Source organism: Lepisosteus oculatus, chromosome 27 (genome assembly GCF_040954835.1).
Source record: "Lepisosteus oculatus isolate fLepOcu1 chromosome 27, fLepOcu1.hap2, whole genome shotgun sequence".
Lineage (NCBI taxonomy): Eukaryota > Metazoa > Chordata > Actinopteri > Semionotiformes > Lepisosteidae > Lepisosteus > Lepisosteus oculatus.
In genome coordinates, this window is record NC_090722.1 from 11,513,947 (window position 1) to 11,645,281 (window position 131,335).

At 50.3% G+C, this 131,335-nt stretch overlaps 9 protein-coding genes and 1 long non-coding RNA gene across 31 annotated transcripts in view; 6 read left to right on the forward strand and 4 right to left on the reverse strand.

Moving 5' to 3' along the window:
- The first annotated feature begins 243 nt into the window (after positions 1-243).
- LOC138225222 (B-cell receptor CD22-like) lies at positions 244-7,614 on the forward strand. 2 transcript variants are annotated; one of them, XM_069184628.1, is made up of 9 exons: positions 244-332; positions 685-830; positions 2,137-2,505; positions 4,431-4,697; positions 5,196-5,459; positions 5,846-5,936; positions 6,718-6,769; positions 7,138-7,268; positions 7,450-7,614. In XM_069184628.1, the coding sequence occupies exons 2-9, from the start codon at positions 776-778 to the stop codon at positions 7,514-7,516; spliced, it is 1,296 nt and encodes a 431-aa protein (XP_069040729.1). In that variant the 5' UTR covers positions 244-332; positions 685-775; the 3' UTR covers positions 7,517-7,614. The 2 variants fall into 2 exon arrangements, with proteins under 2 accessions (XP_069040729.1, XP_069040730.1); XM_069184629.1 differs by lacking the exon at positions 2,137-2,505.
- Positions 7,615-8,867: 1,253 nt separating this feature from the next.
- On the forward strand, positions 8,868-24,658 carry LOC138225221 (B-cell receptor CD22-like). 9 transcript variants are annotated; one of them, XM_069184618.1, is made up of 12 exons: positions 8,868-9,423; positions 12,726-12,935; positions 13,047-13,185; positions 15,680-15,833; positions 16,354-16,722; positions 19,212-19,478; positions 20,408-20,671; positions 21,097-21,187; positions 22,147-22,189; positions 22,900-23,030; positions 23,278-23,337; positions 24,255-24,658. In XM_069184618.1, the coding sequence occupies exons 4-12, from the start codon at positions 15,779-15,781 to the stop codon at positions 24,328-24,330; spliced, it is 1,356 nt and encodes a 451-aa protein (XP_069040719.1). In that variant the 5' UTR covers positions 8,868-9,423; positions 12,726-12,935; positions 13,047-13,185; positions 15,680-15,778; the 3' UTR covers positions 24,331-24,658. The 9 variants fall into 9 exon arrangements, with proteins under 9 accessions (XP_069040719.1, XP_069040723.1, XP_069040720.1 ...); XM_069184622.1 differs by having other exon boundaries at positions 15,688-15,833; XM_069184619.1 differs by having other exon boundaries at positions 12,726-12,806.
- Positions 24,659-34,438: 9,780 nt separating this feature from the next.
- Positions 34,439-53,413, forward strand: LOC102688746 (IgGFc-binding protein-like). Its single transcript, XM_069184603.1, has 21 exons — positions 34,439-34,639; positions 36,309-36,359; positions 37,294-38,511; positions 39,048-39,388; positions 39,869-40,442; positions 40,586-41,187; positions 41,448-42,018; positions 42,656-43,251; positions 43,534-44,104; positions 44,683-44,879; positions 44,990-45,128; positions 45,624-45,952; positions 46,344-46,917; positions 47,211-47,812; positions 48,235-48,808; positions 49,181-49,776; positions 50,054-50,627; positions 50,775-50,974; positions 51,355-51,735; positions 51,991-52,280; positions 53,232-53,413. The coding sequence occupies exons 1-21, from the start codon at positions 34,444-34,446 to the stop codon at positions 53,236-53,238; spliced, it is 9,183 nt and encodes a 3,060-aa protein (XP_069040704.1). The 5' UTR covers positions 34,439-34,443; the 3' UTR covers positions 53,239-53,413.
- Positions 53,414-54,251: 838 nt separating this feature from the next.
- LOC102688336 (serine/threonine-protein kinase pim-3-like) lies at positions 54,252-64,623 on the forward strand. Of its 7 annotated transcripts, none has more exons than XM_069184637.1 (20): positions 54,252-54,455; positions 55,560-55,904; positions 56,529-56,623; positions 56,774-56,824; positions 57,065-57,443; positions 58,179-58,355; positions 58,576-58,686; positions 58,915-58,945; positions 59,705-60,132; positions 60,212-60,380; positions 60,574-60,759; positions 60,939-61,128; positions 61,249-61,359; positions 61,588-61,618; positions 62,379-62,805; positions 62,885-63,053; positions 63,242-63,427; positions 63,605-63,794; positions 64,167-64,316; positions 64,400-64,623. In XM_069184637.1, exons 1-7 carry the CDS (start codon positions 54,413-54,415, stop codon positions 58,665-58,667), a joined length of 1,182 nt encoding a protein of 393 aa, XP_069040738.1. In that variant the 5' UTR covers positions 54,252-54,412; the 3' UTR covers positions 58,668-58,686; positions 58,915-58,945; positions 59,705-60,132; positions 60,212-60,380; positions 60,574-60,759; positions 60,939-61,128; positions 61,249-61,359; positions 61,588-61,618; positions 62,379-62,805; positions 62,885-63,053; positions 63,242-63,427; positions 63,605-63,794; positions 64,167-64,316; positions 64,400-64,623. The 7 variants fall into 7 exon arrangements, with proteins under 7 accessions (XP_069040738.1, XP_069040736.1, XP_069040732.1 ...); XM_069184631.1 differs by having other exon boundaries at positions 54,356-54,455; positions 63,522-63,794; XM_069184630.1 differs by having other exon boundaries at positions 54,356-54,455; positions 63,554-63,794.
- A 1,089-nt stretch (positions 64,624-65,712) lies between these two features.
- On the reverse strand, positions 65,713-75,794 carry haus5 (HAUS augmin-like complex, subunit 5). 3 transcript variants are annotated; one of them, XM_069184610.1, is made up of 21 exons: positions 75,707-75,767; positions 75,294-75,567; positions 74,778-75,016; positions 74,547-74,609; positions 74,257-74,289; positions 73,670-73,694; positions 73,285-73,417; positions 72,608-72,767; positions 71,930-72,017; positions 71,524-71,615; positions 70,828-70,882; positions 70,519-70,646; positions 70,082-70,163; positions 69,435-69,583; positions 69,139-69,301; positions 68,358-68,438; positions 67,870-68,015; positions 67,555-67,651; positions 67,155-67,293; positions 66,395-66,527; positions 65,713-66,304 (listed from the first exon to the last, which is right to left on the reverse strand). In XM_069184610.1, the coding sequence occupies exons 3-21, from the start codon at positions 74,873-74,875 to the stop codon at positions 66,199-66,201; spliced, it is 1,971 nt and encodes a 656-aa protein (XP_069040711.1). In that variant the 5' UTR covers positions 74,876-75,016; positions 75,294-75,567; positions 75,707-75,767; the 3' UTR covers positions 65,713-66,198. The 3 variants fall into 3 exon arrangements, with proteins under 3 accessions (XP_069040711.1, XP_069040709.1, XP_069040710.1); XM_069184608.1 differs by lacking the exon at positions 75,294-75,567 and having other exon boundaries at positions 75,707-75,794; XM_069184609.1 differs by lacking the exon at positions 75,707-75,767 and having other exon boundaries at positions 75,294-75,700.
- Positions 75,795-76,818: 1,024 nt separating this feature from the next.
- ncam3 (neural cell adhesion molecule 3) lies at positions 76,819-91,029 on the reverse strand. Of its 2 annotated transcripts, XM_015336473.2 has the most exons (16): positions 90,925-91,029; positions 87,905-87,982; positions 87,261-87,470; positions 86,063-86,206; positions 85,434-85,577; positions 84,884-85,001; positions 84,418-84,572; positions 83,715-83,845; positions 83,088-83,232; positions 82,788-82,955; positions 82,508-82,627; positions 81,652-81,776; positions 81,098-81,272; positions 80,553-80,766; positions 80,179-80,292; positions 76,819-79,252 (listed from the first exon to the last, which is right to left on the reverse strand). In XM_015336473.2, exons 1-16 carry the CDS (start codon positions 90,986-90,988, stop codon positions 79,198-79,200), a joined length of 2,160 nt encoding a protein of 719 aa, XP_015191959.2. In that variant the 5' UTR covers positions 90,989-91,029; the 3' UTR covers positions 76,819-79,197. The 2 variants fall into 2 exon arrangements, with proteins under 2 accessions (XP_015191959.2, XP_069040707.1); XM_069184606.1 differs by lacking the exon at positions 80,179-80,292.
- A 10,402-nt stretch (positions 91,030-101,431) lies between these two features.
- On the forward strand, positions 101,432-105,045 carry LOC102687726 (cornifelin homolog A-like). 2 transcript variants are annotated; one of them, XM_015336484.2, is made up of 4 exons: positions 101,432-101,538; positions 103,073-103,216; positions 104,110-104,246; positions 104,820-105,045. In XM_015336484.2, exons 1-4 carry the CDS (start codon positions 101,523-101,525, stop codon positions 104,913-104,915), a joined length of 393 nt encoding a protein of 130 aa, XP_015191970.1. In that variant the 5' UTR covers positions 101,432-101,522; the 3' UTR covers positions 104,916-105,045. The 2 variants fall into 2 exon arrangements, with proteins under 2 accessions (XP_015191970.1, XP_006641628.1); XM_006641565.3 differs by having other exon boundaries at positions 101,440-101,538; positions 103,076-103,216.
- A 138-nt stretch (positions 105,046-105,183) lies between these two features.
- sult2st3 (sulfotransferase family 2, cytosolic sulfotransferase 3) lies at positions 105,184-111,586 on the reverse strand. Of its 3 annotated transcripts, none has more exons than XM_069184638.1 (6): positions 111,357-111,586; positions 108,245-108,453; positions 107,842-107,968; positions 107,473-107,567; positions 106,714-106,894; positions 105,184-105,867 (listed from the first exon to the last, which is right to left on the reverse strand). In XM_069184638.1, the coding sequence occupies exons 1-6, from the start codon at positions 111,493-111,495 to the stop codon at positions 105,752-105,754; spliced, it is 867 nt and encodes a 288-aa protein (XP_069040739.1). In that variant the 5' UTR covers positions 111,496-111,586; the 3' UTR covers positions 105,184-105,751. The 3 variants fall into 3 exon arrangements, with proteins under 3 accessions (XP_069040739.1, XP_006641627.3, XP_069040740.1); XM_006641564.3 differs by lacking the exon at positions 111,357-111,586 and adding an exon at positions 109,381-109,805; XM_069184639.1 differs by lacking the exon at positions 111,357-111,586 and adding an exon at positions 108,590-109,344.
- A 5,396-nt stretch (positions 111,587-116,982) lies between these two features.
- On the reverse strand, positions 116,983-119,687 carry LOC107075411 (uncharacterized). Its single transcript, XR_001476942.2, has 2 exons — positions 119,601-119,687; positions 116,983-117,405 (listed from the first exon to the last, which is right to left on the reverse strand). It is a non-coding gene; the product is annotated as an uncharacterized lncRNA (long non-coding RNA).
- A 58-nt stretch (positions 119,688-119,745) lies between these two features.
- LOC107075407 (cysteine-rich and transmembrane domain-containing protein 1-like) overlaps positions 119,746-131,335 on the forward strand; it is a 12,233-nt gene continuing 643 nt past the window's right edge. Inside the window, exons 1-2 of the mRNA XM_015336483.2 lie at positions 119,746-120,212; positions 128,639-131,335. The exon at positions 128,639-131,335 is cut by the window's right edge and continues 643 nt beyond it. Of these exons, the coding sequence (XP_015191969.1) occupies positions 119,892-120,212; positions 128,639-128,785 (468 nt within the window). The 5' untranslated portion in view covers positions 119,746-119,891 and the 3' untranslated portion in view covers positions 128,786-131,335. The remainder of the gene's footprint in view (positions 120,213-128,638) is intronic.

The window sequence follows — 131,335 nt, forward strand, 5'->3', positions numbered from 1 at the left end:
CTGGTGTTCGTGAATTGGCTTTTTGTAACGTTTCCTGGAACTGTCCATGACACCAGCTGCTCATCTGCACAGGATTGGTCCACAAAGCGGCAGACTCCACAGCCTCCTGCCTGTGATACGGCTGAGGTGCTGGTTGATTAGCTGGTTGAGGGAGCCCCTGATCTCTCGATCTGCGCTCAGCGCTGTCTTGCGAAAGGGGGAGGTCCTCTGGTGGTGCAGATCCTGAGAAAAAGAGAAGTGTGAAGGAGCCCGCAGGCGGCCTGTGTCTCAGCTCGTCTCCGGTGCGTCCAGCAGAGCAGTGTGTGCAGGAGCTCTCTTCCTCAGCGTCACCGGTGAGTTCCACACCTTCGCACTCACGGGTTTCCTCTCTCTGCCTGTTCCTGATCATTCAATTATTTGGGAGAATATTTGATGTTTCATGTTAAATTAAGTACTTTTTCACTGATGCTTCATGGCAATATTTAATGACGTTTTGAAAATGTGTTTTTGTTTTGCGGACTGAGTGGTTTTTCATGCAATTTTAATGCCTTGCTTCCTTATAGGATTACATGTCTGATCACTGAATCATGAATCATTACTATGATAAATGATAAAGGCTGATTATTACTATAAAGTTTTTATTTTAAGCTATTAACTGATTAGACTTACAGTATATGGAAATGTTCTAACACCGACGCCCTGCAGGACTGAGAGACTCTTCTCCCGGGTCTCTGCCTGATCCCCTGTGTGACTGAGCTCGGACTCCCAGCAGCAGGAGAGAAGAGAAGCTGCAGCCATGGGTGTTGAAGACTCCCTCCGCTTATGGGGGGCGACTCTGCTAATCCTGCCTGGTGAGACTGAGCGCCTGCACAGTGTGGACCAGCCGCTGAGGCAGCGCCCTCTAGTGTTAAAACTGCTGTAGCACAAGGACAGAATGAAAATTGTTCAAATGCAAAGCATCCAGAATTCCTTTGGTGCCCCATTTTTTAAATTAAATGTAAGAACATCTATAACTTTGCTGAAAGATAAAACAGTTTAAACAGATGCAGTTGTTTTTTGAACAAACACAACAGTTTTGTTGAATAATACCAATGTATTTATAGTGAGTCGGCTGTGATGTGATTTTGGAACGAAACCTCTTTCCTACATTAGTATAAGTTAATAACTGTGTTTCAGACAGTCTGTTACCTGAGAGCCTTTTCTTTAGTCATAACCCATTGATTTATCTTGTGATAGTTCAGTCACTGATTTGATGGTTCCACAATCCCGTGCAACTACTGTAGCTGTTACAGCAATACTTAATTGAATGGGAATTGCAACAAATGCCACAGAATCTATTTCCTTTCAATTTTAATACCACATCAGATGCACTCATCATTAAAAGAAGAATGAAGGAATCTTAATTTTGTACTTAATTTCTTTTAACCTAGAATAAATATTCTTTGTACCAGAAAATAGAAATCTTCACTACTGCCCTCTGTAACTCCAGCACTCTGAGACCCACTGTATGTGTCAGACGTTAGCTCGATTCACCTGCCCGTGAATCTGCAACTTTCACCAGCTCATCCTAACAGTCTGGACTGTGCTGTTTCTGCCAGGTTCAGTGGCACTTGTTAATTTCCCTCTTCCATTTTCTCTGAATGTACAGTTCTTTGACACAGGTGATTCATTTATTTGTTTTAGAGCAGAAGTGTTAAATATCCCACCCCCATTAATAAGAGAAATAGCTGCTTCAATCAGTTTCAGAAATTAACTGAAGGTCATGATTTTAATACTCTTTTATTGTGCTCTGACTTCATGGAATTCGGTAGTGCTTGTTTGTGTTCCGTCAAGCTCTGGTGTAGCAGTCCTATCTATAATAGGCTACTTTAACTAGAGTGTCTTAATAATATCCTGACTGACTACCACATGATCAGTCATTTCTCGGCCCCTCCTGGCTGGTCTGCAGCCTCTTTATACAGCAGCTCAGCTCCAGAGTCTGACTCTTCCCCACAGAGGGCTGTGTCTGTGTTCAGAAACTAGACACTTATTTAGTCACATTGAGCTCCTGTTGAGCCCATTTCCTGTGTCATGACTGCCTGCTCACACTGTCACTCTGCTGGGCTCTGCTGGGCTGTTAACAGGTCAGTGCTGATGGGTGAACTGGTGTCTCTGCAGGTGTCCTCTGTGGCCAGTGGGCTGTGTGGTATCCAGAGAGATCTGTCTGTGCTGTGAGAGGCTCCTCTGTGGTCTTCAACTGTTCCTATGATTATCCTCAGTCTAAAGTGGACACTGTGCTGTGGTGTAAGGATTCATGTTTCACTGGAAAAGCAATGAAAGATAAATTTGTTTACAGCAGCGAAAGTGGTTCTGTCTTACCTGAGTACCTGAACAGAACAGAGTATCTGGGGGATAAACAGAAGACCTGCACTTTGAAGATAAAGGATATAAGAACCTCTGACCAGGGGGAATATAGATTCAGATTTGAAACCAATGATCCTGGAGGTAAATGGAGTGGTGTTCCTGGAGTGACTCTCTCAGTGCCGGGTAAGAGTCTGAGTATTTCTCTTTAGTACAAGACTGTAATCAGAGCTGCTGATCTGCAGTACAGTGAGCAATGTGAGATTATAGAACAGTCTGTGACTTTATTGCTGACCTGTTCAACACTCACTGCAGGACTCACAGACTGACTATGTTCAGTGTAAACAGGGCTGAAGGTCATTCACACCTTTTCATGGTTTAGATAGGAGGCTCGTATTACCATATTATGGTCTATATTATATTATATCCATATTACTAACCCTTCCTGTTGTATTTTAGTAAGAGGGCAGTTTTGCTTTCTCGTACTGAGAGGTGTTCTCAAAGATTCTCGAACATCCTCAGAGGCTCAGAGGAACTGATCCAGCAGCTAAGTCAATAGCTAAAATCAACAATCATAACCCTGAGCCCTGAGGTTTTATTGAAACAGGAAATACAGGATCCCTAAAAACACAATAGCCAGCTCTATGGAGTTCTGATCTCCAATCAGGTCTTTCTCATGATCTCGCCTGGCACAAGCTTCAAATTCCGTCTCTTCTCTCTTGTGGTCTGTTTTTCCCTTGATCTGATCTTATATGGTGTCTGTCTGGACTGTTGATTATTTACCCAGAACAACTACAGTAAGTAAACATTCCTTGGTTTGAATCTCTAGAAAAGGAAATATTGACACTAGATTGGTATTTCCCATTGTGTCTGGATTCTAAGAGAGATATTGGAGAGGGGCCTGGTCCAGTGACCCTTGCCCTTTCTCCTCAAAACTCACCCCTTCCTGCCCTTCCCTCTGTAAAAGCAGGAGTGACTCCCTCTCTGTCTCCTGCCTTTGTGTGTGTCCAGGGGAGAGCGCTTGTCCCTCTCTGTCCACCGTAAGACCAAAGGGCAGTAGAGCTGTCTTGTAGAGCCCGAACGGTCCAGCTCAATGTTCCCCACCTCGCCTACACAAGACTGGTCTCATGCACTACGCTTTTCCCTGTGTCCCTGTCTTATTACCCACAGAGAGTTCAGCAATGTATCCCCATGAACATGGGAAACTGGAAGTACATGTCTTATTCCATATAACATACAATGTATAGTTTATTGAACAAGATATGTTCCAAATCTCTCAATAAGTCTGGGTGGCACAATGATACAGTGGTCAACACTGCTGCTTCACTCTGCTGGGCTCAATTCCATACTGTCTGTGTGGAGTTTGTATGTTCTTCTCATGTTCATGTGGGTTTCCTTCTACCATCCTAAATCTAACACATCAGCATGTTTTTGTATGTTGGCTTCTGGAACAATGTGCCCTGGTGTGTTTGTCTCTGTGTGCCCTGCGAGTCACTGGTGTCCTGTCCAGGGTGTAGCTTGCCTTGTGTTCATTGCTTGTCAGGTTTTGGCTCTCCCATGACCCTGTATTGGAAGAAGCAGTTCGAAAATAGACAGATAGACAGATGGATAAAACAATTATAAACTTATTTAATAAGAGTTTTTTGCAAATAAGGTTTCACACTCTGTAATCCCTGAAGAGAAACTCTTTGTGCTGGACAGGAAATTATCTCACTAGTACAAGAACAGCTCAGTGTGTCCCCCTGTCTGTGGGAAGGAGCTACAACACCAAGAGCTATAGATGGGCTGGGATCACACAGGGCTGTGGAATTTACTAATTCTTTTGGAATTTAGGTCATTACTTCATGGAAAGTACATGATCTGTTAAGAGTTATCACTGAAGACTGATGCATAGTTCTTATTTAAGGATTCTCTTGCAACTGTAACTGATTTCTTTAATCTGCAATTCAAATTTATTGTGAATTTATTGAAACAATATATACTTATGTTTATTTAAGGAAAATGGAAGGCCATACATACTGATTTATTCATAAGATTTACCCATTTAAGAGATATGTATTCTGATAAATATTTAAATAATGCAAACTAAGATCATTTTCAATGTCCTGCAGAATTCAAGGTGCAGAGGAGCCCATCAGGAGAGACTACAGCAGTGAGAGAAGGAGACAGTGTGACCCTGACCTGTGACACAGTGAACTGCTCTCCAGCACAGACACAGCTCACCTGGTTTAAGAATGACCAGCCCCTCTCACACACACAGACAGCAGCAAACACACTTCACTTCAATGCTGTTTCCTCTGGACACTCTGGACGTTACTCCTGTGCTCCTAGAGACACTGCAGGCAGCAGATCTCCACCGTTCCCTCTGGATGTTCAGTGTGAGTGTATTCAATATAATATTTAGGCTTATGTAAGATGTCAATTATTTTAGATATTCTCCACCCAACTACAGTACATTTCTAACTGAGCACCCCAGATGGAGTTCTAAGGCATTTGATGGATTTTATAGATAAAAGATCAAAGTTGGTATTTCTCTGTTTTTATCTGAGCTCAGATTCTTTAGCTGCTGAAGAGTTCTTCTGAGAGAAGTGTTCTTCTGCTTATAAGACATCAATTCAAGTAATGCATGTAAGCAATTTGTTGTTGATATGGAGTGTTATTTTTCCTTACATATATGGACAATTTATTATTTTCTCAATGTGCACAACGTGTGACTGTATTGTAAATTTTCTGAGGACCAAAATTCTAACAGATCCCATCCTAATATAACAGGCATTTTATAAAACTCTTTGTTTCTATGATCATTGTTACTCCTGGGAATACAGCCCTTCAGAGGGCAAAAATGTAATGGTGGACTGTTTCTGATCTTTCACCAGATGCCCCCAAGGGCACCTCAGTGTCCATCAGCCCCTCTGGTGCAATATCAGAGGGCAGTTCTGTCACCCTGACCTGCATCAGCTCTGCAAACCCTCTAGTGAAGAACTACACCTGGTTTAAGATCAATGGAACTGGTCCATTACATAAAGGACCCAACTACACTATCATTAACATCAGCTCTGCAGACAGTGGACGGTACTACTGTGAAGCACAGAATGAGATTGGAGCCCTGAACTCTACTGCTGTGAATCTCACTGTAACAGGTACAATTTCTCTAATGGAAAAACAATTACAAATCCTAATAGTGTGCTATAACCATCAGACACACTGAGAAAACACTCTTTAATGTCTCCATTGTTTGTTGTTTTCACCTGCTGCCCTGTGTCAATCAGAAAGACAGGAAGTGCACAGGGGAAGACATTTTATGTGATAGAAAATCAGAATTATAAATGGTATAACACCCATTTAGATCCCCACATTTAAGAAAATAACTTATTTATGAAAGCATCTTCACTATAAAAAAGTATTTTTTTACAGTCTGCGCCAGACATTAAGAGACACATTTTTAACTTCTCTGATACATTGTGTTGAGCAGAGGTGATATATTTCTAACACACTCCTGTCATTTTCTATCTAATTTGCTCTCCAGCCAGAGGCAGCTCAGTGCTGCTTGCAGCTGTACTGGGGTCTGTGCTGCTGCTCATCGCTGTCTCTGCAGGGACTCTCTTTGCTCTCAGAAGGTGAGGAAGTTCAATGACTTCAACATGCTGTACAAGCCTGTAACTCCCCAGCGATGTCCGTCTCTCTGTGTGCTGTGGAAACTGACCCTGAGCTCCGGCTCTTACCTTGACTTCCGTGGAGCTGCGTTACTGTCTGTATCTCTGAAAGGGAGCTTCTGTCACTGCTGGTGCTGTTCCTGCCTACAGCCTGAGATCAGCTGGATCAGTCTGTGTTTGGACAAAAACCAAAACTAAATGTCAGCACACAGTTCAGAGCTTCTCAGCCTTAGGTCCTTTCAACTTAATCTGTTCCAGGACTTTGTTACAACCAGCTCTCTAGATTCAGGATCAGGAGCTGCAGTCCAACCATCAAGGAGCTGGTTGTATCAAAACTCTGACATTGAATACACTGGCTGTATTTGTATCTCCATTTCCTAAGTGAGTTGATGAGTGAAATGAGAGAAAAAAAGTGAAATTTAATGAGGTCTGTAGTTTAATAGCTTCATTAAAAGGCTGGAGAACAAGATGTGACAGAACATCCATGTGAGAGAGGTGTCCTGTATTTCTTATTGTGAAACCAGTCTGTTGCTCCAGACTGGAAAAGAACAGACGGGTTTGATTTGATCTGATCTGGGGTCTAAACCGCTGTTTCTCCTGTGACACACCTGTGACACTCACACTAACTGCACACGGACTTGACTGTAGGACCTGTGTGATTGTAAAGCATGAACAGAGACAGTGTCACAGAGCCAAGAGACAAACCAGCCGCTGACATAACTGTCCTGTTCTTTCCTACCTGAAGGAGGACAGCTGCTCCACCTGGACAGGAGAACAAGAGGGAGGCCCAGACTGAGGTGAGTGTCACTGTCCCGAGACACTGCAGTCACTTTAACAACACAGACCCAGACTGAGGTGAGTGTCACTGTCCCGGGACACTGCAGTCACTTTAACAACACAGACCCAGACTGAGGGGGGTGTCACTGTCCTAGGACACTGCAGTCACTTTAACAACACAGACCCAGACTGATTCTGTGAATGTGACAGTATCGATAAAGTTAAAGATTTCTAAGACGATCAATGTATCATCACACAGATTTCTAAAACATGTTTGAATAAAACACATTTCAGGTTTCTGTGATTTCTCTGCCACATGGAAAAGCGCACAGGGAGACAGAGATACAGTGCAGACTGTCTGACATTGTGTTGTTCCTCCTGTGTAAAGGCAGCAGTAGATCACCTGTATGGCAATGTGACACAACCACACACCCCAGAGAGACAGCAGAGCCAGATCGCTCCAGCACAAGAGACTGAAGTCAACTACTCAACAGTGAACTTCAAACCCAAGACACCCAAGTAAGTCTTAAAACCTATCCTGTCATCAGTGTGCTGAGGTTGTCAAGAAAATATTTCTGTGTTAATGGTGATTGTTTTAGGAGGAACTTTAAGATTCAGTGAAAACAAAGAGAACCTAAGAAAACAGCTCTGAACTCTAATTCCCAAGTCTCTCCACACTAAAATGTTTTATTTTTTACAGAAATGATCTCACCTTTGAAGAGAAAGAAGACCCCTCAGTTTTCTACAGCACTATAGTGAAGACGTAGACACTGAAAGAATGACTCACAGTATCTCATTAGAATTTCATGAACATACAAAGTGCTGTGTGCACAGCGTAAATAAATTTTAAAAATTGCAAAAATCACATTTTGTCAGGGCTACAAAAGGAATCTACAATCTAGCTAGGGTGAGAAATCTGGGGTGAAATTGTTGAGGGGGTCTAGAATTCAGCACAGTTCTCACTGTGAGTAGTGCTCTGAGCTCGCTGAGCTGTGCTGGAGCTGAGCTGTGCTGGAGCTGAGGGCTGAGGGCTGATCTGGCCCAGGCAGAGCTCTGGGGGGTAGCTGAGCACAGCTGCTGTCAGTTAAGACTGGGGTGAGTATTTCAGGGTCTTGCTAGGACACTTTTGAGCCTTTGGCTTGGAGAGCACGGAATGTTGGTACAGGCTCAGCTGGGATTCTGTGTTTTTTTTACTCCATTGTTGCTGGTTAGTGACTTAACCACCCTTTAATCTATTTGAAAATTCAGGTTAGGCAAGACCCCAGAATAGGAATAGCACACTATTTACTGTTTCGCCACAACACAGCCCCTTGGTTAAAGGGTTAAAGGGTTTATGTGGTAGTGACTTGGGCTCTGGACATCTCCCCGGAACAGCACTCAAACACCCCTGAAAAGCTAGAAGACAAGGCAAACGATCTTGGCTGCGGTGACCAACAACATGATGTGTCACTATCGGTGAACAGAAATTTAAGTTACAATCAAAATAAGTCTTTTCTTCAAAAGGAAGCTGTGGGCTTTCTAAACTTAGACTAGCACATCAATATAAGATCCTGTCAGCTAAACTCATAAAAATCACTGGGTTTCTTTGATCTCTGTGGATGCAGTGGTCTCCTCATCTGAACCTTTCTGATGACTAGGAACTTGTTCAGTCATTGACAGTACATTACAGCCTGGCTTGAGCTTTCTGGAAACATTAAAATTAAAAGCAGTGTGATCCACTTACAATGTTGGCATGAATATGCCCTACAGACTTTTTTAACTGGTTCTAGGTGGCAGACAGGTAAGGTCTGTGTGTAAAGAGCTACAGAGTCCAGCACTGGGGAAACTGGTGTAAATGGGAACGACAGGAGAGGATCTCCCCCAGTCAGGCAGACTGGACCTGGGCTTTGTCTCCCCCGTGTGGCCGCGCGTTGCACTACATCCCTCAGCGAAAGAGTTTCCTCTCAGACTGCAGAGCTGGTGTCAGTGGCGAAGGTCTAACAGAGCAGGTCTGAGTACCAGCATCACACACAGCCATCAGGCCCTTTTCTGAGCTCGATTCAGAGCTCTGAGCCACAGGAGCTGCTGGCAGGATCCTCAACTGTTTATTCTGTGCCTACTTCTCTGTAAGGGATTAATTTTTCACAATCATTTCCACTTTTCTACACATCCGAATCCTATACTAATCCTAAATGTCATAACCAGTTCCAACAGTTCCTCATGGGCAACCTGTTTCATTTCAGACCTCAGGAGTCTGTTGACAAGGCAGAATCTCACAGTCTAGTCTAGGTGAAGCTCTAGCCTGTGCAGAGAAAACAGCCCTGCTCTTCCTGGGTTCTCCTGCAGGGGCGGAGCTGTCACATATAGGGGTGAGGTCTCACTCCCATGGGTGGGGCTTTACCATATACAGAAGGGGGTCACAAACGGGGGTGGAACTCTGAGCTTCTGTACAGCTCCCTGTTGACTCTGTTTTTACTGTTTCGCCACAACACAGCCCCAGAAAGAAGAAGTTAAAATCAAGCTCTTTTAGATAAAAAATGTGAAAACCATTTTCCCAGCTGCTGCCCAGTGCCCCTGTGTCTATCAGTCCGTGAGCGGAGCAGTGTGTCGGGAGCTCTTCGATACACTGAACAACACTGCTGACGTTTTAAACCAGATCAGCTCATTCAGCAGAGTCTGAACAGTCTTCGCTCAGGTAAGTTTATTTCCAGAGCTGTGATGAGTGAAAAGCAAGATATGTTTTGCAAAATAGCTTTGCTTCCTTATAGAACCACATCAAAGGGTTTTCTCTGAGCAGTGGCTGATGTGTTCGATTTTAATGTTCCTCATGATGTACTCCTCGCTATGGAAGCCCGTTTCCGCCAGGGAGTTAAAAAAAACGCGCTATGGTATCTCGCAATTGCGACTTAGTATCTCAGAATTCCGACTTTATATCTCGCAATTGCGACTTTTTAATCTCACATTTGCAAATTCGAAATGGCCCACATTTCATTGTCTGTCCTTTCGCTGTTGTAACGGATTCGGGTTCTAGGGCTTGTGCCCTCTCCGCTCCCACCCTAGTTCGTGCCTCACTGCATTGGCTCGAACCCAGGTCTTCCACGGCGGCCAACATAGTACCCGGATGGAATAGTGGACGGTGGGCTTTTTAAAAAAGTTTTTATTTAAATACCAGAAAAACAAAAACGGAGACAGAATATGAAATAAGATACAGAAATAGACACTTCACATCAAGAGGAATTCACAATTATAAAAGCTGAAACCTATACTTTTAACATAATTCCATTGTATGTCCTTTTTTACTTAAAAAAGGTCTTCTTTAGTTCAGCTGGCAAGACTCAGGTTCGAGCCCATGCAGTGAGGCACGAACTAGGGTGGGAGCGGCGAGGGCACAAGCCCTAGAACCCGAATCCGTTACAATAACAAAAGGACAGACAATGAAATGTGGTCACAACTGAAGAAGGCTCCACGGCCGAAACGTTGTGTTCTCTTTCTTCTTTTTTTCAGCATGGAATAAACCTATTACTTGTTCCTTTGCAGCCTACGCATGCTGACGCAGCTACCCACATGAAATGTGGGCTATTTCGAAGTCGCAATTCTGAGATACCATAGCGCATTTTTTTTTACTCCCTGACAGAAACGAGTTTCCATTCCTCACACTGCAGGGATTTCCTACAGTGCCTTGCGAAAGTATTCGGCCCCCTTGAACTTTTCAACCTTTTGCCACATTTCAGGCTTCAAACATAAAGATATAAATTTTTTATTTTATGTGAAGAATCACCAACAAGTGGGACACAATTGTGAAGTGGAACGAAATCTATTGGATTTTTGAAACTTTTTTAACTAATAAAAAAATGAAAAGTGGGGCGTGCAAAATTATTCGGCCCCTTTACTTTCAGTGCAGCAAACTCACTCCAGAAGTTCAGCGAGGATCTCTGAATGATCCAATGTTGTCCTAAATGACTGATGGTGATAAATAGAATCCACCTGTGTGTAATCAAGTCTCTGTATAAATGCACCTGCTCTGTGATAGTCTCAAGGTTCTGTTGAAAGCGCAGAGAGCATCATGAAGACCAAGGAACACACCAGGCAGGTCCGTAATACTGTTGTGGAGAAGTTTAAAGCCGGATTTGGATACAAAAAGATTTCCCAAGCTTCAAACATCCCAAGGAGCACTGTGCAAGCGATCATCTTGAAATGGAAGGAGTATCAGACCACTGCAAATCTACCAAGACCTGGCCGTCCCTCTAAACTTTCAGCTCAGACAAGGAGAAGACTGATCAGAGATGCAGCCAAGAGGCCCATGATCACTCTGGATGAACTGCAGAGAACTACAGCTGAGGTGGGAGAGTCTGTCCATAGGACAACAATCAGTCTTACACTGCACAAATCTGGCCTTTATGGAAGAGTGGCAAGAAGAAAGCCATTTCTCAAAGATATCCATAAAAAGTCTCGTCTAAAGTTTGCCACAAGCCACCTGGGAGACACCCCAAACATGTGGAAGAAGGTGCTCTGGTCAGATGAAACCAAAATCGAACTTTTTGCCCACAATGCAAAACGATATGTTTGGCGTAAAAGCAACACAGCTCATCACCCTCAACACACCATCCCCACTGTCAAACATGGTGGTGGCAGCATCATGGTTTGGGCCTGCTTTTCTTCAGCAGGGACAGGGAAGATGGTTAAAATTGAGGGGAAGATGGATGCAGCCAAATACAGGACCATTCTGGATGAAAACCTGTTGGAGTCTGCAAAAGACCTGAAACTGGGACGGAGATTTATCTTCCAACAAGACAATGATCCCAAACATACAGCAAAATCTACAAAGGAATGGTTCACAAATAAACGTATCCAGGTGTTTGAATGGCCAAGTCAAAGTCCAGACCTGAATCCAATCGAGAATCTGTGGAAAGAGCTGAAAACTGCTGTTCACAAACGCTCTCCATCCAACCTCACTGAGCTCGAGCTGTTTTGCAAGGAAGAATGGGCAAGAATTTCAGTCTCTCGATGTGCAAAACTGATAGAGACATACCCCAAGCGACTTGCAGCTGTAATCGCAGCAAAAGGTGGCTCTACAAAGTATTAACGCAAGGGGGCCGAATAATTTTGCACGCCCCACTTTTCATTTTTTTATTAGTTAAAAAAGTTTCAAAAATCCAATAGATTTCGTTCCACTTCACAATTGTGTCCCACTTGTTGGTGATTCTTCACATAAAATAAAAAATTTATATCTTTATGTTTGAAGCCTGAAATGTGGCAAAAGGTTGAAAAGTTCAAGGGGGCCAAATACTTTCGCAAGGCACTGTATGTTCTTTTACTGGCTCTGTTAGATATTTTGAAACTTTTTTACGATTAAAGTGGAGCTCATATACTTTTTAAAAGGGATTCCCCTGATTATTAACTCACTGATATTTGAAAAGCCTATTAAGAAACTACCTTCTTTATTACTTGAATTATTACTCTAATTACTGTAACTCAGTGCTTTGACCCTAGTGAAGGTGAAGACTAACACTTTGTGAAAGCTTCCTCTGAAAGAGTGTTCTCTCAGTCCAGCTACCCAGGGGCACAGACTGGTTTCCTCTGCCAGCCTGTGTGTGTTTCCCCTGCAGACACACTGATCTTCTGCTCCTGCACCCTGTGCACAACCTACTGTGTCTTTTACTCCCAGGACCTCAGGGGATGAAAACACTCCAGACAACGTCAGAATAGATCAAATGCTAATTCTAACAGCAAAGAACAAAATTATATCTGTTAAATTTTGTCTCAACCAGTTTCTACCGATATATCACCTCCTGTCTGTTTTCTGTACTGTTAACATCATGAAACACTTCATCATCTTTAATACTGAGACTGCTGGACCTTCAGTCTGACACGTTATGTTTTCCATTTGAGCCCAAATTGTTTTTCATTAAATTATTGTAGAAGTGTTCAATATTTTGAACCCTGTTCAAAATATTTAATCAGGCAGGACTTTCTCTGCTCATCTCTATGTCTCCACAGGGGGAGAATTCTGATCCACACAGTCAGATTTACACAGCTCTGGGCTTGGGAGCTGTGTCTTCTGATTACGACACTCTGAGGGTGAGACAGTCCCCAGTATATGAGAATATCAGGACAGAGAAGGGAAGAGGGAACTGACACAGCTGGGCATGAGAAGGAGACAGTTCACCCTCGTCTCCCTGAGAAACACAGTGTCTCAGCACCAGAAATGTGTGTTTGTGCTCAGAGCTCCTTTGGTTCCAGCTGTTGCCCAGTGCAGACATGTGAGCTGAGCATGGCTCCAGATTGTGCTGATCTTTGCTCCTCCTTTCTCCTATGCAGGGTGAGTTTGTGTGACACTGGATGAAGAGCAGTTTTTGAATTTTATTTTCCAAATTTCTAAAACGCAGAAGCAGGAAAGGAGTTATCCCAATGAATCCCTGTTACACTGTTACCTTCATCATTGAAGACTTCACACCAGGTGGGTATTCAAACTGCTCTTTTCTGATGGTTGATGCTGATGCTGTATAATTTAACCTCTACAGACACATTGTAGGGTTTGTGTGCTGAATACAGAAATTGTTTTCGTTGTTTTCTGCTGATGATTGAAACGGCTATAAATTGTTTAAATAGTTCCTGGAAAATGGAGAAGCCACATTGCAGAACTGAAGCACAAAAATAGTTTCTCAGGCAAATTATCATCACTAATTATCACAGCCAGTCAGTGAGCTTGGCAGTGTGTGTAGAGAGCAGTGTGTGTGTAGAGAGCAGTGTGTGTATAGAGATTAGTGTGCGTAAAGCGTTGTGTCTCTTCAGCCGACCTGAATGACCCACTGGACATCAGAGACATCTGTGAGTTACACACCAATGTGGAGTAATTTAGAAATGTTTTTATAATTAAGCTAAAAACTCCAGTATATTGTATATTGTATATTGTATATGATCTGGCTTTTCTTCCATTACATCTCTCCTAGTAGCTATTATTGGCGATTGTGCTCTTTGATTTGTAAGCGTGTCACTGTTGTGTAGTGTGTGTTGTATGATGCTGAGGCTTTGTCATAGAGAGGGTGATTACAGACTTAATACTGTTTGATATGATTCAATATTGGTTGATTGGTTGATGTGGATCAGTGATTGCTGTTTATTGGTTTGTCAGAACGATAAGTTAATTAATTCTCATGGCCAATTAATGACCAGTCACGGGTCTCTTGTAAATCTGCTTGCAGATGTTTTAGCATTAACTAGCATTAATTAACAGGTACCTGTAGTTTCAGGCAGCTATGCAGCCTCTTGGGGGAACATCTTCTGATATAAAGAATATTCTCTAGGCCATTGCAGGATGTCCTATCTGTCGAAAAACACTCAGCATCCCGCTGAATTTCTGCTTAAAAAAACAGAGATAAGATGATTGTACCCTGTTTAAAGAGCTGGTTCAGCCAGATGATCTCCACATTTACAATGGAGAGGGTTAGATTCTACAGCACAGACACTGGGGAGCCGTTCCAGGGGATCTGGGCTCCCTCTCTTGAATGTTTTGAAAGAGACTGAGCTCTGTCCAGATCTCCGACTGTTCCCTCATCTAGTCATTCAGTGATCACTTCTGTCATAGATTTCAACTCTATTCATATCTCAGTAAGAACAGTGTATAAGGACACAAGCACGTTTGAGCTATTTGTTCTTTCTATGGCTGTTGGTTTTTCTTTGTGTTTTTAGGTGTTTTGCATGTATTTTGTGGTGTTTTTATTTTTCTTAGTTATTGTTTTCTTGTTAAAATGTTCACATTTTCCTCAGATAAGATACTTAATAACAGAAAACAGAGATGATTGCTGAAGTAATGAATGACAGAAAGCTCCAGCTATAATTTCAGTGTCAATCTTGCAAGGAAACCGCTTTCTTCTGAATTCCAACATGTTTCACAGTTTTGTCCCTGTTGCACAACGGTGTGCTCAGTTATCTCTCACCAGTCTGCGATCTGAAATACTGCTCCAGTGTCTAAAGCCATCAGTTCTGTGCAAACCAACAGCTTCAGGTTCTTATCTGCTGTGAGACCACAGTCCTGCTTCATCTTTCTCAGCAGATGGTACGTTTAGAGCTTGTGAACTTCCCATGTGTTGTCATCAGCTAAACATGAAAACCTCAGATTCTGCTGTCAACCCCTGAACTGTTCCCGTATTTGCTCTGAAGAGGAACTTATTCTCTTCATGGTAACAAATGCCAATGCTCAAACCTAGTGGGAAGTATTATACAGTAACTAACACGATCTGATCTGTGAAGATGAATGATTTATTTTTGAAGAAACCAAGAATGTTTACAAGCAGCACCGTGCAAGTGAAGCAGAGGTTGCAAAAGAAAACTGCTCAGACGTGCTTTGTAATCTGGAAGTGGAAACATATCTTTACACAAAGGGTGGTGGGAGTATGGAGTAATCTACTCAGACATGTTATTAAACTCAAACTGCCTTATTTCAGAAAACATCTCTGATTCAGGTATAAATTCATGTCTGTGCAGTTTCCTCCTGTGTCCTCTTGTTTCAGTGCATGTACAGTATATACTGTTTGCCTTATCTAACTGCTTTTACAACTACTTTTACAACATGTCTATCTTATTTCCTTATTGATAGTCTTAATACATCATAAACACAGTGAATTCTGAATAAGGCATAAATATCCAACAGTATCACTATTTTCAACACTGACGTCCTGCAGGACTGAGAGACTCTTCTCCCGGGTCCCTGCCTGATCCCCTGTGTGACTTTATTGATATTTTTATTGATTTTTTACATTTTCTCTCAAATGATTTTTTTCTTTTGCATGAACTGTTTTCATTATTTGCAAATACCTATTCACCTGTTTATCTGTATCTGAATATTAGTGATTTGCTACAGCAATTATTAATTTTTAAATCCCTAGCTATAATACTATACAATTTTTATTGTTTTCATTCTAACCTTTCTGACACAAATCTCCAACCTGAAGCCCTGCAGGACTGAGAGACTCTTCTCCCGGGTCTCTGCCTGATCCCCTGTGTGACTGAGCTCGGACTCCCAGCAGCAGGAGAGAAGAGAAGCTGCAGCCATGGGTGTTGAAGACTCCCTCCGCTCATGGGGGGCGACTCTGCTAATCCTGCCTGGTGAGACTGAGCGCCTGCACAGTGTGGACCAGCCCCTCGCTGGAGACACAGCCACTGAGGCAGCTGGGCAGCAACAGCGCCCTCTAGAGTCTGCTCTCACACTGCAAGAGAACAGAAGCTTAGAAATAAAATCAAAGGGAACACAATCACTTCACTGACTGTAAAATACAACTTTAATATCATCTCAGTGCATAAAGCCTATAGTGTCATTGTATAAAGCACTTAACAAGATGATGTGACTTTCTATCCAGTAACATATCAGTCATTATCCTGATGTTGCAATAAATGATTAAAGGGAACCAAAACTCTCAGCAGAACTGCTGTTTTCTTTGATAATATTATTACATGATATATGTTAGTGTGCCTGTTTTCAGTTGTCATCTGTTATTTAACAGAATGTTTAATTGAATGCAAGGACTAATGTCATATTGGGCAACCATCTCAGTATTAATAATAATAATAATAATCTTGCTGGGCTGTTAACAGGTCAGTGCTGATGGATGAACTGGTGTCTCTGCAGGTGTCCTCTTTGGCCAGTGGGCTGTGAGGTATCCAGAGAGCTCTGTCTGTGCTGTGAGAGGCTCCTCTGTGGTCTTCAACTGTTCCTATGATTATCCTCAGTCTAAAGTGGACACTGTGCTGTGGTGTAAGGATTCATGTTTCACTGGAAAAGCAATGAAAGATAAATTTGTTTACAGCAATAAAAGTGGTTCTATCTTACCTGAATACCTGAACAGAACAGAGTATCTGGGGGATAAACAGAAGACCTGCACTGTGAAGATAAAGGATATAAGAACCTCTGACCAGGGGACATATAGATTCAGATTTGAAACTGATTATCCTGGGGGTAAATGGACTAGTAAGTCTGGAGTGAGTCTCTCAGTGTCGGGTAAGAGTCTCTTTAGTACAAGACTGTAATCAGAGCTGCTAATCTGCAGTACAGTGAGCAGTGTGAGATTATAGAACAGTCTGTGACTTTATTGCTGACCTGTTCAACACTCACTGCAGGACTCACAGACTGTGTGTTCAGTGTAAACAGGGTTGAAGGTCATTCACACCTTTTCATAGTTTAGATAAGAGGCTCGTATTACCATATTATGGTCTATATTATATTATATCCATATTACTAACCCTTCCTGTTGTATTTTAGTAAGAGGGCAGTTTTGCTTTCTCGTACTGAGAGGTGTTCTCAAAGATTCTCGAACATCCTCAGAGGCTCAGAGGAACTGATCCAGCAGCTAAGTCAATAGCTAAAATCAACAATCATAACCCTGAACCCTGAGGTATTATTGAAACAGGAAATACAGGATCCCTAAAAACACGATAGCCAGCTCTATGGAGTTCTGATCTCCAATCAGGTCTTTCTCATGATCTCGCCTGGCACAAGCTTCAAATTCCGTCTCTTCTCTCTTGTGGTCTGTTTTTCCCTTGATCTGATCTTATATGGTGTCTGTCTGGACTGTTGATCATTTACCCAGAACAACTACAGTAAGTAAACATTCCTTGGTTTGAATCTCTAGAAAAGGAAATATTGACACTAGATTGGTATTTCCCATTGTGTCTGGATTCTAAGAGAGATATTGGAGAGGGGCCTGGTCCAGTGACCCTTGCCCTTTCTCCTCAAAACTCACCCCTTCCTGCCCTTCCCTCTGTAAAAGCAGGAGTGACTCCCTCTCTGTCTCCTGCCTTTGTGTATGTCCAGGGGAGAGCGCTTGTCCCTCTCTGTCCACCGTAAGACCAAAGGGCAGTAGAGCTGTCTTGTAGAGCCCGAACGGTCCAGCTCAATGTTCCCCACCTCGCCTACACAAGACTAGTCTCATGCACTACGCTTTTCCCTGTGTCCCTGTCTTATTACCCACAGAGAGTTCAGCAATGTAATAATAATTGCTTACACTTATATAGCGCTTTTCTGGACACTCCACTCAAAGCGCTTTACAGGTAATGGGGACTCCCCTCCACCACCACCAATGTGTAGCATCCACCTGGATGATGCGACGGCAGCCATAGTGCGCCAGAACGCTCACCACACATCAGCTATCAGTGGGGAGGAGAGCAGAGTGATGTAGCCAATTCATAGAGGGGGATTATTAGGAGGCCATGATTGGTAAGGGCCAATTGGAAATTTGGCCAGGACACCGGGGTTACACCCCTACTCTTTTCGAGAAGCGCCCTGGGATTTTTAATGACCACAGAGAGTCAGGACCTCGGTTTTACGTCTCATCCGAAGGACGGCGCCTGTTTACAGTATAGTGTCCCCATCACTATACTGGGGCATTAGGACCCACATGGACCACAGGGTGAGCGCCCCCTGCTGGCCCCACTAACACCTCTTCCAGCAGCAACCTTAGTTTTTCCCAGGAGGTCTCCCATCCAGGTACTGACCAGGCTCACACCTGCTTAGCTTCAGTGGGTTGCCAGTTGTGAGTTGCAGGGTGATATGGCTATGTATCCCCATGAACATAGGAAACTGGAAGTACATGTCTTATTCCATATAACATACAATGTATAGTTTATTGAACAAGATATGTTCCAAATCTCTCAATAATTCTGGGTGGCACAATGATACAGTGGTCAACACTGCTGCTTCACTCTGCTGGGCTCAATTCCATACTGTCTGTGTGGAGTTTGTATGTTCTCCTCATGTTCATGTGGGTTTCCTTCTACCATCCTAAATCTAACACATCAGCATGTTTTTGTATGTTGGCTTCTGGAACAATGTGCCCTGGTGTGTTTGTCTCTGTGTGCCCTACGAGAGACTGGTGTCCTGTCCAGGGTGTAGCTTGCCTTGTGTCCATTGCTTGTCAGTATAGGTTTTGGCTCCCCCATGACCCTGTATTGGAAGAAGCAGTTCGAAAATGGACAGATAGACAGATGGATAAAACAATTATAAACTCATTTAATAAGAGTTTTTTGCAGATAAGGTTTCACACTCTGTAATCCCTGAAGAGAAACTCTTTGTGCTGGACAGGAAATTATCTCACTAGTACAAGAACAGCTCAGTGTGTCCCCCTGTCTGTGGGAAGGAGCTACAACACCAAGAGCTATAGATGGGCTGGGATCACACAGGGCTGTGGAATTTAGGAATTCTTTTGGAATTTAGGTCATTACTTCATGGAAAGTACATGATCTGTTAAGAGTTATCAATGAAGACTGATGCATAGTTCTTATTTAAGGATTCTTTTGCAACTGTAACTGATTTCTTTAATCTGCAATTTAAATTTATTGTGAATTTATTGAAACAATATCTACTTATGTTTATTTAAGGGAAATGGAAGGCCATACATACCGATTTATTCATAAGATTTACCCATTTAAGAGATATGTATTCTGATACATATTTTAATAATGCAAACTAAGATCATTTTCATTGTCCTGCAGAATTCAAGGTGTGGAGGAGCCCATCAGGGGAGACTGCAGCAGTGAGAGAAGGAGACAGTGTGACCCTGACCTGTGACACAGTGAGCTGCTCTCCAGCACAGACACAGCTCACCTGGTTTAAGAATGACCAGCCCCTCTCACACACACAGACAGCAGCAAACACACTTCACTTCAATCCTGTTTCCTCTGGACACTCTGGACGTTACTCCTGTGCTCCTAGAGACACTACAGGCAGCAGATCTCCACCGTTCCCTCTGGATGTTCAGTGTGAGTACTGTGTGTCCCTCTGCTCTCTGCAGGAATAGGTCACAGCAGGGATACAGGACTCAGCTTCTTTAACAGTGAACAGAGAATTTTGGGGAGGGAATACCAGTGAGTTCACTTTAACTGCCTGAGACTGGTTATTTTAAATGGTAAAGCTAATGGTTATTTCAACATACACTGTTTTATAGAACAGTCCTTGGACAAACCCTTTGCTCAGCTAGGATGGTACCAAGAGTCTTTACTCATAAAAACTCGCAATGACCTATGAAGTCATAATTCCTTACACTTATATAGCGCTTTTCTGGACACTCCACTCAAAGGACTTCACATGTAATGGGGATCCCCTCCACCATCACAAATGTGCAGCCCCACCTGGATGATGCAATGGCAGCCATAGTGCACCAGTACGCTCACCAAAATATCATAATCCAGGAGGCTTTATAATTTTTATAAACCTTTTTAAGATCTCACAAGAAAAAAGCACTCACATCCCAAACATTATGCGTGTCCTTTTTCTACCAAAAAATCAAATTAAATTCATGTTAGAATGGGCTCAAACATGTCACTGCTAATCAAATAAATACAACACCTGCTGTGTCTATTTACTAGGTGGCTGTTTGGTGGCCTCTAGTGGTGGGTAAGTTGCAACTGCAGTCCCTTCCCATGACGTTCTATGTTCACGGGTTATGTTGGGAGTCATGTCCTTCAGTGACAACTAGCCCTACAAGGCAAAAACTGTACAATGGTGAACTGCCTATGCTATCTTTCTCAGACACTCCTAAGAATACCTCAAATTATATGAAGTTTGCTAGGTTTTTGCATTTATCTGATTGATTAATTATTTTAACGCTCTGGCCATTTGTCCATGTGTTTAATTAAAGACAGATGACATCGTGATTCAAAACAAAATGTAAAATCTGATTCCCTTCCAGACGCCCCCAAGGGCACCTCAGTGTCCATCAGCCCCTCTGGTGCAATAGCAGAAGGCAGTTCTGTCACCCTGACCTGCAGCAGCTCTGCAAACCCTGCAGTGAAGAACTACAGCTGGTTTAAGATCAGTGGAACTGGTCCATTATATAAAGGAGCCAACTACACCATCATTAACATCAGCTCTGCAGACAGTGGACAGTACTACTGTGAAGCACAGAATGAGATTGGAGCTCTGAACTCTACTGCTGTGAATCTCACTGTAACAGGTACAACTTCTACGTTCTAAAATACAAAAAAAAAACAACAACTGAGAAACAGCTCCCAGAACTTGCTGTACAATCTGAAGGATAAGTGTGTCTCTGCATTTCACTTCTTTTCCATTTAAAGCCTGTTGCCCTTCACAACAAGTGTGAGTGCCGAGCTGTTTTAAGCAGATTGCCAGGGAGGAAGTGTGTGGGGGACAATAATTAACGTGGCACACAGCTGGATGGAAATATTCAGCTGTTGAATCAGTAAAGTATGTTAGTTTCATTTTGAGCTGATACATTTTTTGGTTCCTGCCTTACAGAAGCCCTTGAGGATAAACACCATGCCCTACTCATTCTTTACACATACCTGTATATTTGATACTGATATTTCTCTAATTTCAAATGGGATTTAAAGTAGCATTTTGTTCTCCCCCTTATTCCAGGCCCAGGCAGCTCACTCCTGCTTGCAGCTGTACTGGGAGCTGTGCTGCTGCTCATCATTGTGCTGGCCATGGCTCTCTTCGCTGTCCGGAGGTGAGTGGCACTCTGTGGACTGAGCTGTGCATCCTGGATGTGTCAGCTGTGCTGGGGGGAGACCTGGGGGCTGGTCTTGTTGTGTCTCGGTCTGCTGTGAGCTGGGTAATGGTTAGGTTGAAAAAGAGGACAGACATCTTCAGCATGGAGACAGTTTAACAATATTTAGAAAAACCCTCTCACAGAGAGATCACACCCTACAGTTCAAAGATCAGTATCACGCACCTATGTGAGATAAGGCGGAAAGACATTAGACATTGTGACATCTACCCAGACAGTGATGAACATGTAAGAGTTGAGGGAATAATAATAGATGTTGAAAGATACCAGCAGACCTCTGGTGTTTCAGCTCTCACTGTACCTGTAGCCAGTGGAGGTAACTGTATCTGTCGATTCTGGTGGCGTGTGAAGTCTTCTTGTTTCACATGTCAAAGCTGAGCTCATCTCTCCAGATGAGGGTCAGTGAACTGGCCTGGACTCCAGTCTGACCAGTCCAGAGGTCCAGCGGCAGGACTTTGACACAGGCATGGGGCAAGCTGAACAGATAGGGGATATTGCACATGCTCTACAAATAAATAAGGAATAAAATCATACTGTATACAGTACTCGATCTGAACCTCACAGTGCCTTCTGTCTTTATCAAAACTAAACACACATTGAAATCTTCCTCTACCTCACATGTCAAGAAGCTCACTCCCCATAATTATCTATGCTTTATTTCATGCTGTTGATGTATGATTTTGCACATCTGATGTTGTTTTGCACATTACCTGTTCTCTGTCTTTCTTTTCGTATTGTTGTTGTTTTTTTGTATTTCTTATTGTCTGAGAGCTAGCTAAATAGCATTTCATTATACCATATACCTGTATATGAGTACAATGACAATAAACTTAAACTTGAACTTGAAATCAATATCAGAGGGTGCCATTAAAATATTGATTTTTCCTTCTTGTCCATAGGAGGAAGTCTGGCCCAACTGAAGAGGAGAACAGTGACACACAGGTAAAGAATTAGATATTAACTACTAACCCACTTAACACACAAGACAGCATCATTTTATATACAGTAGACCATAACAACTAAGAGAAGCTCACTGTTGGAATGAAAAGAATACTAACATTGTATTAAACGTTATTGTCATTCCGTGCTGAAAGGTAAGGAAAAGAAACACAACGTTTCGGCTGTGGAGCCTTCTTCAGGTGTGAGAGAGAGTAGCAGAGCAGCAGAGAAAGAGCAGAAGGGAAATGAGCATAAAGCAGGTGAGAATGAGACTCAGGGAGAGCAGGAGGAGAGTGTGGAAAGAAACTCAGACCAGACAGGGTTTAGAAGGAAATGAGTCTGTCATGGAGAGATGGGGGAAGGTGTGATCCTCATCTCAGGACAATTTTGGTTTTGGATGTCTTTCGGCAACAGGAGTTCCTAAACCCCTCTGTGAGAATGCAGATGGAGAGATCTGTGTGAACATGGCTGTTCGAGGTGAAATGGGGAGCTATTGGTTTTGGAAAGATCTTTGATCCTTGCAGCCCTGACATGTTCCCAGAATTGGTTTTCCTTCCCTTTCAGCAGGGAATGAACCTTTACCTGTTGCTTTGCAGCCTGTGCCTGCTGACGCAGCTCCTCATTCCCGTCTTCAGTCATTTTTAATATCACTTATTAAACATGTCTCGTTCGCAGACATTCTTATGACATTGTGTTGTTCCTCCTGTGTAAAGGCAGCTGTAGATCACCTGTATGACAATGTGACACAGTCACACACCCCAGAGAGACAGCAGGGCCAGATCACTCCAGCACAAGAGACTGAGGTCAACTACTCAACAGTGAACTTCAAACCCAAGACACCCAGGCAAGTCTGAACACATTTCTTATCGAGAGCACACCTGGTGACAAGACACAGGTGTACGCCCTCTAAATTCAACCAACCTCTTTTTTATAAAACAGTATGAATTAAACTCAATATACATCAGTTATCTCACTTGTGTTTAAGATCAAACAATCCTTGAGAATTATCTCGCTGTGCTGAAGAGAAGCCCCCAGACAAGCAGAATGTGCTTCTGTTCTGATTCTTTTCCTCCAATGTCTCACCCGAACAGGAGCCGCCCCCTTGGAGAGGTGACAGACGATGCCTCGGTGGTCTACAGCTCAGTGAACAGGTCAGCAGCCCCAAAGAGCCCAGCTCACCCTCAGCCCCTTCATATTACTGAACACACATGGCAAACCCCTGTTCATATCTCACCCTCAGCCCCTTCATATTACTGAACACACATCGCCAACCCCTGCTCATATCTCACCCTCACTGCCTCGCAGGCTGCTGTGTGTGGGGCTGCCTGTCTCTGTACCAGACCTACAGTATCCAGGTGGAGGTTGATCCAGACTGGATTAGGTAGAGCACACATATTGACTTGAGACTCTGCTCAATCCGAGAGGCTCCAGCAGCATCACATCATTTTATCCCCCAGTGAACCTGTGTGACTCACAGCTCTGGGTCTTGAAAAGCACCTGAAGAAGAAAGAAGACAGAACTTTTCAAGCAGGGGGCTCCATTCCAGTCCTGCAGAGCTGCAGAGTCCACCCCTTCTCTAAATAACCCAATTAATTCCATGATTAAATAGTTGATTGATTAACTGATTAAACAGTCATTACCTTAAATGTAACACGTTTTGAAAGTCTCCAGCTACTGACAGTTTGAAGGTGAAGAGACCTAGAAAACCCGATGGACTCCGGGACTGGAGTTGTGTGTCTCTGTTTTAAATCTGTGCGCCCATTCCTGATCCTGGAGGAAGACACCCACTCTCCTGGTTTTTATTCCAGCCAAACTCTCAGTTACATACTCAGTCCCTGGATTTTCTTAATAACAGGGTTAATTTGAACTCTTTGACTGTTTTTCTTAAACGTATAGAAAGCCTTTTAACCTATCCCTCTCGTTAGTAAAATGTAATTAACTTTTGAAATGAAAATATATCAATTCTAAATATATTTAAATCTAAATAAATCTGTATTGAGCGCTTCTTCGGTAATTACATCATCGCGTGTGCGTCACTTTCAGGTGCTTTTCCCTTCTTGTGTTCCAGAAATGTTCGCTGTGGCGACGAGACGGAGGACCCCTCCTCTCTGTACAGCACAGTGGTGAAAACCCAGACACACTGAAAAAGACTGGTTACAATTCCAAGCGCTGGTGTGGAGCTGAAATATTTAACTGTCAGGGAGAAACGGGAGGCCGGTCATTTTTTAGCTTGCTGTGTCCCACCGACATTTTAATAAAAATCACTAATACCTTTTAGAGAAGAATATTGGTTAAGATTTGAAATCTTATAGCTCCCAAATATAGCAAATAAATGTGAGATTCTTCATACGCGGAGAAATAACTGGAGACGTCTTAGCAATGCTGCAATGCGTGAGATCTTTTCCGTGGCTTCTGTTTGGAAAGGTTTGCTTAAATACTGCTACGTCATAATAAAGAGACTCTAGATCTATGCAGGTGTGTGGCAGAACGTTTTCTTCAAAAAAAAATGAATGAAACGGATCACTTTGAATTGCAGTGTGTCCAACACTGGGGAAACTGGTGTAAATGGGAACGACAGGAGAGGATCTCCCCCAGTCAGGCAGACTGGACCTGGCCTTTGTCTCCCCCGTGTGGCCACGCGTTGCACTACATCCCTCGGCGAAAGAGTTTCCTCTCAGACTGCAGAGCTGGTGTCAGTGGGGAAGGTCTGACAGAGCAGGTCTGAGTACCAGCATCACACACAGCCATCAGGCCCTTTTCTCCTAACTTACAGCCAGAGGAGCTATGGGTGGGATCTTGAAACCGTTTTCTGTTTTCTGTCCAGAAACAATTCTTGGATAGAAATGGTGGTCTGCTTGATGCATTTAAAAGTTATAGAATGTATTATTTACTTATATTTAATGTTGAACCTGATACAATTCAGGTTCCAGATTCTATACAGATCATCACTCCAAACTGACAAAGAGCAATGAATCATTTGTCTGTCTTGCAGCACTGATACGGCCTCAAGATGAAGTGTTGAGGAAGAGCAGGATTTGCTTAAATTGCTTACATTAAAATGAAATAGACTTCATGGACTCCCAGGTGACGCAGACTGCAGTAGGGCTCCCTCTGGGCAAGCTGAATGCTCTAGATCTCACACTGTGAGATCATGACATGTGGAACAAGGTTAGGGTTAGTTGGCTTGGGCTCTCTGTACCTGCCTGAGTAACTGTACCTGCCTGAGCTGCTGAGCTGCTGTACCTGACTGAGCTACTGTACCTGCCTGAGCTGCTGAGCTGCTGTACCTGACTGAGTAACTGTACCTGCCTGAGCTGCTGAGCTGCTGTACCTGACTGAGCTACTGTACCTGCCTGAGCTGCTGAGCTGCTGTACCTGCCTGAGCTGCTGTACCTGCCTGAGCTGCTGGGCGTTTGGCCCGAGATCCAGAAACCGAATCAGACCAGAGGAAAGAGCTCCTCTGAGAAGATTACTGACCAGCTCCAGTCTGAGGGCGTCGCACTGCGCAGGTGAGCTGCCCCAAGGTGCACCTCAGGTCAGGGGCTCCCAGCCCTTCTCCTGGGAGTCCACACCTGGTTTCTGTTCCAGCTGAACGTTCGTTTACATAATTGGACCCTTAAGAATAGGTTTCAGTTTCAGAACCTTTTAATTGTATTCTGTTTTTGAACATGCAGGAGGATTAACTACTGTGTTTCTTAAGTCACCTAAAATCTCCTGGCGAATTGTTAATTCAGTTATGGGTCTGTCTAAGTCAAGGGCTGAGCTGCAGTGAAAGCCAGGTGTGGATCCCCAGGACCGGGACTGGGAGCCCATGGAGAACTGTGGGAAAATGGACCCACGATCAGGGCTTTAGGTATTTAAGGTTTGGGGCATTTTATTCAAAAACAGCCCAATTGTGTGAGTCCTGCACAGCCAGGTTAGCAATATTCCTCCCCCAATATTTCTCCATGGGGTAATAATGCTGTTGGTATCGAATATGAAATCAAGATCATTAGTATAATAAAATATTCTCTAAAAAGACAGAATATATCCTACGTTATGTACTTTATTTTAAGGCACTGCATTGTTTCATTGTCATATCACTGTATTTTTGTCGAAGTAATTGCATACATTTTGTCTTTATTTGCAAGTACTTAATTTTATTCATTGCTTCACAAAATAAAGCTCATTTAAGATTCATGCATTTCAGTTAATTGTTCAATTGAACAATTGCTAGTGATTGAGGAGAGCTGTGGTAACTGTGGGGATATGAAAGATTATTTTCAAGGTCAAGGACAAGCACTGCAATTGCGGACGAGCTAGTTTTTTTTTATTTGTATCCCTTGTGTGCACCAGGATCCTTCAGTCAAATATGTTTTAAAATTACTACACTTAAAAAATATCTAAACAATGGAGTTTCTGTGTGTTATGGCATAGAGCCCAACACGGGTTTAAAACCTGAAGCTTCGCGGTTGTGCTTTGTCTCCCCCTGGTGGCCATGAAACACACACAGCCGTTCTGAGAGCGCAGCTCCAGTCCTGTTCAACCGCAATCCAGAAGGATTTATACCTCCTTCTAGCACAAGAACAAGGAAGAGGTGTTAAATTGGTCCAATTAATCTAAGACGTAATGTTTCTGATAAAGTCGTTCTTCAGCTGCTAGAACGAAATGGAGCCACAGAGATGCTCGTCGCTGCACGTTTCTGTTCACTAATTCCGGGCGTGGCCCCATGGTGACGTCACAACCAGGCGTCAATTCAAGGCGCTTCAAAATTCCCCAAATCCGAAATTCTAAATCGCTGTCCCTGTCAGCGTCATCCGTCCGTTTTCTAACCTCTTAATCCGAATCGGAATCGGAATCTCAGAGGAAATATAACCATGTACTTATTGGGACAATCTAACTGAGCTGCAAACGGTAAACAAGATGTGATCAAGGCCAATTTTATTGGGTCTCACTCGCGGTTTAATTTCAGTCTTTCTAAGATAGCACACTTATTTTCTCTCAAATTGATTTTTTTTGTCATTTACTTTATCCTGTAACCCCTTCCTTGTGTTGTATGTGCTGAGTAAACATCATAAATACTTTAAACAGTGGAGAGAGAAGGTCTGGAGAGCTAAAACCACAACCGCCTTCGCAAATATTGAAATTATAACTTTTTTTTAAACACATTCATCATGAAAATCTTTAGGTTACAAGTCCTTGTTGCTTGGTTTTAGAATTCTGGTAACTGCAGTAAACTCTACTTCTCCAGAGAAGTACTTCTTTTAAAATCATCTAAATTTCCGTAGCTTTACCTGACCGAATCTTTTTTACTTTCCGTGAAATTGAGCTACCTTTACAAAGCACTCTTGATCAAAGGAGGTACATGCTGCGCAGAAACTGTATTTTATCTACTTATCACGTTCATTTGTAAGGCTTGTAATGAAAGTTAAGGACGGAAGGCACGCAGTTTCATTAGCCTTGACGCCATCTTCTCTCATTGTGGTGGGGAGCTGCGTCAGCATGCGTAGGCTGCAAAGGAACAAGTAATAGGTTTATTCCATGCTGAAAAAAAGAAGAAAGAGAACACAACGTATCGGCCGTGGAGCCTTTTTCAGGTGTCAAGGTGTCAGGTGTTGACACCTGAAGAAGGCTCCACGGCCGAAACGTTGTGTTCTCTTCTTTTTTTCAGCATGGAATAAACCTATTACTTGTTCCTTTGCATCTTCTCTCATTTACAAGTTAGTTGTGCTTCACGTGACCCCTTCTCTCCCTCGGCTCGTCTCCTGCTCCGGCCCCTCGTCCCTCCTCACTCCACTGGGGCACTGTGGCCCGGGGACCGGCCCTCAGCCGGCGGCTCCAACACCCCGGACAGTCAGTCAGTACGCTTCATCCCTGAGCGCTGTTATTCCTGGTCGAGCACACACGAGAAACTGAAGAAAATACAAATAAATGTGAAAGTCTTGATGCAAGCACCTTATCAAGCTATGCCTTTTTCTTTTTCTTCAACAGTTAAATGTTCCTGAGGACTGTTCATTTGTATGTGGCGTTGTTCGGAAAAGGAAAATAACCAACAGAAATCACAATGAAGGCAGATGTGCACCAGGTCAAATCTCCGTCGTCTGCGCAGACAGCGGCAGAGCACCTGTTGCACCAGATGCAAAGCATTGCAGGAGGTATTTAAGGGGGGAGGTTAGCGTAACGAGAAACAGTTCACTTTCAGGATCGGATACATCCCAAACATCGTTTGGAAACGTCTTTCCATGATCTATAATTTATTGTTTTAGCTGTTTTCTTTAGCTTTAGAAATAATTATAGCTGGCATGCGTGTACAGTAATGTATTTTCTACACCCATCCTGCTGCCCATCACCTGTCAGAGGAGCAGTTACCATCAATCCATTAATGACAGACATGCAAACAGACACTGAGCTTTATATACAGTGGGAGATGTGTGTGTGTATTCTGCACTTTTACAGACAGGCACACAAAATCCTGTACCAATCCTTACCCAAATATTTGCACCTTTTAAGGTTTATATCTGAGTTAGTGTATCTTCGAGCAAGACAAAAACACTCACAGCGCAGAGTAAACAGTCTTCATAATTCCAAAGAATTGCCTTCAACACCAGCTGGCTGCCAGCTGTTTGTGCAGGGTGGCGCCGAGTGGTAGGGAATGTGACCCCACCCGGACGTGCTGTACAGTGCTCCTGCGCTCTCTGGGTCCGCTGTCATCTAAGAGGACCCCATGTCTTCAGGCAGGGATGACGAGCTCTTTCCTGGGTTTGGGGTGTAGAGTAAATTCTTACATCTTTACAAGTGGGGACCTGATCCCAAGTACGTCGAGGATTTTGAAAAGTCGGCTCAGCGGGCTTCCTCTGAACCAACAGCGAAACACAGACCAGAGGGCACAAGTGGCGATCCAGTGGAAGAGCACCAAAGGCGCTTCCTTAAGCAAAGAGCTTGTGTGGAACAAGTTGCTCAGACATGTGGTTGGGCCAGTTCTCTGGCTTCATTCAAGAGATAGCTGGCTGACATCCTGTGATCAAAACTAACTACTAAACTGGACAGATGGGTGGAATGGTCTCCTCCAGTTTGTAACTGTTGTTATATTTTTAAACTAATAGAAGCACACACTCACTTGTCCCATGGGACACTGCAGGTCAGGGACAAGACTGAAAGCCCCAGTCCCAGGAGGAAGGAGTTTATCTACCCTTTATTGACTTGCCTGCTCATTACTGGCATGAGCTTTGGTCCAAGTTGGACATCAAGGACACTTTGATATTTGCCCTGTTGGTGACCCTCCATGATTGATGCAATGCCGCACAATAAAAGCTCCAGGGGTTGTTTCAGCCCCTGTTTGCTCCTGGACTCTCCCTGCTTTTTTCTTACCCACAGCAGAGCGGGGTTGGGGTACAAGTCCCTGTCCAGGTTTTCCATTGTTTTCCAGTTCCATCCTTCAGACATTCTCTCACATCCGAGAGGAATCGTTCCTAAAAAGGGAGGCCAGGACAGTCGTCCACCCTGCCTGAGACAGTCTGATAAAGAAGATGATGACACATATAAAACACTACAGCTGTGCACCTGCTGAGAAAGCCCAGAGTAACACTCCACTTCAGTGGAAAAGATAACGAAAAGAGGCAGAGAAGGCTAACTTTAACGTTTCCTTTATTAATTTACACACTGCAGATACTGGACCTGCCTGCAGACACAAACACATAGGTGGTGATGAGATCATACTGCCTACGATCTCCACCTCTGACCTCTCCGTCTGCTGAGGCCTTCATTTTGCTAGTGGTTGACTCACACTTCCCCCACCTCACCCTGCTTGCCTGGAGCAAAACAGTGTGTTTTTTATTCTCTGGTACACTTCCAGTATAATTACAAAAAAACACTGTGCTTGCCCAGTACAGGTGTCCTTCAACAAAACCATTTTTGTTGTAGAGGCAGGAGTAGGATCAGTGTGCGAGCTGCAAGGGAACAAGTACAGATTATCTCCCTTCTGACAACGATTTCAGCTGTGGAGCTTTCGTCGGGACACAGAGCCTGGCCCATCTGAAAATGGCCTTTTGGATCTTGTCACATTATAAACTGGCCCAGTGGTCTCTAGATCCCTGGTCATGTGAGCCCAGAATCTGGGCCAGTGGTCTGTAGCTCCCTGGTCATGTGACCCCAGAATCTGGCCCAGTGGTCTGCAGCTCCCTGGTCATGTGACCCCCAGAATCTGGCCCAGTGGTCTGCTGCTCACGGAGTCCCACCTGGAAATGGTCCAGAGCCTACTGTAGCATGGCGCACAGCCCCGAAGAAAATGTATAGAATGTCTTCAAAAATTAACAGTCCCAATTAAAACAGCAAGTTCAAAGACTTTACAAGAGTGTATTGAGAAGGCAAATAAAAAGAGCCAGCAAGATGCTGCCATTCTCCAAAACTGATCACACTGGCCTGTAACCCACAAAGTCAGTCGCCGAACTTTGCATTAGTTTCACATTAGATCATTTGGCACAAAAACAGAGGAATTTGAATTATTGTGCTAAATAAATATGTTCCTTCTGTGCAACGTTCAATCAATACGAAAGCTTGTTCTCAGATAAATACACCCCCTGTCATTTATTTATGTGATGTGACCTTTTTCTGCAACTTGTTAAAGGACTCAGTTTGTTCACATCTCTATTGTGCAAATATTTAAATGTTTAACTTCTCTCAAAGTACAGCTGATTTCCCTATTCACATTTTCTTTATTTATTTGTTCACTCTTCCCATACACTGACATTTTTTTTCCTCTAGACCTCCTGATCATACCTCTGAAGTCCGGTAACAGAATTTGCTTGACAAAGAGTTTAATTATTCTGCTCTTTGGGTGGAGTTGTCAATAAGATTTCATTGCTTTAAATTGGCAGTCAACTCACAAATTAATTTACCTGGGAACTCAATCTCACTTTCTGAGCTGTAATCTTCAGATGACTCATCTTCCACAGGACTCCTGTCATATGGTATATAAAATAATAATAATAGTAATAATAATAATAATAATATGGCCCTCAACACTCATCTAGGTGATCTTAAATCTCAATGCCATAAATATTGTTAAATAGTTACATTATTAAATGTTACATAAGTACTTGAAAATACATATTTTGTTAAATAATGAATTGCTTACTTAGCTTTAAGGTGTTTTCTACGCACCTTTAATGAAGTGAGTATTTTGGACTAAACATGCATAAAAAGGTTAATTATTTAATTGAATTCAACAGAATGTGACCGAAATACTGAAAGGATAGTTGAACAAAGTTGTTTTGATTGACTTCAACCTTGACTGACTGTTACTTTAATTGGCAACATTCAATTCCCAACTTTGCAGTAGAAAAGAAAACTTGCCAAAGTTTCAGTCAAGCAGCTTGATTGCTCAATTAAAGTTAGGGCTTGAATTAAGTAATTAAGCTGGGCTAGAATGAAAACCTGTGGGTGTGTGCCTGTCCACAGCTTGCAGTCCCTCGGAGAGTGACGTCCACAGTCCAGGCAAAACAGACACTGGGCAGGAACTCACCCTGGCTACTGCAGCGTTCAGAGGACAAGAGACCCCCTCCCCCTGACAGGAAACTGGGTCCTGGTGGGGTTACCCCCAGCCATGCTGAAGAGAAGGCTCAATGGACAAACAACCACATGTAACAGAGAGTCGCTGACATCATTTCCGCTTCGTGGGTCCTTGCGGAAGAGTGGATGCGTAACTTCCGTCCGCAGCCGGTGACTTAATTATTAATCATCAAAATAATTTCAGTCCATTTTTTGAGGATTTCTTCCTTTTCATAGCGCGGCAACATGCAGCACCTTCAACATTTTATTTTGTTTCTGGTGGAATAGATACAATAACTTTAAAGGTTAAACAAGGATTTCCGTTGATAATCTAAATGCACAAAACGTTGGCACGGAAGGGGCGAGTTTATTTTGGCAAAGTACAGCGACAAGCAGGCAGGCTGGGCACAGGTCGACAGCGATCAAATGGGAATTTAATTATTTTGAAGTTCAAAATGAGTGGAAAATGTAGTTCACTGGGCTGTAGTTTGTTCTAAATATCTGGCCACGTTAACAAAAGAAAGTATATTATGGAAGTACTGCACTGACCAAATAACTCCACGATAAATAGTGTGACACTTCTCTGACCACTATGAAAACAGACTAGAGAGGGACAAGTCACCTGAGGGATGGTCAATATTTGGATTTGTGGGAAAGGCGACGTTAATTTCACGGCTCAACGCCACACAAAAGCCTGGAAAGCGAAAGGAGCTGTGAGATGTCGCCAAAGAGCCACCTGACATATCAAAGAACTCGGTTTTAAGAGTCTAATTCTTCTAACTCTTAAGTCGCGGCGCCCGCTCATACTTGACGAGCCGGTGGTCTGCCGTGATTTTGTTCTGGGAAGCGACGACTGCAGAGGTTAAAAAGCCGTTCCTTATCCCAGGGGCCGTGAGATGCGGGAATCCCCTTTCAGAAAAGCCGACTGGGGATCAAACCAGATCGACCCTGTTGAGGGAATCAGAGGTGAAAGAGGGAATTTTCAATGGAATGTGCCCCCAGAAGTGCTGTTTCCCACATATGACCAAAGTGTGAGGGTTTCACTGGGGCGTCGTGATATTTGTACCACAGGATACAATTAGAAATAGATAAAAATCAATTTTATACAGAAATCGTTGCCTTCTTAAATTCTAGCTGCAGTAGAAATCCATGACGTTTGGCTCTGCGTCATACACGCCGCGAGCTGGAGTCTGCACGGTCATCCGCTGCGCTGCCATACGCGTCACGAGCCAGCGGGTCCACTTGGCCTGACCGCTGTGGAACTGACACGCCAGCCCCCGGGCTGTGAGCAGGGCGGAGGTCACAGATCCCGCAGCGGCATCTCCTTCAGGAAACAGGAGCTCCTCGTGCCGTTTGCATTCCACGGTCCATTGATCACGGAGGAGCAATGACACGGCTTCCCCGGAGCGGTGTGACGGGCCTCCCACGGGTCGGCGATCACACGGCAGAGCTTTCTCTCCCGCTGCGTCAGTAACGGGTCTCCGGTCGCCCTATCAGACGTTGCTCTGTGGCGCCGGGAAAGGCAAAGAGCACACACTCTTCCCTCCAGAGAGCCGAGCCGAGCCGAGCCCGAACCCGGACGCACAGGGGCACAGCGTGGTGTTTCTCCCCGCTGGACACACGCGTGCAGTTTAGAGAAATAAAACCAGTCAAGGGCATCACTGGGGGGGGGGGTGCAGGGGTCAGCATTGCTGCCTCACAGCGCTGGGGCCCTGGGTTCAATTCTGGACCGGGGTGCTCTCTGTGGGGAGTTTGCATGTTCTCCCCATGTTCTCGTGGATTAATTGTCTACTGGGAAAATTGGCCCTGGTGCGCGTGTGTGTGTGTGTGTGTGTGTGTGTGTGTGTGTGTGTGTGTGTGTGTGTGTGTGTGTGTGTGTGTCCCGTGATGGGCTGCTGTCCTGTCCAGGGCCTGTGTGTCTGTGTGTGTCCCGTGATGGGCTGCTGTCCTCTCCAGTGTGTGTGTGTGTGTGTATGTGTATGTGTGTGTGTGTGTGTGTGTGTGTGTGTGTGTGTTCTGTGATGGGCTGCTGTCCTGTCCAGGGTGTGTGTGTCTGTGTGTGTCCCGTGATGGGCTGCTGTCCTCTCCAGTGTGTGTGTGTGTGTGTGTGTGTGTGTGTGTGTGTGTGTGTGTGTGTGTGTGTGTGTCCTGTGATGGACTGATGTCCTGCCCAGGGTGTGTGTGTCTGTGTGTGTCCTGTGGTGGACTGGTGTCCTCTCCAGTGTGTGTGTGTGTCCTGTCATGGACTGCTGTCCTGTCCAGGGTGTGTGTGTCTGTGTGTGTCCCGTGATGGGCTGCTGTCCTGTCCAGGGTGTGTGTGTCTGTGTGTGTCCTGTGGTGGATTGGTGTCCTCTCCAGTGTGTGTGTGTGTGTGTCCTGTGATGGACTGATGTCCTGCCCAGGGTGTATCCTGCCTTGTGCCTGTTGCTTGCTGGGATAGGCTCCAGCTCCCCTTGACCCTGTACTGGACGAAGCGGAATGGAAATGGAATGAATGATAAAAGCAGCCAGCATGTCTCAGTGTTGCTGGCACCCGGAGCACCCAGAGGAAACCTGCGCACATAGCAGGGACATGCAAACTCCACGCAGAACTGCTGTACCACAGTTTCATCATCTGACTGGCGCGTCTCTCCAGTAGTCATTTATTGATTAAAAAGATACTAGTGATAGATATGGAATATATAACAGATATAATAAAAATCTAATTATGTGAAATACTCACAGGTTCTCCAGATGCGATGGTCTCGGGGTCAGCTGTGCTGGTTCTCGCGTAGCAGATGCTGCCACCTGCCGGGAAACAGCAGACACGCAGCTCCAGCCACCTGCCGGCCGAGCCCACGGGCGCGCGCGCGCGCGGGGGCGGCCGGGGGGTATATAAGGGCGTCGCTCCCCGCGGCTCTTCAGCCTCTCCAGGTGGTGCGAGAGCCAGGTGAGTGTACCACAGCTTGTGCCACTGGGAACCCGCTGCTGGTCGGTTTCGTGTTGAATTGTTTTAGCGCATCGCTGAAATGCAAACGATTTAAGGTTGCGATCCAGGAGCAACATCTGTAGAAGCAAAAAATATACATGGTAGAATTCAAATTTTTTGAAGAAATATTGTGCTATGAAAGTAATTATCTTCGGCGTGCAGAGTTTTATTTTTAATATACAGTATGTGCGTTTGTGTCCAGCATGTGCGCAAGAGATGCATTCAAGTTCTTCATTCTGTAACATCTGCAATCTTCTACCGATACAACTGTTTATGAAGGAGGGGTGCGCGGTGGTTAACTGCACTGTCTCTCAGTGCCGCGGTCCAGGGCTCGGTTCTGCGGATGCTGTCTGTGTTCTCCCCTACTGGTGGGTTAATTTGCTGCTGGGAACACTGGCCCCAGTGTGAGTGCGTTTGCACCTTGATGGACTGGTGTCCTGTCCAGGGCGTTACCCGCCTTGCACCCGTTGCGTGCTGGGATAGACTCCAGCTCCCCAGCGACTCCGAATTGGGAGAAGCGGTCAGAAAATCAGTATTGCACCTCGAACAGCTGATGCAGATGTCTGTTCCTCCAAACGAATGATCCTTTCTAACAGTTAGCAAAAATGGATTCTACCTTTCCCGCTTCCAGGTGTATTTGTCTAGATTAGAGCCGTTCGCCGCTGTCCTATTACACGGGTCTGGGTTCGAGCGCGGTCACGGGAAACGATTGCTCCACCAAAACGATGCATTCTGACATCGCGGAGAAAATTCCGCAAGACGAAATCCGTTCGGCTTTCAAACGGACCCAAGAAACCGCACCTCACTTCCAGAATGATCCGCTGACAGAATATATTGGGCTTTCCTGAAGATAAAAGGTGTAAAACTAGCGTTTCTGAACGTGTATCATTTTGGAATGGTTGCTCTTAATTTGGCGGATGAAATTCAGTTTGGATATTTAGATGAGTCATTCATGTAGTAAAAAGCTGAAGTTCTGGAAGCCTAGGTCTAAACGTGAATCTCTCTTTGAATAGAGAAACGCATAATAGACGGACAGACTCGAGTATTTTTTTAAATATAATTACCTAAATATCGAATTCGTTCGCGTGGATTTTCTCCGAGCGCTCGGGATTCTTCCTGTCTTCTGCAGACCTGCTGGCTGTGTTAATTGCTGTACGTGTGTAGGAGTGTGTCCTGTCTAAGCTTGACAATACTCTAGTCCCGATCTGCACTGTGTTCCCGAAGAGCTGTAATGGGTCAGAGGAAACCCTGCTCTTACTTGGAAGCGCGAGTAAAAATCCAGGAGCCATCTGACCGGCGATCATCTCTTCCGAGCGCTCAGCGCTGCACCCGTCACGGACCCCAGCGCTGTAACTGGGAGCGGTGATGAGACTGTGACAAAGCCGAATTGCCGTCTCTGTCCACACAGGGGCGCTGTCCTGGCACCTGCTGACTTCGCAGTCTGGCGGTGAGCTCCACTGGTGGGACTTGTCTCGCTGTCCTGGCAGCAGAACTACAGACAGTTTCCCCCTCTTTCTGTTCACACTGAGTGAAATAGTCCTGCCACTGCAAGTTTCTACAGCCTCACATGTGGGGTTCCCTGCCACAGCGCCCCGATACTGACCAGCCTTCCTGTACTCTGTTTCTGCAGCCATGGAGACCAGAATACTTTTGCTGTGGGTAGCAGCCATGCTGGTGAACGGTAAGCAGATGCTCTCGGTCAGCCTTTCATGCAGCTGTTTGTTCAATATTCCAACCCAGTTCGCAATTCAGCACTGCTCAAAAGTTGCCCCAGGGGTATCGGACACTGCCTGTTGGTTGATTTCTATGTATACGTTAGATAAAGGCAGGTCTCGCTTTTCTTTATTTGAACAAGAAACGGCAAAAATGCATACAGAGAACAATACTGTATATTTACTTTCTCTGAAGGCTCGTGACAAAGTTTCTCTTAGATTAATTCCCAGCAAGGCGATAAGCATTCAAGGTACTGTATGGTGTCTTTGAATGCAGAACTGGTCAAGGGAGCACAGGTAAATGGGGTGAATGCTTAAATTGGGGTAGTGTCCCTGGGGTACACCTCTAATGACTGTTAAATTAGGGGCCTGCACTTCCGAACTCAAAACGGCCATCTAGATTCTGGTATAGGTAGAAAATGCATCATGTTTGCAGCTGAAATAAAATGGGAACGTTAAGAAACACTGCAGAGGCATCTCAGGATTGAGTATTTAGATCAGGTCCCCTCAAAGGCACTGACAGCCCATGCGCTGGACCCCTCAGATTCAACCAGAGGACAAGTGGATAGCCATGCTGTTAGTTATATTTTTTAGGCTTTTTTGAATACCTGAGTCAAATGGATATATTTTGCTGGGGGACTTACACTTTTAAAAAAAAAATCACACTCACGGGTCCTGAATGGCTTTTCAAATTGCCCAGATCTAGTGTTTTTAAGAAGTTATCAGTTAGCAGTGTCAGGGACATTATCTGAGAAATTACCTACTGGTTTTGTGGAAAAAGGAAGTAAGCAGCTGCAGTGGTCTGCTTCTTTAAAGACATTCTAAAGTACCTGTGACCTGTGCAAGTGAGTCAAGGAGCAATTTGGGCTCAGCACCCCTTTCCTCGATCTGTTTGTTTCCCAGATGCCAGTGGCTTGTGTCCAACAGGAACGGAGTTCCTCACCGCCTTCATGACCAACTTCAGAGCAAACTCCTACGACCCCCAGTTCGAGCTGCTCATCGCCTCGTACCGATCCAAAGCCACGGTCAAGGTGGAGGTGCAGGCCCTCGGCTTCTCAAAGACGGTGACGGTGAACAAGGGGGCCACGGAGCACGTCGTCTTGCCGAACGCCGCCGAGCTGCAGGGCACCGGGTACTGCACGAAGACGGTCCGCGTCACCTCCGACTACGAGGTCTCGGTGGTGGCCTACAACACCAAAACGTCCACTGGGGACAGCGCCGTGGTGTACCCCACTCTGCAGCTGGGCAGAGAGTATGTCATCTTCACGCCCAACACTGGTCTGTCCGACATGGACAAAATGGCCGTCGTCATCAACGGCAAAGACGCCAACCAGGTCGAGATCATCCCCAGAGAGCAGATCACCATCAACGGTGTTGGCTACAAGCCGGGCAGTAAGATCACCGTCTCGCTGGCGCCCTACCAGCTCTACCAGCTGAAGAGCAGGTGCACCCTCACTGGGACCCGGGTCAAGGCGCAGCAGCCTGTGGCCGTGCTGGCTGGGCACCAGTGCTCGGTCCGGGCCCAGTACTGCAACCACGTGTACGAGCAGCTCGTGCCGGTGGACCGCTTCTCCACCCGCTTCCTGGTGCCGCCCATGAACGCGCTGCCCTCCAAGGACCTGGTCCACGTGGTGGCGGCCGAAGACAAGACGCTGGTGCGGATCGGCAAGGGCAGCGCAACCGAGAGCAGGACCCTCATGGCTGGCGACGTCTGGGACTCCGGCGTGGGGGCGTTCGCACCCCTGAGCATCGAGAGCGACCGGAGGGTCATGGTCATGTACTACGGCGGGGGTGGCCAGTACGACCCCTACCTGATCAACGTCATGCCCACGGCGGAGTTCGCCAACCGGTGGGTCGCGGACACCCAGGGCGGCTTCAACAGCGAGGCGGCCATCGTGATCGAGGCCGATGGCGTCGGCAGCCTGAAGGCGGATGGCAGGAGCCTCAACCCCCAGAAGAAGTGGGAGCGCTTCGGCGCGGATTCCAAGTACGTGTGGTCCAGCCTCGACCTCGCCACCTCGGAGCGCCACTGGGTCATCAGCAGCGACGCCCTCATGGCGGTGTACGTCTACGGCGGGAAGCCCCACGATGGATACGGCAACACGGGCGTGTGCTACTCGGGTGAGCCAGTAGGGAGAGGACTGGGTCCACGTGGGTCCAGGCCCTGTCTGGGGAGGGGCAATCACAGATTGTCTTCTGCAGGACTAAGCTGTTCAATAGTGTGGGAGCAGGTTCAGGGGTAGTGGTGGGGTTCGAGGTTAGGATTCGGAATCAAGCCTTACAATAGCAAAAGGTGCATGCAGGGGGTAAGGATCAAAGCCTACCCCAGTATGACCTTCTGCTAGCCTTTGATCGTTGTATTTGCAAGCGCAAGGTCCTTGCGTAGTCTGACTAATTCCAAGCCAGACTCTGGCGAACGAGGCCAGAGGGGTAAGCATAGGAAAAGGTGTCCTTCTGCTGTCCTTTGATCTTCCTTTGCCAGTGATTAGTCACCTTCTCCTCTAAGTGGCAAAGCAACCTTGCATGTCAAAATGCAGCTACACTGACTAACTTCATGCTTGTGTAATCCTAACTGGAGCTTCCTAGTGGCCACTGGTAAAGGGGCCGAGGAGTCCGAAAAGCTGTAGCCTCACCGCGTGGTTCTCTTGTTCCACCAGCTCCTGCTCCCACCCCGCCGCCGGATCCCTGCGCGGCTGTGAAGTGCCGGGAGAAGGAGGAGTGCCGTGCCGGCGTCTGCAAGCACATCTCCAAAGCCACCTGTGAGGCCGTGGGGGACCCCCACTACACCACCTTCGACGGGAGGAAGTTCGACTTCCAGGGCACCTGCAGCTACACCCTGTCCGCCACCCGCGGCGACGCCGGCGGCCTGGAGCAGTTCGCCGTCACCGCCAAGAACGAGAACAGGGGCAACACGAAGGTGTCCTTCGTGCGGACGGTCACCATCACCGTCTACGGCCAGACCATCAGCATCAGCAAATACGACAGCGGGAAAGTCGGGGTAAGGGAATGATTCGGGCCATGTTTCGAGTCAGCTGGGACTGGGACTTGTCCAGGCAAGCTGCTTGCACTCGGAGGGGGAAGAGTCGGGATGAGGCAGATGGGGGTGGGAGGCTTGCATGGATTTCTTGGAAAACAGTGACTCCTGGGAACCCACAGCAACACTGGAGATAGACGAGGCACGACTCCTGGCACCGACTCTCAGTGCCCCTTGGCCTTAGTGAGGGGAGGTTGACTGGGTGGCGGCAGGGAGGGTTGCACTAATCAGTAATGCACTACATGCAATACCTTGCACACAATAGAGGCCCAAGTGACCTCTAGTGGCAGATCACTGGCACTGACGCTAGCATTCGTGCTCGTGTGAGATGAAAGAGGTGCTCTGTTAACAGAATGCCAAGCTCGCAGCCTGAGGTTAAAGTACGAAGGCGTGTGCCCCCATGGTGTAACTTCCTGATTCTTGTTTTGCTGTGGCCCCATCCAGGTAAACGGCATCTCCAGCAACCTGCCCGTCACCCTCGTCAACGGGAAACTGCGGGTGGCGCGTAGCGGGCGGTACGCCCTGCTGACGACGGACTTCGAGCTGCAGGTGATGTACGACTGGAACATGGCCCTGTTCATCACGGTGCCCAGCAGCTACTTCCGCCTGCTGGGGGGCCTCTGCGGCAACTACAACGGCGACCGCGGTGACGAGTTCTCCAACCCCAGGGGGGAGCTGGTCACCGCCGTGCTGGACTTCGCCAGCAGCTGGAAGGTCGAGGACAAGGACCTCTTCTGCCACCACCACTGCAACGGGGAGTGTCCCAGCTGCTCCCTGACCCTGCAGGAGAAGTACCGCGGGGAGGATTTCTGCGGGCTCATGGCCAAGAAAGACGGCCCCTTCGCCGGCTGCCACGCCACGCTGAACCCCGAGAAGTACGTGGACAACTGCGTCTACGACGTCTGCATCAACAAGGGCTACCGGAAGTTCCTCTGCGAGGCCCTGGAGAGCTACGCCGATGCCTGTCGGCGGGAAGGAGCCAAGCTGACGGGCAGCTGGAGAACCCTGGCCTCCTGTCGTAAGTCCCGCCATCGCGAGTAATCGCAGCAAATCCGGCCTCCGATTCTCGCTCTGAGGTTTACTTCCACAGCTCCCAGCACTGCGCAGACCTGCCGAGAAAGATCCCGTAGCTCTTGACCTCTCCTCCTCTTCCCCCTGCAGCGCTGGACTGCCCGGAGAACAGCCACTACGAGGCCTGCGGCAGCGCCTGCCCGGCGTCCTGCGGCGACCTCGACGCTCCCGCCCGCTGCCAGCTGCCCTGCGCGGAGACGTGCGTCTGCGACAGCGGCTTCGTGCTGAGCGGGAGCAGCTGTGTGCAGAAGGGCGCCTGCGGCTGCAGCCACGAGGGCCAGTACTACACGCCGGGGCAGGAGTTCTGGGCGGACGAGCGCTGCGGCCGGCGCTGCACCTGCCAGGCGCGCACGGGCACGGTGGCGTGCGTCTCCGCCGGCTGCAAGAGCTCGGAGGTGTGCGATCTGCGGGACGGGGTGCGGGGCTGCTACCCAGCCTCCTTCGCCACCTGCGAGGCCTCCGGCGACCCCCACTACCGCTCCTTCGACGGCAAGACCTTCGACTTCCAGGGCACCTGCACCTACCAGATGGCCAAGCTGTGTGGCAGCGCGGCCGGCCTGGTGCCCTTCGAGGTGCACCTGCAGAACGAGAACCGCGGCCAGAACAAGGCTGTGGCCTTCACCAAGATGGTCAGGATCTTGGTCTACGGCCACGAAATCATCATGAGCAAGGACAGCCCAGGCAGAGTCATGGTAGGCCCCTCTGTCCGGCCCCAGACCTTTGAGAGGCAGGGAGTCTGTCCACAATGCACTTCCATGTGTTAAAGAGGTTCTGAGTGAACGGAATTTCTTCTGAATTTCTTGCTTTGCCAGTCATAGTTACCTGGGCGAGATCAGCGAGTTGCATTAGCTGGTCCTATCTAGCGGCCTCTAGTGGCGGCTCATGGGAATGGCAGTGCTTCCATGGGGCACTAGGGCAAGACGCATGACCGTTGTCTCCTCCCTCTTTGCAGTTCAACCAGCTGTACGTGAACCTGCCCTTCTACTTGGAGGACAACAAGCTGTCCATTTACCGCAGTGGCTTCGCGGGGGTGGTGAGGACGAGTTTCGGCATGACCGTGAGCTTCAACTGGAACAGCTACTTCTCCGTCACCCTTCCCAGCACCTACTCCGGCGCGGTCTGCGGGCTGTGCGGGAACTGGAACGGTAACCGCGGCGACGACATGCTGATGCCGGACCGGTCCCCCGCCAGCACGCCCACCGCCTTCGGGCACAGCTGGAAGGTGAAGGACGACCCGGGCTGCTCCAGCGACTGCAAGGGCGGCGTCTGCCCCTCCTGCGACCCGGGCCAGCGCCGCGCCTACGAGGGCGCCGACTTCTGCGGGAGGATCACGGACCGCAGCGGCCCCTTCAAGGACTGCCACGCCAAGGTCGAGCCCCAGCTCTACTTCGACAACTGCGTCTTCGACGTGTGCCTGTACCGCGGCCACTCCTCCGCCCTCTGCGAGGCCCTCACTGCCTACACCACCGCCTGCCAGAGCGCTGGGGCCACCGTGGCCCTCTGGAGGAGCGACAGGCTCTGCCGTAAGTGCAGCCGCTCCGCGGGGTCCCTGTCTTTGAGCTGGGAGGGTAGAGCAGCCCGCGGATGCAGGACCTGCATGTGTTCTGGGAACCGGGCGCGATACAGGAGCGACGTCGGCCCCCTTTCAAACGTTAGCGGCATAGAGGTCCCTGTGATTCTCCAGCAGGGGCCATATACAGCTCTGTGTACTATTGGCACTATACAGAATGAGCACAAGAATGGCCCCTGATATTGAGCATTTAGGAAGCAAAGCTGTTCGGCCTTTATTGCAGAATTAAAGGTGCATGGTAGACGATCGTGCTGAGGTACCAGAACATTCAATTCATTGCCCTGCCAGTCTTGAATTCTTTACAGCTCAGTTATAAAGAAACCGTGATGCCACACCGCCTGCTTAAAACGGTATAGAAAGGCCTTTCGACACTCTAACCAGATAACCTTTTATATAGAAATCGGAGCTTTTAACACTGGGCGCAGAGCAGAGGCACCCACGTCACCCCGGTGTGGTTGTGTATCTGGCCCGCCGGTGGGGTGGATGTTGGAGTAGCACTGAGCCGTCGTTAACAAACCTGTTTGCTGCTGCGTGTGGATCTGCCGCCAGCGCTGGCACGGTAATGACTGTCGCCCCCCTCTCTCCGCCAGCCGCGGCCTGCAAGGAGAACAGCCACTACTCGGTGTGCGCTGCCGGCTGCCCGCTGACCTGCCGCGACCTGTCCAGCGCGCAGACCTGCGCGGGCACGCCCTGCCGCGAGGGCTGCGAGTGCGACGACGGCTTCCTGCTCAGCGACGGCCGCTGCGTGCCCGTGGCGGACTGCGGCTGCGTGCACGAGGGCCGCTACTACAAGGCAGGCGAGGTCTTCTTCCCCTGGGGGCTGTGCAGCAACCGCTGCGTGTGCCAGCAGGGCGGCGCCGCGGCGTGCGACGAGGCGGCCGCCTGCGGCCCCAACGAGAAGTGCGTGCTGAAGGACGGCGTGCAGGGCTGCCACCCCGCCGGCACGGGCACCTGCTGGATCGCCGGGAACACGCGCTACCGCTCCTTCGACGGGCGCGGCTTCAGCCTGTTCGGGAACTGCGTGTACAGGGTGGCCGAGGCCGTCGGCAAGGACGGCAAGCTGGCGCCCTTCCTGGTGACGGTGCACCAGGAGTCGGCTCTGGGCGTCACCGTGACCAGGAGCGTCGCGATCCGGGCGTACGGCTACGAGCTGACGCTGCTCCCCGGACTCAGCTGGGAGGTCAGGGTGAGTCCTCCTCCCGTCTCGGCGATCGTCTTGCAAAACTCCCCCAACAGCGAAGACAGAAATGAAGCTCCTTCCTTCCTGTTGCAGACTGGAAATGCTAATTTCACATTCAGAGGGGAGGAGGCGAGATTTGAATCGGTTGGACTTATTGGTGTAACCTCTCTCTGAGAGAAGGACAACCTGTCTCACCCGTCCCGTTGATCTGGGGGTCCTCCCTCAGGATCGGGGACATGGAGGTGTACAGAGGTGGGCTCCGTCTTGACGGCTGTCCTCCCCCCTCAGGTGGGCGGCGTGAGGGCGAACCTGCCCCTGTCGCTGGAGGACGGGAGGGTGTCCGCCTACCAGAGTGGGATCCACATCATCGCGGAGACTGACTTCGGCCTGAAGGTCAGTTACGATGGCGCCTCGTCCGTCGTCTTCAACGTCCCGTCCACCTACAAGGGCGCGCTGGGGGGCCTGTGCGGCAACTACAACGACAACAAGGCGGACGACTTCGCGCTGCCGGGCGGCACCCAGGCGGGCAGCGTGGACGCGTTCGCCGCCGGCTGGGTGCCCGCGGAGGAGCAGCCCAAGTGCGTGACCGGCTGCGGCACCGACTGCCCCGGCACGGACGACAAGAAGAAGCCCGAGGCGGAGAAGGAGACGGCCTGCGGGATGCTGAGGTCCGCGAAGGGCCCGTTCTCCGGCTGCCAGGCCGCCGTGCCGCCCGCCGAATACTTCGACGACTGCGTTCAGGAAATGATCACGGAAGGAGGGAACCAAGACATCCTGTGCCGGCACATCCAGAAGTACGCGGCCGCCTGCCAGGCCGCCGGGGGCTCCATCGGCGTCTGGAGATCCGACAAGTTCTGCCGTAAGTAGAAGATCTCACTCCCTTGCTGCCATCCCCATGATTCCATCATTCCCAAATGACTGCCGAAGACAACGGTGTGTGTGTGTGTGTGTGTGTGTGATATTGCTCTCTCTAGAGGCTCCACGGTTTTGCTTCCCAAGTCACGTGGGCCTTGGTATTGGAAACATTACAGCCAGGTTCTTCAGCACGAAGAGTTTTCTCGGTGTATTCCCTGCCGGAGGAGGGTTTACCAAATCCTCCCTACAGGACTGTGAATAAATGAGTGTTCTGCTCTGTGTGATGGCTTTGCGATTGCAGAATATCATTTTATTACGACTACCTTGTCTCTATTATGGGATATTTTGCTCCTGTTTAAAGGGGGAGGGGTGAATAGATTGGGGTTTTTTTGCCCCTTGAGCCACTGTGCTGCTCTATACTGTTATATAGTAGCTTTAAAACCCACTTGAAACGCTTGTTAAACTGAACCGGTCATCAGACGCGAGCCCGTTACAAGTGAAACATGCGGAAGTTTTGAGAAGAGGGAAGTCTCGGACCACAGATCCCGCCTCACTGTCCCCACGGCATCTCCCCCTCCCCAGCGCTGAAGTGCACGGCCAACAGCCACTACGAGCTGTGCGCCGACACCTGCGCGGCCACCTGCGCCTCCCTCAGCCAGGCCGTCCGGTGCCCCAGGTGCCAGGAGGGGTGCCAGTGCGACGAGGGCTTCGTGTTCACGGCGGGCGCCTGTGTCCCGCTGGAGAGCTGCGGCTGCATGGTGGAGGGGCGCTACTATAAGGTACAGATCCGGTCCTCCGGCCGTTTTCGGCTTCGGTTACTGCGGTTGTATCGATGTTCCCCCTTGTGTGTGAATTGCCTGGGCTCTGACAGCGCCTCTCTGTGCCGCAGTCCGGCGAGGCGGTCCTGCAGAAGGCCTGCAGCGAGCTGTGCACCTGCAAGGCGGGTGTGCTCAGCTGTAGCCGGGCCGACTGCGCCTCGGACGAAGCTTGCGAGGTCCGCAACGGCGTCATGGGATGCTACAGCAAAGGTAACCGCGGCAACAGCGGACCCCCACCGCATTCATGGGGAAAAACAAAAGCAAGGAAACGTGTGCAGGCCCCCTGCCCTGGCCACATCTAACAGCTGAACCCTCAGTGGGACCCGATCCTGCCCCAGGACAGGAGAAGAGGCTGTCCCAGCTCCTTGCCTCCTCATTGGCCTCAGGGTTGAAATGTCTTTCTGTGATGAGGGACTTCTGTGACCTGAGGTTCAATTTTCTGCTTGTGAAGGTCTGACACACCCTGTCCTTCATGAGATTGTGTCTAAGCTGTAAGAACCGTTATCAAGAGGCAAGATGGACCTGATGTCCTCCTGTTTGATTGTTGGTAGTTAATTGATTCCAGGATCTCTTTCTGGCCTTTCTTGAAAGGCACCTATTCTGCTGCAACAGCATGACTGGGTACCTCCCACTCCCACCACCCTATGTGTAAGGTAGTGCCTCCTGGAAGCCTTTATAAAGGCGGCTCTGATCGTGCCTCTGCAGACCCCTGCCAGAACACCAAGTGCCGGCAGAAGGAGGACTGCATCGTGCGGGACACCCAGGCCGTGTGCATCGCCCAGTCCAAGGCCACCTGCTGGGCCATGGGAGACCCCCACTACCAGTCCTTCGACGGGAAGCCCTTCAGCTTCCAGGGCACCTGCAGCTACATCCTGGCCCGCACCACGGGCAGGGACCCCACCCTCACGCCCTTCAGCATCCTCAACAAGAACGAGGTGCGCGGCAACGCGGACGGCTCCTTCGTCAAGCTGGTCACCGTGCAGGTCAAGGGGCACGAGATCGCCATCCTGCGGGGAGAGCGGGGCCGCGTGCGGGTGAGTGCGCGGGCACGGCGGGAGGGAGGGGGGGTCCCGCTGGCTGGCTGGCCGTGTTCTTCACGCGGTGTGGGTCTACTGGGGGGTGCTTCGCTGTTTTTCTTCGGCACGCTGTCCTGCCACAGGGTCACGACGCCACTGACGGCGTTCGGAACGTCTTCCCTGAGAGCCCTGAGGCGCCACCTGGGTGTCGGTGTTGTCACTGCGGGGCACGCCCGTCTCGCGATCGGGACCCGCGGCCGAGCCGGTCTTCCTGCGCCTGTTCCTGCACAAACCGGCTGCTCAAAAGGCTCACTCCGAGCCGCGGTTCTGTTAAACCACGTAGCGGTCATTTGAACGAGTGTGGAGAGGAGGTCATCCCGTGAGCCGACGCTCTCCGGTCTCTCCCCAGGTGGACGGCATCAGCTCCAATCTCCCGGTGAGCCTGGAGTCGGGGAGCATCCGAATCGTGCAGTCGGGGATCAGGGCCGTGCTGGAGACGGACTTCGGGCTGGAGGTCGTCTTCGACTGGACCACGCTCTTCATGGTGACGGTGTCCAGCAGTTACTATGACAACCTGGAGGGCCTCTGCGGGAACTACAACGCGGACACGGGGGACGACCACATGGCGGCCACGGGCGTGCTCGTCGCCAACGTCACCGAGTGGGCGCGGTCCTGGAGCCTGCCGGACCGCGACCCCTTCTGCTGGCACTACTGCCAGGGCTCCTGCCCCACGTGCGCCGACGCCGACCAGGAGCTGTACCGCGGGCAGAGGTTCTGCGGCCTGATCGAGGACAAGAGCGGGCCCTTCGCCCAGTGCCACGGCGCCCTCAAGCCCCAGCTGTTCGCCGACAACTGCCTGTACGACGTGTGCCTGAACAGGGGCCGGCAGGAGGTCTACTGCCAGGCCCTCGCCAACTACGTGTCGGCCTGCCGGGCGGCCGGGGCCTCGGTCTCGGCCAAGTGGAGAGAGCTCGCCAAGTGCCGTGAGTACCAGGCCTGCCGCGGCGCGGGAGACCCGGTGGGGCGACAGTGGCCAATGTGGGTCAGCTGTGCGATAGTGGTGCACCGGGCAGTATAATGAGGAAGACTGTAGGAACATGGTTACAAATGAGTGGGGCTATTCTGATCTTTAAGGGGTAAAATTACCTCTTTGGGGTTTAGTAGGTAATTGATCTCACTTGAGCTTCTTTCTGATATTGGCTGCAGCCACTTGATTGGGTAGGTTGTTCCAGACCCCCGCCACCCTCGGTGTAAAGACGTGCTCTTCTGTCCTCAGCGCTGAACTGCCCCCAGAACAGCCACTACGAGTTCTGCGGCAGCCCTTGCCCGGCCACCTGCGCGGAGCCCAAGCCGCGCAGCCCCTGCCCGCTGGCCTGCACCGAGTCCTGCCAGTGCGACGAGGGCTTCGTGCTCAGCGGGGACAGGTGCGTCTCGGCGAAGACGGGCTGCGGCTGCACCCACGGTGAGCGCTACTACCTGCCCGGCGAGGCCTTCTGGGGGGACGCCAGGTGCCAGCAGCAGTGCGCCTGCGACGGCGCCACGCAGACGGTGTCCTGCCGGCCGCGGGGCTGCAAGGCCAGCGAGCAGTGCAAGGTGGTGGACGGCGTGCAGGACTGCTACCCCCTCAGCTACCAGACCTGCACGGCCCTCGGGGACCCCCACTTCCGCAGCTTCGACGGCCGCAGGTTCGACTTCCAGGGCACCTGCGTGTACCGGCTGGCCGGCGTCTGCTCCAAGGACCCCAGCCTGCCGGCCTTCGACGTCACCCTGGAGAACAACAACCGTGGCAGCCGGCTGGTGTCCTTCGCCAGGGTGGTGTCGGCCAAGGTGCTCGACCGCACCGTCACCATCAGCCAGGACTACAGGGGCAGGATCCTGGTAGGTGTGCTCCTCCGGGCTGGAGGAGATCAGGGAGAGGGGCACCAGCGCGCTGGGCGTGGAGATCTCGATCCATCAAACCCACTGAAGCCCAGCGGATGTGAGCCTGGAGGGGAGACACTGGGAAAGCTAAGGCTGATGCTGTTAGTGGGGCCAGTAGGGGGCGCTCACCCCGCAGTCTGTGGGTCTTAATGCCCCAGTATAGTGACGGGGATACTACTGTAAAAAATGGCACCATCCTTCAGATGCTCATTAAAAATTCCAGGGCGTTTCTTGAGAAGAGTAGGGGTGTAACCCCTGTGTCCTGGCCGTAAGTCCCATTAGCCTCCCAGTAATCCCCATCTCTGAACTGGCTTCATCACTCTGCTCTGAGAACAGCAGCTGGACCTTGCCTGACGTGCCCTTCCTTGCGCCCCCTGCAGGTCGACGGCATTCTGACCTCCCTGCCCTTCTACTTCAACGGCAGCCAGGCGAGTGTGTACCGCAGTGGTGCCTTCGCCGTGCTGGAGACCCACTTCGGCCTGAAGGTGCAGTTCGACTGGAGCAGCGCGGTCAGCGTCACGGTGCCCAGCACCTACGCCGGCGCCACCTGCGGCCTGTGCGGCAACAACAACGGCAATCTGGGCGACGATCTGCTCCTGCCCGGCGGCCAGGCCGCCCAGAGCCCCACCCACTTCGGCAACAGCCAGCGGGTGGGCGACACCCCCAGCTGCTCGCCCGAGTGCCGGGACTGCCCGGAGCCGCCGCCCAAGCCGGGCCCCGGCGAGAAGCCTCCGGCGTACCTGACCGACTGCGACGTGATCCGGAGTGCCAGCGGGCCGCTGCGGGACTGCCTGGCGCGGGTGGACTCCGCCCACTACCACGAGAGCTGCGTCTTCGACCTCCAGCTGCACCAGGGCCTCCAGAGGGCCGCCTGCGACGTCATCGCCGCCTACGTCAAGGAGTGCCAGGACGCGGGCGGCAAGATCGAGCCGTGGCGGAGGAGCGACTTCTGCGGTAAGTGGGGCGCAGGCGGGCAGAGCTGCTGTTCGGCTCACTGGGGCGTTAGTACTCAATCGGTCCCGGAGCCTCCTGGCTTCTGCTACAGTATGTGGCCGGGGAGCTGCTCCCCACTCCCACCACCCTTTGTGTAAAGTAGTGCCTCCTCTCTTTCAGTGTACTTCCACATAGTTTAATAGTGCCAGCTATTTTTGACTTGAAACGCACTCCCCTTGGCGTCTGCCCATATCCTATCCCGTTTCACGGTCCTGAAGAGATCCGTGGGGGTGACGTCTTCTTCCAGCCCCATAGAGGCTCCTGGCGGGTCCTCGTGTGTGTGGTCACTCCACCAGTGACCATATGCTGCCCTGTGTCTCCGCCCCCTTCCAGCTCCCTCCTGCCCCAGGAACAGCGAGTATACCACGTGCGGCCCCGGCTGCCCGGCCACCTGCGCCGACATGGCTGCCCCCCGCGGCTGCGCTGAGGGCTGCAGGGAGGGCTGCCAGTGCCAGCCGGGCTTCCTGCTGAGCGACGGCGAGTGCGTGCCCCTGCAGGACTGCGGCTGCGCCCACGAGAGCCGCTACTACCCCTCCGGCGCCACCTTCTACCCCCGGGGCGACTGCACGCAGCGCTGCAGCTGCCTCGCGGGCGCCGTGTCCTGCAGCGCGGCCTCCTGCGGCCCCCAGGAGACCTGCAAGGTGCTGGCCGGAGTGCAGGCCTGCCACCCGCGGGGCTACGCCAGCTGCGCGGTCTCCGGGAACTCGCACTACCTCACCTTCGACGGGGTGCGCTACGACTTCCAGGGCGCCTGCGGCTACACGCTGGCCCAGGTGTCCGGCTCGGCCGCCGCGGGGCTGGCGCGCTTCTCCGTGCAGCTGCAGAAGGAGCGGGCGGGCGCCGGCGGGCTGGCCGTGCCCCGCTCGGTCGCGGTGTCGGTGTACGAGGTGTCCGTCGCCCTGGAGAAGAGCCTGCCCTGGCAGATACGGGTGAGTGGGAGCGTGGTGCCCCTCCCTCGTCCCGGCTGTGCTGCTTCTCGGGTTCAAGTCCTGTCTGGGGCATCAGTCTGTGTGGAGCTTGCATGTTCCCAGCTAGTTCCTGTGGATTTGGGCCAGACTTCCTCTAAGCCGTGCTGGTTGGTTAGGTCAGGCCTGTGACTGACTGGTGATCAGTCCTCAAGGAACCACGTTGATAAAGAAACGACATTTGAAACCGATTCACCATGGAGTCTCGCTCCTCACAGATGCTCTGTCTTCCCCTTGACAGGTGAACGGCGTCCGCATCAACCTGCCCTTCTCGCTGGCCGGCGGGAAGCTCCGGGTGTCCCAGGTGGGCAAGGGCATCGTGCTGCAGGCCGACTTCGGCCTGACCGTGACCTACGACCTCCAGCAGACCGTGTCCGTCACGGTACCGTCCACCTACTCTGGCCAGCTGGTGGGAGCCTGCGGGAACTACAACGGCCGCGTGGACGACGAATTCGCCCTTCCTTCTGGCGCCCCCGCGGGCAGCGCCAGCGAGTTTGGGGTGGCGTGGAGACTCGAGGGCGACCAGGAGCTCTGTGGGGACGGCTGCCTGGCAGGGGGCTGCCCCAAGCCCGGAGACAAAGACAAGGAGGCCCTGAAGAAGCCGGACAAGTGCGGGCTGATTTCTTCCCCCCAGGGGCCTCTGGCTGCTTGTCACTCAGTGCTGCCCCCTGCTGGTTTTGTGGAAAACTGCGTCTCTGACAGCTTCGCAGCGGAGGGGAAGATGGAGGCAGTGTGTTTGGGGATACAGGCATACGTCACAGCCTGCCAGGAGGCCGGGGTCACGCTGAAAAACTGGAGGAGCAACAGCTTCTGTCGTGAGTATCACAGCGGAGTACATTTTGCTGAAGTTCTGCGAATCGGGTTCAGTCACTACCCGGACACGGGCCTGCGGGTTCCCAGAGACCCCTGCTTCTCTGTGGATCCGTAGCCCAAAACGACGACCCTCCTGTCCCCCCCCACAGCCTTCTCCTGTCCTGCCAAGAGCCACTACGCCCTCTGCGCCGACACGTGTGGCAGCAGCTGCCCAGCGGTCACCGGCCCGCTGACCTGCGCCCAGACCTGCGCGGAGGGCTGCGAGTGCGACGCCGGCTTCGTCGCCGACGGCAACAAGTGTGTGGCGGTCCAGGACTGTGGCTGCGACCTGGCCGGGATGTATCTGAAGGTAGGCAGACTCGAACCCGAGTGAGAGCAGTCGACGTACCCAAGACCCACAGCATAACGGGAAGTAATGAAGCAATTCAGTTTCAAAACATGTGCCGCAGGGGTGAATGGTAATTACATGACAGACAGGGGGAATAACGGAGTGTCAGACAGGTCGTCCGTTAGGCTCTGTATGTTGGGATTCCCTGTTGGGAAGGCTGTGGTGCTGGTACTGGCTCTGGGACACTTCACACACCTGATATTCAACCGCAGTGCCTGTGGAAACTGCTGCAGTGTAATATTCCCTGTTGAATATCGGACGTGTACTGAAAGTGTTCATCGCAGCGAAGCCCTGGGGGCCGGCAGCCCTCTCTCCTCACTGGCTTGTGCTTCCCGTCGCAGGGCGGCCAGGTCGTCTACAGGAACGACTGCACCCAGAGGTGCTCCTGCGACGCCAGGCACGACGCGGTGTGTGAGACACACAGCTGCCCAGCTGACACCCAGTGCGGGGTGAGGAACGGGGCCCTGGGCTGCTACCCCACCCACGCCACCTGCACGCTGAGCCAGGGCTCCGTGGGGTCCTTCGACGGGGCCAACAGCACCCTCAAGATAGGGGGCCACTTCGATGTGGCCGTCCACCCCGCCAGCCAGCTGTCCAGCGTGGGCCGGTTCCGGGTGGTGGCTGGGGTCCGCGTTTGCGGCCAGGACCAGCCGACCCTGGGAGTGGTGTTCGGCTTCTTCGGAGAGACTCTGGTCACCGTGTCCAGCAAGCAGAAGGTCTGGGTAAGTGTGGAGATGCTTACTTTTTGGTTGCCGTTTTTCTCTGTTAAGGTTAAAAACAATTTCCATTTATTTTTTAATTGGCATGTCCTTATCAGCTGTTGATCGAAACACCCAGCCTGTAATCGCCCCGAGAACCGCAATCAAAACTCAAAGCAAGCAGCGGACAGGCAGAGTGCTTGTAGTAGCGGACAGTTACCATGGCGAGGTCCTCAGCGGCCCGGTTCTGACCCCTGACCTGCTCTCTCCGCGGCCCAGGTGAACGGCCAGCCAGTGACCCTGCCCTGGAAGGCCAGCGAGAAGCTGACCGTGACGCTGGCGGAGGGGGCGGTGGTGGTGGTGCATGATGGGAAGGCAGTGATGCGCCTGAACGCCGCGGGAGACCTGTCGGTCACGGTGCCCAACGAGCTGATCGGGGGCGTGAAAGGGCTCTGCGGCACCTACAACAACGACGACGGGGATGACCGGCGCACCAGGGACAGCCTCCTGACCGCCGCAGAGCTCGAGTTCATCAGATCCTGGCAAGCCGAGGACTTCCTGCCCCAGTGGTGAGGCCAGTGGCGGGCCGGGGCTGTCCGGTCCTGCTGCTCCATCATACTTCCCAGAACTAAAATTCCCTCATGAGTTCAAACTGCAATCTGAAATGAAGATTTTCCTGTGCCCGTTTCCCCAATCCGGTTATTAATTGTGTCAACAGATACAACTTTGGAGCCCTTCTCTGAGCATGAACATCAACACACAATGGTGTGAAGCAAACTTAGAACTTCTAGTCCCTCACCAAAAATGGGGCTTCTCTCATTTTTACCAGGCGTTAAACTAAAACATTCAATTTGTTTGGGGGGTTACTCGTTCTTGTTCTCCACATCAAGCCCTGGGGGAGCCCCTGAGCAGCCTATTGCCTGTCTAAATGCAGATTATAAATTAGCTGCTGTATGATTCACTCCCCAAGTTGGCACATAAAATGCCCACTTATTAGTTTCAAATGACAGTGTTCCGATAGAATGTAGCTTTTTTGGTACAGATTCAGAGTCTGTGTTTTGTATTTCATTCTTCATCCATGTTTACCAGCAATTTCTCCCTTAAACCATCGCCATCACAATTTAACTGATCGAGGCCTCAGTTCAAGGCAAGGCACCCCAAACTTATCTGAGCTCAACTCACTATACCGGCCTGATGTTAACACCTTCTCCCCTGCTCTACAAACTGTTGGTTTCCTCTGTTCAAACATCCTGCCATTGAAAAAACTTCACTCTCCAGAGCGCCTCCTAGTGGTTTAAACCACAGGCCGCTCCAGATCCAGCTGCACTGCTACACTGGCACCACATCCCACTCACTAACCCTGTAGAGCTCGATAAGCTTCATGGGTCTTTATTACCTTGCCTAGGTGGATGGGGGAGAAACACTTCACATACATCCTGGGTATCTGAATATTCCTCACGTTTTAAGTGTCACTGTGTAATCGAAGGTGTTAACTCCAGATTTTGTTCCTCTCCTTGCAGTGATTAGAGGACGAGATGACTGAATGAAGAACAGCAGGCGTCTCGGAAGGATGTCCAAGGATAATGCTTGGGATTAGCAGTCACAGCGGAACGGGGAGATGCAATTGTAGAAACCTGCATGTTCCACTGAAACTGCATGTCCTGTGTGATTGTCGAGGAATAAATCATGAGTGTTCATGGAATCTGTCCTGTCTCCTGTCGTGTGTACCTAAAGAGTTTGGTTTCATTTCAAGGGCTGCACCCCTGTGTTGCTCAGCTGAGAGCCGAGAGGGTTGGTGCTATAATCCCAGAGGACTGGGACTCGTTTCCTCGGATGTTTGGAGCAGTCTAAAAGCTGACAAGGCACCAATTGATTTTCATCCATACTAACTTTTTTAATTTTGCCATGATCTGACGTACACCTGCCTCAGGAGTGCAGGAACTGGGGCCTGTTAATTCTTAGTGAAGAAATATCTGCTGTCTTCTGGACTCAAATCTTTTATCTTTTAAAAGGGCTTTCTGCATTATATACAGTAGAGCACAAAAATCACAAACTACACTCCAAGAATTGATTAATTTACTGTTTAACTTCATCCAGCAGCATAAGTACAGTTTTAAACAATATATTAAGCAAATGACTTTTTGCGTATAAGGGACGTGAGCAACCGTTTCGTTGACTAATATTAAGTAGCTCTACAGCAAGTAAACGTGTCCTGTAGCACTTGGTCACTAACGTAGTCTTTAAAATGATACATTCGTCATATAAAGTAAGGAGCCTTTGGGCTGAAAGGAGCTATATGAATGCAATTAAAATTAATTTAGCCTCATCGGACAAATCCAAGTCGATGAGAAAGCAGGTTTAAACGCATCATCGCCTTTTCAGAGCTGCGTATTCCTCAAGCGTCGGGGTACGAGCGACTTTGCAAGGGGCTCCGCCAGCTAGCGGTGAGAAACGGGCAAAGGGATTGATTGAATCCTGTTCATATTCATAACACGTTCAGGTGGGTACCTGCATATTCATAACGATCCAACTTCAAAGCACTCTTGCAAAATGGACATCACCTGCCAGCGTTTCCTGGGACCGTGGCAACCTGGCCAGCGATTGTGACGTGTCCGGCGGCAGCGGCGTGAGCCCGCGGCCGCCAGCAGAAACGACACATTGTTCCTGGGCGACTGCGCGGCGGCGGGCGATCGCAGGACTCATGAACGAGCGCGAGAAGACAAGCCCCTCCTCTTCGTCTCCAGGTTAGAACCGCCTCCTCCTGTGACGTTGGTTCGACATCGGCCTATCGTCTGAGAGGGCCACGCCCACTTACTCGTCTAATTAAGCTCATTCGCAGGAATAACATCATTGAACATCGATATTGAACACTGTATAAATACACTACGGTTAATAACCGTATTCGTTAAACACATTGGATAAATATGTCCGCAGATATATTTGTGCCAGTTGATAAAACCTCCTCTCACTTCAGTAGGGAATTAGAATAGACATGGCAGGTACCTCTTTCTCAAGTGTATCTGCTGTAATTATCGCTAACGCGCCTGCACTGTACGGCACGCCAGTCCAACGCAGGCAAGCACAGGAGAACTACCTAGACTCCCCGGCACTGAAAAACCCACGAAACAGAGGAAAAAAACATCCAGACTGCACACAGAAAGTTCCTGTGAACCCAGGAGCGTTGGGTAGCGCGTCTCTGTACCTAAGACGCCAAACTTAATGGGTCGTAAATAATTTATTTGTAATATTCTCTGCTACATATACTATCGATCATAAAACTACATGTTCTTTAAGATCCTTATTGCTTGTGAAACGCAATATAAATTCTTATAAACATATAACTAGTTTTTATTTATAAAGCGTCATTCCAAACCCAGATTGGAAAATTAAAATCCTGTAACTCAATGCGTAGTTTAAAAACTCGCGAATATCACCTAAAAATGACCAGACTGAAATACAGTGAACCTACAATTGTAATTCCTCACTGTTGACTAAACAGGCCACGTGCCAGCACCCTCACCTGAAGAAAAGGGGAGGGGGGGCGCACTCGCTGGTTACCATGACAACGCAGATGCTGCGCTAGCATTGGGTCAGGGCGTGGGTGGGCGGGGCTAACCTGGTGCTTCCGTATTTGGGTCGTGATCCGGCAAGACAACTGAGAATGACGTGTCCACAGCTGGAGACGCGTGTGACAGGCTGCCGGTATCGAGCTTCAGTGTTATATCCGAGGGGACAGGGGCATTCAGCATCCCCAGTACAGTGCATCCCAATACTCAAAAGGCGGGTTCCTAATAATTATAGATCATAATTTACCTTCCTGTGTCCCATGTGTGTGTGTCTGGTGTCAGGGCCCCGGAGAGGAGGCAGGAGGAAGAGGAGGGCAGTCTCGGACTCCAGGGAGAGACCCAGGAAGCGAGCCCGTGTCCAGCCTGGACCGCAGAGGGAGAGGAGGAGGAGGAGAGAAGGATCCCCTGAGGAGAGAGAGAGGGAGCCCCCCTCCAGGAGGGGGCGGAAGAGGGCGGCTGTGGAGGAAGAGCAGCCCCTGAGGAAGAGGAGGAGGGAGGAGGGGCCGGCAGAGGTCACGCAGGCCGGAAGAGCGCTCTTCCCGAGGAGCCTCCCACAGGAACAGGGGGAGCCCAGTTCTGGCCCCTCTACTTCCACAGCCCCCCATGCCAAACGCCCATGTGGCAAAGGTCAGAGGTCAGGCCCGAGCTGCCACAGGGGGCAGGTGCCTGGTTACTGCCTCCACTGTGCCCCCTAGTGGTCAGCCAGGCCCGTAGCACTAGGTCACTGCTGAGGCCCCATTAGAGCAGGAGGGGTCTCCTGGGCTCTTCGAGTCCTGCAAGTCTTTATTCCAGCAAACCGCAGCTAAAATAATGACTTAACCAATGAAATGATTAATTAATCAAACATCTTAACTGGACAGAAGAGGGCTGGAGGACATTGTGTCCTCTCTCAGAGCTCCTGACCCAGCCTGTCAATGAAGCTGGGCTGATATTGAGCTCAGGGGTCAGTGTCCATCTGGTCTGGACATGCTGGGCAGCCAACAGGCTGAGGAATCCCACCCTGGGACACACTGAAACGGGACAGCCCTGTGGGGCTGCATGTGTCCTAAATAATTAATCTAATTAATTAATAATTAAATAATTAAAACCTATTTTATAGCGCACAGCTGATGGGAATTGCAGGTTTACTGCGCGGGGGTGTTGAGCACCAGTTTCCATTCCAGTAAAGGTGTGGAGCTCAACTTGCTAGTTAACGCCTTCCAGTTTAAGGGCAGTTTTAACATCCTGGTCTCTCCTGCCCTCTGTTGGCAGCCTGCCTCGAGAAGCAGTACAAGAAGGGAGCCTTGCTGGGCCAGGGCGGGTTCGGCTCGGTCTACGCCGGAGTCCGGAAGGCAGACGGGTTGCCGGTAAGCAGCTGTTCCCTCCTCTCCTCTCTGCGGTTTCCCTCTCCTGCCCTCCCTCCCGCCTTCTAGTGCCAGAAACACTGTGAACCCGCCTCACCGCACTGAGCCCCCAGCCTGGGGACTGACACCCCTACTCTCCTCTCTCTCATCCAGGTGGCCATGAAGTACGTCCTGAAATCAAAGGTTGAAGAACATCTGGAAATTGTGAGTGACCTCTTGTTGTGAGGCAGCAGTGTGTGTGTAGAGAACAGTGTGTGTAAAGGGCAGTGTGTGTACAGGTTCAGTGTGTGTGTGTACAGAGAGCTGTGTGTAGACAGCAGTGTGTGTACAGGAGTAGTGTTGTGTGTACAGGGCAGTCTGTGTGTAGCGAGCAGTGTGTGTGTACAGGAGCAGTGTGCACCAGCACTGCCCAGCAGACACACAGCCTGTCTCCCCCTCTCTCAGCCCGGGGAGCCCCAGCCGCTGCCCCTGGAAGTGGCACTGATGAAGCTGGTGGGCGTGGCGCCCCGCTGCCCCCACATCCTGCAGCTGCTGGCCTGGTTCGATCTGCGCCACCACTACGTCCTGGTCCTGGAGCGGCCCCAGCCCTGCCTGGACCTGTACGAGTTCAGCCTGGAGCAGGGCGGCCAGCTGGACGAGCCGCTGGCGCGCGGTGTCCTGCGCCAGCTGCTGCAGGCCCTGCGGCACTGCCAGGCCCGCGGCGTGCTGCACCGCGACATCAAGCCCGAGAACATCCTGGTGCAGACGGACAGCCAGCAGGTCAAGCTCATCGACTTCGGCTGCGGCGACCTGCTGCAGGACTGTAGCTACAAGGAGTTCGCAGGTCAGCCTGGGGCTCAGGGGCTCCCCTGTGGTAGCTCCCCGAAATGCACTGAAGTTTGTGTCATCTGTTTCCTGGAACGTGACTCTTCCTATCTGCACTGACAGGCTGCTGCTCCAGCACGTTTTGCAGAATCAAACCTGATTCGATTGGCCGGGCTGTCAGCGGCCACATGTCTCGACAGCGGTGGGATTTCTGCTGAGCTAATCTTCTCACTCTCCTGCTGATCAGTCAGGAATCACTCCCAGCTCACTCTCTCACTCTCCTGCTGGTCATTCAGGAATCACTCCCAGCTCACTGGCTCACTCTCCTGCTGATCAGTCAGGAATCACTCTCAGCTCACTTTGTCTCTGAACAGTTAGGCTACAAAGAGTTTGTAGATAAATTTGCTGTTTTTGTTTCCTTCTGAAAGTCCTCAGTGCATGGCACTACAGAACCACAGCACTTAGTGACGGATTTCTTTCTCAATCCACTCACCTACAAATCTCTGCCCTTCACCCTCTCCCTGTGAACTGTGGCCCCCAGGGCTCAATCTGTTCAGCCCCATTCTCATCATCTTCCTCCCACTGCCACTGTCTCTTGTATTCCTCCTCTCCCCGTCGTTCTAAAGACGAACTGGAGGGTTTTTCCTGTTAATTCTTCGTACAGTATGAAATCATCCCCACGTGTTCATGATCAGCTACACTGAGCTCGACGAATGCTTTATGTGTCTGAGGCTGTGACCCCCTCTCTCTGCAGGGACAGAGGAATATGCCCCCCCAGAGTGGGTGCTGGAGGGGCAGTACCAGGCAGCGCCCCTGACAGTCTGGTCTCTGGGGGTGCTGCTATTCAACATGGTCTGTGGGCACGACCCCTTCAAAAACGAATTAAAAATCTTGGAGGGGCGTCTGCGCTTTAGAAGAGGCATTTCTGTAGGTGAGAGAAGCAAAAAAAAGAGAGAGAGGTTAATACAGACACACTGACTGGACACTCCAGTACATTAATACTGCACAGAGAGAGACATTGGACTGAGACGGTGTGTGATAGGATTCCTCCTTTCATCCTCTCAGTCTGCCCATCCCCCCTTAGTCAAAATAGGTGTCCTCCTGCACTACCTCCTGACCAATCAGGTCGCTCTGTCTCTTCTTCTGGGCAGGCTGCCGCAACCTGATTCGCTGGTGCCTGAGTGTGAAACCTGAGAAACGGCCAACCCTGGAGCAGATCCTGCTCCACCCCTGGATGGAGTAGGGGGTGTGGCTCGGCCCAGGTGTGCACGTGTTTGTCTCCACCATGTCTATAAACCAAATGCAAAATTTTAAAAACGCCAGTAGATATTCATCTTGAGACAGTGGTTGAGCCACTATCTGTACTGTGCTGGTTGAAGCTGGGAATAATCAAGATTCAGTTGGAATGATCAAGAAATTCTCGAACACCTGTACACACCTCTAATAATTGTTATTATTTCTCCCCTTTCCTGTGCCTCTCTCTCTTCCAGACTGGATGAAGTGCTGAACAGGGGCCCAGAAGTGAGTAGCACTCAATGTGCATGCTGGGATTGCTGTCCTGTACCAATACTGCTGTGTTGAGACTCACGGACTGGTTCAGATTCCAGTCTCACTGTCGGGCTGCCCACTCTGTGCTGCTCCAGCAGATGGCGCCAGATCCAGCTTTCGATACCTTCGTCCCCTGTAGTACTGATCTGTGAGATCTGTTTGAGCTGGTTGAGAATGTCCATCATTGCATTAAGACTTGACATTTAAATGAACGGTATGATTGAGGGGCAGCACAGTAGTACAGCGGTTAGTATTTCTGCCTCGCAGTGCTGGAGCCCGGCCTGGGGTGGTATCTGTGTGGAGTTTGAATGTCCCCCCTCGTTTGCATTAGTTTCCTTCCATAGTACAAAGAAATTCTGGTTAATTGGCTTCTGGTAAAACTGGCCCTGGTGTGTCTGTGTCTGTGCGTGTCCTGTGATGGACTGGCATCCTGTCCAGGGTGCATCCTGCCTTGCTCACATAGCTGCTGGGTTAGGCTCCAACTCCACACCGACCCTGAATTGCAAGAAGCAGTTGGAAAATGGAAGGATATATGATCTATGTTCTGTACTTCAAAGGTGCAGCAAGTCACCAAAAGAGCCCAGGCAGCTCAGTGTAGTTTAATTCAGTGAATTTAGCCACAGTCCATCACCTTGCATTCTGAAACGGTTGTTCTGTTCATAAGCCCTGAATCAACGGAGTGACCGTCTGTCGTCTCCAATAAACCCCCTTTTCTCTCTCTCCCTGTTCCAGGAACATCAATCTGGTCTGGGCCAAATTTTCCTGGGCAGCCCCTGGGGGAGGGGGATGGGAGTAGGCTGTCAGGAAGGCCGAGGGATCTGAGCAGAGGTCCCTTGCTTCCTGTGTGTCCTCCCTCGCCTCCCTGACAACCACATCACCCTTCCCTGGCAACCGCCTCACCTCTCTGGCAACCAGCTTTACTGCCACTGGCAACTGGTGCTCTCCTCCCTAAGCCTACCCTCCACGCCATGCTACCTCAACGAAGCCACACCCCTCTACCCCAGCTGCTCCCAGCGCCCCCCTTGTGGTCACAAGGAACATTCCAACACCGGGACTCAGAGGGGTCTGTAAGCATCGTGATACCTGTTAGTGCCATGACAACTGTCCTGGAATGGCCTCTGCTCGACCGGTGTACATCGCACTGATCATCAGATACTCAGGTATTAATTCATACGCTCTAGTTTTCAGGATTGGCTCTGTAATCAGTTGTGTACTGACCCTGCTTTCTCTCTGTTGTAGCCCCTGCAGTGTGCTGCGTTGGGGGAAAGAGGTGCAGACCCCCCAGATACTCTGGGATTTCTCACAGAAACAGCTGGACACCCCTGTGTGGCGTCCACACGCCCCGTCTACACACCACACTGTCTGCACCCTGGTCCAAATAGTGGGCATGACACCCTTTTCAGTAAAGGTAACTCTGCTTTAAACAGGAAGGGCACGTTAGTTAGTTGCACCCTGCTTCCCTGAGATCACCACAATTCTTGTCTTTGTATATTTAATGAATGTGTTTAATATTTAATGCAATATGTAATGTGAATAAGGATAGAGCTATGAGGTTTTAGCTTCTAATATTCAGTCATTTTCTTTTCCCTGTTGCCTAAAAGCACAAATAACTGGCCTCCTTCAACAAAACAAGTAGTGGGAGAGAATTGTGACCAGACGGAGTCTGAGACAGAACTAAGACCCAACAGAGGGTTGGGTCGGAAGAGGGCCCTTCTGCAGAATATGCCCCGCCCCCTCCCTGACAGCCAAACAGCTCTCCCATGAGGCCACACTCTCCATGGCAACAGGTAAGCACATGTGATCTCCTCTGTCTCCACCCCTTGGTATGTCCAATGATTGCTGTGTGCATACTCACTCTCACATGCAACTGGGGCCATTAAGCCTGGCTGCTCTGCTGTTCCCAGTGTGCTCAGAGCACCCCTCACAGAGTTCCTAGTGAAATATCAGCGTCTTGTGTTCAATGCAGAGTGATCCTAGCCTCCTTGACACAATACTGGAGGTCCAAGCTGAAACGAGTAGTGGGACACAGCTGTGAGTGGACAGACGTTCAGAGAGGACACACAACCGGCGCTCTGAGTCTCTGACAGGATGGACCATGTCTAGCCAGGATGAGTCCATCTAGCTTTCCCATGAGGCCACACTCTCCATAGCAACAGGTAAGCGCTCATCGCTACAACCACCCCTGCAGGCTCTGCTACATGCGAATGTATCTAATTATCACAAATAAATTGGAATTACTTAATTTTAAGTGACATGATGTCACTTCTTCTGGGCAGGCTGCCGCAACCTGATTCGCTGGTGCCTGAGTGTGAAACCTGAGAAACGGCCAACCCTGGAGCAGATCCTGCTCCACCCCTGGATGGAGTAGGGGGTGTGGCTCGGCCCAGGTGTGCACGTGTTTGTCTCCACCGTGTCTATAAACCAAATGCAAAATTTTAAAAAAGCCAGTAGATATTCATCTTGAGACAGTGGTTGAGCCACTATCTGTACTGTGCTGGTTGAAGCTGGGAATAATCAAGATTCAGTTGGAATGATCAAGAAATTCTCGAACACCTGTACACACCTCTAATAATTGTTATTATTTCTCCCCTTTCCTGTGCCTCTCTCTATTCCAGACTGGATGAAGTGCTGGACAGGGGCCCAGAAGTGAGTAGCACTCAATGTGCATGCTGGGATTGCTGTCCTGTACCAACACTGCTGTGTTGAGACTCACGGACTGGTTCAGATTCCAGTCTCACTGTCGGGCTGCCCACTCTGTGCTGCTCCAGCAGATGGCGCCAGATCCAGCTTTCGATACCTTCGTCCCCTGTAGTACTGATCTGTGAGATCTGTTTGAGCTGGTTGAGAATGTCCATCATTGCATTAAGACTTGACATTTAAATGAACGGTATGATTGATGGGCAGCACAGTAGTACAGCGGTTAGTATTTCTGCCTTGCAGTGCTGGAGCCCGGCCTGGGGTGGTATCTGTGTGGAGTTTGAATGTCCCCCCTCGTTTGCATTAGTTTCCTTCCATAGTACAAAGAAATTCTGGTTAATTGGCTTCTGGTAAAACTGGCCCTGGTGTGTCTGTGTCTGTGCGTGTCCTGTGATGGACTGGCATCCTGTCCAGGGTGCATCCTGCCTTGCTCACATAGCTGCTGGGTTAGGCTCCGACTCCACACCGACCCTGAATTGCAAGAAGCAGTTGGAAAATGGAAGGATATATGATCTATGTTCTGTACTTCAAAGGTGCAGCAAGTCACCAAAAGAGCCCAGGCAGCTCAGTGTAGTTTAACTCAGTGAATTTAGCCACAGTCCATCACCTTGCATTCTGAAACGGTTGTTCTGTTCATAAGCCCTGAATCAACGGAGTGACCGTCTGTCGTCTCCAATAAACCCCCTTTTCTCTCTCTCCCTCCTTCCAGGAACATCAATCTGGTCTGGGCCAAATTTTCCTGGGCAGCCCCTGGGGGAGGGGGATGGGAGTAGGCTGTCAGGAAGGCCGAGGGATCTGAGCAGAGGTCCCTTGCTTCCTGTGTGTCCTCCCTCGCCTCCCTGACAACCACATCACCCTTCCCTGGCAACCGCCTCACCTCTCTGGCAACCAGCTTTACTGCCACTGGCAACTGGTGCTCTCCTCCCTAAGCCTACCCTCCACGCCATGCTACCTCAACGAAGCCACACCCCTCTACCCCAGCTGCTCCCAGCGCCCCCTTGTGGTCACAAGGAACATTCCAACACCGGGACTCAGAGGAGTCTGTAAGCATCGTGATACCTGTTAGTGCCATGACAACTGTCCTGGAATGGCCTCTGCTCGACCGGTGTACATCGCACTGATCATCAGATACTCAGGTATTAATTCATACGCTCTAGTTTTCAGGATTTGCTCTGTAATCAGTTGTGTACTGACCCTGCTTTCTCTCTGTTGTAGCCCCTGCAGTGTGCTGCGTTGGGGGAAAGAGGTGCAGACCCCCCAGATACTCTGGGATTTCTCACAGAAACAGCTGGACACCCCTGTGTGGCGTCCACACGCCCCGTCTACACACCACACTGTCTGCACCCTGGTCCAAATAGTGGGCATGACACCCTTTTCAGTAAAGGTAACTCTGCTTTAAACAGGAAGGGCACGTTAGTTAGTTGCACCCTGCTTCCCTGAGATCACCACAATTCTTGTCTTTGTATATTTAATGAATGTGTTTAATATTTAATGCAATACGTAATGTGAATAAGAGCTATGAGGTTTTAGCTTCTAATATTCAGTCATTTTCTTTTCCCTGTTGCCTAAAAGCACAAATAACTGGCCTCCTTCAACAAAACAAGTAGTGGGAGAGAATTGTGACCAGATGGAGTCTGAGACAGAACTAAGACCCAACAGAGGGTTGGGTCGGAGGAGGGCCCTTCTGCAGAATATGCCCCGCCCCCTCCCCGACAGCCAAACAGCTCTCCCATGAGGCCACACCCTTCATGGCAACAGGTAAGCACATGTGATCTCCTCTGGCTCCACCCCTTGGTATGTCCAATGATTGCTGTGTGCATACTCACTCTCACATGCAACTGGGGCCATTAAGCCTGGTTGCTCTGCTGTTCCCATTGTGCTCAGAGCACCCCTCACAGAGTTCCTAGTGAAATATCAGCGTCGTGTTCAATGCAGAGTGATCCTAGCCTCCTTGACACAGTACTGGAGGTCCAAGCTGAAACGAGTAGTGGGACACAGCTGTGAGTGGACAGACGCTCAGAGAGGACACACAACCTGCGCTCTGAGTCTCTGACAGGATGGACCATGTCTAGCCAGGATGAATCCATCTAGCTTTCCCATGAGGCCACACTCTCCATAGCAACAGGTAAGCGTTCATCGTTACAACCACCCCTGCAGGCTCCGCTACATGCAAATGTATCTAATTATCACAAATAAATTGGAATTACTTAATTTTAAGTGACAAGATGTCCCAATAAGATTGTGCTTATAATTAGGGACCAATTCCTCTTTCCCGGCCAACCAGGAAGTCAATTGTCTCTATTTCCAAGGAAAGTTTAAACAAAATGTCTTACATAGCATGTTTGCTGTCCACACATCCTTCAGTATGGTCACAGCTAGAAATTGCACCCTGCTGCCATAAGCTTAGCGTTTTCCTCGTCTTGGTTTAGTATCTTCTGGAATAAGTGCAACGTGACTGAGAAAGCGGGTGAAGAGTGTGTGTAATGTCCTCCTGTAGCCCTGCACTGAGACTAGTAGTGGGACACAGCCAAGACCGGACACTGGTTCCGTGACAGAACCACACACTTGGACCCCGAGGGGCTTTCAGCAGACTCAACCCTGACAACCAACCAGCTCTCCCATGAGGCCCCATTCTCCATGGGAGCTGGTAAACATCGTCTTGACAACTTCCCTTAATGCCCCACCTCTTCCGATGACCATTGTGTATAAATCTGCCGATTTATCTCCCAGGTCTGCCCCAGTGCAGTCGGAGTGTCTGACTGTGCACCTCATGGAAAGAGGGGACCCTCACCAAGCACAGTATCTGCTGCTGGGCTTTTACGCACACCGAGGTCAACAAACCCTTCCTCACACAGGAGAGAGGAGAGCCGGATGTTTTTTTTTACAAGATTATGATAATTAAGCCTAATACTATGAATTATTATTCATCAAATAAAGGCCTATGATCAAAGCATTGTGAATGTGGTTGACCTTGAATTTCCTCTAGCCATGTCCCTAGGGTGTCAGAATCAGACCCCTGGGGGGTCAGAGGGAGCCTCTGTCTCTCTTTCCCGCTCGGGCTGCGTCAGAGGACGTCAAACTGCTGGCACTGGCCTGACCCTGACCACATCAGTGGGCCTGGACACTGCAGAAATCACAAATCACAGACACAGAGGGCAGAGTCAGTCACTTAGGAACACAAGAACAGGCACACAGGCGATGAGCCCTTCACCCTGCTGCTTGCTGAGCCTGCCAGAGGGGAACGCTGGCCAGCCAGCCTCTCCTGCAAGGCCCCCACCTCACCCCAGTCCAGCCCACTGCAATTACCGACAGCAGCCTCAATGGAGCTAACACTTCACTAAACTGGAATATATATGTTTTACCTCTCGAATGTTTTGGATTTCATTGTGCTTAATGAAGTAGAAGTGAAAAGACAAACCTCCACCATGTTCAAGATCTGAAAACACAACCTATGTACAGAATGTAAAAATCTCAACGAGGCGTACTCAGAGTAGTAGTTACTCTGGCACAGTATTGTGTTGTAGTTTTTGCTCACTTGCCTTTTTCAGGTTTGATATTTGATAAAACTTGGAAAAAAACCCAACATTATCCAGTCTCTCAAAGCAGACGGACTCTTCAGAAAGTTCTCCCGAGAGAGATTCGAACTGCCCCATTCCCAATGAAAGCCAGCTCGGAAAGCTTCAGAGCCCCTAGGAAGCATTTTGGATTTCACAAACCAATGACAGAGCACACACACAGGGCCGGGAGGGGAGTCTCTCCGCCCTGTCTCTACAGCTACAGCTCAGACTCTCCCGCAGGACTCTGGGCTGCTGTGCTGCCTAGTTCAGATGACATGGTGGAGTGTCAGGATACTGTGATCATGGTTCAGCTTAACAAAAAACCTAATCCACTCCAATGCATGCTTTCCAAAGCCCAACTTTTCAGCATTCAATTATTTACACTATAAATAATCTCTTATTATAGCTATTATTGCTCAGCCCCCAAGAGAATGGGTTTTTCCTTCTTAAGAGGACAGTTGTAGACAAGGGGACAGAAAGGCAAGAGACAATTACAAACTACTTTATTTTAGGGAAAAATACCACAGGCTTTGATTCAGATGGGCTGTGGGATCTATTACAAAACCGAGAGTGAGGATAACAGGAAATATCCTTCAGGACCTTCCTGGGATCTGAAGTAGTGGGACCAGGAGGTCGGGCCTTGGGTTTCACACAGCCCAGTGCCACCAGGCCTGTTCACACAGCTGGGTACAGCAAGTGCTGCAGCAGCAGGCAGATCTCATGCAAACTCACACCCACCCACGCACACACAAGAAGAAAAACCTGAAGGGAGAAATTGGTCAGCATGACCAACCTGCTGACAAGTACACCAGTCAGCCATCACAGACTCACAGGCCTCTCCGGCCAGCAGTGCCCATGGCTGCAGACTGTGTGGGGGCAGGTCTCGGGACTCCGCACTGCCAGGGGCAGCTGTGTGAACAGGCCAATCCCCTGCGTGTCTGCTCAGCTCCTCAGCTCAGTGCCGGCGGCTCCTCACTGCAGCCCCTTGGCTGCCAGCCTCCACCTCTCCAGCCACTGCTGCAGGGTCAGCCCACCTCTGCGCTGGTCAGGCAGGACAAACTGGCCAGGCTGCTCCCACCTGCACAGAGGGAGAGGGGTCGGTACAATAACACTGCCCTGAAAGAGAGGGGTCAGTACAGACACTGTGATAACGGTGGCGGTGCCTCACCAGTGTGAGATGGCCCTCTTGACCTCTGCCCCGTACCCCAGACACTGCGCACTGCGCTGGGACAGCAGACGCACCCGGGGCAGGAGGTCCCGCACGCGCGCCTGGTCCTCCGTCCGCACGCGCTGCAGCATGGCTGGGGAGACAGGAGTGCAGCACAGGTCCAGAGCAGGTCGCACTTTACACAAAGAGCTGCTAGAGTGGGGAACGACCAGCCCAGCTGCATGGCTGCAGCCGATAGTTCATTCAGGGGCCAGCTGGACGAGCTCCGCTAATGAATTGGCTCCAATTAACCTCATTGATAAATTAGCTACTAACTGCCAATGGGCTGGAAGGGCTCCTCTCATTTGTAACTGTTCTCATGTTCTTAAGTGCCTCAGTCTGCCCTCTGTGAGACAGGAGCAGCTCTAATAAGAATTGTCCTCCTACACTTGCAAGCTTCACTAAAACCTTTTGGAGTTTCCAATTCACAAACCGGACACAGGCAGATAGGCCATGGTCCTATTTTAGCCACCATCACAGAAAAACCTGCACACTAAAGCTTGGCTTTCGGCAGGATTTTAAACAAAGCTCCGCTCCAGCTGTGGAAAGAGCCAAACGTGTGTTTATCTACAACCAAGCTGCAGTGCAGACATCTCAAGGAACGGAACAAAGCTGCAGTACTGTTGCTGTGTGGGGTTTCCAACTAAGCTCCCACAGAGCACATACCTGGATCGCAGGGATCCCTCCTCACTGGGCAACCCCCCCCACCAGTCTGTCTTACCTTCCATGTCCTGGGCTGGCAGCAGCACCACCTGCTGATCCCGGTGCTGCATGCAGGTGGTGTGCAGATGCAGCAGCCTGCGCAGGAAACGCAGCTCCAGCTGCATGGAGACTGCCAGGGGCATCAGCTGCTCTGGGGCCTGAGGGAGGGGAGGCAGCAGTCAGCCTATTCCACTGGCAAGAACTGCTGCATGAGGGGAATACGAACCTGAGGACACCGGTATGTAAACTGAGAACACCCCCCTTACACAAAGGGTGGTGGGAGCGTGGAACAAGACAGACAGCCAGCCAGGATCCTGGCAACGATTACCTGCTAACGGGCCACACGCCAATGGCCCCCTCTTGTTACGATGTGAATAACAGAACTCTAGAGAAAACGACACGCAGACCTACAGACTGACCTTGTACAGCGCGAAGCCCAGGCCGTCGCTCACGCGGCGCAGGGCAGGGCAGTCCAGGCGGTGGACGGACAGCTTGCGAGCGGGAACTCTCTGCACACTGCGAGGAGAAACACGCATCTTCAACAGCGGACCGGGCCCGCTTCTCCCAAAACTAGGCTCACGTACCGCTCACTAGCACAAGCCCACGAAGATACAAAACCCACGAACCCGGGCAGATTATAATGTGTTTAAAGGACAGTTCCTGTCCTCGGGGGCCTCCCCCCGAGTGCACGCGTTTGAAATGGGGTTCAGGACGCACCGCCGAGCCCCACTCACCCGTCCAGCAGCCGGCGGTCCAGCTCGTCCAGGGACACTCCGGCCGCCTGCCGCACCTCCTGGGACACGGCGCTGTGCAGAGCCCCCGCCTCCCGCTCCACGGCCCCCTGGTGGCGCTGCAGCTTCTCCTGCACGAACCGGCGGACCTGGAGGGTGGGGGGACCAAGACCCACGTCACGAGCCGAGGGCGGAGACGGCAACGTCAAAGGCCCGCCGCAGAGGACACTGGGAGGGCAACGCATGGAGACGCCAGACTCTCTGCCCGATGGGCAGGACACTCGCTGCACCAAATTAACATCAGCCTGGCCAGAGCAGTACGGAGACCGCCCGCTGTGTAGGGCGCTGCACTCGACTACAATTAACCACACTGCAGCGGCCGAGCGAGGGTAGGGGCAACAGGGCAGTCTGGGGTCACAGCTCGGCTGTAAGGAGACTTCTGGGGTGCAACACAGGCCAACTGGCACAAGAGGAGGCTGGCAAAGGGGTACCTCGGCGTGGACCCTGGAGAGCTCAGACTTGGCTGTGGAATTTCCCTTGATGAGACTGCGGATCTGTTCCTGCTTCCTGTCCTGTGAGAACGGAAAGGGGGAACACTACTGAGCACAGAGCCTGCGTCCGAGAGATCTCACGCACCGGAGCTTCCACACTGCTGTACCAGCACACTGCACAGGGCAGCCATTCATACCCCTCATCTCTCAACAAAGAATGACGAGATTTATAAAACAGAAAAGGGAATTACAATGGATGCACAAAAATGGGAGATCTCAAGAGAAAACAAAAAACAAAACACACATTCCAGAAATGACAAAACGTTTCAACACCTCGTCACTGTTTCAGCACCAGCAAAATGCTATTCAGCAGTACTTCCTTCCAGAAGGAGGAAGTCCGCAAAAAATATAACCAAGTGAAATTTAAGGGTTTCTCAGCCTCCACCCAACCTCACTAACAGATTTTCTTGGCTACAAGAGACATCATGCCTCGAAGATTGATGGCAATGTGGGAAAAATGGAGTAAGAGCAGTCAAGAGCTCTCACTGACAGCACTGCAGGACCACAGCCGAGTCTCCATCATCTGGAGGAGAGACACAGCTCTCACTGACAGCACTGCAGGACCACAGCAGAGTCTCCATCCACTGGGGGAGAGACACAACTTGCATGTGCTTCATGTGTGGTAAATTGTGAGTCCGCACTTGGAAGAATCTGAATCGCTGTCGGTTTGGAATGGCGACTTCTGCCCTCAACTATCCTTTCCAGGTCGAGCCGCACTCACCACCAGCTGCCGGAAGTCCATGATGTTCTGCCGCTTGGCCTGGAGGGCGAGGAGGGCCTCCTTGCGGCTGCGGGCGCCCTGCTCCAGCGCCTCGCCCTGGCGCTGCAGGGAGTCCCGGAGCGCCGTCTCCATGGCCAGCTGCAGCTCCAGCTCCAGCGCCGCCCTGCGCAGCCGGTTCGGCAGAAGACAACGTTACAAAAACCCACACAGGAGAATCACCAGAGACCCAGCTGCCTCCCCACAACAGCAAACCCAGCCAGCAACCAGCGCATCACGGGGGCCGAGCGGGACGTTACCTGAGCAGGGGCTCGACCTGGGCGTCGCCGGCGCACGCGGCCTGGAAAGCCTCGCTCTTCCTGGCCTGCAGCAGGGCGCTCTGCTGCCGGTCCTGCGCCCGCATCGCCGCCAGCTGGACCTGGCACCTCTCCACCGTCTCCCAGGCCTCCTGCAAAGGGCAGCAGGTGTAAAGGTCACCAGAGAAGATCCAGCACCACCCCCTCCCACAATGCCCTTCTGCCCGGACTTCCTGTTCTACTGCAGTTTCCAACGAATATCAAGGGGGGAGTCCTTCCAGGCCTCAGACATTGATGGCTGGTCAAGGTTACAAAGCATCATACGAAACATGATTCCAAACATTCAGGGAGTTAACAAATAAGAGGAGACACGTTTACATAAGAGCTATGAGCTGGTGCATCATGGCTGGCTGGGCCACTTCATTGTGCTGTTGAGATGCAGCTGAATGCTCTGGGGTAGTAAGGTAGGGTACATCATTTCCAGCCCATAAGGTCTGCCAACAGGGGACCGTGCACCAACAAGGCCCTGGGGTCCAGAAGCATGATATTCCTTATGAAACACAGTGAGCGTCTCTCCGCGGCCGAGGGAACCCTGTGTCTCGTGTGCGTGTGTAGTGTCTCGTTCCCAGAGTACCCCGGGCCGCAGGTACCTGCAGGAGCAGCCTGACCGAAGGCAGCGGCGCCGCCGTCTCCCTGGAGAGGTCCAGCAGGTGGTCACTCTCGTAGCGGAACCTGAGGCGGGACAGGGACACAGCACTGATGCATTGTGGGAAAGGAAACGGTCCAGCTCCAGCACCACGGGCTGTACGAACACCGTTCTGCCCTACTGCAGAAGAGACAGGAGCTCGACATCCATGCGATACCTACTTTATACAGCGCAATAAAAAGGTTGTTAATCTTTGCTAATTTGACACTGAAGTTCTAGGTCCACTGACACTCCACAGACTTTCACAGAGCTGCAGGAGAGAACTTGCACCCCCCTGAAGAAAATATTAACCCTCTAAAAAACTGAATTATCTCCCCAAGAACCTTAGAGGTGCACACAGATGGGCCCTCTTGTCCAGACAGCCAGCAGAGCGCTGCTCACCCGAGAGCCGCCACGTCCCGCGACAGGTCGAGCTGCTCCAGCTTCTCCTGCAGCGCCCCCTGCTGCCGGGAGGCCAGGTGCTGCAGGGCGGCGAGCAGGTGGCTGGGAGGGTGGGTGCGCATCAGGTCCTGCCCGGGATAGAGGCAGAAAGCAGGAGACAAAGATCCATAGAAAGCAGAATAAAAAAAATGGAAAGCGTGATAGAATACCTCTGCAAGCACTTCTAGTGATCGAAAGATGCCCTCCTACCACTGACATTCTCACTATAAACACCCTGCAAAACCTCAGACAAGAGGAACAGGCTCCTACCTCCACTGAGCTGAGCCAACGCTGAAACACAGCACTGCGCTCCTCCTGAGACAGACTGGAGAGAGAGAGAGGGGTTAATACAGACACACTGACTGGACACTCCAGTACGTTAACACTGCACTGAGAGAGAGAGGGGTTAATACAGACACACTGACTGGACACTCCAGTACATTAACTACAATTTACTACACCACTGACACATAAAAGGCATTTTAAAACTGAGACCATTTGCACTTTAGAAAAACAAAATTCCCAAAGAATGAGTCAGGACTCCCTTCTGTCCACATGAACGCCAGACAGGCTTTGTAAACTGGATGATTTTCATGTACAAAAAGGAGTTAAACGGAAGCCAGTGGCACAGGGGTCGGCACCGCTGCCCCACAGCACTGGGGCCCTGGGTTCAATTCCTGGGGTGCCATCTGTGTGGAGTTTGTGTGTTCATGTACTGTAGGTTTCCTCCAGGTGCTCCAGTTTCCTCCCACAGTCCAGAGACATGCTGGTGGGAAAACTGGTGTGAGTGTGTGTCTGTGTCTGCGTGTGGCCTAGCTGGATTGGACTCTTGTCCAGGGTGTGCCCTGCCTTGGGCCTGCTGCATTAGCCTCCAGCTTTCCTGAACTGGGAGAAGCAGTTTGAAAACGGGTGGAAAGAAAAGCAGTTATCTGCTCCTAAATAAGACCATTCCTGAACATGACTTACTGTACACCACTCAAGGGGGCAGCCTTCAGCTCGCTCTCCAGCAGGGTCCAGAAGAACTGCAGCCTGTCCTCACACAGCTCTCTCACCTCACGCTGAGACACGCCAAGGAACACACACCGTCACAACCGGAGCTGTGCTATCACAATCTACCCTGCACGGTCACAGGTTAGGAACCTGGACTGTTGTAGACTATCGCAATAGAACACATAGGGTCACAATAGAAACCATCTTCATGATATCCAAAGATGAAGAACACTGTCATGACAAAACACCAACATCTTGAAATTAAATGCTTTAACTCTCCCCAGAACAATGACCATTAACATCAATCTAAGACAACAAATCTGGAGAAAGTAAGAGCTGTCTGCCAGGATTAGGCATGCCTTGTCTGGGGGGTCCCACTCACTAGAGCTTGGGGCTCAGGGCCTGTGGACCCCAGAGAATCTGTGCTGCTGTCAGAGGGATCCCCAAAAACCAGCTCCACTTCTGCTTTCCTGAAAGACAAGAAAAGGGTTCTCATGCATTTGACCTACACTAAAATCCCATCCTGTTACAAGACCTCATATCCATAACATAATACCAGGTGGAGACCAGTCTGCAATGGTGAACAATTAAAATTTAGTTTCTGGAACACACACACATCTGTTTTAAATGAGTCAGGGTTCACTACATTTGTGAAATGACCATCATTTATACTATATCCCCAGCGAGTTTGGGAATCATGCAGAAGAATGTAAGACAATGACTCCTGATTGCACCTGGAGACAATCAGCAAGCTCAGGGAAGGAGAATTTGTGCTGAACGCAGTTTCTCCCTGTAGGCATCAGCGTTTTGTGTGTGCCTAGTCTTGGGGAAAACCACCTGCATGACCCAGGGCAGCCAGCGATGTGACCCCGAGCTTGAACCTCTGACCCCGAAGGTCTGATCCTGCTCCAGAGGAATCGCGTCAGCAGGGGTGATCAGTGACCCCTGATCCACAGACAGGTGAGGAGTCTCATTTCACATTCAGAGCGCCCTGTCTGCTGCTGTGCCACAAGGACAGACAGGGTGACAGCCCGGACAGCACCCCGCTGGGGAACCCTACCTGGCCAGCTCCGCCAGGGCCTGGCAGTGCCCACTGATCCGCCGGCGATCCTGCCACAGAGAGTGGCGCTCCTGGGCACAGCGCACTCCCATCGCCTGGAGCAGGACCCTCCTGCGCCTGGCCTCCGAGCAGTGGTCCCAGCACTGACCCACAGCCCTGTCTGAGGACAGCAGGGAGAGCGAGGGAACTGGAGACGAATTTCCACAAGATGCCCAAAGGTGGTGTCTCGACCACCAGGCGAGGAATATATGACCAGACCCCTCCCAAACACCACGAAACATTTTTGTCGCTCTTCTCTGACATCTGGCTAAAGCTGGAGAGTCTTTCTGTGACCAGCCCTCAACACAATATTCATTAAAATTAACCAAACAGCTGATAACATTCATGACAATTCTCATGTTCTTAATAATAAATTGGAAAAATATTTGCCTAGAAACATCTTCACTAATTACTGCAACAATCGAAAATAACTATTATAAGATCATCCATAAGGAAATTAAATCGCACATTTCTCCCACGAATTTTGGGACTCAGAAGTCTTTGCTTTTGAAGTTTGATTGTTCATTTTTTAGCTCCTCGAGATTTAAACTGCACACACGGTCGACACACAGCTGATTCTCTGGAGGGATATCAACCCCCCCTCCCCTGCTGGCCCCTGCCGTGCCCGCAGGCCTCACCGTCACTGCACAGCTCCGCCTGCGACTGCTCGATCTGGGCGTCCAGCTCCACCAGCTCTGCCCGCAGCTCCTCGATCTCCCGGGTCAGCGCCCGGCGCCGCGCCGCCTCACTCTGGCCCTCGCCGCGCCGCACCTGCCAACCCGCGGGAGTGAGAATCTACAGCCCCACGCGCCTCCCCCGCCACTGAGCACAGGGAGAAGGGTGAGGGTCAAAGGTCAAAGACAGAAGGGTGCCCTTGCCGCGACCATCACTGCTCACACATGGCTTTGAGAGAGCAACTTTACACTGGGTTTCTTTAAAAAAAAAAAAAGAAGAACTTGCATCAAGCCGTTCAGCCCAACTCTTAAGATCTGAGTCTATAACAATCAAAAAGTTCCAATTTACCTCCGAATCCTGCATGACTTTGTAGCTGAAAGTGCTCCGTCAAGGAATCTGACATCTCCCGTTCAAACACAAGACAATAGCAAAGCCTTTCTCAGCGCAGCCCGAACCCTAAACCCTGATGAACACGATGGGGCCTCCCCAGTCGAGGCAGCTGTCTGGAAAGACTGACCCAGCCTAAGCCCTCCTCTCTCAACAAGACTTGTGACCACAGCAGCACGGACCTGTCTGAGCAGAGTGGAAGCAACACAGATCTCATGAAACCAGCACAAGCCCAGGAGGCAGACTGTCTCACGGCTGAACTGGGTTAGAAGGCAAGGCGACATGTGGCTTATCTTCTGCCTGGGTGAGGGGTCACATTTCAGATGAGACTTTAAAACTAGATCCCCCCTTCTTACAATCAATCTTTACCAACACCACAATGACTGCGACAGAAATGCTCAGGGTGCCGAGCATGTAAATTCCTACTCACTCTTCCTCAGGCTGTTCTGCTTTACTCTAGTTTAAACAGCTTTACAGAATTCCAAATGAGCGAGAGCTTCAGGTCAGTCACTACAGATTATGGCACCAGGAGGTTTAATAAAGGATACCACTGCAGGTTTCCTCGCATGATTCTCACATTCCTGCGAACAAAAACAGAAATCCTGTAAGCTGGACTACAGCACTGCAGGACCACAGCAGAGTCTCCATCCCCTGGAGGAGAGCCATAGCTCTCACTGACAGCACTGCAGGACCACAGCAGAGTCTCCATCCACTGGAGGAGAGACACAGCTCTCACTGACAGCACTGTAGGACCACAGCAGAGTCTCCATCCACTGGAGGAGAGATGTAGCTCCAACAGGCAGGCAGGTTGCAAGAGCGTGTCAGTGAGCCCACTCACCCCTCATTGTAAACGTGCCGAGTGATGTATTTCCAGATGTCAGCACCCTGACCCAGACACAACCTGAAACAGAGAAATAAAAATAAGCAAAAAACAAAACAACATAAAAAATAAGTGCAGCGTGTGTGGTGTCAGGAAGACATCACTCTTATTCTACAATCTTGCTTATACTGCACTGTAAAACCCGGAGCGAATCACAGAGCCACTGCACTGGGCAGGAGCCTCACTCACGTCCTGAAGTAGCTGTCCGGAGGCAGGTCACGGGCCGGCAGCTCCAGCTCCTCCACAATCCAGCGCTTCAGCACCTGTGGCAGATCCTTGTCTCCCATCCTGTCAAATCCAGGCGTGAACTGGGTCCACTCCAGTTTCCCAGCCTCGGGTGAGAAGGGCTGGCTGTCAGGCAGCAGCACAAACACAGGGATTCACTCCTGATCCTGGATGGGCTGCAATCCACCAGGTTTTATAGGCAACTGCGGGACGAGGAGTGAATATTAGTCAATGACTGCCCACAGCGTGGATAAGATGGTTTCTGCAGGGTCTCCAGTCAGACACCCCACACAGCAGCCTGTCCCCAGCTGTGCGATGAAAGTGTGGCCACAATGCAAAACCCGGAGTGGACCAGACTGCTGTGCACCGGGAGTCTGACTGACCCCAGCGGTCAGACTGCAGTGCACATAAACAGACCAACACCGGCACCACTGCCGCGCAATGCGAGTCTGACGGTGTTAGGCGTTGCAGGAGTTTCACCGTTTAAATGCGCGTCTTCCAGTGTCCCGTCCCCCGCGGCTGTGAATTCACGACACGGCCGGTCAGGCTCGGCTCTCGGTGAGCGAAGGGAAACGAGCACAGGGGCCTCTGACCTCCCTCCGCGCAGTCAGACACGACACTCAGCTACTAACTTCACCTTCCGCTCGTCTCCGTGAGCCGAGAGACACAGCGTGAAGCCCCTTTTACTGATATGCAGGAAAAACATAGTGTCGAAATATCACTGCTGCCCATTCTGTCTGCTGTCTACCGCTAACTGAGGAGACACGGGTGAAACGTATTTGTAAAAACTTGACAAATGCAAGCAATAGTTTTTATTACAGTTATAGTTTTCATTATAATAGTCACTCAGAAACGGTTTTACAACACGATTAAATAAATAAACCGCCTGATACCTTTTTTTATCCTAGTTTCGCTCAACCCGGTCAAACAAACGGCAGCATCTTATTTTGAACCTCGGAAACATTTCCTACTTCCCGCCGCCACCGCGTCTCTTGATCAGAGGCTTTTCCGTTGACGTCACGCATGCAGGGCGTCTTGGGAACTGTAGTTTTCTTTGATAGATACTTTATTGATCCCGTGAGGGAAATTGCAGTGCAACAGCAGCTTAACACAGACAACACAGCCACAGTGTAACGAATGATACAATAATAATAATAGTACAATACATACAATACAATCAGTACAGTGAGGGTGCACTAAAAGAGTTACTCACAGTCTGGACACACATCTCCTGATGAGCTTGTTCAGCCTGTTGGAATCCACTGCTCTAATCCCAGAGCCCCAGCACACCACTTCGTAGAAAATGGCACTCGCTACCACCGACTGATAGAACATATGTAGCATCTTACTACACACATTGAAGGACCTGAGCCTCCTCAAGAAGTGAGCAGTACTGCAGATGGTGACGTCGATCAATGATTTTTTTCTTGTCTTTTTAAGAGTGTTTCACAATCGTTTACACATTGTTTGAGACTACACTCCCTATACTCAAAACTATAAACACAAATGGCAAAACCTTTGCCCAACTGGGCAAACAGCAGAAATGTCAAACAAAATTAAACATTCTTCTCTTCAAAAACATGTTATCTTCCATCTGAACAAAACGTTGTGTTTAAAAGACACAGATAACCCATTTAACAAATAGACCCTACAGAGTAGCTGCTTAACATTCTCAGCATTTCTTGCAACCACTGGTGCGAATCACGACTAGGTCTCCTGCCACTGTTCCAGTTACGCCAGGTTTGTGATTGGAAATTGAACAATTGTACCCCTCAGGGTTTTCACTGGAGGAGTGGGGGCTGTTAATTGATGAATGGAGCTCACGCATTAACACCCAAAAGCAGGTGATTTTACTGATGACAATTCTGTGAGTGTGAGTGAAGCTCTGCTCATTCCTGATGAAACCGTGTTCCTTCAGGTAGGGAGGAAATCTATCAGCTGCTCTGGCCTCGAGCAGGAAAGTCTGGACCTGCGGTCTGGAACTGAGCAAACTGAGACAATGCTGTTTGTTTCAATTTTGAGATATTTTATTTTACAAAACAATGCATGTAATAACAGTGTATATACACACAATGTACAGTGCATGATACAAAATAGGTAAAGTCCAAAAACAGTCTTATTTGTACAAAATACAAGGAGAGATCGTTTGGTTACAAGTACAGTGAACAGGAGGTGGTGAAATGTCACTGCGGTTGAAATTCTGATAAAGAAACGGCCTGATCCCTCACAAACATAGTGAGGGATCAGGCTCCAATACAATACGAGAGCCGGCAAATGTCAGACTGTTCTACTGAAAATGTATAGGGGTGATTGAATCATTCATTCAGACTTCAAGCATGGAGAAGGTCTGACACACTTTCCAAAATCCTCTGGATCAAAGAACTGAATTCTGTGCTGAGGAGGAAGAGACTGAAACGCTCAAAGACCAAAGAGCTGTCGAGTGTTTAATGAATAACAAATTTCAGAAATGCCTGCACAGGGAGGTGGGGGACACATCTGAGCGTCACACAGGTTTTGCTGATGGGATTCGGATGCCTGTGTCACGCAGATATCAGTCCCACCCCAGTTCCTTCTCATCGGCCAGCGGGGACTTCACCTGGACTGCTAAGAGTGCAGTGTGGGTCAGCTGGGGTGTTGGAAGGGTTAATAGTTGTGTTAATGGAGGGTTTTAATGAGTTCGGAGTGACACATGTTCACAGGGGAATAGAAGAGCACTCTGCTGCAGCACAACCACTCAGACCTGGTGTCTCCTGACTGCCCTGATACACAGACATAACAGACACTTCTGCGGAATCGCAGGAAACGTCAGAAATAAAACAGGAAGTCTACGGCAAGCAGTGAACTACCAGCATGAATGGTAATTCCTTGCGTTATCAGCAAGAAGATATGCTACGTTTATAAACATATACATCAATAAATATAGTACACATAAAAGTTTCCATAGCTTATAAAAGGAGCTGCGCTTACACAATTTTCACCCAATAAATAGAGGCAGTAAGACGAAGTGCTTGCGTGAGTCCCGAGGGTCAGCTGTGAGTACAGACTAAGGGCTCCTGCCTGGACAGCCTTCATTAAACAAAGGGAATGTTATCTACAGGCTGTGTTGACACGGCTGCTGTTTCCTCTGAGAGATGAGAGAGTTAAGGCTGACATCACCCTGGAGTGACGAGGGTGGGTGACCCCGGAGCTGAGCCATTGCCAGAATTGTCCAAGGGGTCTCAGGGCCCCCCACTGATTTTCATATTCTGAGACAGGGGTTTGTATTAATATGGCTCCTGGGGCATCCAATTAAAGATGCTGAGAGAGAAAGAGACAGAGGGATTGTCTGTACAGGGGATGTGGGAGTGCCTGGATAGTGCTGGTTTGTTCAAATAAAATCTCTACATGGAGAAAGTAAACCTAGTCTGCATACTGTTTAGGACTGATAAGGCCAGAGCATTTCAACATCTACCCTCCCATTTTGCTCATCTGTGGTCATTGGTTGCTTTCAGGCTCCTTCTTGTTTTAAATGGGATACAACAAACAGAAACTGCCTCAAAAAAGACTTCTCAAAGCTCAGCACCAGGGAGAGGCCCAGGGAAGGAATTCAGTGTCGCACTCATTGGCCAGACCTGTGGTGTGACACTGAAACTCTTCCCCTACGCACCTTCCCCTCAGAGGTGCCTTCGGGACTAGTTGGCCCTGGGGTGACCAGTGTGCTTGGTAAAAGGCTAACAGGGATCTCTCACCCTAGCAGGCCAATTGGGAAAGGAAATGGTAGAAGAATGCAGCTGACATCAGTCACACTTTAATTTAAAATTTCTATTTCTTCACTGGAGAACTCTCCCATCCGGATCAAATTTCTCCCACACCATTCTGAGGAAACGGAAAGCAAAATTGAACTAAACAATACATTTGTTCCCAGGCTAGTAGCCCTACTTTATTCCCAAAGGTACTCCCATTGGAACAAGGAGAAATCTGGGAACGTCAAGAGCCGTGCAAGAAAACTGGACTTGAGCAATGCTGCACAATACTGCTGTCCATCAAAGGACCATCAGCACTATTTTTAAAAACATGTCAGGATTAAAGTGATTCCTGTATCAGTTTATTTGTAATGGTGTTACAAGCCCAACATAGCCCAGCTGCTTAGATCCTGTAGTCTTGGGAACGACCTTGACCTTACACAGATAACTGAGAAATTGCCTATAGGCTTCTGCAGAAATGTCCCAGTTCTCTCCAGAACATTATAGCCGTCAAGAGATAACTGGGACATTCGTGTAGAGATGTTTAGGCTACCACTGTTAGGTGGTGTGTCTGCCCGTTGTAGTCTATAACTGTGGGACACTGTGAGACTACAAATCCCAGCTGCCCTTGAGGTGCGTCACCTCCTGGCGGGGCAGCAGCGTCAAGCCTCAGTGAAGGTGGCAGCGTTTGACTGCTCTTTCTTCTGCGGCAAATTCCTAGCAAAGGAAGGAGAAACAAGCTGTTTTAGGATGTTGTGCTCATCAGGGGACACGACACAATACATGCTGACATTACTAATGGCAGGTGCATGCGCTTGTATCGTCCTCTGCACCCAACTTCCTTAAAACAAGCAAACCGATAGCCCAATTCCGATGGCAGGCAACTTTCTGCCTCAATAAAGGTGAGAGGCAACAGTTGAATGATCTATTGCCATGTGGGTATTGAAAAATGGCCGCCAAGCTCAAACTCCAGCTGTGCAAACACAGCAGCGCACTCCTCTGGGACAGAACCACGCCGCCCTGTTTCCTGATGTTCCCCTCATGTCAGTCCTTGCTTGTCCTGAGCCCAGCAGCAGGGGCTGCTGCAGGGGCTGCTGCAGGGGCGCCTCCTATAGGCTGATTGTTAACCAGGACGGATGTTGAGGGATGTGTTGCACAGGCATTGAAGCAGCAATGGGCTTCAGATGACTACGCCACACTAATTCTCCTCCCCCGGTCACCCCCCATAAGATGGATGTGTGAGACTGTCTGCAGTTTTAGGCCTTGCAAGCCCATACGTATGGGAGACACAAAGCAGCTTAAAGATCATCCCTTTGCTAACATTTTTCTCCACTCTGCCCCAGTGAGTGTCGTTCTGTAAATTTTTGCAGGATAGTTATTTGTGGTGGAAAATGGTCCAAACCAGCAACAACAATGGAGGATGAGGGGGCGTGCAAGGAAGGACAGCGGGAAACAGCAGACGGCCCAGATCACGCCCTTGAAACGTTGCTCATTTCTCACACGGCTGGATGTTTGAGGAAATCGGTGCTGCCTTGGGGTTGTGATCCCTTAACCGGGCTCTGGCATCACCCCACGGCCATTTTTCATGGAGCGCAGTGTCCTGCGTCCACCCTCTTCCCCCCTAATGGGGGGGGGTCACCTACTCGAACTTGGTGAGGGGCGCTTTGTCGCACGTGACCTCGGCCTGCGCCCCGCTCTGCGGTTTCGGGATGCTGCACCGCCGGGTGCTGACCCCTTTGAGCTTCACCTCGCTGCGGCTGAAGAGAAGGGACACAGACGCAGAGGCTCATAGCAGGCGGTTCACACAGGACAGCCCCAGGTGGCACAGACAGGCAGAGAACTGCTGGTGCTCACAGAGAGACAGAGTGTCCCACAGCACTGATCACAGCACAGCAGAAACACACAGAGAGGAGACTGGCTGTTAGGGACAGAGTGTCCCACAGCACTGATCACAGTACAGCAGAGACACACAGAGGGGAGACTGGCTGTGTCCCACACGCTGTCTAACTGGACTTACACAGTGGAGATCTCGGCCTCCTCCGGGTCCAGGCCCTTGGTGCCTCTGGGCCTGCGCCCCAGCAGGTTGACAGCGATGCACATCAGCATGCCGCAGCGGTTGGTGTAGAAGCAGGTGGCATCTGCGGCAATCAGCACCACCAGGAAGATCACCATGACAATACCCACAATGCCCCCCGTCCCCATGCCCGACTTCTGAGGGGAAGACCTGGCGTCTGCGGAGGGAGGGAAAGAAAGGTATGAGGAGGGAGGGAGGAATGAGCCAGGGAGACAGAGAGAAGGAATGGGACAGGGAGGGAGGTAGAGGGAGAAGCTGGCACAGGAGATCTTGGACCTGGCTGTTGTTGGCACCTTCCAGCAGAGATCCCTGCGGTCGCTCCAGTCTGCTCCCCTGCAGGACTTCCTGCCACCAGCTCTTGAACTGCTCTGCTGACTCCGCCCTCAGTCCAACAGTTAAGGAGCCAGTTGCCACAGACCTCTGTAGCAGGGTGGATTGGAGGGGCCGCCCCCTCCGAGAGAGGCTGGGCACGGCGGGGAGCCACGCACCTTTGGTGGAGATGGGCTGGGGGATGAGGAAGGAGATGTTGGCCGGAGCAGAGGTGCCGTTGGAGTTGACAGCAAGGATCTCCACCCCGTATTCCGTGTTATAATCCAAGTCCTTCAGAATCACTTCCTTGGAGTCCGGCGGGAGCTCCATTTCCTTTTCCAGCTGGCTGTCCTCCTGCAGGGACGTGGGCACAGAGACAGGTGCCGAGTGAGAACTGGGCCCCACATCCCCCCAGTGTGCTGGGGCTGATAGTCACTAACCCACCTGGCCCTGGTGTGAGTGGAGTGTGTGTGTGTTTGTGTGCTCTGTGATGGACTGGTGTCCTGTTCAGGATGTACCCTTCCTTGCACCTGTTGCTTGCTGCAGGTTCCAGCTCCCCCATCACCCTGCAGTTAGAAAGTGGGTACGGACTGCAGGCTCTCAAAACCAGAACTTGTTCCTGGTGCCAATTTATCACAGAAAAAGCATCAGGAGGTCTTTCCATTGATATAGCCCATCATCAGAGAAGACCATGCAAAGGCAGGTGAAGGGGTTAGGGGCTGGTCTCACTCACCGATCTGTAGCGGACAATGTATTTAATAATGGGCTTGCCCCCATCGTCCAGCTGCTTGAAGGGAATCCTGTAGGTGTTGCCCTCAGATGTTCCCTCTTTAGATATCACAGGCTTGTCAGGCTCCCCTGAAAAGAGACAGAGAAGATATACACTCAAGAGCACTGGACACTGCAGAGCAGCAGCCCCACTGTGAGTCTGAGAGAGGTGGACACACACTGGACACTGCAGAACAGTAAAAGACAGAGAAACTAACAGGAAAGGATAAAATCGTGTTCTAATAATTTGCTGTGCTTATGAACCAGAGAAGAAACTCCACTACCCTGGCACGTGAAACGTTGGAAGCATGAGAATGGTAACAATAGAGGAAGGTGGCCGGTGTGGTAGTTGCTAGGTTACCTTCTGCGAGGGCGGGAGCCGATGGGAATGACATCGTGGAGTGAGATGACGTCACCAGGAAGCAGATGATGTCATATGGGAGGTCGGGTGATTGCGAGTGAGTGATTGGGTGAAGGAGAGATGGGCAGAGCCAATGAAGGGAGATGGAATTGAGCCAGCAGATAAAAACAACAGAAACAACAGTCACAGTCAGGAGCTGGAACACGCAGGATATATTCAGATCTTTGGGATATAAATCACCAGAACTCTCAGTCACAGCTGGTCTAATTATTTAATTAACTGAATAATTCTTAAGACTTCTAACCAGCCTTGAAGTTTTATAGGAAATTGTAGTTTGGCTGTAGTGATATCTGAATTAGGTGAATTGTTGAATTGACGGCTCAGGTCAGAAGGCACCAGTTACAGTCCTTCTCTACTTGTGTGGTGTGGATGGGCGGCCCGGCGGCTGTGCGGTACTCACTGATGCCCACGGTGCGGACCGTCTGCTCCTGGGACACGTTGCCCTCTCCCACCCCGTTGATGGCGGAGAGCCGCACGCTGTAGCTGGTGTACGGCTGGAGACCTGTGATCACCAGGGCATCTGCGCGGATAAACGCAGGCTCAGACCTTGCAGCACCACCAGGGGGCTCTGCCATTTCCTGCCATTATCTCTCTCCCTCTCCACACACCCCAAACAGCACCTGTGTCTCTGACTTCTCTTCCCTGTTCCGTCTCACCCCGGCTCTGAGCAGAACACCTACCGCCGGCACCGACGAGCTCCTGCCTCCACTCGCTGGCTGCCACCTCCCTCCACTGCAGGCGCAGCTGGAGCAGCGGGGAGCCCCCGTCGGCCAAGGGCGCGTCCAGGGAGAGCCGCACGGAGGTGGGGCTGGCGTGGGCGCGGACCTGCTGGGGCGCAGCCGGAGGCGCTGGGGGGCAGGGAGGGAGACGCAGGGATCAGCACCAGGAGACACACGTGGGACGGGGCTACCGCGCGTCAACACGGAAACCGAGGTGTGCCATGTGTTGTGATGCTCCTGTAATACGGCAACAGGACTTACTCTGCAGGCTGAGGTCCTGGGACGCTTTTCCGACCGTGTTGCTGGCGATGCAGGTGTACATGCCGCCATCGGAGGGCACTATTTGCCTCAGAGTGAAGGTGGTGGACCTCGTGTCCTCTCTGATGTCCATCCGGTCACCGGGCCTCTGCACACAGCGACAGAGAGAGACGGCTGTCAGTCCCAGACACAGTGACAATCCGGGGAAGGGGTCCAACCCCAGTTTCCGCCCTCCTTTCTGAAGGCTCCTTTTCCCCTCCCTTCGCCTTCCTCTTTCCTGCAAGGCCTGCCCTGCATCTGCCCATGTCTTAGCTGCTCTCGTGTCGCTGGCTTGCTGATCCCTAACGTTACTCTCACAAGTCTCCACGGACCTATTGCCTCTTCGAGTCAGGGGTCCTTGCTGTGTGGAGTTTGCATGTTTTTATGGGTGCTCCCAGTCTCCTCAGACACTCTGACTGATGTGCATAGCGCCTCAATGTGTAGGAGTGTGTCCTGCAGTGGGCTGGTGTCCCGTCCAGTGTGCAGTCCTGCACTGAGCCCTGTGCTTCTGGGATAGACTCCTGCCTGCCGCAGCCCCAAGCAGGCATTGGTGCCCGTCCGTATTTGCTGCTGCCAAATAGTGGCACTCACCAAAATCTGGCCGTCGCTCTTCCTGACCCAGTGGATTGTAGGGGTGGGGTCACCAGTGGCCTGGCAGGTGACGGACACTGTCTCGCCGGGCTGAGCCTCTCTTGTGCCCAGCTGCTGGACGTCGGGCCTCACTGGAGCAGCCCGGAGAGGGACACAGTCAGGATTCGCAGAGAAACACACACCTCCTAGATAAAATCTATGCAACTTTGCTCAAAGATGTGAAACACATCCTGTAATACCAATATCCAGAGTCTGGTGTTTGATTTCGCAGAAACCCGGACATCTAAAATAGAACCTCTTTTACAGATATGAAAGATCACCAAATAGGTATGTGAAATCAGGAAGGCCAGATTAAGAGAGGTTAGTATTTTTCCTGCTTCCTTCTTGTTTCAAGTTTCTGCTCTGTCATGCCCTCCTGTTTGTGTTCAGAGCCAGTCTGTTTCTGTAAGGTTTCTGCCAAGATTATTTCTTGACTGTTCAGAAAATCATTACACCCAAAGGTGCTTCTGTGGGAAGAAACTTGTGGGGATGTTAATCATTGTCACACCACCTGTGCATCACTGAATCACTTCCCCCTCTCTGACCTCACCACACAGGATGTTCCACCCTATAGAAAATCTTTCCAGAAAGGATTTTGATGTTGCAGGAAAAAACAGCCGGGCTGAACCCGTTAGAAGGACAGAATAGCCAGGTCAGGCAGTACCTGAGACTCCCAGAACGATTCTGCTGGAGTAAGTGCCGAAGGCGTTGGTGGCCGTGCAGTTGTACACCCCCTCGTCGTTCTTGCTGACCGAGTGGATGATGAGCTCGCTGTGGTCTGAGTTAAACTGGTACCTGCTCTGGTCAGACCTCTCTGGACTGCAAGTGGTCAGAGTCAGGGAGAGGGAGAAGGCAGGGTAGTAAACACACACTGGCTACTGCAGCACCAAAACACTCAAACACAGTGCTGAGCCTCAGCAGAGGAGCTTGTGAAGCCAGCAGACATGATGGCTTTGGGTACGAGTGACAACAGACAGCGTGCTGTGCCTGAACTGAAGCCATGTTGAACAAAATAACAACAGAACAACCACCTGGTCAGAGGTAACAGCCAGTAACCAGCCAGTAACACCTCACCACTTCTCTGGAGAGAAAGAAGCAGGAAGAAAGAGGAGAGGTCAGCTCAGACACACCTGGCCCAGCTGATGCTCGGAGGAGGGTGTCCACTGACTGGACAGGTCAGAGACACATTGGAGGCAGGACCAGCCACCACACTCTTCTCCTGCTCATGGGTCCTCATGTGGGGTGGAGCTGGAGGGGAGGAAGGGGACAGTCAGAGACACGTCCACTCACACACAGACCGGTCTCGGCCTTATCTCTGGCGTTCAGCGCTGTTGATCTGGTGTCTGAGCTGATCTTCAGTCCCTTACTCACTGTGATCCACTGTTTCCTATTCTCTTTATCCAGTACAGGGTCAAGGGGAGCTGGAGTCTATCCCAGCAAGCAACAGGCACAAGGCAGGGTCACTCTGGACTGGACGACAGTCCATCACAGGACACACACACACCAGGGCCAGTTTCCCCAGAAGCCAGTTAACCTGTGAGAGGACACCGGAGCTCATTCACTGGCAGTGTAATCAGAAACAGAATGCAAGTCCCCCTCTCCCCCTGATCCTGAATGTCCTGGCACAGTTACCCCCCCCCTTCCAGGCCGGTCAATGCTGGTCTCCTGATGACCACTCACCGTTGACCACTACGGAGACCGAGAGCTTGGCCACCTCGTTGCGCTCCTTGGCCTTGATCCAGGCTTCACACACATATGTGCCGTGATCCACACGGCTGATGTTCTGGATCTGGAGGCTGTTGCCGGGCAGGATGGAGATCCGGCCTGGAACAATAAGAGAGATGAGAAGTTCTTGTACCACTGGGGATGAGCGTCACCGCAGTCACACGGCCACCCACCTGCGCTTTCCAAGGGCGCCGGGGTGCGGTCAGTCAGTCTAAAGAAGCTTTTCGAACAGCTTCCTTACAGATTTTAACAGGAAACCCATCACAAACAAAGCCAAAGCATCATAAAGTGCTACATTTCTTAGTGTTGCGAGCCATTTTATATATTTTTTGGATACGAATTCTGCCAAGTCCTCCTCATCTAACAGTTCTTTATTTCATAAGTTGTACTTTTAATTTGCTGTCAGTTGAACCACACTCACGAAATTTTAAAAGTCATAAACACAATTAAACCATTTTGAACATTTTCTACAAGTTATTATGACGCAGACATAACAGCTGGATGGGGAGTAACGTGTAATTACTTCCCCGTCCTCCTTCCTGTTCCAGTTCAAAGGTTAATTTGAGTGCCATCAGGCGGCTCACCGGAAGTACTGTCAATCACGCCCCTGTCTTTGAACTTCCAGGTGACAGTGGGCATGGGGATGCCCGTGACCTCACAGGGCATGGTGGCATCTTCGCCAGCGAGGAACTCGTAGTAGGAAGTGGTGGTCAGGATCTTCGGCTTCACTAATGGTGGGAACAGAGGAGGAAACGACGAGTAAATAAAGGAAAAAAGAGTCAGAGAAAAAAGGAGAATTTTCACAACATGGAGGCTCCTTGTGGACAACACAGTGGTGCAGAGGTTCACCCCCTTATCTCGGAATTACGAGATAGCAATGCTTACGTCAGTGTGTGTACAACCTGTTACACATCGAGAAGCCACCATGAACTTGGCTGGCACTTTCGGATTAATGGCCGTGTTAATGTCCAGCGCTGCAGAAATTGTACAGATTTCGACTGGGGTTTTGCCATTTTTAGCAAATATGAACAGAATCATTATGAGCTTAAGGACCACTTTTGTGGGATTTAGAGATCAAAGCAATGATGGTTCCGTTATGAATAGTTATACATACAACCAGTCCCACTGCTTAACTGTAAGCCTGCACGGAGTGATATAGGTATTATATGACAATTCTGCTATCGCGTACATGAGAATTACTATGAGAATTACTATCGCATAATTACAAGATAATTTTCTCATCAGTGTGAGATAAGGACGAGGATGTTTTTTTTCCTGGGTGGCAGCAATGTTATTCTGTAGTTGTCCAATCAGTTGTGAAGAATCTAGACTAAATGCTTTAAAAAAATTATCTCCTAAAAGTCAAGATGCATATTCTTTGCCTGAAACACATAGCAACTGCTGTCCGTTCATGATTTCACATAACACCTATGCAGAACTTGTAACAACATGTTTTGTGAATGCTGAGTTCTAGGAAAAGTGCCACATAAGGAGGTCTTTCCTGTTAGACCAGCATAAGAATGGAAAGGACTGAGTCGACAGATAGCAAGTCATATGATGTACGTGCTAATACTTTGTTTGTTACACTGTATAAAAAGACTAACTTTATAACCGTTCAGAAAGACTAGCTTTTACAAGCTGATCTCCCATATGCATACGAATAAACAGCCCTTCTTTCACCAACACCCGGACTCTGACATTTTAATGTTTCTACAGTTGGTACAAAATGTAAGAATCTCATCCTGGTTAGATACTAGACCAAGCAGGTAGGGCTTCACTCACTGATGATGGTGATAGTCTGTTTGGCCGTTTTCACAATCCCATCCTCAAATTCACAGGAGCAGATGTAGGTCCCTCCATCTTCTCTCCTAGCGTTTTTTATGGTCAGCTTGGATGATACTTCGTCAATCTTGGTTATGACAAAATTATCTTGGCCATCCTCGATTTCTTCTTCATCCTTGTGCCAAGTGATGGTACCTTCTCCTCCCCTGGCTGAAATCAGAAATCAGGAAATACTAACGATGGGAGTCCTGTCAGCACCTCTGGCTGGTTTAGTAGTTAGTGGAGCTCTTTAATCTCAAAATCTCATCCAGCTGGTTCTTAAAAGAAATCAGGATATCAGACTGAACAACATGACTGGGGCAGATTGTTCCACACTCCCACCAGCCTTTGTGTAAAGACGTATCACCTGTTCTCAGCCTTACATGCTCTTCCACACAGTTTGCTCTTGTGCCCTACATGATGAGCTGGGATTAGGGCTGGAGACAAAGCAGAGGCAGAGAAGACGCCCGCCATCCCACCCGTTTCTGTGTCTGCTGCAGGGGGAGGGAGGGGCACAGGAGGTCTGCGAGGTGGGACAGAGGAGGAGGCCCAGGCTGTCCCAGGACACAGGGGGTGAGGACGGGAGTGGGCGGCTGGATCCTTACCTTTACAAACCATGAAATGTGAGTTTTTGAGCTCGACGTCTCCGGAGTTGGACACGATCTCCAAAGACTTGCCTAACCCTGCGCACAGAACAAAAAAAAAGAGAAAAAACTTTTTTGAAGCTCACAAGACAAGCTGAAACAGCAGCTGCGACCCTCCAGAAACTGGTGCCCTGAGCCACTTGCACAGTTTCTATCACTGCATCTCCAGCGACCCTCAGAGCACACCTCACAGTCCTGCGGAGGGCCCCCCCGGGGGAGCTGCGGGCCTGGAAACTGCTCGACTTGTAGTTTTTCAGGGCTGATTCGGAGTACTGCCCCCCGTGCAGCTCGGATCCGGACACATGGGACTAGCCCGGTGTCCGAGGAAGAGAGGAGTCTATAAATACCCAGGCGGACTCCCTGTGCGGCTTTGATATCTTCCTGTATGGAGAAGGGCTCTGGCGCGGTGTGTCTGAGCCGGGCTCTGTGCCAGATCCTCCCGACACACTGAGCCCCGCAGCTGCTACTGGTCTGCATTCGTGCCCGCCGGCTCCAGCCCACTCCTGCAGCCCGGAGAGCGGAGCTGTCCAGAGGGGCTGCAGCTCCCCGCAGACCAGTACAGAAAGTCTTGGACCACATGTGAGCTTTGATCAACTGTTCATGATCAACGTTAATTGGCTCCAGTGAAGCCAGTGTGCGCAGCTGTGGTGTTTGAGGCAGGTGAGATGTTTGGATTTTAATTTGAAATAATCGCAAAAAGGCTTAATCAGCTCACCTGCTTCAAGGGGCAGAAACTAATTGTGTGGAGTTCAATTACTAACCCTGGGCCCAGAGAGCCACAGTTCAGCCGCATCTGTAGGTTAAATTTATTCACACTACTAAAACACCAGTTTCTAGAGCTGTGGATCAGCTCCACTGCATACAGTGAAACAGCTTAAATGCAAGACAGTCAACCCTCAGTCTAACAGACTGATGGGGAAGAGTATCTGTGATTGCTGAATGTGTGTCTTCAAAAATTACATTTTTCAGCCACAAAACATACTGTTATATGAGAATATTTACACTATATGAAGGTTTTCTGGATCTTTTGACATATTTTAACAATTGCAATTAACCCAGTCAATGGAAATTAGTCTTGTGACTTTTTATCATAAATATACAAACTGTTTATTACATGTGTTGTAAATATATGGTATAACATTTGCTAAAGCTTACAAAACAAGAATAACACCCATCGTAAACAGTTGGGCTGATCATCAGTAGCTCACAGGTTGTTGCCAATCTTCAGAAACAGGTGACCTACAGGACTGGGGCTCCTCAGGACCAGAGAAAACCATCCACCCACCATTTCTCCCAGTTCAGAGCTGTTTAGAGTTTTATTTAAACTTGTGTCTTTGGTCAGTCATGAGTGACAACAATCGTATTGCTCAGGTACAGTTTCCAACACCTACAGCGTGTAAAACTTTTCTTATTCTGACTAAACAGCTCTTAGAAGTCGATCAATTACTGATGAGCAGACTTGGGTTGGAATGATGTGTGCGATTAATTTCTGTACCGGACACGCCCACCTGCTGAATGGCCGTGTGACTAGAAAGACGTCCCGCCGTCGCCTATAACAAATGCGGATTTCTTGCGATGGCAACATGCTACTGCTTGTTAAACACATCGGCTTGCTTGGCACCGTTTCTCGGGAGTAGGGGGTGATGCATCGGTTAGGAGAGCACTCAACGATTCAAATGTCTTACAGAGTTCAGTTTAACTCGCATAAAATACCGACAGTGCTGAAGTCGGATATCGTTTTGTGCCGCATTTATTTAACTCGTTTACACGGTACAAACCGATATCCTATTTCAGCAGTGCAGGTGATTCCGACTCGGAGAAACTGTCCCCAGGACGAGTCTGACTTCTTGCTGTGGCGAAGGTGCTCTCCAGCCCATACAGCCGGACTTGGTCTTTCATTCCTAATCGAGGCTACAGACCTACCGGATTCTCAGCCCCGCGCTCTGGTGCTGTGCTAAGATCAATAATATTAGTTTGATTAATTCAGCGCTTAGTTGGACTGATACATCGCTTGAGGGATCTTTGCAAGTTATTTTTCTGCTCAAAGGCGGGTGTTCGTAAATTACTTATTTTTATTGTTACGAACTTACAGTAAACAGCTTGTAGGCAAAGTCCGTTGTTTTTAGGAACTGAAAGTATTAAGATCTTTTATCATCAAGCTGAATCACAGGAGTTCAGTTATTGAAAACAGCGCTCTGCTAGAATGAAAATGAACAGGTTTGAGAGTCCCAAGTACTCAGGATGGGAACTTATTTTGTTGGTTGTATCTCTTATTCTTTTGTGTGGAGACATTACAATTACTTTCCATTGAATATGTATCATGACCCAACTCCTCAAAGCCTGCTTGACAGTTTCGTTCAGCTCTAGAGCTGCAGTGAAACCGCAGCAGACACAGAGCTGACTGTCCGGGTTCAAGGAATTCAAGGAGGGAAAATAACGGAGCTGCTCCCAGATTATCACAACGGGAGAGTCGCAGAAATAGCTACACGTTGGTAAAAAAAAAGAGAGAGACAAACGCCTTGAACGATTTTTAGTAATAAAACGTTTATAGTTTTTGACTTAACTGTTTGTGTTATTCCCCGTTCGAGAAAGAACAGAAATAAAGGTAAAAGGTGATTAAAAAGACACTTTTGTTGGAAAAATCAGGTTAACACAATGACAAACTCAGTTAAACCTGCGTATTTATAGCTAAACTTCAAACGACGAAATCCTCGCCAATCAAATATGTTATTTGTAATTAAATAGAATTGAAGAAAGGAGTGAAATCATTTCAATTTCTTGAACCTTTGTTTATTTATTAAGCATCACTGTTCCCCGAATCACTCCAGCAAACGCATTTTTCCTCTCAGAGAAACCAAGAAAAAATCCGTCGAGTGAAATACCCGAAGCAATCGGAAAGAAAGCGCAACTTGTGCTTTTTATCCACCCAAACTTTCCCCCTGCAGACCGCCGAGAGAAAGCGACAGAAAGCGCAGTGTTACCTGCGGCGACCGCAGCCAGGGCCGCCCAGAGCGCAGCTCTCGTCAGCAGCGCCGCGATGCTCATCCTCTCCGCGCGCAGTGTCCAGGTGGCTCCGGGCACGTGCCGTGTCAGCGGGCTTGTGGCGGACTCGCGGCTGCGCGGACCTTATATAGCGCAGGGACACGCCGGAGACAGCCCGGCCGCGGAAGTGCCCTTTTCCTGAAAGGCTCCTAATCTTCGCGATCTTTGCACGTCCCCACTTCGCACGAGCAGAAGTGGGCTCCCTGCTTCCACCCTGTCGGGCGCCAGCACGTACCCCAAAACTCCCCGCACCGCAGCCGGATGAGAGGGGCTTTTTGTTCCTTGATGATTGGGGGGGGCATTTATATCGCACTTCTTTCTGTAGTGTGCTGCGCGTACAGTGTGCTTTGCTGATAGCGAATCTTTCCTCGTAATTGAAGAGATGCTGTGAAGACTCCGCGTTTGCCAAAGTTAAAGCGGCCATAAATCCCACAGCGACTCGCTGGTTTTGGTTGAGCCTGACTGAAGCGATTTGAGAAGCGTTTCCCCCCGAAATGTTTGATGAAAGATGCGTGTTTGTGACTTACATTTGACAATACGGCTTCACAGAAGCGCACACGAGATGTTCCAGCCCCTTCTAGAAGCGAGAAACTTCTGCTTCTGAAAACCCTCACACTTCTGAAGGCCTATTTCAGCTACATTTCGATATCAGCCACTCAGATCGAATGAAACGATTCAATTTTAAGAAAGCGCATATTTGCGCGCTCCTACATGGCGAATCCCGCTACACGTTTATCTTTAGAGGACAGTGAAAAAAAGAAGACGATTTCCGAAGTAATGCGTTTTTAATCATCCGGCTAATTGTATCCGATGACCTACTTGAATATGCGTCCACTGCATGTAGGATCTTAAAAAAATCGGAATATTTGCGAGCCCAGATCACATGGAATCGCCCCGCAGTGCCTGTGCAGTTGAAAAACCCCTTGCTATTTAAAAGCTACTTAGCAAGATCGATAAAGCAGTCACGGAGTTAGTTGAATGGGAGCAGTTCAGAGGAGTGGACTGGAGTTGCCGCTAGATGAGCAGATACAACGTGTGTTAAAAGCAAGTCGAAACGATTCCAGACGATCTCGTTACTGTTCGCAATTCGCACCGGAGGCTTTGTCGCTGTCTCCGTCAAAGGGTTTTACCGTAATAAGACTCTGCCGCTTCTTTTATCAAGGCCGGAGGGCACCGCGGGAAAATACGGGGAAATGCGTTGCAAACTAAGAACGGGGAGCTCTGTTTTACACAAAGGGTGGTGGGAGTGGAGAACAAGCTGCCCAGCCGTGTGGTTGAAACCGATCCGATGGCTTCTGCCAGGAAACAGCTGTATGAGATCTTGGGATCACTAGACACTCACACTGAGGGCGAGACGCAGGCTTGCAGGCTTGATGCTATCTGATCTTTCAGCAGCCTGATTTCAAAGCTTTGCAGATGTTTTGATCGTCACCCCGAGCGGGCGGCGTCCCAGACTTCAACCGCCCGTGTGGCGGCGGTCACACCGCTGGAGACTACGCGGGAACACCCCGCCAGCTACACGAGTGTGATGTGGACCATACGGACACTGTCCCCTCTCAGAAATACTAGAAACCGTTCTCTTGCCCACAATCTATTGACCTTTTCCATACACATTTATTTCTCATGCTTTTCTCTGCTTTTCTACAGGAATGAGTAAATCAGAAAATGATTTTTTTCGGACATATCTACCGATGCTCAGATATTTTTAATTTATCACTGTTTTACCCTTTAACATTTGTATTTTAATCTATTTTTAAAACAGGGGTAAATACCCTGCTGTTAGTAAGTGTGTTGTTTTCAGAAATCTTTCAAACGAAATGCCCTTTGTTTTTGAGAAGCTCGGTTTTGCTGATATAAAGTGGAAGTTTATTTTATTTTAAATTATATTATATACAGTAGATGTAAACCTCGGTACGTCCGAGTCGGCAATATAATATATAATAAAGTTAACGCAAATGACCACCCGATCGTTTTTCAAAGCATTGAAATCTGTTTCACCTTCATTCTGCATGAAGGTGACCACATAGAGCGCCTTTTCGGTTAAACCCATGTTCGTCCACAGGCGGTTTACAGCGACGTTCCCCGTTTGAGAATGGCATCGTTTCATGGGCATGAAGGAGGACGTTCTATTACCGAACGTGTTCAAAATGTTCTGCATATTGTTATTAGAAATGCAACGTTCTGTAGCCGCCTGTACTTGGAGGTCTGAAGAGTCATTCTCATTGCGCGTAAACTACTGGCGAGTCCGGAGTCCGCACAACCCTGGAGAGGCAGCGCCCGAAACTCTGATCGAGCACACTGACGGGTGACAGGTAGTGACGTTCTTACAGGTGTGACAGGACTTGCATTTCACTGAGACGTCTATGGGCTTGATGGAAGTGTTTCTCAGATGCTCGTTACTATAAAGCCAATGAAGTTCAATGTATAGTTTGCTCTAAAATCATCCAGCGGTTGTACTTTGTGGTGAAAATTCAATTTTCAAGAACTTTCGTCGGACGCTGAGAGTTTGCCTTGTGGAGGTGGGCGAGATGAACACCTGAGGCGCACAGACCCAGGCGACCTTCGCGACCAGCGTGTCACCCTTCTCGTCACCCTTCTATTTTTAACCACTTTTTCGTGCCAAATCCTATTTTTAAAACTTCGATTTCGTTATTGTTCTGCAGGGCGTGTTCAAGCCGTGTCACGGCTGTGAGGAAGCCCCCCCCCGTCAGACCCTCCCCCCCCCCCCAGCGCCGCCCGGAAGCAGAGGACAGCAGTCGCGCGGCGCGGCGCCCGTCTCGGGAGCCGCTCTGTCTGCGCGCAGGTGATGCGCAACTCGGGCCGCCTTCCGGCCAGGACCGTCCGCCTTTCTCTCTCTTCTACCCAATTTGAAAGGCTCGTGTTTAAGCTGTACGGTCCGGTACTAATGAATCGAAGCCAGAAGAACTGCTCACAAAAGTAAACGTAAGCGTATGCAGCATGAATGATGAGTTTAGAATGAAATCACTGGTAAAACTGATGCGTATTGACCTCAGGGAGAGTCCGTGGATTTTACCCCCAGAAAGATTCGTGCAATAGTGCAAATTTACGGTTATCGTTTTGGAAATTACATTTAAAGCAATTCGACGATAATACAAGGCATTGTGTTATTTGTATGTCTATGACAATCACGTTAAATAAAGGAACAAGAACATACAGAAATAATGTTTATTATCATATTATAAACTATATTAAAATGTTTATTATTATAGCAGCAGTAGTAGGCTCGGAAATGATACTTGTTCAGTCAATATTTGTCTGACATCTGACATTACAGCCTCAACTGCGGGAAGCTGAGATAACTTCTGCATTTCCTGCGCGCCCCCGAGCGGCGCCGCGCCTGGCCGGCTGCCAGCGGAGCAGAGCAGGGCTCCGCGTGCGCGCGCGTGTTTGCTTTACCGGCTGCTCGCGTGCCAAGGGCCCGCTCGCGAGAGCCGTGGGTCCTAGTCGCGTTCGAGGGGCGGGGGAGACCCCAGTGTCCAGCACAGGAAAAAAGCAAAGACACAGCAGGTCACATTACGTCAAAAGTTTAAAAAAGTTAAAATTGTGGGGTAAGTTAAGATCTCAGCTTGAAAGAAAACCTGCAGATACACTGACCTCAAGACCAGGACTGGACAGCTCTTCAGACACACTGACTGACTCTCCAGGACGAGGAGCAGGACTGGACGGTCCTGCTGTGGACGATGGGAGAGTCCCAAATAGATCCTGCAGAGCTCTTGAGATCTTGTGCATCTCGCACAGCTGATGGGCCCAGAGATCTCGGAGGGGCCCTGGAGCTGAGAACCCCACGTCTCAGCCAGGACCCTGAAGAGCCCGTGGAAGAGACGGGTCTCGGTTCCGGAGGCCCAGGCTTTGTGGGGAAATCTGAATCGCTGATACCGATGAACAGAAGACAGGTCACTCATCTGACCTGTTGGGTGCTTATTGATCCCAAGATCTTACGCAGCTTTGTCTGAGAGAAGCCAGGGTATCGGCTCCAACAACAAGACTGGGCTACTTGTTGAACACCCCCACCCCTAACTGCGTAAAGACTCAACCCCAGCAAGCAGCAGGCACAAGGCAGGGTACACCCTGGACAGGACACCAGTCCATCACAGGACACACACACACACCCTGGCCAGGACACCAGTCCATCACAGGACACACACACCCTGGACAGGACACCAGTCCATCACAGGACACACACAGACACACACACACCATGGACAGGACACCAGTCCATCACAGGACACACACAGACACACACACTCACACCAGGGCCAGTTTCCTCAGAAGCCAGTCAACCCACCAGTTCGTCTCTGGACTGTGGGAGGAACCCATGCGAACATGGGGAGAACATACAGACTCCCCACAGACAGCAGTTGAGCCCCAGCACTTCCAGGCAGCAGTGCTGAGCACTGAGCACTAAGCCAAAGTGTCACTGAGTGTTACACTGCAGATCTCCCCCCAGTCGCATGGCCTCTGCACCAGAGGCAGTCACTCCAGCAGATACCAGGCTTAGTGGCCAACCCACAGTGCCAGGAGTGCCTGCAGCCAGAATACCCCCCAGGACAGACCCCCCCCCCCGACTTCTCTGAGCAAATAAACAGGTCTCAGAGATAGGAAGACTGCACAGTCCTTGAATCCAGCTTTGTTTTTACGGATGAGGAGAGAGGAGAGAGGGGAAGCTGAAATGCAAACAGGCCAGTTCTGTTCCCGCCTTCCTCCAGCAGCCCCTCCCCGAGCTCCACAGTCTCTGGAGCCGAGACCAGGCCTTTTCCTCTCTCACCGCAGGTCTAAATATACTCCACAGCCCGGGGCAGAGACAGCTGGGGGTCATCTCGCGGCGAGGCCGGGGGGGGGGCTGCTGTCGCAAATGGGGTACAGAGACCCCCATCCTTTAAGCCAGGCCTAGGCTGAGCACAAGTTCAGTGGCAGACTCTGAGGCATGAAGGGGTTTTAAGAATGATTAGCGATGAGAAGAGGCCATTTGGTCCCTTAAGGAGTTTGACTCTCATCCAGCAGTGTCTTGAAAACAAACAAGGGTATCAGTTTGAGAACCATGGCTGAGCAGCGCGTTCCCTACTGCCACCACCCTTTGTGTAGGGACCTGCCTCCTGCTCTGGGTTTAAATCTACTTTAATGCAGTCTCTGCTTGTGCCCTCTGGTCTGTGTTTCACTGTTGATACTAAAGACATCCACTGACGTTTGGAGTTTATCCGAGTCCCTGAAGCCTTCATCACTGACTGTTTTAAATTCAGTCCTGGAGGAACGGAGTCATTGAGCCAGCAGGTGAGCAGCTCACAGCTGCAAGGAGACGTCAGGAAGAGGGGCAGAAAGGGTTACAAATGAGAGGCAGCTCTTCAGCCACATGTAGCTTGCTCAGCTAATTAAACAGAAGCTAATTAATCATGCAGCAGCTCCTTGAACCCTACCTGGAAGAGGGTGTCTGGACCCGTGCCTACATGGACATGGACTGATATACAAACACAGACTGCCAGCAATGATCTCTCACAGGAACAACAACACACACTGATTAAGCATAGTGAGAATGTGAATTGAGTGTCTCAGCCCTGGCTTGGGGGTGGCATGTTGGCGCAGTGGTCAGCAGCATTGCCTCTGGGGCCCTGGGTTCAATTCTGAACCTGGGGGTCTGTCTGTGTGGAGTTTGTATGTTTTCCTTGTGTTTGTCTGGTTTTCCTCCCACAGTGCAAAGACATGCTGGTACTGTAGGTTAATTGCCTTCTGGGAGAGTTGGCCCTGGTGTGAGTGTGTGTGTCTGTGTGTATCCTGTGATGGACTGGTGTCCAGTCCAGGGTGTGTGTGTGTCCTGTGATGGACTGGTGTCCGGTCCAGGGTGTGTGAGTGTCCTGTGATGGACCGGTGTCCCGTCCAGGGTGTGTGAGTGTCCTGTGATGGACTGGTGTCCGGTCCAGGGTGTGTGAGTGTCCTGTGATGGACCGGTGTCCCGTCCAGGGTGTGTGAGTGTCCTGTGATGGACTGGTGTCCCGTCCAGGGTGTGTGAGTGTCCTGTGATGGACTGGTGTCCGGTCCAGGGTGTGTGAGTGTCCTGTGATGGACTGGTTCCAGCTGCCCTGAACTGGACAGCAGTTAGGAAATGGTGGGAGGGAAGCCTTTCTCTCCAGGGGAGGTGATAAGGAGAAAACTGTTCTCTCCCCAGAGGCGGAGAGTAAGGATTCGGTTCACCCACTTCCCTGCCGGGTGTGTCCGGCGGCTGACGTGCGTGCACATCCGGGGACGCTGTCTGCTGTCCCGGGTGGGACGCTGGGACTGCGGCTCCACGCGGCCCATTGTTCACCCTCCATTGTTTGTCGTCCGCGATCTGTCTTTAGAAACCTGGCGTCCCTCAAGTCCTGCGCAAAAAAACAACAACAAACAAAAACAAAAAGAAGGTGGGAAACCATTGTTCTTGCAGATACTTGAGGCAAGGCCATCTCCCAGGCACCCCGTCACGCGAAAATGAAAAACGCGTCATCTTCTACATCCCCCTCTGGAAAAGCACGTTCCCTCGGAGATCAAAAGGTCTCATCGCTACTGCAGACTTGAAAGAGAAACAGGAAAACACCCTCTGTCCCCTGTCCCAGGCGAGAGAGCTGCGCAGCAGGAGCTGTTGCAGGAATCAGAGTCTCGAAGTGCAGAAAAGCCCAGTGAGATCAGGGTAAAAGCACGGTACAGTGCAGTAAATCACAGTGAGATCAGGGTAACAGCACAGTACAGAGCAGTAAAGCACGGTGAGATCAGGGTAACAGCACAGTACAAAAGACAGTGAAGTGTGATACACTTTACACTGAGTGCCTGGTATCTGCAAGATAAACCCCAGGTCCGAATGTACTGCAGGGCAGGTCGAGACCTCTCTAGTTGAACCACTCAAGTGGGTAAGGTGTTTCCCAGCTCTTAACGAGGTGCTGGTTGGAAGGCACCCCTAAAATCTGCAGGAACCCGTGACTCCAGGACCACGACTGCCTACCTCTGTACTACGGTGAACTGTCAGTTTACCACAGTAAACTGGAACAGTTCCTGACAGGGCTGGATTAAGGTCATGCAGGCCTGGGACACTACTCTAGCGCAGATACTGTAGAGGCTTTTTTATGGGTGTAACGACCACAGGTAGATGGGCGATTGGATTTTATCATACCAAACAAAAAAGTGTGGTCAAAATCTTTTCCATTGGCCTTTAAGTTTTCGTGGGCCCCAGTTCCAGGAGCAGAAGGGGGCTAGGTGTTGCGCACTGCTCTGAGGCCTGCCCCCAGCACTCCCACATATACACACGCACACACACGCCATCGCCCTGGCTCTGTCCCCCGGCCCCAGCCAGAAAACACCGGGGGGAATAAACGCCGGCTTGTCGTCTCTCGCCATCTGTGACCGCCCTGGGAGAGACTGCAGCTGTGCAGGAAGCTGGCGGAGATTGAAGGAGTGAAGCAGCGGGCGGTCTCACGAGCGCACGCTGCCCTGACGGGACAGAACGAGTGCGATTAGATTATCGCCCCAGATGAAGGTGCGGGACCCCCCCAGCGCAGCGCGGGGTCTCGCCGCAGCCGCCAGGTGCCCGCTGGGTGGCAGGATGACGCAATCGCTGAGGCGGGCAGCTACGCCAGCACAACAAACACGCAGCACTCTGGGAACAGGGGCTCCTCCCGGGATGGGGGCGTGGGATGACCCCGCACGTCGACACTGAAACTGGTCGAGACGAGCTCTTCTCTCAAGCGTGACAGTGGCGCAGGGTGAGGCCAGGGGTCCAGGGGTCCAGGGGTCCTGGGGTCCTAGGAAGGTGGGTGCAGGGAGCTGTCAGCGGCCCTTGACCGCGAGGCCACGTCCAGACTGAGATGCTCGCCCGGAACGCGCTCTCAGGAACGCCAGCGAAGTCCACAGAGACCTTGACCACACGAGGCGCCTGCCCTTCAGTGCAGAGATCGGCTCACTGGACGTTTGCTCTTCGCCTGTTTCCTCAGGGCCACACGGTGGCGCAGTGGTCCTGGGGTGCTGTCTGCGTGGAGTCTGCATGTTCCCCTCGCGTTCACGCGGGCTTTCTCCAGGTGCTCTCATTTCCTCCCACAGGCTAGAGACATGCTGGTCGATTAATCGGCTTCTGGAAAAACTGGCCCTGGTGTGTGTGTGTCCTGTGATGGACTAGCCCTGTTGTGTGGTGTGTGTCCTGTGTGTGTACCGCTGTGTAAGACACGGCCACAGACGAACCTTTTACAGCAGAGCTGTCCAGTCCTGGAGGGCCAGTCAGTGTGTCTGCAGGGCTGTGCACTCACACACACACACACACACACACACACACACGCACACACACACATACTGTACACTAACACGCACACACTCACACACACTGCACACTCACACACACTCACACACACTGTACACTCACACACACAGAAACAAAGCAACACGCACTCAAACATACACATTCACGCACACACACTCACACACACTCACACACACTCACACACACTCACGCACACTCACGCACACTCAGGCACACTCAGGCACACTCAGGCACACTCAGGCACACTCACCCCTCCTCCTCCACCACATCCTAATGCTGGAGCTCCGCTGCCCAGAATAGCAAGACAAACAAACTGACCCGAAGGACACGGAAACCAGAGGACGACAGACACGCCTCAGCCTCAAGCCCTGCTGCTGCTCTCCTTCACTCAGACCCTTGAGGCATGTCCTGGGAGGGGCAGAGGCCTTCTCTCTCAGAAGACACCCCCAGAGAGAAGACCTGCGAATTCAGTGCATCACTCACACTCCCCCTGAATTCACACTCCTGACTGGACTGGAGACACTGCTAGAGACCCTGCTGTCCCTCTCCTCTCACACTGCCCCTGAATTCACACACTGACACACTCTTGACTGGACTGGAGACACTGCTAGAGACCCTGCTGTTCCTCTCCTCTCACACTGCCCCTGAATTCACACACTGACACACTCCTGACTGGACTGGAGACACTGCTAGAGACACTGCTGTCCCTCTCCTCTCACACTGCCCCTGAATTCACACACTGACTTGACTGGAGACACTGCTAGAGACACTGCTGTCCCTCTCCTCTCACACTGCCCCTGAATTCACACACTGACTGGACTGGAGACACTGCTAGAGACACTGCTGTCCCTCTCCTCTCACACTCCCCCTGGATTCTCCCAGATGTGGGTGTGTCTACCCTCAGTGTCTCTTGCTCCCTGCAGAACCCTTTCCTCTACTTTACCCATGGTGCAGTGCTGCAGAAAGTCACTGAGCACGCCACGGCCAGACGCCGGGGGGTCTCAGTGTGCCAGCTCCCCGTCTTCCTCCGTCCCTCACTTCTCTCCCCTCTGTCTAATCCGGCTGTGTAATTAGAGGAAAATTGCAGGAAGTCAATTAGCTTTATCACTGGCACAGCAGGCCTCCCTCGGTCACGTAAAGGGCAGCGGGTCTTCGTGATGTCGGGGGGCTCGCCGCCCAGCTCGTCACACACACTCACGCACTCACAAGTTACACACGCACAGCCCGGCTCCGCGACACCCGGTACGAGACAGACGTGACTGTCTCCTGTCCACCGCGACCCCCAGAAGCGTCACCTAGCTCGGCTCTGACGTTCCTGTGGCCGTGCTGCTGTCTGCTGTGGCTCTGCAGTGGGACCTCAGAGACGCCCTTGTGTGCTGTAGCACCACAGGCACTGAGGCGGTCTTTACACAGAGAGTGGTGGGAGTCTGGAACAGGCACGCCTACGCTGTCAAAGCCGATACCCTGGCTTCTTTCTTCAAACAGCTGGATGGGATCCTGCAGTCAGAACAGGAGGCACTTCTGTACACAAAGAGTGGTGAGAGTGGGGAACAAGAGGCCTAATCATTTATCACAGTGAGATCAAGGTAAAAGCACAGTACCAACAACATGGTTGGGCAGTTTGTTCCCCACTCCTGCCACCCTCTGTGTAAAGAAGGGATGTAAATGCTCTTCCTCCTGATTTCCATTCGTCCCCCGTGGGTCGTGTTTCCCTCCTCATTCTGAAGAAGTACGCTGGGATGATGGAGGGGACAGCCCACAGTTCAGATGAAAGGTCTTATACAGTAGAGAGATACGGAGCAATGAGCACGGGCATACAGGCAGCCAGCCATCTGTATAAATACAGCTATGACTGGTTGCATTCATTTAACTGTGAGCACACTCGTCCCCGATAGCAGAAATAGCCATCAATAATAATAATAATAATAATAATAATAATAATAATAATAATACTAATAATAATAATAATAATAATAATAATAATAATGAAACAGCAAGTAATAATCCATGCTGAAAAGAGAAGAAAGAAAACAACGTTTCGGCTGTGGAGCCTTCTTCGGTGTAAGCGGGTGTTTTTTTATTATTTATTTAGAATAATAAAACCTTGAGCTAAGATAGACTTCTGTCCGTGACGTCACATGGGGGGTGAACGCGCATGATCCCGCCATCTTGGTTTTAAAAGGGCTCGCAGCTCCTTTGCCATGACAACGGCTGCCCAACCGTTACCCCCGAACCGCGAAGCTTAAAATGTCCAAGAAAGAAGGTAAAGATAAAGGCCCCGTCTTTAAGTAATCGTTTTTTATAACTAATAAAAAGGCAAAAAAAAAAACAATTACAAAGGGATAAAAACTGTTGTCTCTTTCTCTGGATATATATATAACATTAGGAAAATGTTCGGTATAGGCCTACGTGGTAGGTTACGTCGTCCTGTTCGTAACTCAAATGACGCTGATCACAGCCAAACTTTTGTGTTTATTTTGTTGATATTAATAATAAAAGTGAATTTAATCCACATTCTTTGCCCCATCCCACCAATCCCATTTGTGTTCACCTGGGGTCAGCACCTCCCCCCGAAACCCGAGCTCTATTCGCGTGTGACGTTTTTGTTTTGCCGTTGTTTCACTAAATACAATTTAAAACCGACAAACCTCTTATTTGCCTGCTGTACTCGCTGGACTCTCCTCCAGGACCTGTCTCTGATTAAAACCTCCCCTTCAGACCGCCGCCGGGGTCCCCAGATCCTGGACACCCGAATCGGGGGCTAATTGCTGCTTAATTACCGAGCAGCTCCGGATTAAACGGACCACAACCTCAAGAATCGATATTGTTAACATTTTACATGTATCTGTATTTTAAATATTCGGAAAAATTAATAATAAAGCTTTTAATCTTTTTATTAATCTTATCTTATCGTTTACTCTCGAAGCCATAGACTGAGATAATGATATTATTACTCGGTTACATGCTAAGGACTTCACAGGAGTGTAGTATTTTAATGTCACTGGGCTTTTGGTAGGTTTGTTATTGTGGTAATTAGCACTGAAACAAATACACAGCTATAAGTACACAATAAATATACAAATAATAAATACACAAAGCTGAAAATGCATATGCGTAGCAATAACACTGCTAAAACTATTCTGGCACAGTTCTTGAAATATTGTTTCTTTCTGATGGACCACTTTGTTTCACTAATTTAAGTTTCAGCGTTTAAAAATGTTTTTTTTCCGTACCTGTTAAAATGTGTTGTTGGTGAAGCATGAACTTTAAAAGTGACTGAACTTCGGATCGGAGTGACTGTATATGAAACCAGTGCGGTGCTCTCCGGCGGTGAACAGCGAGTGAAACTGGTCGCAGGCTGCCGCTCCGTGTCGAGAAACGATTTAGCACGTTGTTACGCACTTATTCTCAGCAGCCAGTGCTGACCTCCTCGTAAGTAAAAGATGCCAAAGTGTAGATGAATGTGTGAATATGCAGTTATGTATATATAGTACTTTTGCATGTTCTCCTTGTCTTCTGGTGGGTTTTCTCTGGGTGCTCTAGTTCCCCGGTGATCCTGTGTTGAATAAAACGGTTCATAAATGGATAGTGATACGCTATATTAGAATAAATGTAATTTCCGTCGTTTTCCACTTAAAATTATGAAGATGTCTAGAAGGAGGGGCTACATTTCATTTAGCATTGGAAACCTTTTGTATTGATGATTTGAGCTCAACACTTCTCTCTGGCATTTTCGACGGAGCAGCAAGTCTCAAGAGAACCCCCCTCTCTGGGCTCCCATCTCTCGCTTTCATCAGTAGGCCCTGCCCCCGCCGTGACCGCCCAGCCCAAGATTATCATCACCACCAAGGTCCCCGGCACTGCTGCGGCTGGGACTGCGGGCCAGCCCAGCGTCTCCTGGCAGACAGGGCTGACGGACTGCTGCGCCGACACGAAGATCTGTGAGTCCGAAACACTGGAACTTCACAGAATTGAACATCTGAAATTCCCCACAACACAGACATGCACAAATATCAAAATACTCAGGATTGTCTAAAACCTGACAGTCAACAGTTGATCTCTAACCAGAGAAAGTGACTGTAGGAAACATTAGATAATTATTGTATTTGGTAATTACTGTATTTGCAGGAATTGTGATACTTGTGTAAAAACATATAGAAGTTTCACTAGGTTAAAAAACACATCACAAATGATAAATCAGACAAGTACCAAACGATTAAAGCTACAATGTTTCAGTGGGTATTTGATTTAGTTTTAAAAGTGCTGAGACTGTGTAACTTCAGCCATTTCCTCAGCTCACGGTCTTTCCTCGTTCAGCGCCTTTCCCTCCTCCCTCTCTTCTCTGTCATCACTTCTCTCTCCTGCCCTTTCTCAGCCCTGGGTTGGGCTTTACTTTGAATTCAGTCTCATTTAACAATATAAAACTCCTTCAAAGAGGCTCTAGATGGTGCAATAATACCATTAATGAAACCCTCTGTTCTGTGGACACTAGTCATTACAGTGTGCTCATCGGAGGACATGCTGTGGCATTTTCTGGGATAAAGAGCATTGGCCTTAGTTTTCATTAGGGATTGAGGTGGGGTTTATATATAGCAAGGGTTAGAATTTGGCACCTTGTTCTAAAGAAAAGCTTCTGAATGATATTAGAACATGCGCTTGTAACCTCTATTAAGGAGTTTTGCTCCTACACAAGATGGTATTCAAATAAATGTGACCCATGTATCCTTTCCTAACCCTCTCCCTCTCAGTTCCTCAGCCGTGCCCCTCCTCCTGTCCCTCCACTGCTCCCCTCCCGGCCCCTATCTTATCACTCGCTCATCTCTCGCCCTGGCAGGCCTGTGTGGGGGCTTCTGCCCCTGTGTGCTCGCCTGCCAGCTGGCCGAGCAGAACGGGGAGTGTTTCTGTCTGCCGCTCCTGGACGGCTCCATGCTGGCCCTCCGCACGGGGATGAGAGCGAGGTACAACATCCAGGTGAGCCTCCCCTGTCCCGCTACAGTACAGCTCATCTATGCTGTGACTGAGGATCTCATACTCCTTCATGCTGCAGCGATTCTGTCTGGACGTGGTGCCACGTTTTCACGAGCTTCTCATGAGTCCTGTATAACACTTGCAATTCACCAATTGTGAACGATCTGAAAAACATATTTTCAAGGAATTCTAAATATCACTTGTGAGCTAATCAGTTGCATCTGGAGGGTTAAGATGTTCTTGCATGATGCCTTTTGTTCTGAATTTGGATTTTTTAATCTACACACACTTGAGGACCTGTCTGCAGAATGGCTTCCAGCCGCTTGCACTGACTCTGGTCTCATGCAAGAGTGCGCGGGCTGTAGCTCCTGCTGCAAGTTGTTTCAGTGCCTCAAAAAAATCATGCAGAATGAGCCGAAAAGGCCACCGGAATAGAGAACCTTAAATGGCCTGAGATGATAAGCTAGTGATGACTTTAAACGTTCCTTTTTAGCCGTCTACATCCTGAAATGCCAAGTCAGGCTCCTGGCACCTCTACTCCGCGCGGCAGAGTAACGGAGCTCCGTTCTCTTGCAGGGCTCCGTGTGCTCCGACTGGGTGGCTCTCAGCTTCTGCACTGCCTGTGCTCTGTGCCAGATGGCCCGCGAGATGAAGCACCAGAGAGCGAAGTGAGGAGCACAGAGCACCGCGCGTCCCTGTGGCCTCTCCCCTCTCTTGTTCCTGCAGCTGAGCTCATTTTTTATGTTTCTGCTCTAAGGCTTTATCAAACAAGAGGTGGTATTAATAAAGTTTTGTAAATGTTCTGAGACTCTGCTTCAATTCAGTTCCATATTTCAGTACCATACCATGTGGATAAGAATAATAACATGGCTGAAGATGTCTTGGATTCTGAATGACAAGTTGTGAATTTTTGGTAACTTTTCCAGATAGAAACAATATAATATTCTGACGCCAGTAGAAACTGGTTTTATTAGTAACTCAGCCATGCAAATAGATTTTAGTTTTCAGAGCCAGTGAGATTCAATATCTAAAACAATCGGCAAGAGAACTCTGCACTCTCTAGAGACAGGTGTGGGAAAACACTGGTGACTAAAATGACATGGGGGCATCCTCAGATTGTTCAGATTACAATACCAAAGGGTGCAGCAATAAAATGTATTCATTCGCAATCCAAAAGTAACCACAAGACTGTATAAAAGGAAAAGTGGGAAATCTGGAGGCAACTCAGCTGGCATGCATCTTGTCTTTCGAAATCTTGCACAAAGAACTCAGACTACCAGCAGTTTTTTTCAGGTGTGAGGGATGGTTGCAGAAAAAGTTTACTGAGGTACAAATGCACTTATCTGTGACGGGAGCACTTGAACAGAGAGCTATTTTTTGTGTCAGCTAGGTTTTCACATAATGAAGAGCCCCCATCCTAAACAGAGGAAACCAAACAGTTTTCTCTAATGTGAGCATCGGCACATTAATGCCTTGAGTCGCCACACTGGAGAGCAGAAGGAATCTGGTCAGTTTTCATCCCAGGAGGATTTAAAATCCACTCCTTTCATCTCTTCCCGGTATACAGCCAGAAACCGAGCCTCCTGCTCCGGGCTGAAGTAATTCTTCCAGTCTCCTGCAACGCCTGAAACCCAGAAAAAAGCCACTCCATTAAATCAGTCGGAATGGTTTTAACGCAAACAGCCCTGGAGCCCAAAAGCCAGTGACGAACCCTACTCTGTAAAGCTGGGGTCACGGGTTCCCCTCGGTCCGTAGCCAGCTATGCCCAAGGTCCCCCATGCAGCAGTGCACCCATCTCCAGGTCCAGCTAGACTTGGGGCCGACTGGGCTCCTGTGAACTGGCAGTGCCCCAGACCTGACAGAAACCAGTCGGGTCGATGGGGAACCGCTTTCCCACTTAATCTGGCAAGCGCCTCTCCGAGAGTCCAGCTGGTCTTGTTCTCTAACAGCTGTTCATATTTGCAACTATTAAGGTGGCCTTTGTCTGAGATTCCTCTTGAGGAGCTGGAAGGCTCTGTCCTCCAGAGGGACAGACCGCCTCACACCTACTCCATGACCATCCCGTTTTCTGGGAGAGCCGCACCTGCGGCCCCTCCTGCTGGCCCCGGCTGCAGGCGCCGTTACAACACAAACTGCTCATTTCCCCGGAAAGGAAGAGACAGGAGCTGTATGGGCAACAAACCCTGTTTCAGGAGCTACAAAAGGGATTAATAATGAACTTTTATATAGCGCCTTTAAAAGTAGCTTCTCAAAGCGTTTTAAAATTAACGAGGATAGAAGATCACCGAAGTGGCACACAAGGGTTTGGAATGCAGTAGGAGATGCAGACACAGGAACCAATTACGTAAAAGCCCTTCTGAAGAAGGTTCTGAGTTGGGATTTGAAAGCGCTCAGGGAAGGCGACTCCCCAATACCCAGGAAAGCAGGAAACTGGGGCGCAGGTCATGATAAGGCCTAGTGCTGTACCCACCTTTCCTGAGGAAATGGGACTTGCTGGTGTCCATGAACTCCTTGGGCACCAGAGAGTAGTTGGACATCGTGTTCTGCTTCATGCTGCTGAAGGAGCACTGCTCTGCAATGTGCGTCAGGGTCTCCTCGCTCAGCTCCTTCCCCAGGAAATGCGAGAACTTCAGCACGGCCCCTCTCAGGTCCTGGGAAACCACGGGAAATAGAGGAGGAAGCTCTCTGGGAATCCCCTGCAGTATGGCGAGGAAGCCTGCTCCAGACTCCCATCACTCTTTATGTAAAAACCTTCTTTTGGTTCTATATACACTTCCGTGTGACCTCCAATCTTTGTGTTCTTGTTCCCAACCAGCCCTTTTCTAATTGCAGGAGAGCTGGAGTCTATCCCAGCAAGCAGGGGATCATGGTAGGCTACACCCTGGACGGGACGCCAGTCATCGCAGGACTGACTGTCACTGCTTTTTGAATACCTCAACATAGTCTCTTCTCCTTTAACCTGTCTTGGTATGTTTCATCTGCTGGGAGGTTTCTATTGATTGAGATCTCAGCTACATCTTAAAAAGCCCTGGTTCCCTCACTTCTTCGTACTGTATGGGGGACGGTGTCAAGGAGCCCCCTGTTGCCCAGGAAGACTAACAGCACTTTAAAATGCTTTTCTGAAAGGTGCTATACAACAAAGCTCATATATCACTATTTTAATGTAGAGAGAATTGTTTTTCACTGAACTAACTATTAAGAGGATGGTCCATGGATGAAGGCGTCCTACCTCCAGCATCTCCTCGTAGGTGATGTACAGGATCCGATCCTGGACCTCAGGGGACCTCCAGCTCTTCACATGATCTGTCCACTTCCCGAACAACACTGCGTGGAGAGACAGGCAGGAGGACAGAGGGTCAGAGTGTGTGCTCTTCTGTCAACACCATCTCCACATCAGCCTGGAGAGTCACACAGCGCTGAGGAGGCCTAGCTGACACGCACAGACAAGGACAGACACTGGCACAGAGAGACACAGAGAGACACACACAGACAAGGGCACAGAGGGACACACAAAGACAAGGAGACACACGGGCACAGAGGGACACGCACACACAGGGCTCGTGCTCACTACATCAGAAAGACACACATGCTCCCTCACCCTCGCCTGCCAGGAACTTGTCCAGGAACTCGTCGAAGGTCCCAGGGTCGTCCAGAAAGCTGGCCATCTGGTGAAAGTGGAAGGACGAGACGACCACGTCCTTGGGGTTGCGGGTGACGTAGATCACCTGTCGCAGAGAGTTCTGTCAGACACCGGACCCCCCCCATACGCTGACCGGTCCAGCTCTCCGCAACCGCCCTGGAGCTCTTCCCCTTTCCCAAAGCCCTGATCCGAAATCGCCCAGCTCATTTGTGTTTTCAGTGATTGACCTTCTACACAAACCTGGCCTGGCTCGCACCCCCAGAATGGGCATGGTCTGCACCCCAAGTTAAGGACTGCGGAATGAGACAATAACTGGCTCCCCCTAGTGGTGTCACCGAGCACGACGGTCCTCGGACTTTACCTTGGGCTTGGCCTTGAAGAAGGAGGCGGGCATGAGGGGCAGAGGCAGGTGGGTGACCATGGCGCGGGGCGCGGGGCGCCCATCCAGGACCAGGGCCGCCCTGGTCTCCTCCAGCCAGGGCACGCGGTCCCAGTTGGGCTGGCTCTGCACCGAGGACAGGTCTCCCCCGCTCAGGACCAGCGGCAGAATCTCCTGCATCCACGTGGTGCCTGGACAGCACAGACAACCAGACAGGCAGCTGTAAACACACGGCCCTGCAGTCCAGTCCCGCTGCAAGATGAGCAAGGTCTTCCGACATCCCTCAGGGACACAGAGCCCCGAGGTCCTGTGGTCGCCCTAACTCACCCGTTTCTAACGACCTCAGGTTGTGAATGTGCTCTTTAAAGTAGCTCGGGTCTGGGAGATTTGTTACAAATGACTTCTCATTCTGCCTCGGACCGGATGGACGACCCTCAAGCGCTTGAAACGCACACAAGGGCTCGCAGTTCCCCTCGCAGTTCCGGGTGTGATCCTTCCCGCCCCGCGCTCCGGGGGTGGGGGTTCTGTGTCGGAGAGGAAGAGCAGACTGGCGCGGGACGGCGCCCTGTCCTTCTGTCCTGCCTGTGCGCGAGAGCTCACACACCCGATTGCATAACTCCCCCCTGAGCCCTCGTCATGTGCCGCCTTCAGAATTTTATTTCATTTTCTTAAAACTAATGCTATTAAACTAAAACAAAACTGCCTTGCTGCAAAAGCAAACCAGGCAAATAATGAAATGGCTTTGAGCGTGTCTGTGATGTTGCAGATCACCGTCTCTCCTCCAGATCCTGCTGGGCTGCCCGGTTCTGGCGATCAGAACACCGGACAGTGATCGCTTAATCAGACAAGTGCAGTCCGGCCAGTCGAGGGGCGAGAGGTACTCGGGTACCGGTACCGGATCCAGACGGTTTCGGAATCTCTTCATTTAACACGGCGCCCGTTTAATGCGCGACCCGAAACCGTCCCGAGCCGCTGCGGAGCGCAGAGTCCAGGGCTCGGTCCCGTTTCCAGGTTTCACTCCTCCTGGCTCGCTTCAGTCAAGCGAGTCTGTACTGGATCTGTACTGGGTCTGTGGGTAGCAGTGGAAAATGCCGTCTGTCCGTCGCGATCTCACTCACCAGACTTGGGGTATGTCACGGCGAAGACGTCGTCATCCCGAGTTTTAAACTCCTCGGCGTATTTCAGGCTTTCCGCGGAATGCGTTTCCCTTGGCACTAACAGCCCCTTGTACAGAATGTATTTCCCTTGCGGAGCCATGCTGAAATGGCAGCGGAACTTGTTGCAAGAGACTGCAAACCTGGCGCTGGCGCTCGGAGGGAGCGCGTGAAAGCGGGCAGCAGCGCCTCTCTCGGCGGCGCGGCTGCTGCCCTGGAACAGGACGGGCTGCTGCGAGAGAGATTTCCTCCGTCACCACAGACTGGCCAGGGTCTGGCTTTTGCGATGCAGTAATTGTTTGCAATTAGTTTTTTTTTGTCGCAGAAAGACAGTTTAAACAGTGCCTTGTCGCGGCTGAACCGAGCCAGGCCGGGTCTGGCCGGGTCTGGCGGCGAGGACACAGTGTCTCTGCAGGTCCGATGTGTGATTCGAGTGTGGGCTACATCATCGTCGACTGCACTGCTGGTTTGCTTTGTACAGAGAGAAGAAACCACGCATTTGTGCTTCTTTCCGAAACTTGTCAAGCGCTTTGCGTGGCCCTCTGCGTGTAAGACGCTTTGAAACGTGATGATTGCACGCGTGTCTGGGCGCGTCCTCACCGCGCGGGCTATCCGCGTCTCGGCCAGCGGCTCCGCGACGGGCCAACTAACCCACCGGCACGTCTGGCACCGTGGGAGGAAACCCACGCAAACTCGGAGAGAACGTGCAAACTCCACACAGACAGTACCCGGTCCAGAACTGTTGACCGCCGCGCCACCTCCTGCTAATACAATCATCTTTTGGCTTTTTAAACACTTCAGAAATATAAAACAAATTCTCCACAGTTTAAAATAAACATACAAAAACACGCCAACCACCGCTTACTTCACGATGTAAACGCAGTGTGAGAGAGCTGTGAGTAGGGCGTTACAGCTGCGCGTTAATCTCCGGGGGGTGAGTGAGCAGTCCGCAGCTCTGAACCGACTGGTCCAGAATCGGGGAGGCGGGGAACATCTACATTTAATAGCTATAATTATGTGTAAATAAAAACAGAACCTGGCGCTCCTTAAATAACTCGGTATTGAATAAGATCCTTGCAAAGCGCTGTTTTAAAAAAGAGGGGTTCATTTCACGCTGAATAACTTATCAACGAGTTACAACAAGCACGATCCTCCTCGGGGACCTGCTGATGGATTAAACCGGGGGTTTATTTCAGGGAAATTTAATCCCTGTAAATCTGGGCTGTGTTCTAGAACCAGTTTGTCTTCTCCCGCTACGGCTCTCTTTAAGAGTTTTCACAAAGCGGTTCTTCAGTTTCAGCTTGAAAAACCTTTGGCAAACCCTCGTGCTGGAGGCAGTTCAGAGAGGGGAATTAACCCTTCAGCCCGCCTCCGGAGAGTGGGGCGAAACACGCACAGGCTCCACGCACAAGGCGCCTGCTCTTTGTCTCTGGGTTGGAATCGAACCCGGGACCGGAGGGCTGTCCATCCCGGCCTGTCCTGAGAGATCCTGCGGGTCTCAGCTCTGGACCTTTAACTGGGAGAATCCAAATTCACATCCCGGGAGATGTTGCTCGTCCGAGCGCAAGACCCCCCCCCCCCCCCGGACTGTCCCGGTAAAATCCCCCACCGTGTTCCAGGAACAGGAGTGGGTCTCCTTCAGCCACCGGGGACACGCGGAGTGGGTCTCCTGCAGCCACCGGCGGCGGAAGGACACGTCGCTCCAGCGCGCACTTGTCCCCTCACGGCCGCTCGAGAGACTCAGAAGATGTCGCAACGAGACCTACAGTTTTAGGGGGCGACCCCCTCAAACCCACCCACGCTGGGGCTCCCGGGGACCGGCAGGCAATCTGCAGAGGGCTATCCTATCGATTTATCGATCTATATTTCCGCCGAGAGCGGGTGACCCGAAGTTCCTTCGCTAGTGCCCCCCCAGAGACACCCGCGTGAGCTCCACTCACCGGACTTGGGGTAGGTCACCGCCAGCACGTCGTCCTCGACAAACTGAAACCCCTCGGCGTAGCGGAGGCTCTCCGGGCTGTGAGCCACGGTGGGGAGCAGCAGCCCGTTATAGAATAGATACTTATCGACCGCCGTCATGCCGGGATGGTGCGGTGAAGCGCAGCGTGCAGGAGAAACCGAGAACTGCCGTTGACCTGTGGCCGGTAACCCAGCACGTAAATACCTGCCAGCGCGCGCCTCGCACGCCCCGCGCCGGGCAGCCCAATCAGCTGCCACCCCCGCCCACGCGCGCCGGCCCACAACAAGTCGGACCCGTGCGCCGTGTCTCGAGTTCCCTCCGAGTAACAGGTACAACGCTAAAGACGTAAATCCAGAAATAGGTCGCGAGGGTCAGGGAACCAGAACTGGGGCGAAAGCGAACCTACATTCTCCGCCCATGAGCGTTTTCGGAAAATTGGCAGGAAGATTTAAATTTGTTTTTAATTAGTTCAATTAATGATTCATTGTTGGCGCTGGAAGACGCTCGATGCATTCTTAAAATGTTTCAGCTCTGTTTTGGCCAGTTTTCCAGTCCAACTTTTATTTTAACCATGTTAAACTTACCCGAGTATGAAACACTCGATAGGTTATAGGTACAGATAACCTGCTAGACTCCAGAAACTGAGGGAATTAAGTTGGTGTTATTATTTTATACCCTTTATTATATACTCTTCCCTATGAGAATCGCTGACTTTTCAAAATCAAAAAGTTCACTGCTATGAACAATTAAGCTAATTATTTCCTTAATCTTTTATACCTCTGTCTTAACGGCTTCTACAGTTGATAATGGGAAAATGCAGTTACTTATTAAAACCCCTTCCAGCCTGCTTGGAAGAAGTAACCAGAAGAAGTAATTCTGCTGCTAATTAAATAATTGGACACATGGTGTTACGGTGGCCCAGAGGTTAGGCTCTGGGTTCCTGGGGTGCTGTCTGTGTGGAGTCTGCATGTTCTCTCTCTGTGTGTGTGTGTGTGTGTGTCCTGTGATGGACTGACCCTGGTGTGTCTGTGTGTCCTGTGATGGACTGGTCTTCTGTCTAAGGTGACCCATCCTTGTGCCCACTGCTTGCTGGGATAGACTCCAGCTCCCCTGTGACCCAGTACTGGATAAAGAGAAGACAGGTGGAGGTTGTAACTGAGCACAGGGCTAAGTCCAGCCCAGGCAGTGCAGGAACAGAGGCTGACACCCCTGATTTAACAATCACCTCTAAAACCTGCTGGACCAGGACTCCCAGAATGGTCCGTCATTGCACCCCCGAAAGGGTATATGAGGATCCAAAGGGGCATGTAACAGCTTTTTATATACAAATACACTATATTTCAGACTATAAGGCAATGTTTTTTACAGTCATTAGTAAGCAGAAACCTACAACTCCACTTCGAATCGAGCTTTCCCTGATATTCAGTGTTTTAGTCACAGACTTGTTTTTGCTGCTAACTGGAAGCTATCCAATCACAGAAATGGAATAAAACAGCATTGTATCAAGTCTTGTCGGCATCCATGATGATTTCCAGAGATAATTTCTGGACGTCATAACAGAAATCCTGTCTGGTAACTTGCAAGAAATTCTTTCATCTGTGAAGTTCAGCCCTTGCCAGAGAACTAAGAGTGTCTCCATCAGCCCGGCGCATCTTCAGCAGTTAACCCTTGCAGAAGGTTTGGTCGAAATCCGCTCCTGTCCAGCCCAGGAACAGGCGAGCGAGCTCTGCATGCTCTCGGCGGGGTTTAGAATTAAGCGCCACTGCAGACCTCATCCTGAGAGACTCACACTGTGCTCTTTCTTTCACAAAGCTGAGAGTTTCATAACTTGTGGCAAGCAGCATCAGATCTCATACTGATAATGTTTGAGGTGAAGTCTTAAATGAAACAAACTGAAGTTCAAACATCTTACAAACATCCTACAACCTTAAATCCGTCTCCCTATTTTGTTTGGTAAATACAGGATCAGTAACCCCCCCCCCCCCACACACACACACACACACACACACACACACACACACACAGTGTGCTTCAAAAGGCTGAAAGGCTGGACACACTTGCCTTTGGCCACCCTGTGCTCCGGCAGGAGCCACTACTGGACACATGGACACACGGAGCCCCGCTGGATCCATTCAGAGACTCAAGCGATCGGTTCAGTTAACGCAGATCCCCTCCTCTCCTCCACTGCTCATCTTGGAAAAGCCCCAGGTTTCCTCCGGCAGACCCGTTGGCCAGGTCTGGTGTCTCCTGCTGGAGCCTGGGGACTTTCTCCTCAGAAACAGCAGCTACAGGGAACCACCGAGAGGAGGGGCCGCCGAGGCAGCGAGGGGCTCGGGCTGCTCGCACGGACTGCTTGCGGAACAAGGCTCCGAGGGGCCCCAAGCAGAGAGCCAGCCTTGCTGGTCACTGGAGCGCCTTGTTTCTGAGCCAGTTTGTGAGTATCTACACAATGCAACGTGTGGATATGGGAGAGTCTGCCTTCTGGAGACGAACCTGTAGAGCAGCAAGCGCTTGCTCCTGGATTCACTTGTGTGCGCACACTCACACACACTCACTCACACACACACTCATGCACACTCACACTCACACTCACTCACACACATACTCATGCACACTCACACTCACACACACTCACTCACACTCACACACACTCACACACACACTCACTCATGCACACTCACACACACATGCACACTCACACACACACTCACTCACACACACACACTCACACACTCACACTGATGCAAAACATCTCAATGTTGCCCTTAAAGTGGGAATTTACAGACCCCTTGTGCTTGTGCTGCTGTTGAAATACTTCCAGACTGGCAGCACTGAGCAGCTGGTCACGCCCACAGAGGAGCACAGACAGGTCACAAACGAGAGGGGCCCTTCAGCTGGCCTGTCGGGTTGATAGTAGTTTGTCTAGGATTCATCCAGCTGTTTCTTGAAAGAAGTCAGAGTATCGGCTTGTTCCACACTCCCACCAGCCTTTGTGTAAAGAAGTGTGGTAAAGACATACTGGTAGGTTAATGGGCTTCTGGGAAAATTGGCCCTGGTGTTAGTGTGTGTCTGTGTCACTGGGATTAGCTGGTTGTCACGGAAGCCGGAGGCCAGCCGTGGAGAGACCGGCAGAACAGGGAGACCCAGTGCGTGGTGGCAGGAACAGCGCAAACGCTCACGGTATCGGGCGGAGTCGGGGACGAGACAAACCCTCAGGTTGCGGTAGCCCTGGTGAGGCAAGCCTCTTGACAGCTGATCCCAGTGCCGGGCCAGGAGGATAGGGAGACCCGGAAACATATAGCCCCAGACAACGAGACAGACCGGAAGAACAAGTGAAGCACAGGGAACCCAGGAACAGGACAGAGCAGGAGCGCCCTCTGGATGTAGAGGGCGGGACACTGGTGTCCTGTTCGGGGTGGACAGTGGTTAGGAAGTGGACATGTGTGTCACGCTTGTACCCCCCCACCCCGAGCTCTGTCTGTTAGCCCGAGTTCCTCTTTCCTGCGGCCACGGAGGAGATAAGGTCTGTTTCGTCTCATCTCTGGCTGCCGCAAATCGCCTTTCATCACCCCACCGGCCTCTTCCCCTGCTGCGCCGGCCGAGAGAGCGCACTGCCCTCTCCCAACCCCCGGGGCAAACTGCCACCCCGGGGCAACGGGGGCTGTGTGGACAGATGAGCTCCAGGGGCAGAAGGAAGCCCGGCGAGTCGGAGCCTGGCAGGCTGGCGTCGTGCCCAGTGTGTGCCCATCCCCCCCACACCCAGGCCGATTGTCCTGCTGGAATCCCTCTCCCTGCCTGGGCCTGCATTGCCATGGCGACGCCAGAGCCCTCAGAGCCCCCTCCCCCCGGGTGAAACATGAGCCCAGTCGCACAGGAACCCAAAACTCACGGCCTCCCCTTCATCTCCCCTCGGCCACCAGGGAATCTCGTCACAGCCAACAGGATGTGAGGACAGAGTTAACAGCGTAGAGTTGAGAGAATCTTGTTAGTATCAAGGAATATGATCAACTATACAAAACCCTTAAAGCCACAGACAACGTTAACCCTGCGGTTTTCTTCACAATCGACTGAGAAACACGAACCACTACTTGGAAGTGCATTTAAGTCTGAGCACAGGAGCCTCTTCTTTACACAAAGGGTGGTGTCAGTGTGGAACAAGCTGCCCAGCTGTGTTGTTGAAGCACATGTTCTGGCTTCTCTCAAGAACTGGTTAGATGAGATCCTTAGATCAATTCACTTATCAGCAACCAAATGAGTTCGAATCAGAATCAGTTCATTTGCCTAGAATGTTACACATACAAGGAATTTGATCCGCTGCCTTGGTGCAAAACCACAGAACCGATCAATAATACATGTGCACTTCACACAGAGGACACACACAGGTCCACAGTTATATACACACTGCATCTGTATCCCTGTGTGCTGGGGCAGCAAGGTGACAGTCATGGAGCAGATGCCAGTCTGGGCTGGGTGATAGTGTCTCCCTGAGGTGAATTTTTGAAACAGATGGACAAGATTTTCTCCTTGCTTCTTTAGTCCAAGTTTGTACAGGATATCGATAGTTGGGAAATGGCAGCCAGTGGCTCTCTCAGTGCAGTGTATCCACACCGCCGGCCCCTCACGCACAGGTGTTGCAATTTGCCTCTAGAGTGACGCATTACGAAACCGAGCACAGAAGCTGTGAGAAAGATCTCAGTAACGGCTCTATGACGCTGAAGGAGAATGGGCTGGGAAGCACAAGATTCTTCAGCCAGTCTCTGGGGCACTTACTCTGTGCAGCTGGTAACATCTGAGGGTGTTAGAGATGGTTACTCAGCCATACTCGCTGTGACAGCGGCAGGTTTTTGGAGGTCTTTCGGAAAGCTGTGGAGCTGAAGGCTGGTGTCACTGCACCCTGTAGAGCAGACCCACCGCCTGCAGCCCCTGGGCTCGTCTCCACTGTGAGACCCCTGCCGGGGGGGTGCGGGAGGAGCAGCAGATGAGCAGACGAGCCCAATGACGAGTGCTGTCAATTGTGTAATGAATTAAATGGGACCAGAGAAAGTAGGCTACTATTAAAACACATCATGGGGAAGTGTGTAAAACGATGCTTCTCTCCTTTGGCAACCCTGGCATCCTGGCCAAATTTCCCCATCGGCTGTTATCAATCATGGCCTCCTAACAATCCCCCTCTGTGAATTGGCTTCATTACTCTGCTCTCTTCCCCACTGATAGCTGATGTGTGGGGAGCGTTCTGGCGCTCTATGGCTGCCGTCGCATCATCCAGGTGGGGCTGCACATTGGTGGTGGTGGAGGGGAGTCCCCATTACCTGTAAAGCGCTTTGAGTGGAGTGTCCAGAAAAAGCGCTATATAAGTGTAAGCAATTATTATTATAAATACGAACCACACTTAAATGTTTTCGTTGTGTTCTGCTAATCCGCGTTTCCACACCGCCCTCTGCTGGCGAACTGATGAAACGACCCAACCGGCTGCAGAGCAGGGAGTCGCAGGGAGCCACAGAGATGTGGCGGACAATATTTATTATAATAGAATGATGATAATAACAATAAAATGAGGTTGTTTAAAACCTGGGTACAAATCTAGAAAGAAGCAACTTCTGTTTTCGTATTGGAGTAGTTGGTGAAGGCACTTTATTCGGTACCGGTGAAAATCCATTTAAAAGCTGCAATCGAAACAAAATGTTATAGTACAGAATGAAAATAAATGTTAAGAATCGTAATAGACCATTTAATCCAACAAAGTGATTTCAAAGACATTTATAAACTATATCTTGCAGTAGTTTTGAACCCGTGAAAACGTAAGAATCACACATTCTTATGTAGCTGTGAGATAGTTGTCGCGATGTAACGCGATGTCATTCCTAATGCGTCTGGTTACACACATTATTACAGCTGACCTCAGCACCGGTTCAGCACTGGGCACGCCTCGGGAATGAGCCCGACAGTCCTGCAGAGCTGGTCAACAGGAATCCGCACATCTCTTCTTCATGACGGCTCACTGGCGCTTCGGGCTATTGGCTCGCTGTTTCCTTTGTGACCAATAAGAAATTGATGTAAATATAGGGGGCGGTGCATGCGGAGCCGTAGCCTAATTGGCTGTCGTTGTCGTGAGACGCTCTTAGAGCGACCTCTAGCGCGAGGTTTTTGGTTTATTAGCCAACACAGCGAAACAAATGCATATATCTACGTTTTTCAAAAAGCCGCCTGTAGATGATCAGACCAGTCCCGAAACAAATAAGACATGAGATGCTACAGGCGTCTTGGGTTTTGAGGAGTACAGCCTGGCTTCCCGAACACAAGCAGCAGATACATACTCGACCTGTAGGAGTTGAGCACGAAAAGGTTCTAAAATTTCTCCTGTAAACAAATTACAAGTTTTGGAATGCATGAATAACATTAAGATAATATTGACGGATAGATGCGAGTATGCATTTTACAGATAACTATTCAGATCGCCTCTAAAGGCCCTGCAGTATTTTTTAGTGAACGACGTTTGTATGTTGTATGAAGTTGCAAATTCAAGCCTTTTTGAACACGTGGCTCGACTGACTGGTCAAATCTTTACACGTCCCTTGGGGCGTGTGTTTATTTAAGATAGAGACAGTGAGAAACCGATCACTTCTTCAGATTTTTAAAAAGCACATCACTACGAAGTATTAAGACGTGCTCGTTAAAGCCTCTTGGTAAGAACATGCAATTGTTTGCTAGTGTTCGCTTTTTGAGACTACACCCTCAACACTTCTGATTAGGGTATGTGATGTTCGAAACAAATTTAATTTTCCTGCTCACACAAACGCACAGAAGACACTGATATTAAATGCAAAATCCACCGCCGCCCCCTACCCGAGCAAACAGAGGAACACAGTTGCAGAACTGTTACTCTCGCACCGGTAGGAGACGCTTAAACTCGGCAGACGGAGGTCAAAGTCACCGTGCATGGTCACGTGATCACCGGAAAAACAAGACGCTATATCTCGGGAACAAAAGCAGCACAAACGCTACTTTCAATGGCACAAACACAGCACTATCGAATGAGGTGGGTTTCATCGATTGGGCTGTCTGTAGGGGGGCCAGTTTCACAGAGTTCAAAGTAAATCCTGCATGGTATTTTAAATACAGTATTTCAGACGGATTTTGAATCTTGTATTTTGCGTTGTGTTCATTGTGGTTTGCAATAAAATATTAACTTCATTGTAACTTGTAAAACTTCTGAACAATCTAAAAGCAGGCATATGAAATACTTAGAACTGTTACAAGCAAGAAGTGAAAATGAGCTCTTGCAGCTGTTCTTCAGCTAAAGACTAAGTCCTTATATGAGAGGCCTTTGCAAACCAGCTGTCATTTGAACGGGAATTTGCTACGTGACGAGATTACCGCCATATCCAAATCCAAGTGCCGACGCCTGCGTCTGGTCTAGAAGGCCACAACCTCACCACAGAGGTGGGAACTGATTGTTTTTGTGTGTGTGTGTCCGCTGTGGCACAGTAGCATTAGGCAGCCTGGTAATTGTTGCTTATCCTGTGTGTGTGAGAGAGACAGTATACTGTATATAAGGTTCTGCTAATTCCTCTGTTTGATTATACCGCTCGAGGATGGCATTGTAAATGGGAGGGGTGCCCCTGTGCTGGCAGGACGGTCAGTCAGAGCCCGGGCCGCCCACTCTTGCACAGGCCCACCCGACAATCACTTCCTGGCTACGCCCCTGCGGGCAGGTGCTGTTCTTTTGCTTGAATCGCGGAGGCTGGGCTCAGGGTTAATATTTCAGGTAAATACGAGCTCCCTGTTGAGGGGCGTTCCCAATCCTGGTCCTAGAGAACCTCTTCCCGCGCGGTCACTTCCACCCGAGCCCTCAGCTGGATAACTGCACCTCGGGCAGCCCTAGCTGGTGCAGTCTGAGCTCCTCAATGCGCTTGGTTCCTGAACGGGCTGGAGCTTGTCTCCTAACTACTGGGTGGCTTTCGTAACTAAATCCCCACAAAACCCCTAATCAAGAAACTCGCAGGCTTAACCAAGGAGCTAAGTCCCAGGCTCAGCTGCTGGGAAAACCCAGTGTGGGTTTCCAGGATATGGATTGGGAAAACCTGCATTGCATCACACATGAATCTGCCTGGTGACGCATGCGCTGCTGTAGCGGCCCCTCATTTCGGAATTTCTGCTGTTCGAGGCTCGGCCACCAGGGGGCAGCAGAGTCCCTCTGGCCAGCTCGTATTGCGGTACCGCATACCTTGCTTTGAAGTTGCTCCATCCCCCCTCGTCCAGCAAGAGCGCACATATCCTCTCGGGCTGCAATGCAAAACTAGCCTCTGACGAGCAGATAGAGGAGGGAGGGACAGAGGGAGTGCCGTTAACACCCCAGAGATACTGGGCTAAGAGACACAAGTACAGCAGCTCCTCGCAGAGACAGCTTGCAGCCAAGGGACACTGAAATCCTGAATCCCAGGACTGGCGTGTGGATCCGAAGCAGACCAGCGTGGTGATTGCAGTTGTTTCAGGAGTGGGAACCCCCTGTCCAAGGATGAGCAAGCCCTATCCAGATGAGCCCAGCAAGGACCCCAGCGCACCCCCTCCCGGCTGGGACCCCGCGGTCAAGGCAGGGGCTGCGTACCCCCCTCCTCCACCCTACCAGGATAACCCCATGCCGCCCGGAGGGTACCCCATGCCGGCTCAGCCCTACCCCCAGTACCCCCAGGGCACCACGGTCACGGTGCAGCCCACCATCTATGTGACCCAGACCCCGCTGGCTCACCCGCTGCCGGACTATCTGGGCTACTCCATCTTCACCATGCTGTGCTGCTGCCTGCCCCTGGGCATCGCCGCGCTGGTGTACTCCATACTGGTGAGTCCAGCACTGGGGCCGAGAGGGAGAGGGTCAGGGAGAGGGGTGAGGGAGTGTGAGAGTGAGAGAGGGAGGAGAGGGGTGAGAGAGAGTGTGTGTGTGTGAGAGAGAGAGGAGATATGTCTTTGTTGTAAATGTCTGTAACATGTCTGTAGATTTTATTTTACTTCTATTTTTTGTTTTGTTCTATGTTAATTTTATTATTTTTATTTGCTTTGGCAACACTGATTGTACCCATCGGTCATGCTAATAAAGCACCTTGAATTGAATTGAATTGAGAGAGGAGAGGGGTGAGAGTGTGTGAGAGTGAGAGAGGAGAGGGGTGAGTGTGTGTGTGAGAGAGAGGAGAGGGGTGAGTGTGTGTGTGTGTGAGAGAGAGGAGCGGGGTGAGTGTGTGTGTGTGAGAGAGAGGAGAGGGGTGAGTGTGTGTGTGTGTGAGAGAGAGGAGAGGGGTGAGTGTGTGTGTGTGTGAGAGAGAGGAGAGGGGTGAGTGTGTGTGTGTGAGAGAGAGGAGAGGGGTGAGTGTGTGTGTGTGTGAGAGAGAGGAGAGGGGTGAGTGTGTGTGTGTGTGAGAGAGAGGAGAGGGGTGAGTGTGTGTGTGTGAGAGAGAGGAGAGGGGTGAGTGTGTGTGTGTGTGAGAGAGAGGAGAGGGGTGAGTGTGTGTGTGTGTGAGAGAGAGGAGAGGGGTGAGTGTGTGTGTGTGTGAGAGAGAGGAGAGGGGTGAGTGTGTGTGTGTGAGAGAGAGGAGAGGGGTGAGTGTGTGTGTGTGAGAGAGAGGAGAGGGGTGAGTGTGTGTGTGTGAGAGAGAGAGAGGAGAGGGGTGAGTGTGTGTGTGTGAGAGAGAGAGAGGAGAGGGGTGAGTGTGTGTGTGTGAGAGAGAGAGAGGAGAGGGGTGAGTGTGTGTGTGTGAGAGAGAGAGAGGAGAGGGGTGAGTGTGTGTGAGAGTGAGGAGAGGGGTGAGTGTGTGTGAGAGTGAGGAGAGGGGTGAGTGTGTGTGTGTGTGAGAGAGAGAGGAGAGGGGTGAGAGAGTGCACACCTGCCAAAACCACAACAGGTCCCAATCCTACTGGGAGAGGGAGGAGGGAACTCAGTTGATCTGGCAGCCCAGTATGTGATCTCCTGTCACAGCCTGAGGAACAGTGAGTCCGTCTCCCAATAATGCTCCAGCCGCCTACAGTATATGTCGATATTATATAATATGTCTTTGTTGTAAATGTCTGTAACATGTCTGTAGATTTTATTTTACTTCTATTTTTGTTTTGTTCTATGTTAATTTTATTATTTTTATTTGCTTTGGCAACACTGATTGTACCCATCGGTCATGCTAATAAAGCACCTTGAATTGAATTGAATTGAATTGAGTGTGAGAGAGAGGAGAGGGGTGAGTGTGTGTGTGAGAGAGAGAGAGGAGAGGAGTGAGTGTGTGTGTGAGAGAGAGAGGAGAGGGGTGAGAGAGTGTGAGAGAGAAGGGTGAGAGAGTGTGAGAGAGAGGGGTGAGAGAGTGTGAGAGAGAGAGAGGAGAGGGGTGAGAGAGTGTGAGAGAGAAGGGTGAGAGAGTGTGAGAGAGAGGGGTGAGAGAGTGTGAGAGAGAGAGAGGAGAGGGGTGAGTGTGTGTGGGAGAGGAGTGAGTGTGTGTGGGAGAGAGGAGGGGAGTGAGTGTGGGAGAGAGGAGGGGAGTGAGTGTGTGAGAGAGGAGAGGGGTGAGTGTGTGTGTGAGAGAGAAGGGTGACAGGGAAATTTGTTCTTTTCTGGATCTTTTGGGAAGAAATAACCTTACAATCCATGCACAATGCAAAAGAACAGAAAATGAAATTCTGGGGTCTGGGAGAGAGTGGACTGTCAAAGGGGCGTGCGTCAGAGATCTGTGCGTGGGCGAAGGAACTTCACTCCAGACCCCAGGTGTCAATAATTCTCACTGCTATTCCCTGGAAAATTCTAGTGCAGCTGTATGCTGCCTTATCAGCCCCAGCACAGCACATCGGTCTTGTCCCATGATCTGCGATACTTCCGTCTTAATGTTTGCTGTGGAGCAGGTTGGTGTTTTAAAGCAGAAGCAATTCGAGTAGAAGGTTGTAAAGACCTTGGTAATTCTCCAAAGCCGGCGTCTCAGTAGACATTGCCTGTACTCAGACTGGCTGGATAATTGAAGGCTGGTGAAAGTTTACAGAGAAAGGGAACTTCTACAGTTCCCCTTTCCAATCCTGTTTGTCATTCCCACCCTCCTGTCCTCTCCCCTCGCTCCCATCCCATTCGGATTCCTGGGCACACCTCGCAGGCGACCATTGTAAAAGGTGGCCAAACACCAACCGGATTGAAGCGAACCTCCAGAAGGCGGGGATGTCTCAGGTGGAGAACAGGAGGTGCTTCTTTATGCAATGGGTGGTGGGAGTGTGGAACAAGCCGATACCCTGGAAACAGCTGGATTGTTGCATCAATAATTACTACTAAATACCAAACGGGGCGGTAGGGCTAAATAGCCTCCTCTTGTTTGGAACTTTTTTTTCTTTAAGAGCTCCTGGGATCTGAAGCACAGAGGAGACACAGCTTCCTTGTCTGATATTCATTTGCTGGATGTTGCAGAAGGGGTTAATATTCTGGCCAGCAAGTATATACTCTCAAAAGTGTCCATTGGCCAGCTCTCAGTCCACACATCCCTCACAACAGAGGAAGCTCGCTGCGCCACTTTGTGCAGGAGGGTCAGACCTGCTGTGTCAGAGTCTTGCTATCCGCTGGGACACCAGTGTGCAGAGGGAGACGGGCAGCACTCCAGGCAACCAGATGTGGGACACAGGGGCATGTACAAGCCTTGTTAAGTGCAGGAAACAAGGTTATATATGTGTACAGGGTCTTTCTGCATTATTGTGCTCTTTTCACTCTCTGTTTTATTCCCTGGGCAAGAACACCATTCTCTGGTGATCTTTTGTTCATTTAGTCTTTGAGATCCCGGTTAATCTCCTGGATCTGTATCCTGCGATGCAGGAGGGTGGTCTGTTAGCTTCACCAGTGACAGCGAGAGAGGATCAGACTGGACTGGGCCACCTTGCTCGTACACTCCCCAGAGACTCTGAAGAGTGAACCTTGGGTTTGGAAAGGCTCTTTATAAATAAAAAATATTATTATTAACAGGAAGTGCATGCTTGTGAAAGAATCATGGAGTAGGGTTTGGAGAAGATGGTTCCTTCTGGCCAAACAAGCGATCGGAGACAGCAGTCAGGTATCTTAAGAATGCAGGAAATTCAGAAAGGGTGCAAACGAGAGAGACCGTTAGCAGTTAACTGATCTGTGTCCGCTGCCTGCAGGGACACGCTCCAGCTCCCCTGGAGCTCTGTACGGGATAAAGTTGTTAGAAAGTGGAAGGGTGGGTAGTTAAGTGATCCCTGGATCTCATCCCGCCTGCTCTTGAGAGAAGCCTTGAGCAACATGACTGAGCAGCATGTTCCACAAACCCACCACCCTTTGTGGTTTTCAGTGCACTTCCCCAGACTTTCCACCCACTGGTTCGTGCTTCACTATTTGTTCCGAAAGGAAGTTTGGGTCCCGGTATTAACTAGATGAATAACACAGGGGAACAAGAACGTCATAGTTATTTATTACGTAGCCATCTGTGCCCCTATATGCAAATACACAGATATATTGGTGAAAAAACTTTTTTTTTGGTTGAATAATTTTTAAAATAAATTAATCGGGACCGTTTGCTGGGGACAAAGAGGGATTTTGCAGCCGTTCGGAAAGTAACTGAAACGCCAGGCTGGTTTCTGCTGGGGGATTCTGAGCGTGGCGCCGCGCCAACGTCACTCCAACGCGCCCAGAACAAAGTCCGGCACCAGCATATCAGTTGTTTGCTGTTTAACCAGTTCGGTATTAATGCGGGTGCTTTGTGTACGTGTATATAATCGACACAGTGGTCAGCAAACCAGTGCCTTCTGGTTTCTGCAGTGTGTAAGAGCTTGTATCTGACACGTGATACGGTAAAACCTCTTTTAGACTGCACGAGCTGCAGTCAGTGAATGGCGAATGGTTAAAATATTTGCAAGCGGCATATCGGCTTTTTACGCACAAAAGTGACCCCTGAGGTCTTTACAGGAGGGCGAAACTGTGGTCTAAGTGTTAACAAATCCCTTAAACGGAACTGAAACTGATTTCCCAGCGTGAGTAAGGGTTTTTCTCGGATATCGGGATGACACCATGAACAGAGCTGTTCTAGAAAGTTGTGTACCTTCTGTGCGGCTGCAAACATCCTGAAACCTTCTTGGTTTTGAGCTTGAGTCTCACGCCCAACACGGGAACCGACATGTTCCACGTGCTGGAAGGGAGGCGGCTTCTGTCGCGCGGACCGTTGCACGCACGCACCGCGAAGCTTTAAACAAAACGTCGCCGGTTGCAATTACACACCAGTGTTCAGCAAGCAGGAAATCAGCGGCGAATTCAGTCAGGAGACAGTGACGCTGCACAGACACGCGCATCCACACACACGCCCTGGAAGGCTTGGACAGTCATCTTGTGAGGGAGGGTTGTTCCCAGTTACCCGAAGTCATGAAGGAGGCTCTACAGCCAGGTTCAACGTTGTGAACCTTTTACTTCTACGTCTCCAGTCAAGTCAGCTGTGTCAGTGTGTGAATTCAGGGGCAGTGTCTCCAGTGCAGTCAGTGTGTGAATTCAGGGGCAGTGTGAGAAGAGAGGGACAACATTGTCTCCAGTCCAGTCAGTGTGTGAATTCAGGGGGGTGTGGGCTGACTTCTCTCGCAGCCATAGGGGTTGAAGCTAAAATAGAAAAACACATCCTGTTGCGCAGCAATCTGATACATTTCTAGTTTTAGGAGCAGATGGGCTCATGTTTAGAAGTCAGCAGCTGTAGATCCTGCTTCTGGCCTCACTGCTAGTATATACAGAACTGCAATTAGCAGAACTGACACCGAAAAGAAAAAACAACATTGCTGTTCTGCCCAGTCAGTGGACTTTTCCCAGCGTCTTGTAAAGAAAGAATTGTGAGGCTGCCTGTGGGGAACGTGATTCCTGGAAGAGCGGAGGTGTGTGACTCAGGCCAGTTACTGGTGTCAATCAAGGGGGAAAGCAGAGCCTCCTGATTGGCCCCCTCTCCTTGTTTATTCAGGGAGACGTACCAGGTGGCTGAGCAGAGTCCACAATATAACAGAATCAGTGTATGTGACTTCTCCTTGCCAGCAATAAACAAGTTTATAGGCTCATTATCTGGTTGGTTGGTCCCACCTCCACCATAAGGATGTTGTCTCTCAGCTGCGGGGCCTCTGGACTCATCACTGCATCACTGGTTCCTGGGAGTGTGGAACCAGCAGCCCAGCCATTTTGTTCAAGCGCAAACCTTGGCTTCTCTCAGGAAACGTCCACATGAGTTCCTGCCATCGGGACAGTAGGCACTTCTGTACACAGAGGGTGGTGGTGGTGTGGAGCAGGCCGCCCAGCAATGTGATTGAAGCCGATACCCTGGTTTCTTTCAAGAAACCATTGGATGAGATCAAATAACTACTCACTACCAAACGGTCTCGGTGGGCCAAGCTGTGTCCTCTCATCTGTAGCTCTTCGCCTGTCTTGTCTAATTCTGTGTGTGTGGAGCTCAGGTCCAGGGGGCCTGGGACTGGGAGGTGTGTCTGTGAGAGCTGAGCTGGCTCTTGCTGGGGTCAGACACTGGCTCTAGCACAGGCCTGGTTTGTTTTTCTTTGAGGAGTCCTTTGTTAGGAAACTTGGGAGGCAGGGAGGCGGGAGGCTGTTTTGTTCTGGCTGGTTTGTGCAGCTCTGCTGGGAATGCAAACTTTCCCAGCTGTTTTGCTGCACCACTCAAAGGAATTCTTACGCCTGAGCCGGATGGGTGCGGGGTCCTGGGTGTGGGGCGGAGGCTCAGGGGTAAGCGGACCTGACGCGCACTGCCGCCCAGGTGACGCGCTGCACAGCTGCTTCCCCAGGGACACGCTTGGTCAGACACTGGCTCTAGCACAGGCCTGGTTTGTTTTTCTTTGAGGAGTCCTTTGTTAGGAAACTTGGGAGGCAGGGAGGCGGGAGGCTGTTTTGTTCTGGCTGGTTTGTGCAGCTCTGCTGGGAATGCAAACTTTCCCAGCTGTTTTGCTGCACCACTCAAAGGAATTCTTACGCCTGAGCCGGATGGGTGCGGGGTCCTGGGTGTGGGGCGGAGGCTCAGGGGTAAGCGGACCTGACGCGCACTGCCGCCCAGGTGACGCGCTGCACAGCTGCTTCCCCAGGGACACGCTTGGATGAGAGCTTGAAAAGGGGAAGCAATGAGAAAGGGGAACAAACAGTAAGATGTATAAAAAGCATGCAATTCAAATGAAGGGGTGTAACGTGTTACTGGCATTTTCTGAATAATTTTGGCCACCGATTCCTAAAAGCATATTGCAGTTCTGGAACCCATCCAGAAGAGCAACCAGACACATTCTGGGGCTGAAGGGAGGGGAGTGTCCCACACTGACAGGCCGAAGGAACTGAGTCTCTTTAGTCTGAAGGGAGTGTCCAAAACTGAAAGGCTGGAGGAACTGAGTCTCTTCAGTCTGAAGGGAGTGTCCCACACTGACAGGCTGGAGGAACTGAGTCTCTTTTGCCCAATCACAATGGGGCAAGAACTGTTCTTATTGCCAAGAAAGCAGGATGTTCCCTTTCTCCAGGGACAGGAGGAGCCAGAGTCAAACCCCTAGTTTAGCTGGACTGGTAAAGAGTGGGGCTCACTCATGGTGGGGGTGGGGTGGGGGGACACTAGGAAGACTTTGAAACCCTGGACAAATCAGAAGAAACAACAGAGGGCCTCAGAGGCTTCACATCCTCTCCAGACGGCGCCAGATGAAGCCCCAGGTACCCACAGAGCAGGAGGAACAGCCAACCACTGGGAACCAGAAAAGCTGGCTGTATTTAAATACGAAGAGACATACAAGTCTGCAAGTATATATAAACACTTGGTGAGAGTTAGTGGCTGCATCCAGCCTTGATTTGTGGACTGACAGCAACATTTCTATAGGCAGTATTGCATTTAGATATTCACAGCCTTGATCTAAATGCAAGGACAGGCATTCCTGAAGGTTAGTAGGAGGTTTATCTCCCAAACAGATCATGTTTATTATGTCTGCAGAGTCATTGTACTTAAATATCTTTTTACTGCTCATTTTTAGTTTAAATTACAGGCTGCATAGTTCTGAAACTCTCTCAAACTTAATCCCACGATTCTGCTCTAAAACTGAAGCACAATACTGAGTGACATGCCCAGATAGATAGCTACATACATATTTCTCATTTCCTGCACTGCACAGATGTCGGGCAGCCTGGGTACTACATGCCTGTGATGCCTGGGGGTGTTTTTTTTCTGAAACATTCCCAGGCAGTTTGAGAAAACCTCTTTGGTAAATATTTGAACATGCTGGAGGGTGTGGGTGATTTCAACCAGCAGGAGAACGAGAAAGCGGGATTTTTGCAAGTCCAGCTGTACGACCAGTTTAAGCTGTGAAATGCAAAAAAATATATTTTCTGGGCCTCTGTCTTGTGGAAGAAACGGCAGTCTAGTGAGTGTCCGAATCTTCGGACGAAAATGTGGGTTTGAGCCCCATCTCTGTACGCTACTGGTGTTTCCTTGAGAGGGGCACTGCGCCCTAGTAACTTCAGTACACACAGCCTGTGTAAGTGGGGACACATCTGGATTCCAGCATGGCTGGCTGTTTGGACCCCAGCCAGTGTGTAGTACTATACAGAACCCAGCTCACAGCCCCTCGGGGTAGTCAGTGGTGTTACTGTGTTCCGGTGGGGCCGACAGACCTTTGTCAGCCCTGTCCTCCATTTTGTTGGTTTCTGCTGGAATGGCCTCTCTCAGCTTGGCAGCAGGGGGAACTGGGAAGCCTCCGTGTTTGTGTTAGGAAAGCGCGGACAATGCTCTTGCTGGCTAAGCAGGCACATGGATAACTGGAGCCAGACATAAAAGGGGGAGGAGAAGGAGGAGGTGGAGCAGGGATGGGGGATGGGGGATGGGGGCGGGGGTTGGGGGCCATGGTAGGGCTCGGAAATCCGAAACCACAGAGAGGCCCCTTTCAGGGGAGAATAATGGCAAAACACTGGAATCAAAAGAGGAGCACTGAGGTTGTCTTGTTTGTGTGTGTGTGCATGCATGTGAGCAGGGGAGAGGGGCAGAGTTATTAATCCAATTAATCCAACTCCTTGAGCGCGTGCTTGAAATCCCACAGGCCCCTGCCACGGCACAGGTGTGTGCTGTGAAAGTAAGCCATGCGTCTCACTAGAGGGGGGTTGCTGGAGCTCAAGGGGCCACGCTCCCCATCAGTGCAGTCAGGCTGCGTGATTGACGTGTCAGAGTCACAGGGCAGCAGAGCAGTCAGCAGTAGAGGAACAGATAGAGCTCAGAAAGCCTCTTCCATGACATCTGTCCTCTCGTTCTTGCTGTGCAGACCCGTGAAGCCAACCACCAGGGCAACCAGGAAGCTGCGCAGAGGAACTCCAGACTGGCGCGGATCCTCAACCACACCGCCCTGGGCATCGGCATCGCCATCATCATCCTGTACATCATCTACTTCACCGTCATCGTCGCCCACTGAGCTGCTGCAGCGCCGCCCTCCCCTCCGCCCTCTTTCTCATTTCAGTAGTCCTGCTTCCCTCCTCGTCCCGTAATCACCGATTCTCCCCTCCGACCCGGCTCAGCAGCTCAGCTCCGCTCCAGCGCCCCCTACTGGCTGCAGTAGGGCACTGGTTTGGCCCTGTGCCCTGGCTCTCGCGCGGACCGGGCCGGTAGGGCTGTGATGGTAGATGATAGAGTCTTCCCTTGGTGCTACACACAGGGGGTGGCTGTCAGTGAATTCTGCTGCGTCTGCACTGGGGTCTGGGGGAGTTTGTCAGTATCCTGACCCTAATGCCCAGCCTCATGCTGCACCTCGTGCCTTTACTGTCTAAAATCGGCTCCCTCTGGGGTCGCATTCCTTTTTTGATTTTGTTCCCACCTTTAGCTGTGCTGTGCTCAGGATTGATTGCCTAACGAGTCAAGTGTGTTGTATCCCAGGGCGGCTTCCTGCCGGGAGCGGGTTGGGGATCAGTCTCGGGGTCACTGGCGGCGCTGTGGCCCCTGTCAGAGCCGTCAGGGGGCCCAGAGCTGCCGAGGACCTCCACTTCCAGGACTTTTTGCTGTTATTTTGGCTGCAAAACTCTCCCAAGTGCCTGTCCTGGAGGAATCGTGGTAAAAAAAAGATCTCCTGAGATTACTGTGAAAAGTGTAACCCGAGTGACAGACGCAATTAAGCATTTCGCAATGTTTTTAGGGCAAAGACCTCACTGACCACGATTGAACTGTGAGCACCTGACTCTCTCAAGTGCTGCGCCTGCAATTGCAGGACAGAGCGACTGTGCTGTAGTGCTGCAATCAGCACAGCCCTAATTCACTTCATTCTGATCATAAAAAACAAAGAGTTGGACAGGAACGCGGTGGTGTAACTCTGAAAGCGCGTGGCCTCCCCAGTCTTAGTGATGGTGTGAGACTGAAGTCTGCTCTACTGCATTCCTGTTCCACAGTCAGAGTGCCCACGGATTTCCACAGTAATCTCAGCAGATATTTTTGACCCGTTTTATTTGAAAAAGGTTTTTTCGCTATTGTGCTTTACTAAAGGGATGAAGATGTTAATATTATCATTGTGATAATTTATAAGCCAAAGCAACTCTTTCTCCCTCATTTTACACAAAAGCTTGAAGTGGACTCTGATATGACATTCCACAACAGCTGATGAAACTGTCCCAGTATGGGTTTCCAGCCTTGGTCCTGGCTAGTCTGAGGGGTCCCCTCTCATCTGTGAGCTATTGAGAAATAATTCAGTTCAACTCCTTGCCTTAAGGGCAGAACTTAAATCTTAGTCTTAAATCACCTCTGAATGGCTTCCTTCCTCGACAGCCTTAGAATTGGTAATTTAACGGAGGCCTCTACAAACCCCGCTGGACTGGGGCTCTCTGGGACCAGGGCTGGGGACCCCCTGTAGTCTGGAGGTCAGAGGTGTTTCAGCTGAGTCCCTGCAGAAACACCCGCAGGAGTCTGCGCGTATTTGGCGTGAAGCCGACGGCACATTGCTACTTGTACAAAATTGCATTGGAATTGCACTTACTGGCAGTGCTGTTGCTACATTTTAGATTCAAAGTGGTTCAGGCTTTCAAACAGTGTTTGGATGTTTGCCTCCCTTTCCTCCACACTTTGCATCTTTTTGGGTTTTGCGACTCAGTACGATTGTGATAGCGGAGCAAAGCGTCACCCTGTACCGTTAAGAGAGCTTACCGCACAGTTACATACCGTGAATGTAGCGTCGCAATTGTGTTAAGTGAGCCTGGTAATACTGCAGGAGGAAACTGAAAAGAACGCGTCTGGTAAAACAGAGGGCCGCTAAACCAGAAAACCAAATTCTCGCACGTCTGCCTGAGGGTACGAACACGATCAGAGCTCACGACCGCCCGGAGGTACGAGCCCTGCCCAGCGTGTGCTGCTGTGTACAAACGGGACCGGTGTTCGAAAGCGCTGACACCAGAAACCGGTCGGAGCAGAGGCGTGTGTCTTTACGAACACGGCCTATCTAGGCCAGGGGGTAGCTGATCCGAGTGTCTCATCCATTCCTTGAAAAGAAGCCAAGCTCCCTCGAGTCTCTGTGTGAAAGGGTTCGTGTGAATGTCGCTCCCGTTTCCAAGGTAATAAAACTGCTTTTGTGTCCTCCGTTTTCTTGGGACAGACCAGCGTAATGTCACCAGGCTGGCGCAAAGATGTTTTTTGCTATCGATATGGGGGTTTATATGAGGGTAGACGATCTGGGTTCCAGGTAACGCAGCCCCGCTTTATAACTGACCGCGATACTGCGCTTCATGCCGCCGGCGTCTTGGACAACTGATTGAATTTCCAGTATCTACGCAGTAATCGAATTAATCATGAATGATGCGGTACAGTCTTGGCTCAAATAATATTCTGCTGGTCATAAACCCTTTAGCGTAATTACCCCGAAAACCCAGTGCACGCAGCCGGTTATTATACATTAGATTTTATTTTGTTTGTTTTATTCGATGCGATGCGGATGAAACGTGATGCAATATCATTACGAATGATGTAATATAGATAAACATGTATAAAC

Excerpts from the sequence above, each read along its gene's own strand:
- ncam3 (XM_015336473.2), bottom strand. The coding sequence starts at position 90,988 with ATGAGCATCGCGGCGCTGCTGACGAGAGCTGCGCTCTGGGCGGCCCTG. Across the intron at positions 83,846-84,417 it reads AATCGTTCTGGGAGTCTCAG|TGAGGCCCGACGTCCAGCAG; the intron begins GTACTGCCTGAC and ends GGGCTGCTCCAG. Across the intron at positions 80,293-80,552 it reads GAGGCCGAGATCTCCACTGT|CCGCAGCGAGGTGAAGCTCA; the intron begins GTAAGTCCAGTT and ends CCTTCTCTTCAG.
- LOC102688336 (XM_069184637.1), top strand. The coding sequence starts at position 54,413 with ATGAACGAGCGCGAGAAGACAAGCCCCTCCTCTTCGTCTCCAG. Across the intron at positions 56,624-56,773 it reads GGAAGGCAGACGGGTTGCCG|GTGGCCATGAAGTACGTCCT; the intron begins GTAAGCAGCTGT and ends TCTCTCATCCAG. Across the intron at positions 57,444-58,178 it reads TAGCTACAAGGAGTTCGCAG|GGACAGAGGAATATGCCCCC; the intron begins GTCAGCCTGGGG and ends CTCTCTCTGCAG.
- haus5 (XM_069184608.1), bottom strand. The coding sequence starts at position 74,875 with ATGGGAGACAAGGATCTGCCACAGGTGCTGAAGCGCTGGATTGTGGAG. Across the intron at positions 68,439-69,138 it reads TGGACTTCCGGCAGCTGGTG|GACAGGAAGCAGGAACAGAT; the intron begins GTGAGTGCGGCT and ends CCGTTCTCACAG. Across the intron at positions 66,528-67,154 it reads GCCAGCCCAGGACATGGAAG|CCATGCTGCAGCGCGTGCGG; the intron begins GTAAGACAGACT and ends CTGTCTCCCCAG.
- sult2st3 (XM_069184638.1), bottom strand. The coding sequence starts at position 111,495 with ATGACGGCGGTCGATAAGTATCTATTCTATAACGGGCTGCTGCTCCCC. Across the intron at positions 107,568-107,841 it reads CAAGTTCCTGGCAGGCGAGG|TGTTGTTCGGGAAGTGGACA; the intron begins GTGAGGGAGCAT and ends CTCTCCACGCAG. Across the intron at positions 106,895-107,472 it reads CCTACGAGGAGATGCTGGAG|GACCTGAGAGGGGCCGTGCT; the intron begins GTAGGACGCCTT and ends GTGGTTTCCCAG.
- LOC138225222 (XM_069184628.1), top strand. The coding sequence starts at position 776 with ATGGGTGTTGAAGACTCCCTCCGCTTATGGGGGGCGACTCTGCTAATC. Across the intron at positions 831-2,136 it reads GACTCTGCTAATCCTGCCTG|GTGTCCTCTGTGGCCAGTGG; the intron begins GTGAGACTGAGC and ends GTGTCTCTGCAG. Across the intron at positions 5,937-6,717 it reads ACTCTCTTTGCTCTCAGAAG|GAGGACAGCTGCTCCACCTG; the intron begins GTGAGGAAGTTC and ends TCCTACCTGAAG.
- LOC102687726 (XM_015336484.2), top strand. Across the intron at positions 103,217-104,109 it reads CTGCGCCGACACGAAGATCT|GCCTGTGTGGGGGCTTCTGC; the intron begins GTGAGTCCGAAA and ends TCGCCCTGGCAG. Across the intron at positions 104,247-104,819 it reads GAGCGAGGTACAACATCCAG|GGCTCCGTGTGCTCCGACTG; the intron begins GTGAGCCTCCCC and ends GTTCTCTTGCAG.
- LOC102688746 (XM_069184603.1), top strand. The coding sequence starts at position 34,444 with ATGCGATGGTCTCGGGGTCAGCTGTGCTGGTTCTCGCGTAGCAGATGC. Across the intron at positions 39,389-39,868 it reads ACGACAGCGGGAAAGTCGGG|GTAAACGGCATCTCCAGCAA; the intron begins GTAAGGGAATGA and ends GGCCCCATCCAG. Across the intron at positions 51,736-51,990 it reads CCAGCAAGCAGAAGGTCTGG|GTGAACGGCCAGCCAGTGAC; the intron begins GTAAGTGTGGAG and ends TCCGCGGCCCAG.
- LOC138225221 (XM_069184618.1), top strand. The coding sequence starts at position 15,779 with ATGGGTGTTGAAGACTCCCTCCGCTCATGGGGGGCGACTCTGCTAATC. Across the intron at positions 19,479-20,407 it reads GTTCCCTCTGGATGTTCAGT|ACGCCCCCAAGGGCACCTCA; the intron begins GTGAGTACTGTG and ends ATTCCCTTCCAG. Across the intron at positions 22,190-22,899 it reads AGGAGAACAGTGACACACAG|GCAGCTGTAGATCACCTGTA; the intron begins GTAAAGAATTAG and ends TCCTGTGTAAAG.